At 37.4% G+C, this 144,179-nt stretch overlaps 1 protein-coding gene and 1 long non-coding RNA gene across 2 annotated transcripts; one reads left to right on the top strand and one right to left on the bottom strand.

The window, feature by feature from the left end:
• Positions 1 to 30,210: 30,210 nt before the first annotated feature.
• ZC3H15 (zinc finger CCCH-type containing 15) lies at positions 30,211 to 53,797 on the bottom strand. Its single transcript, XM_054477772.2, has 10 exons — positions 53,154 to 53,797; positions 44,290 to 44,391; positions 39,328 to 39,439; positions 38,182 to 38,334; positions 37,012 to 37,103; positions 35,396 to 35,578; positions 34,018 to 34,164; positions 33,774 to 33,875; positions 32,776 to 32,899; positions 30,211 to 31,026 (listed from the first exon to the last, which is right to left on the bottom strand). The coding sequence occupies exons 1-10, from the start codon at positions 53,226 to 53,228 to the stop codon at positions 30,836 to 30,838; spliced, it is 1,281 nt and encodes a 426-aa protein (XP_054333747.1). The 5' UTR covers positions 53,229 to 53,797; the 3' UTR covers positions 30,211 to 30,835.
• On the top strand, positions 52,996 to 113,278 carry LOC129031418 (uncharacterized). The gene is made up of 4 exons (XR_008501034.2): positions 52,996 to 53,126; positions 53,612 to 53,809; positions 78,372 to 78,508; positions 111,624 to 113,278. It is a non-coding gene; the product is annotated as an uncharacterized LOC129031418 (long non-coding RNA).
• Positions 113,279 to 144,179: the final 30,901 nt, after the last annotated feature.

Raw genomic sequence — 144,179 nt, 5'->3', positions numbered from 1 at the left:
GGCTGGTTCAACATTTGGAAATCAATTAATATAATCCATTACATCAACATACTAAGGAAGAAAAGTCACGTGATTATATCGGTAGATGCTGAAAAAGCATTTGACAAAATTCAACACTCACTCATAATAAAAACTTTTAAGGCTGGGCGTGGTGGCTCACTCCTGTAATCCCAGCACTTTGGGAGGCCGAGGTGGGTGGATCACGAGGTCAGGAGTTTGAGACCAACCTGACCAACATGGTGAAACTCTATCTCTACTAAACATACAAAAATTAGCCAGGCATGGTGGCACATGCCTGTAATCCCAGCTACTCAGGAGGCTGAGGCAAGATAATTGCTTGAACCCAGGAGACAGAGGTTGCAGTGAGCTGAGATCATGCCACTGCAATCCAGCCTGGGCGACAGAATGAGACTCCATCTCAAAACAAAACAAAACAAACAAACAAAAAAACTTTTAGCAAAAAGGCAACAGAGAGGAGCTTCCTCAAATTGATAAGAATATCTACAAAACACTTATAGTTAACATCATACTTAATAGTGAGAAACTAGAAGCTTTCCCACTAAGATCAGAAACGAGGTAAAGATGTCCTCTCTTACCATTCCTTTTCAGTACCATACTGGAAGGTTCTACCAAAACAATAAGACAGGAAGAGGAAACAAAAGGTATTATGATTAAAAGGAAGAAATAAAACTGTCTTTGTTTGCAGATGACATGAATGTCTAGGGAGAAAATCCAAAAGAATCAACAAACCTCCTCCCTACTCCTGGAACTAATAGGTAATTATAGCAATGTTGCAGGATACAAGGCTAATACATAAAAGTCAATTACTTTCCTACATAACAGTAATTAATAAGTGGAATTTGAAATGAAAAACACAATACCAGCTGGGCACAGTGGCTCATGCCTGTAATCCCAGCAGTTTGGGAGGCCAAGGTGGGTGGATTGCCTGAGGTCAGGAGTTCGAGACCAGCCTGGCCAACATGGTGAAAGCCTGTCTCTACTAAAATACAAAAATTAGCCAGGTGAGGTGGCAGGCACCTGTAAACCCAGCTACTAGGGAGGCTGAGTGCAGGAGAATTGTTTGAACACAGGAGGCAGAGGTGGCAGTAAGCTGAGATCACACCACTGCACTCCAGCCTGGGCAACAACAATAACAACAAAATAAAAATAAAAATAAAATAAATAAAATAAAAACACAATACCATTTACATTGGCAGCCCAAAAATGAAACACATAGGAATACATCTAACAAAATATGCACAAGATCTGTATGAGGGAAACTATAAAACTTTGATGAAATCAAAGAACTAAATAAATAGAGAGACATTCCATGTTCACAGACAGGAAGATTCAATATGTCAAGATGTCAATTCTTCTCAACTTAATCTATAAGTTAAATGCAATGCCAATCAAAATCCCAGCAGAAGATTTTCTGGATATTGATAAACTGACCCTAGAGTTACATGAAGAGGCAAAAGACCCAAAATGGCCAACACAATATTGAAGGAGAAGAACAAAGAGCACTGATTATAAATGACTTCAAGATTTACTACAAACCTAGAGTAATCTAGGCAGTGTGGTACTGGTGAAAGAATAGACAAATAGATCATTGAGACAGAAGAGAAAGTCCAGAAATAGACCCACATTCATATTTTTATATTGCCAACTAGTTTTTGACAAAGAAGCAAAGGCAGTACAATAGCGCAGAGATAGTCTTTTCAATAAATGGTGCAATAAATGGTTCAATAAATTTATTTAATAAATAAAATATCTGGAGAACCACATGCAAATATATACATGTATATGTGTATATATATATACACTCTGACCTTTAACCCTTCACAAAAGTTAGATCAAAGTAGATCATACACCAAACATAAAATGTGAAACTATGAAAGTCTTAGACGATAATGTAAGAGAAAACCTAGATTACCTTGGGTATAGTAATAACTTTTTAGATGCAACACTAAAGATACAATCCATGAAAAGAGAATGGTAAGCTGAACGGCACAAAAATCTTCTGCTTTATGAAATACACTGTCAAGAGAATGAGAAGACAAACCACAAGAATGTGGAGCAACAGGAACTCCCATTCGCTGCTGGTGAGAATGCAAAATGGTACATCCACTTTGAAGACAGCTTGGCAATTTCTTATAAAACTAAACATATCATATGATCCAGCAATTGTGTTCCTTTGTATTTACCCAGATGAGTTGAAAACTTATGCGGGAGGCTGAGGCAGGAGAATGGCATGAACCTGGGAGGCAGAGCTTGCAATGAGCCGAGATCTCGCCACTGCCTTCCAGCCTGAGCGACAGAGTGAGACTCCGTCTCAAAAAAAAAAAAAAAACAAAAAACCAGAAACTTACGTACACACAGAAACTTGCATATGGATGTTTATAGTAGCGTCATTCATAATTCCCAAAACTTGGAATTTTGACATTGGAACGACAATGTCCCTCAGTGGGTGAATGGATGAATAACCTGTGGTGCATCCAGACAATGGAATATTATTCAATGCCAAAAAGAAATGAGCTATCAAGTTATTAGATGACATGAAGGAAACTTAAATGTGTATTACTAAGTGAAAGAAGTCAATCTAAAAAGGTTACATACTTTATGATTCCAAGTATATGACATTCTGGGAAAGGCAAAACTATGAAAACAATAAAAGGATCATTGGTTGCCAGGAGTTAGGTGGGAAAGACGGATAAATAGGAGAAGCACAGAGGATTTTTAGGGAAGTAAAACTACTCTGTGTGATACTGTAATGATGGATACATGTCATTATACACTTGGCCGGGCACGGTAGCTCATGCCTGTACTTTGAGAGGTCAAGGTGGGAGGTTCCTTTGAGGCCAGGAGTTCAAGACCAGCTTCAACAACATAGTGACCCGACCCCATCTCTACAAAAAATGGAAAAATAAAATTTATCTGGGCATGGTGGCGTGTGCCTGTAGTCCCAGTTACTCAGGAGGCTGAGGTGGAAGGATCTCTTGAGCTCAAGAGTTCAAAGCGGCAGTGAGCCACGATTGCGCCACTGCACTGCAGGGTGAGTGAAAGAAAAATACCCTGTTTCAAAAACAGACAACCCCCTCAAAACCCCATATAATTATACATTTGTTCAAACCCATAGAATATACACCAAGTGTGGACCCTAATGTAACCTATGGACTTTGGGGTGATAAAGTGTAGATATAGGTTCATGGATTGTAACATATGTACCACTCTGGTGCAGGGTTTCGATAGTGGAGAAGGCTGCACATATGTGGGCTTAGCAGGGAGGTATAGGAGAAATCTCTGTATCTTCCACTTAATTTTGCTGTGAATCTAGAACTGATCTGAAAAATAAAGTCTGTTAAAGATAAAACCAGAAACAAACAAAACAAAACAAAGAGCCTTCCTGGACCTCACATCCCTTCCAGTCACCATCTCATTTTTCTGCTCCATCTTACAGAAAAATTCAAGAGTTGCCTCTGCTCACTAGTTGTCTTTATTTCCTCTCTTCCCATTCCCTCTTGAGTCTGTTCCCACCAGGCTTTTGCCCTCACTATTCCACTGAAATGTGGGCAATTCTCAGTCCTCATTTTACTTGAAATGTCAGTAGATTTGACACCATGATGCTTCATCTTTCCTGATCCACTTAACTTCACTTGATTCCTGGGACACTCATTTACCTCCTCCATTATGGGCCACTCTTTCTCAATTTCCTTTGTTGGTGTCCCCTGATGTCCCTAAATGTTAAGCATTAGAGTGCTTCTAGCTCAGTCCTTGGTCTTCTTTTCTCCATCTACACTTACTTTCTTGGTGATCTCATTCAGTCTCGTGGTTTTAAATCCTATTAAGAACTGAGGACACATCAATTCAAAATACCTCATTTACTGGGTTGTAGTGAAGATTAAATGAATTAATGTTGATTAGGCACTTAAAACTGCCTGGAACAGAGTAAGCACTTTATATAATCAGCTATAAACTTGTAAGCTGTCTAATAGGCACCACAAGTGTCACAAGTACAAAATCAAGCTTCCAATTTTCTCTCTTAAACTCCCCCTCCTGCAGACTTTTCTCACATACCTTACTATTGCTTCCTATCATATTCCGCATCTAGTCTATGAGAAAATCCTAGTGGTTCTACTTTCAAAATATACTCAGAATTCAAATTCTTCCCAATAACTTCATTACTACATCCTTATCCAAGGTATAACTATTTTCCACCTGTTTTATTGCAAACATACTAACAAGTCTCCCTGCTTTCTCTTGTTTTTCTGTGGTCCAGTTTAACATGGTACCCAGAGTAATTCTTATAAAATGTGAAATCATGTGACTCCTTTTCCAAAATCCTCCAATCTTACTCAGGGCTATAGCCAATATCCATGCAATGCCCTATAAGGCCCTATGTTAACTGGCCTTTTGATCTTTCTCTGATCTCATGTCCTGCCACTCTGTGTGATCACTCTGCTTCTGTCACACTAGCCTTCTTGCTAGTGTATTTGCCACTAGTGTGTTATATTAGGTTGATGCAAAAGTAATTGCTCTTCTTGCTATCACTTTTAATGGCAAAAATATTATATTAGTGTGTAATATATCAAGTATACTCCTTCCTCCATTACCTTTGCATTTGATTGTTCTTCCCACAAGATAATCTGTCCAAATATCTGCTCATCCTCTCTTGCTTTCTCCAGTGTCTCTCTCAAAGAATTTTCCTCTCTCTCCTGCATCATAAGGGCCATGAGGGGACAACCCAGCCTGTGCACTAAGCAAAAACTACAAAATCAGGTTATTGATGAGATCTTCTGAGCATAGATCAAGACTTGCCTATTAGATTCAGTTACAGGAGGCAATCATGCCCTTTAGAGTTTATTAGAATATTCAGCAAGTTCTTCAAACTTGGGAGGTGATATACATGAAAAATATCATTATTAGTAGTATATTTTAATCGTAATTTATTGTTATTTTAATGTGGTAGAATTGTATAATGATTCATATTAGAAAGAAACATGTAATTTGTGTAGAAGGTAGAGAAATTCATGGCTTAATCTTTTCTTCTGGAAACATGATTATATTGTACAACATCAAAAGAAGTGAAAGAAGAGAAGGGAAGGAGATAAAGAAAAGGGTGCAGAAAGTTATGAACAATCAGGCTTTGTGCTAAGTGCTTCAAATACATTTTCTTCTTCAAAACTCAGCATCCCCAGGGCGAGTCTTTTTCTCTTCATTTTACAGATGAGGATGGTCAGAAGGTTACGGTCATCCAGCCATTAAGGGGGAAGAGTCAGGATTTGTGACTAGGGTTGTGTTACTCCAAAACCCATCCTCTTGCCATTTTACCATGCTGGGTTTGGTCTTTAAATCTTTCTACAACAAATAAGTCTTGTTTATTGAGTCAGTGAGTGAAGCCAGAAACCAAGACGAAAAAAGAGTTCTTTTCAGTCTGCAAATGTCAAGGGTGATAATATGTAGCTGTGTTCTTACTATCCAGCTTAAAATCTTGCAACTTAGGCTTTCATAAAAATATGAGGAAGGGAAGAAATTTTTCATCAGCACTTCGAATGTTTTAAAGAACTATGAAATGTTACTGCACACAGTTACAATATCCCGCCTCTTTCCTGGAATCCATTCTATGATGGAGAAGTATATGAACCAACTATAAATAGAATGCACTAACTCATCTGTTCTTGCCAGAAGCTGTGAAATTTAGTATCTAGGGTAAGGGGAGGTTTAAGGGCCTCCCTGAACTTACTTTTCAGTGGGCAAAGAATTTGGAAATAGTGTAGGTCTAAGAAACTATGAGTATTCACTGTATTATGATACAGATTGTGGCTTAAACTGTATCATATTAGAAATATTTCAAGAAAAACAATGTGATATTGTCTCTGGAGAGATCAACCTTAGGCTACAGGAAAAAAAATCTAGTTAATTCATTCAAGTCAACATTGTTTACTAAGTGCCTATCTGTACTTTGAACTCAGCTGGATACTATGTACAAAGAGAGCATGGTGTACTCAAACTATTTCATAGCCCTAGAAATCCTTCAGGGACCCCTCTTCTTTTGTGAGCTCCCAGGCAATTCAAAAGCTACTTGGGATGAGTTATATCCTGGGCACAAAGAAGTAACTTAAGTTGGCCAGCTCCACTCCTTCACAGAGCAAATAGAATTGAAATAAGGGCAGGGTATTCTTTTTCAGTCTTTTGCCTAACCAACCTAAATATAATCCTTTAAATACCTTCTAAAATAGTTTGTCTTACACATTAATTATTTTTTGAATCTATATCAAAATATATATTTCCAGTACTTAGAGATACTTAGAAATGGATACAATAATTTCCCAATAATTCTTCTGGATACATGTATGTTTAAAAAGTCAACATTCTGTTTTTTTTATTGGGACAGCTGATCTGTAAGGTTTATTGTTGACATTCTAGTTACTTTAAGTTTGATAGCCATGTTTTCCTTTTAGATTCAATGTTTAAGTCATTTGTTGCTGAAACTGTCCTCACCTCCATTCAACTTTTGTGCTGTGTCAAGAACATGTTGTAATCTATACATATCTTTTGCTTTTTGTTTCTGCTCTCTCAAGGATTTGCAATAGTAGTCACTCTCCATTTGGGGCCACTAGTGTGTTACTGTGCTACCTTTTCATATAAAAAGGAAGTTGTTCATGGTGTTATATCACACAGTTAGGAGTTTCCAAGAAAAGGTTTATTCAATTCCAAATCAACCACACCTTTCAATACACACATAGAGCAGTGTCTGTACATAGATGGGAAAAACACTTGGAAAACAAGACTACAATACTCTTGCAGGAGAAGGAAGATGACACACTGGCTATGAATTTTTACTTCTAAGGCCAAAAGGGCCCTTCTGCCTGCACTTTTATACTCTCCAATCCACTTTGGGCTTTTGAGGGTCGAGGTTCAAGAAACCCTTATCAGTTCTGGCAGCCTTGCCTTGCTTGTATGGTTTCTGAAGTTTGGGTGGGGCATCTATGCTTGTTGTGAATGTGAAGCAATTTTCACGCACTCTAATAAGCAAGGAATTATGACTACTACATAATTTTATTCTTTAACAGTTATGGGACATACTACTTTTGTCAGTTTGTGGTCTGTGCATAAGTTGGGCAGCATCCATGGAAGAGTATAAAGAGTGAGAAAAAATGTTTCTCTCTGCTTACATACAATATGTTGAGATACATTTTCAAACATGTAACTCCAAAACATATTTATGGGAACATCTTCCACTTGAGTGGGAAATATTAAGCTCCAATATTATTTTGCTATTCTTCAGAAAGAAAAGCCTAAGGTAATGGTTGAAAGACCTAGACAGTTGATAGAAATTAATTTGGAATTGAGGTAAACACTGGAAATATGTTTTTTCATTTTCATGTTGAATATATGAAATAATTAAATAATAAATTTTCTAGGCCAGGTGTGGTGGCTCACACCTGTAATCCCAGCACTTTGGGAGGCCGAGGTGGTAAATCACTTGAACCCAGGAGTTCGAGACCAACCTGGACAACATGGTGAAATGCTGTTTCTACAAAAAAATACAAAAATTAGCCAGGTGTGGTGGTGCAAGCCTGTAAGTCCCAGCTACTTAGGAGGCTAAGGTGGGAGGATCACCTGAGCCCAGGCGGTTGAGGGTTGAGGCTGCAGTGAACTGTAATCATGCCACTCCAGCCTTGGTGACAGCAAGACAGCCTCTCTCTCTCTCTCTCTGTCTCTCTCTCACACACACACACACACACACACACACACACACACACACATACATACACACACACACAACATTTTCTATGTTAATACTGGACATGTATAGCTTACTCTGTTGTTTTAAAATTTTCATTTATCATGTAAATTAGACAGTATTGTTTAATTCTTTTCTCTGGGTTATCTAAGTCAATAAATATAAGATAATTTGGTCAATGTAGTTAAATCTAACTTTTGTTCTATGTTTGGCTAATGCCTATCAAATTATAAACATATTAGACCAAGACATTATTAATAACAATTATATTTGAAAGTTATTGATGAGTAATTCATTCAGATTCAGAGGAAGCTAGGGAAGGTGGGCTATATAAGCAAGGAGAACATCACTTTGGGGTTAAAAATCTGGGCCTTTTTGATGGCATAATAGTCAATAAAATTAACTCAGTTATTGCTTGGGTTTGATGAAATTGATTGCTAAAGATCACACCACTTCTGGCAACATTGAGGACTCAGTAATGGCAGGGGCTTCTTAGCCACTATCATATTTTAAGAAGCAGGAGCTGACTAGCTTTGTTCTGTGAGCTATTTCTCGAAATATCTCAGGAATGAGCTCTACTATAGCCTTCATTCCCCTGCACAATCCACCTCAGAACCTCTTATCTTACTCTCTAGCTTTATCTAAAGGAAAACTGTACGACATTTATTTATCATTAAAAACCCTAGCAGCATCTAATAATTTGATCATTTTGGAAGAATGCCAAGCCAGAAACATTCCTTTAATTTTAGCAATAATTATTTGACTGTGAAAGCTTGCTTTTGGAGTTTTGAAACTCTTAATTATTGTTTCCTTAGGTCTAGAATGTTTACAACTACTAAATCAGAAATCTCTTACCATTCCTCCTTAGCTTCATGTTCCAACTATACTGAACTAGTTTTAGGGCCTTTACATGAGCTGGGCTCACTCACACTCCTGTACCTCTGCTAATGCTGCTCAAACACCAACCTTCACTTACTCATTTGGGCAATTTTAACTTGATTTCAAGTTTTAGTTAAAGTGTTATTCCATCTTGCTCCTGCTTTGCTTAGATGCTCCTCTCACATGCTCTCATAGCACACATGCATATCTCTATCACATAGTATTAAAACCATTTAGTTTTCTGTCTTCCTCATTAGGCTAGGGCTTCCTGGAAACAGGATTTTTTCCCCCCGTTATCCCCAGTACCCAGCACAGTGCTTGGCATATAATAGCTGCACAAGAGTTTGTTGAATACATGAAAGAAATAAGTCGAGATCTTAACAAAGGAACAAAACTGTAGGGATTTGACTACTTTTTCCCTCCATGTTTGAAAAAAAAAAAAAAAACAACAAAAACAAACTAGAGTCATTGCTAAGTAGACACAGCACTCAAATGGCCAGTTTCTATACTGATCTCTGCTCCTAAAATTATTTCAAGTAAATTACTCTCTGTAGCAACAAGTTCTCCATGTGAAGCAAGCATGCTAGCTTCACACCATTAACATTATGTATAATGGCAGTACATTATGATGGGGCACTTTGATCCTTCTAATTAAAAAGTTCTAGATATAAGAACTGCTATAAGGATGTCACACTGAGAAAGAAGGAATGAGTACATATAGGAATGTAACGAATGGATTCATTTAATGGCTAAGCGGCCTGCTTTAGAAGTTCACTGGTGTCATTGCACAATCCTTTTTGTCACAGAGAGTTCGGTATTCATTTTGAATGGATCTGTTATGCCTTGGTCCAATTAATTCATCTTGCAGATCCATTACCCAAAAATGAGTTGCTGAATAGACTCAAATATTCTTCTAACTAAATCACAGTAATGTTGATTTTTATATTGGTAATTATACTAGCCTCACAGTATTCAAGCTTAGGTTAGGAATAAAGAGCTACTCATAAAATAATGCCCTTAGCAAAGCTCTTAAGACAAATCAGGATTTGAATTCTGCTTCTCATGCTTACTGGCTCTGCATCTTGGGTAATCTTCTTAACTTTTCTGGGCCTCATTTACCTTTTATGTAAAATGGGTATAACAGTACTTAGCTCATAGGGTTATTGTGAGGAATACATGAGATTATCACATAAAGAATTTAGCATGATGCCTGGGACACAGTAAGTGCTCAATAGACATAAATTGCTCTCCCCCTCTCCTCTTCCTCCTCCTCCACATCATCACTACTACTGCTCCTTATGTGACTGTTATTTCTCCTCAATTCCATTGGGTTTGAGCTCCAAGGAAAGGAAAATCAAATCTAAACTTAGTAATTAACAAAATCCAAATTTAAAAAAGCCTTCAAAGTACTTTAAATATCCAGTATTAATTATAATATCTCATTTGTGTAATTATATTTACAATAAAATGCAAATTTAAATATATATTTCTTATATTCATGCTATATAAATATTTTAGAAATTTAGGCATAGTCCCATGAATGTTTCTGCCATTCAACTTATTAAAATGATGTCAATACAGTTTTTAAGATAGGAAAGTAATGCTATAATGTAGAATAAAAAAATTCCCAATCACAATGGAGAAAAAATATTAACTGAGTGTTTATGAGTTGTGGGATTTGGTGACTTTTCTTTTTTATACCCTCTATATTTTTCAAATTTTATATAACAAAACATTTTATTTTAAGCTTTTAATACATTTTTAGGCAGTAAACATATTCATCTTTTCGCATAAACCAGTATAAACCAAATAGGCATGTGTAAAACAGAAAGTTAATTCAACATATGAAAATCAATCAATGTAATACACCACACGTTAACAGGATGAAGGATAAAAACCACATGATCATCTTGATTGATGCAGAAGCCTTAAAAATTTTTTTTTGAGATAGGGTATCACTTTGTCACTCAGGCTGGGGTGCAGTGACGCTGTCAGCTCACTGTAACCTCAAACTCCTGGGCTCAAGCAAAGAGAAAAATTTTGATCAAATTCAATACCCTTTAATGATAAAAATACTCAACAACCTAGGAATAGGTGAAACACAGTACTGAAAATTCTAGCCACAGCAGTTAGACAAGAAAAAGAAATAAAAGGCATCCATATTGGAAAGGAAGAAGTTAAATTATTTCTATTCATAGATGACATGCTCTTGTATTTAGAAAACCATAAAGATACCACCAAAAAGACCCGTTAATAATTTCAGCAAATTTTCAGAATATAAAATCAACATGTAAAAGCCAGCTACATTTCTTTCTCTTTTTTTTTGAGACGAAGTTTTGCTCTTGTTGCCCAGGCTGGAGTGCAATGGTGTGATCTTGGCTTACCGCAACCTCTGCCTCCCAGGTTCAAGCGATTCTCCTGCCTCAGCCTCCTGAGTAGCTGAGATTACAAGCATGCCCCACCACGCCCAGCTAATTTTGTGTTTTTAGTAGAGATGGGGTTTCTCCGTGTTGGTCAGGTTGGTCTCGAACTCCTGATCTCAGGTGATCTGCCCGCCTCGGCCTCCCAAAGTGCTGGGATTACAGGCATGAGCCACCATGCCCGGCCTGCCAGCTGCAATTCTATACTCTAATAATAACCAGTCCAAAGAGGAAATTTAAAAACAAATCCCATTTGCTATATCATGAAAATGTATAGAATACTTAGGAATAAACTTAACCAAGGAGGTGAAAGACTTGAACACTCAAAGTTATAAAATATAGCTAAAAGAAAGCAAAAAGATACAAATAAATGGAGAGACATCCATGCACATGGATTGAAAAACTCTGATTTTGTTAAAATGTCCATACTATCCAAAGCCATTTACAGATTCAATGCAGTATTTATCATAATCCCAGTGGCAAGTTGGGTGTTGTAGCATTTGCCTTAGTCCTAAATTCTTGGAAGGCTGAAGTGGGAGGATCACTGAAGCCCGAGTTCGAGGCCAGCCTGGGGAACAGAGTGAAATCCTGCCACTAAAAACCAAAAAAATCCCAAGGGAATATTTTTGCAGAAACAGAAAAAAAAATCTTAACATTCATATGGAATCTCAAGGGACCCCGAATAGCCAAAATAATCTTGAAAAAGAACAAATTTGGAGGATCCCACTTCCTGATTTTAAAACCTACTTCAAAGCAACAGCAATCAAGATGATGTGGCACTGGCATAAACAGATATATAGACCAATGGAACATAATAGCCCAGAAATAAACCCTTGTGTATATGGCCGAATGATTTTTGACAACGGTGCCAAGACTGCATAATGGGGAAAGGACAGTCTCTTCAACAAACGGTGTTGGGAGGACTGGATAACCATATGCAAAGAATGAAGTTGGACCCTTACCTTACACTATATGCAAAAATTAATTCAAAAGCGATTAAAGACCTACATAAGACCTAAAACTATACAACTCCTAGAAGAAAACATAGGTGAGAAGCTTCAGGACAGTGGATTTGGCAAAGATTTCTTGGATATGACATCCAAAGTATACATAACAAAACCAAAAACAGACAAATGTGACTATATCAAATGTAAAAAAATTGTGCATCAAAGGAAATAACTGAGAGCAAAAAGGCAAGCTATGGAATGGGAGAAAATATTGCAAATCATATATTGGATAATGGGCTGATATACAGAAAATAAAAGGAACGTTTACAACTCAACAGCAAAAACCAAATAACTCAATTAAAACATGGGCAAAAGACTTGAATAGGCAATTCTCTAAAGATATATAAATGACCAACAAGCATATGAAAATATGCTTGACATCACTAATTGAGAGAAATGCAAATCAAAACCACACTGAGATATAACCTCACACCCCTTAGGATGGTCACTATCAAAAGAACAGAAAATAACAAGTGTTGGGGAGGATGTGGAGAAATTGGAGCCCTTGTGCACTGTTGTAGGGAGTGTAAAGTGGTACAGCCATTATAAAAACAATAAAAAATTAAAAATAGAATGTGATCCAGCAAATCCACTTCTGGGTATATATCAAAAAGAATTCAAAGCAGGCTCTGGAAGAGAAATTTGCACACCCATGTTCACTGCAGCATTATTCACAATAGCCAAGAGGTGGAAGCAATCCAAATGTTGGAGAGATGACTGGATAGAGAAAACATGGTATATACAAGCAATGAAATAGTATGCAGCCTTAAAAAAGAAGGAAATACTGTCACATACAACAATGTGGATGAATCTCAAGGACACTATACTGGCAAAACAAGCCAGTCACAAAAGGACAAATACTGTATTACTCCACTTATGTGAAATATCTAATGTAGTCAAAATCATAGAAATGAAAAGTAGAAAGGTAGTTGCCAAGGGATTGCAGGGAGGAGAAAAATTAGGGTTTTATGAGTTTGGAGTTTCAATTTTGTAAGATGAAAAAGTTCTAGAGATCTGTTGCACAACAACATGAATATACTTAACACTACTGAACAGTACATTTAGAAATGGTTAAGGTGGTAAATTTGTTAGGTGTCTTTTACAATATAAAAACCCGAAAACAACAACAAAAACATGACAATCAAATTCTCTATAGTTACACCTCTTCCACCCTACAAACACCAAAGACGACTACTGTTAACAGGCCTATGAATTCTAGATCTTCAGAAAAAAAGAACATACCAGACACACATACACACTATACACTCACCTAGCTTGAGTGCAGTGGCACAATCTTGGCTCAGTGTAGCTTGGACCTCCCAGGTTCAAACGATCCTCCAACCTCAGCTTCCCGAGTAGCTGGGACCAAAATAAGCTGGCTTATTTTGTTTATTTTTTGTAGAGATGAGCTCTCACTATGTTGCCCAGGCAGGTCTTGACCTCCTGAGCTCTAGTGAACCTCCTGCTTCAGCCTCCAAAGTGCTGGAATATTACCCTGTTGCCAAGGCTGGAGTGCAGAGATGCAATCAACACACTGTAACCTTAAATTCCTGGACTCAAGTGACCCTCCTGCCTCAGCCTCCCAAGTAGCTGGGACCACAGGCATGAACCACCACGTCTGGCTAATTTTTTTTTTGTAGAGACAAGGTCTCACTACATTACCCAGGCTGGTCTCAAACTTCCAGCCTCAAGTGATCTTCTTGCCTTGGCCTCCCAAAGTGCTGGGATTACCGGTGTGAGCTACCACACACAGCCATACTTGTCTTTAAAAAAAAAAAAAAAGGACCGGGCACAGTGGCTCTCACCTGTAATCCTAGCACTTTGGGAGGCTGAGGAGGGCGGATTGCCTGAGTTCAGGAGTTTGAGAACAGCCTGGGCAACACGGTGAAACGCTGTCTCTACCAAAATACAAAAAAATTAGCCGGGCGTGGCGACATGCGCCTGTAGTCCCAGTTACTCAGGAGGCTGAGGCAGGACAATTGCTTGAACCTGGAGGCGGAGGTTGCAGTGAGCCGAAATCGTGCCACTGCACTCCACCCTGGGCGACAGAGTGAGACTTCATCTCCAAAAAAAAAAAAAAAAAAAAAAAAAAAAAAAAACGCTCAACAGTACATCATGGTCATCTTTCCATGTCAGTACATGGAAAAATCTTTTCTCATTCTTGTAAACAGCTGTGTAGTATTTTACTGCATGGATGTACTATATTTGGCAAAGGCCGTACCGTAAGTCTCAGTCTTAATATTTCCAAAGGAATGGTCCCTTTAATGAAAAAATTTTAACAAATATTAAAAATATTAATTAAAAAATTAAAAAAAGTTAACAAATATTCTTTGCCTAAATGTACAGCACTAAGGGAGAGGGCACCATCAAAGAATGACAGAATTCCTGCCCTTGAGGAAACAACATTCTTATTATAAGAGCCAAGATACACACATAAACAAGGTAGAAACAGATTCTTAATTGCCATGTGAATTTTGAATCCCCAGTTTCGGGGAATCAAAGTCTTCATGGGAATACATCTTCAAAACATTCAAGGATAGGAAGGATTTAGGAATGTGAACACTGTCAAAAGGGATGTGAGAGAGAATATTTCATGAAGTATGAACACATAGAAAAGGCATAGAAAACTACAGTGTATGGGCTTGGCGCGGTGGTTCATGCCTGTAATCTCAGCACTTTGGGAGGCCGAGGAGGATGGATGACTTGAGGCCAGGAGTTTGAGACCAGCCTGATCAACACAGCAAAAACCGTCTCTACTGAAAATACAAATATTAGCTGGGTGTGGTGGCAAGTGCCTGTAATCCCAGCTACTTGGGAGGCTGAGGCACAAGAATTGCTTGAATCTGGGAGTTGGGGGTTGCACTGAGCTGTGATTGTGCCACTGCACTCCAGCATGGGTGACGGAATGAGTCTGTCTCAGAAAACAAAACAAAGCAAAACAAACAAACAAACAACCCTACAGTGTGTAATAGCTACTAATACCTCAGTGCCTATGTACTAAGTACTTGCTGCTAAGTACTTATATACCAACCTACTTTCTTTACATATAATACCCCATTACAGCTTCAGAACTGAGGAAGAGACATTTTAGTCCCTACCTTACTAATGAGGTAACTCAGGATCAAAAAAGTTAAGCGTTACATTGTGAGTTACTTGATAAAGAAATAAGAAAGTAGGAGAGGGAAGCTGGGGCCACCAGAGGAGAGTCTGAAGATTAGTCTAAATATTTAGATTGTATTTGGTAGGCAATTTAGAGCCATTAAAGAATTATGAAGTGGGAGACCTCATGATTAAAACTATGCTTAAGAAGATAAATCCAGCAATGCTTTGGATGGATCAGTTACAGGAAGGAAAGGAAACAGGTTAAATTAATTACAAGTACAGTGACCGTATGCCCAAGTTTGCAAAGGACAGTTCCAATGTATACCAATTGTCTAATATAAGTACTAAGAGTTTTCTTCACTCTCCATAGTGTCCCTTCCACACTCACTCAAAAAATGTTTCAGTTTGGAAGATAAATTACATGTGACTAATTATGAAAGGAGATGAGAGCCTGAGTAATATAAGATAGTGGCCATGTGCATAGAAAAGAGGATGGATGTGGGAGAAATCTTGGTCTGGCAAAATAACCAATAGATATTTTTTAGTCCACTTGGCTGGATAATAAAATCTCAATAACAGGGAAAAAAGAGAAAGGGGAAAAAGGAGGAAAAGATTTAGGAAACAAAATAACAACTTTAGTTTGGAATCTGAAGAACTGGCAGGATATTCATGTTGAGCTGTGCAGTAAGTAGCTTACTGGACATGTGAGGCTGAAGATATAATTGTTCATATGGAAGCAATTATTTAAATCATGAAAGTGAATGAGATTGCCAAGGGATAGAGAATAATCAAAGATGGAAAAGGAACACTTCTTTAGAAAAACCCTCAAAGTGTAAATACCAAATGAGGTTAAGGACAGTTCTATAATTACTTAATCATCTTGAGCCCAGTGAAAATTACCAACAGCCCACATGGAATGCTGCGTTTGAAAGGAGCTGGCCAGGATACCAAAGGACAACTTCACAGTGTGCTTCCTGCTTATCATTTCATGACATTTTCATCACCATTTTTCTTGTGAATGTGAACTCCTGAGGGTCATGTTATAAATGTATTCTTAGTTCAAGACTAGATGGATTGATACAAGAAGGTAAATACAGCAGTAACTGATGTGGGCCACTCAAGTGTCTCCATTTTCTGTCACTTTCCCGTACATTAGCACATCTGTAATAATGTTATTGTTTCCCACATAACTTGCCTTAGACTGTCAAGCTGAGGGTTCTCCCTCATCAGTGATGACATGAAGACTGAAAAACAGAATTTATCTCAGTATTATCAATGTACTCACAACCACATGGTACACTGCCAAGTCACTTAGTGTTCACATGTGAAAGCCCATGACTTACTGTTTCATTTATATAGAGATGTAACTCTATATATAGAGTTATATAAATGTAACTCTATATAAATGTACTTTGAAAGGCAAAGTACACCTTAAAATTACTATATGGAATTGATCTATGTAAAAAAGTATTTTGAATTTAATGGCTGCTGTGAATGAGAAAAAAGTGCATTTAAAAAATTCAGGCCAGGCTCGGTGGCTCATGCCAGCACTTTGGGAAGCTGAGGAAGGCGGATCACTTGAGGCCAGGAGTTCGAGACTAGCCTGGCCAATGTGGCGAAACCCCATCTTTACTAAAAATACAAAAATTAGTCAGGCGCGGTGTCGTGTGCCTGTAGTCCCAGCTACTTGGAAGGCTGATGTACGAGAATCGCTTGAACCCAGGAGGCAGAGGTTGCAGTGAGCCGAGACTGTGCCACTGCACTCTAGCCTGGGTGACAGAGCAAGACTCCATCTAAAAAAAAATTAAAATTGTGTAAGGCAAATTCATATTCTTTTGCCCAGAAAACAAAGCCATATGGAAGCACATCCAAAACAAAACTTCACTTAACTGTCCGGGAAGTTGAAATTAAGCAGTAGGAGTACTGGCATGCTTACTGTGCTTGTCTCTGTTTTTAAAATAACTTTGATGCTTCAGTAAGTACCAGTAACATCCATAATTTACTACAGTCCAACAGAAAACACTGACTTTGCAATTATTTACCTATTTTTTTCCCCTCATTTAACAAAATTCTTTTTTCAGTGGAAAAACAGTTTTAAAGTAGACTACATATTTCCCCATGTATCTGAATACAAATGGTTCAGCCGACTAGGGTTACATTAATAAAGCAGGATAATGAATCTTTTCAAGCAACTCCAATACGTTCCAAACCTTAAAACTACTGTCAAAAAGACATAGTGCAGTAACTCAACTATAACTCTCTGAGAAGCAGACAATGTGTTTTTAATGCCTGCTTGGAAGAGAAATATGTATGTATACTACAGTTAAGAATTCAGAATCTTTTTTTTTTTTTTTTTTTAAATAGAGAAAGAAAAGTGGGCCCAGGGGACCGGTGCTCAGCATAGAGAGGACCTGCGCTGGCACCGGTCTCTTGAGTTCCCCCAGTATTTATTGATCATTATCTCTACCATCTCGGAGAGAGGGATGTGGCAGGACAATAGGGTAATAGTGGGGAGAAGGTCAGCAGGAAAACATGTGAACAAATGTGTCTGTGTCATAAACAAGGTTAAGAAAAAGGTGCTGTGCTTTGATGTGCACACACATAAACATCTCAGTGCATTAAAGAGCAGTATTGCTGCCAGCATGTCTCACCTCCAGCCCTAAGGTGGTTTTCTCCTATCTCAGTAGTTGGAATATACGATGGGTTTTTACACTGAGACATTCCATTGCCCAGGGGATGAGCAGGAGACAGATGCCTTCCTCTTTTACTAATCCTGCTCAGCACAGACCCTTTACGGGTGTCAGGCTGGGGGACGGTCAGGTCTTTTCCTTCCCATGAGGCCATATTTCAGACTACCACATGGGGAGAAACCTTGGACAATACCTGGCTTTCCTAGGCAGAGGTCCCTGCAGCCTTCCGCAGTGTTTTGTGTCCCTGGGTACTTGAGATTAGGGAGTGGTGATGACTTTTAATAAGCATGCTGCCTTCAAGCATTTGTTTAACAAAGCACATCCTGCATAGCCCTAAATCCATTAAACCTTGAGTCGACACAGCACATGTTTCTGCGAGCACAGGGTTGGGGGTAGGGTTACAGATTAACAGCATCTCAAAACAGAACTTTCCTTAGTACAGAACAAAATGGAGTCCCTTATGTCTACTTCTTTCTACATAGACACAGTAACAGTGTGATATCTCTTTCTTTTCCCTACATTTCCCCCTTTTCTTTTCGACAAAACCACCATTGTCATCATGGCTCGTTCTTGATGGTTGCTGTCTCTTTGGAGCTGCTGGGTACACCTGCAGACAACATTGATACAGTCATCAAAGCTACAAGCTGCATGTTCTCTGGAGTTTGTGTCACCTTTGTGTTCTCTAGGCTTTTTTTTTAGCTAACTGTGTCAGCTTCTTTAACTGTGCCCAAGTTGGAGGCTCCACCTTCTTGGTGGATGGCAACTTCATCTGTTCTTCTGACATCACTATTCTGTTCATCTAGTGAGTCGATGGTGCTCGATTGCAGTGTCAGTGTCTCCGTCACCGTGGAGGCGCTTTTCTTTGCATCTCTGATGGGTTCATTGTAGAACTTCAAATGTCGCAAGGCTGACTGTAGACGTACTCGGGAATCTCTTGTCGACTTGTCCTCAATGACCACGCTCGAGCGTACCTTCACCCTAGAGAAAAGCACCCACGTTGGGCACCAGATGAAGGGATGGCCTGCCCCTCCACACCTGTGGGTGTTTCTTGTCGCGTGGGATGAGAGACTGAGAAAAGAAAGACACAAAGTATAGAGAAAGAAAAGTGGGCCCAGGGGACCGGCGCTCAGCATACGGAGGACCTGTGCCGCCAATAATTCAGATTCTTTGCCAACATTGTGAAATGAATTCATGCAGTTGTGAGAATGTGCAAAATGCAGAATTTATTACTCATCAATGCAAGCAATTTTTTCCAGGTTGGCATTGGGCCTTTCAAATGTAAAACTGATAATTTTTAATATGGTCATGTGAAGCTTGTTATTTCAGTGATAAGCTGTGGAGAGCTGATAGTTGACTCTAGCTAAAATCTTGCCAGACACTATGTTGTTTGACATTAGCTAAATGATTATACCAATGATGTGTTCAGGGCTTGAGGCAAAACAAAATGTCATCTTATTATATTCCTTGAATTTCTAGAGCTTAGTTTTTAAAGTTTAGATTTTGAACAAGTTGTCATTTCAAAATGTTTTCCCTGTTTTTACAGTAGTCTTCAGTGTGTGGACAAGTAAATGAACCAAGGAAACAAAAGTGGTCAAACGTGTCTCAATATTTCTTGAGCTCTAATATCCAATTTAAAGCAATAATTTTAATCTGAACACATGAAAATAAAAATGAGACAATGATATATCTGTATCTTTTCTGAGAAGGTCATCCACTGACTATTTCAGCTCCTATAAAGTTCTATAGGGTTTTAAATGATTTGTTAGTAGTTACTGTGGTTTCAACATAAAAGCAATATATTTAGGGGAATCTTTTTTGTTTAATGGAATCACTTTAAACAGTGAAGTCAAAGGAAACATGTACTACAACAAAAACACTCTATGCAATTCAACAGACCTCTTAATTTCTCCTACAGTTCTTGACATTTATATTACATGTTATTTTAGTGAGATTTTAATATTTCATACTCCATTCATATATAAAGAATTTCTACTCAAATGCTTAAAGTATCATTCATGTTGGCCATTAAGAAAGAATGTTATTAGAAAAATCAGATTATTCTTTTCAGGTTGTCTTAAACCTTAACTTTCTCAATATTAGCAAAGCTATTTCTGTCAAAAGTAGAGTAGTGTTGATTAAAAACATAAGCTACCTGGGTAAACATGAGGATCTAGCTGTGAGGAATTAGCTGGGGGTTCTGTAGTACTCAATGCTTATTTTAGAAAAAGGATCAAATCAATAACCTCAACTGCTAGGTTAAGGAACAAAAGGCAAATTAAACCCCAAGTAAGCAGAAGAAAAGAAATAAAGATCAGAAGGGAAATCAGTGAAACAGCAAATTTATAGAGAAAAATCAGTGAAACCATCAGCTGGTTCTTTGGGTTGACCAAAAGTTGACAATTACTTTTGCACCAACCTATATAAATTTCAAGCTTTATCAGCAGAAGGGTCAATTTCTATGTTTAATCAAAAATAACAGTCTATGGGACTACTGAGCTGGTTTCAACAGCATTATCCTGATACAAAAACTACAGATTAATTCATCAATTATGAACATAGAAACAAGTATACTAAATTTTATCAAATCAAATCCAACAATATATAAAAAGAAAATGTATCAGGCTCAAATGGGGTTTATCCTAGGAATTCAGGCTGTTTTCACCATATTAATAAGTTTTTTTAAAAAGCCATTTGATCATCTCAATAGATTCAGAAAAAGATTTGAAAAAATCCAAAATCCATTCTTGATTAAAACAAAATACAAAGGAACTCCCCACTAAGTCTCAGTAAACTAGGAACAGAAAAAAAAAAAATTCCTCAGTGCATTTATGATATACAGCTAACGTCATTACTTAATCATGCAAGACCGAATGCTTTCCACTTAAGATCACAAACAAGGCAAGAATGTTTGCTCTCATCACCAGCACAGTAAGGCAGAATTTGACCAACTTTTTCTGTCAGTCTCTGTGGCAACTACTCAACTCTGCCATTGTAGCATGAAAGCAGGTATAGACAGTACATAAACAATAAAACTGTCTATAAGTTCGCTGACTCATGCAATAACATAAGAAAAAGAAATAACATGTATTCAGATTGGAAAGAAAGAAAATCATCTTCATTTACACAGGACATGATTGTCTATGTAGAAGACAATGTGAAATCAACAAAAAGGCTACTAGAATAAGTGAGTTTAGCAAGGTAGCATGATAAAATTAAAATGCAAAAGTCAACTGTATTTCTATATACTAACAACAATTGTGAACTGAAATTTAAAAAACCACTTATTGCTGAAGTGATTTTAAAAGACCTAAACACATGAATATATATATGGGTCAGAAGGCTCAATATTAACATTGAGACATTGTATTAGTCTGTTTTCATACTGCTATAAAGAACTGCCTCAGACTGGGTAATTTATAAAGGAGAAATTTAATTGACTCACAGTTCAGCACGGCTTGGGGGCCTTAGGAAACTTACAATTCTGGCAGACGGCAAAGGGGAAACCTTCTTCACAGGGCGGCGGGAAAGAGAAGTGCCCAGTGACGAGGGAAGGGCCCCTTATAAAACCACCAGAGCTCACGAGAACTCACTCACTATCACAAGAACAGCATGGAGGAAACTGCCCCATTATTCAATTACCTCCAACTGTTCTCTCCCTTGACACGTGGGGATTATGGAGATTACAATTTAAGATGAGATTTTGGGTGGCAACACAGCCAAACTATATCAGATGTCAACTCCATAAATCTGATCTACAGATTTAATGCAAATTCAACAAAAATTCCTGCAGTTTCTTTTGGTAGAAATCAATAGCCGATTCTAAAATGTACACTGAAATGCAAAGAATCTAGAATAGCCAGTCACTCTGAAAAAGATTAAGAAAGTTGAGGACTCATCCTATCAGATTTCAAGACTTAATTATTATAAAGTTGTAGTCATTAAGACAGTATGGTGTTAGTGTAAAGATGGACAAATAGAAAAATGAATCAAAACAGAATTAAAAAAACAAAGCACCATTGACTGATAATCAGTTGGTTTTTGACAAAGGTGCAAAGATAATGTAGGATAGTCCTTTCAACAAATGATTCTAGAACAATTGGATTGTTTACCACAAGGAAAAAAGTGAACTTTGATTCAAACTTTGATTAGATACAAAATTTAACCCCAATGGATTACAGATCTAAATTAAAACTGACCACATCAAGTGTTACTGAGGATGTGGAACAATTGGAACTTTTTTTGACACAGGGTCTCACTCTGTTGCTCAGGCTGGAGTGCAGTGGTGCAATCTTGTCTCACTACAATCTCCACCTCCTAATTCAATTGCCCTGCCTCAGCCCCACCCGGAGTAGCTGGGATTACAGGTGCACCACCACACTTGGCTAATTTTTTGTATTTTTGGTAGAGATGGGGTTTTGCCATGTTGGCCAGGTGGGTCTCGAACTCCTGGCCTCATGTGATCCACTCACCTCGGCCTCCCAAAGTGCTGAGATTATAGGCGTGAGCCACTGCACCCAGCCTGGAACTCTTACAAACTGCCATTGGGAATATAAAATAGCACAACCATTTTGTAGAACACTAGAAATTTCTTAAAAACTTAAAACATATGAATCAGACATTCCACTCCTATAATTTACCCAAAAGACATGAAACCATATGTTCATACAAAGATTTGTATGTGAATATTCATATTAACTTTATTTGTAGTAGCTCCAAATTGGAAACAACACAAGTCCATCAACAAGTGAATGGACAGTGTCAGATCCATACAAAATACTACTACTAAGCAATTTACAGGAATGTACTGATATCTGCAATAACATAGATACATCTCCAAATAATTATGCTGAGTAAAAGTAAAATGAAAAGTACATATTATATGATTCCATTTATATAAAATCATTAAAAATCTATAAATTAATCTATCGTGACCAGTGCTTGTCTGGAGTTGGTGGGTGGTTGGTGTTTGGGGAGGAAAGGATTACAAAGGAGCATAAGAAATCTTTTGGGAGGGATGAATATGTAGATTATATCTTGTTACGATTTCACAAATAAATGTATTTGTCAAACACCAAATTGTACACTTTGAATATGTATAGTTTATTGTGTCAAATATACCTTAAAGCTGTTTAAAAAGTTTAGTAAAGATCTATGAAAAGCTATTTTGTTTTACCAGAGGAATTAATCAAACATATCTCTCAATTTACCTCTTTGAAATTTGGTTTATTTTATACTTTTAGATGTTAATAAGTCACTATATAAGCTCCCATTTTGAAAAAGAAAAATATATTTCACTTAAAACTGTGGCCAAAATTTCCATGTAAAAACCATTGCAAAACCAATCCAAAATATTGTTCTGTTTCTCATAGAGGGCTCATTCTCATTTCTACAGTCAAGTATGTTGATTCTCATTTACTTATGCAATTAAGCCAGATATAAAAATGTAAGTGCAAGTATAAACCTGTTAGCAGCTCTTAAGTTTGTTATTGGCTCACTTTAATATTTTTCCTATGCTTTTACTGTTTGCCTCCGGACAAGTTCTGACAGTGAATTTTGTGTTTGGTCTTCTGATCTTCAACTATCAAAGGGAAGAGATGAAAAAGATGGACAATCTTTTCAAAACTGTTAGCAGTAGGCAATTCTGTTTAAGAATGAGCAGTAATATATTATATTACACATTTAAGAATCATAAGAATCTTATTGAAACCTTAAAAAATTATATTTTTATTTGACTTCCAATAAACTAGTAGCATTCTAGGCAGCATACAAAGTTTCTGTTAAATTTTAGTGGGTGTTATTTCTAATAAAAACTATGTAAATATAGATAAAATAGAGACAAGCTTAAGATGACTGACCACAAAATACTATTTTTAAATGCTAACAGGTTAAATCCATTCAGGAAAACTTAAATTCTACTTTTGCGGTTTCCTACTCCCTGAATGGCACTTTTTTTGCTGGGGGCAGGGAGTAGTAGTAGATAGTTACCATTGTCTCTATCTCCTCATACTAATTATTTTTAATTAAAATGTCCAGTAATGCTCTGAAAATCATTTTTGGAACATTTAAGTATTCAGTAAAAAGATTAAAAATGACTTAGTAAGTATAATATGCTTTTCTAAACACAATAAAAATTATATTCTATACTGCACTTTCACAGCACTTCTAGTTTAACATAAAAAATTTCAGGGTGCTTGTTGAAATGACAAAGCGCTTTGATATGGCTATCTTATGCTAAAATTCTTTCCTTTGAAAATTCAAACTCAGTATTTCTAAAAAATCTGCAAAAGAAGTGTACTGTCTGGTATTCTCTCTTCAGCAGAAGTTCACCTTATTTAATCTTGTATTTCTTCGTAGAATTGTACAGATTACATAATCAAACTGGGGGAGGGGGGATGACATCTGAGCAAGGAATAGTTGGCTCTTAATTTTGAGGATTTTATTGTAGTTTATCCCTTATTAGCAATAGTTGATTGAAATTAATTGCCAAATGCCTCTCTGGTGAGTCATATTCCACAATTTTGAAATAGGGAGGTCAGCTAACTTGTGGAAGGGAACTGTGCTACCTTTTAAAAGTGTTATATTTTACATTAACGCATTCAGAGAGATTTAAAAGGCATTCAACATGATTATTCAATATCAAGAATATTGTCATCTCTAGCTATAGAAGTCTTTGAGATTCTCCCTTTCTTTTACATGCACATGATACTCACATGTAAAAAGTGAAAAGTACATTTATGTACTTGCCCATAAGAAACCTTCGATTTTGTGCAAATGGATTATCAAGAGAACTGATTCTTTAAATTGATATTCACTTATTCCTTGCATTCCTGTATTTTTAGATAGTCTTATTTTTGTACAGTAGCATGCGGTATATGAACACAGAGGTATATAATCATTAGCATGCTATAGAACTATGTTCCTGTGAATCCCCCCGCAGCCTTTTAAACATTATGAGGTGGTAGCTCACTTTTTCTCATCTTCTTATAGACAACTCATCTGTGTTAATACTTCTGTCTCTTCTAATATTGATTCTGCTTTCTTTTTTTAATAAAGGGTAAACCTTCACCCTTTATACAAATTTTTTTTTCTTGAGATGGAGTCTCACACTGTTACCCAGGCTGGAGTGCAGTGATGCAATCATGGCTCACTGCAACCTTGAATTCTTGGGCTCAAGCAATCCCAAAGTGCTGGGATTGCAGGCATGTGAGACTGCACTGGCTTCACCTATCATACCATTTGGACTGTTATACATGTCATCAATCAATAACTACCTAATAAACCTGCCAATTAAATAATTTTCTTAGTTGTTATCCCTAATGTGAATTAAATATATAAAAATATTTAATTATAATAATTAAAGAGAATTATTTGCTGCCAAAAACCTTCTTTGAAGAGAGAACAGGGGTGGGAGTGGTGTGGGTGTCAAGGCATAGACGGAATCTCCCGTACATAAAGCATTTCATACACCTAAGAGTCCTTAAAAGCTGCATTTTAGATAGTTGAGGCTTTGCCCTTCCATTTAGAAGGTTGCTCTGGGAAAAAGTATTAAAAAAGACCAAGTAACTTAAAAATGGCCATGATTAGCTTGAACTTGATTATATACTTCTTCTTAGTCCTAGTTTTTCTTAAAACTAGACTGAAGATATCAGTGGTATCTGACAGGCTGAAAATATCAGTGATTAAGTTTCTTTCCTACAGGGGTAGAAATAGGTCTGGAGTGTAAAATAATAATTAACCACAAATATACACAATTATCTATTCAATCAAAAAACATTTTTAAAAGTAAATTAAAATTTTTCTTTTCCTTCTAAGGTGAGTCATTAGTGCAATAAGTGTAGGAATAGATAATAATTCCAAACATATCTGAAGAAAATGGTCCATGGAGTGAATCACCAATGTAGTTAATTAGTCTGTATACAACTGACAATGTATCTCCACAAATTATCTAGTTTTTCAATGAAATATTCTCATAATCAATTTATCAAAGAAGATGTAATCATCCCCTTCCCTGCTTTTTTTAAAGAGACAAGGTCTCAACTATGTGCCCAGGATGGAGTGCAGTGGCTGGTCACAGATCACAGTGCACTGCAGGCTCGAACTCCTGGGACCAAGTGATCCTCCCGCCTTTGAATCCAGAATACCTGGAACTACAGGCACATGATATTGCACCTGGCAGATTTAGTTACTAAAATTTTTACTTTCAGTACCTATTCAGCACCGTGTAAAAATTCACGGATGAAGATTCCTAACACATTGGATTCTACTTCTCATGCATTAAATTTCTTTTATGTGAAATATGTCCAATATATAATACACAATCATGAAGTGATCCATATAATTACTATATTATATACTATACTTCTAACTTGAGAGGTTTTAAATACTTTTAATTATACATTCTTTGATATATTTCCATACATGCTGTAAAAACAAGGTAATTCAAAATACATAATCATCAATTAAATATGGCAACATAAAAAAATTCTTAAGTCATATTGATGATCTTTGTCACTGAAATATACAGTTTCCTAAGACTTAGATAAAAATATAGTTTAAAGGAGTCACACAGGTGAAATGAAACACATTTGGAATGAAGCTGATATATGGTCCTTTGAAAACACCCTAGAGATTAATTGGCAAAAAAAAGTAGTTAGTATTTCATTGTCTTTTGGTTTATAATATAAGGCTAACCTCATAGGAATCAGGAAACTAAGTCCTGATGCTTAAGTCCCGTAAGGACTAGTTCATTTTACATGTATCTGTTTGAAAACCAGATCAGCTGTAACAGAAATGTATGCCTCTGGGGACTGAGTACAAAATAACCACCTTTGTCTGAAAAATGTCCATCATATTATCTTCACAAAGAAAATCTTTATTAAAAAAAAAAACTCAATGAAACTGAATGTAAAATATTGCAAAGTCTAATTGAAAAGGCATCTTTGTTAATGGTCAGGAACTTACTAGTTCTGCCTTATATAGTGATTTTCTCATTCTAACATGTATACTCAAATCAGGCTGAGACCATGTCTTAAACTGTCATATAGTTCACGCTATCTATAGTGCCCAATACAAGCACTGTACGTGTGGCAAAGCACACAATATTAATGAAACTAATGAAAACTAATCTCCTTTTCGCTTCTTTCGACATTAACAAAGAGTAACAATTAAAAAATACAACATTAAAAGGAGAAAATGTGAAAATACATTTTGCACTATTATTTCATTTGGGTTTGTTTCTAAAGATATTATAAAATTTTGCAGATGTCAGATTCTAGTTAGAGTTCAGCTTCTAGTAATTTCTACTAATTGAAAAGTAAAGTGTTATCTTTATTCTCAGAGAACACCTATCATCAGTAAGATATATGCTTAAAAAAAGAGACAAAAACCCAAAACACAAGATTTTGGGAGTTTATCCTCTCATCTGGTATTCCTTGAAACGAATTTATTACAACATATATCTGAGTTCATATGATATGAATGGTGTGCTAAGTACCTAGAAGCATTAACATAATAGTGTATGTGGATATATATATGTATCAGCATCACAGTTATATACTTAACATAGGTAGAAATCTCGTCTGTGATTCTGAAAGTTCTTTATACAAAGTTAAGTACCCAGAACAAGAAGAGAACTCATATAATAATTCTACTAATTATCTGTATGAACGTCTGCCATAAGTTCCCTTTGTCCACTTCATGTGTTAAAACCTGATAGATGCAATGCTTTCTTAATGATCTGATCCTGTAATCTCACTGCTATCACATTCTGAATCACTTAACGGTCAACGCTGAATAATACACATTAAAAATATATTGTACAATTATACAATTTATATCAGTCCATGTATGATGGGCTTACAGCATCTGATAAACCATCTGTGCAAAAATAAGGTAAAGTAACTTCAGTCATGCACCACTTAACTAAGGCATATGTTCTGAGAAACACATTGTTAGGTGATTTCAGTTGTGTAAACATCATAGTTATACAAACCTAGATGGTAAAGCCTACCATCTACCACTATATGAAATATATGAAATAACCTATTTTCCTAGGCTGCAAACCTGTACAGCATGTTACTGTACTGAATACTGCAGGCAATTATGACACAATGGTATTTGTGTATCTAAACATAGAAAAGGTAAGGTAAAAATACAGGTACTATAATCTTATGGGACCCCTTTGTATATGTAGTTCAGAGGCAACTGAAACTTTGTTATGTGACACATGACTCTATTTTGAATTTAGAAAGATTCCGGCAAACATGGGATCACTATAGGCTGTAAGGGTTATTTATATATAAATGGGTTTGGAAAAGTAGAGCCAATTTCAGATTAACTGTACCAATATTGAGTAACTATACTGAGAATACAAAAATTATTTCTATAAACCTCTGAAATGTACTATAATTTTAGAAGCAGATTTAATTTTGCACTTTGATTCTCTCAGATTAAAATACTTTTGCATTCTCTGTGCATGTATTGTCTTAATAATGGAAGAAATTTCAGGGCAAGGTAGAGGAAGGCCACTCAGTAATTAAAGACTTGCAGGTATAAAAAATTACCTCCACATTGAACCATTTTGCTTTATATCGATACACTTACTAAAAAACAACTTGACTTTTGAGATCACATTATTTGCTGTAAGATAGTAATGTTTTAAACACACCTAAAATCTTGCAGCATCCTTTTGTTTATATGGCCCTACTTTATATACAGGATTAAAAAAAAAGCCCCCAAACTTAAGGTCGAAAGCAAGGGTGTCCAATCTTTTGACTTTCCTAGGCCACACTGGAAGAATTGTCTTGGGCCACACATAAAATATACTAACACTAGCGATAGCTGAGATTAAAAAAAAAATTGCCAAAAAAAAAATCTCATGTTTTAATTAAGTTTACAAATTTGTGTTGGGCCACATTCAAAGCCATTCTGGGCGGTATGTGGCACACGGGCCTCAGGTTGGAAAAGCTTGGTCTAAAGTAAACGGATTCTAACTTTTATACATAAGATAAATTCTTAGAAAATGTTTTAGATGACTTCAAAATAGAAAAAAGGTTTAAGCTCTTTAGACTATTCTGAAAATGTTTCATTATTAAATAATGCAGTAAGTACCATTTAAACTTTCACAAAAAAATGGAACAAATCTTTCATGAACATAAACTTTAAAACTCAAGCTTTTTTTTAAATATATAAAGTATATATATGAAGTATTTAAGTACACTTTCATTGTAGCTGGAAATAAACTTGGCTCCTGATGTTCCATATTTAAAAACTGTCAGTTATATAGTACTAGTACTAAACAACTAGGAAGTCAATTTCTCTATCAACTTTGATGTTATCATTTGACAAGATTTGCAATCATGAATTTCTTAGGCTTTACAACTTAGAAGTACGTTAGTGATCATTCAGTCTTTTTTTTTTTTTTTTGAGATAGAGTCTTGCTCTGTCGCCCAGGCTGGAGTGCAGTGGCATGATCTTGGCTCACTGCAACCTCTGCCTCCTGGGTTCAGGCGATTCCCTTGCCTCAGCCTCTTGAGTAGCTGGGATTACAGGCATGCACCACCATGCCCGGATAATTTTTGTATTTTTAGTAGAGATGGGGTTTCGCCATGTTGGCCAGGCTGGTCTTGAACTCCTGACCTCAAGTGATCCGCCTGCCTTGGCCTCCCAAAGTGCTGGGATTACAGGTGTGAGCCACCATGCCCGGCCAGATGATTGAATCTTAACCTTAATATGCAAATAAAGAAACTAAGATTCAGAGATTTAAAAATCATATAATTTATCTGAGGCAGAAATGAGATTAGGGTCCAGCTCACCTGACATTTTAGTGCTGTTATCTTAGTTGCCTTAAAATCCATTTATATTTGCAAATAACAAAAGCAGCATATTATTTGAAAATACACAACGTAACAATAAAAAAGGTGTAGCTAGTACTAAATATGTCATTAGCAAATTGTGTCCATTTTAAAGGTATTATCATCCTAATTTTTCAGGGGCTCTTAGTGCCAAAGACCCTTAGCCCAAAGTTTTCTGGTGAATTTGTTTATACTTACATTAGTATGTACTATTTTAACACCATGGATCTCAACAACAATTCTTAAGCATTACTTGATTCAACTGCAGGTGATATTTAATTTGGTTGATGTTGTATCAATTCAGAAGTTACTCTTTTATATAACATCTCCTATAGTCTCTTTTTGGAAGCTTAGTATTTGTGTTATTAAACTCATTGTAGTACTGTCAAGTACTCTAGATGCTTCTGTAGTAAATATTAAGAAAACATGCCTTATGTGATACTATAACAGGTATTTAAAATCCTCAAGCTAGAAATGTTAAATTTTTCATAGAAAAACTTAAAAAAAAGGCCCATATTTGGATTTTAATGTACGATGGTCTTTATTTACAACTTTATTGGCAAAAAAGGGAAAACTTTTAAACAATTTAACACAGGGCATTGCAGCTGATCCTGTCAGATAAGAGAAGTTCCATTTTAAATGTCCATCTAATTGTCCAAAGATATACAATACTGAATCTGCACACGCAGTTTCCTTTATGAAGTACAGTGCTCATGTTTTAGGCAGTCTTCTAAACATACAAATACAAAGGAAATTAAATCACTCATTAAAAACTGTGTCAAATGAAGGGTACTTTAAATGTAAGTTTGTTGTTTCTGGTAATAGCACATGCCCAAATGAAAACCAAAAGATGGAAAGGCAGATACACTTCTTACTTGGGTGGACAGTTACAACAATCAATCATTTTCTGCAATGACCATTATATTTTCAATTTATCATTAACTACTCTGAACTTACTATGAGATGTAGCCAAAGTCAGAAGAGAAGACGAAGGGACAATATTCCTTTTTTGCAGGAGGTTAACTCCTCCAGAATCAGCATAGGAAATAAACATCCTGTTGATTCTAGGTGGAAAGAAATTAATGTAGTCAATTTCAACTCAGGCTGAGCTGACTTAACTTTTTCAGCGACGTGTTTGGTGTCATTCTTCTAAATCAAGTGTATTTAATTCTTCTTCTAGTTCATCCAAATCCTCTCCAGTGAAAAGATTTTCATCAACAGGAACAGCATCAATGGCTCCATTTTCCGGTCCCTCCCTCTCGTTGTCCTCTTCCAAGTCACTTCTTTCACCATTTTCAGCCCTACCTCCAGAAGCTTCATTTAATTTGTTTTCTAAAAATAAAAACTGGAATCAGTAAGGCGTAGAAGCAGAAAACACCATTCTGCATTAGCAACAGACAACATAGACTGATACCACACTACCTCTTTTCCTTTTCTCCATGAAAGCCATTTCCCTAGAATTACTCCAGCAAGAACTGATCATTCTTTTCTGAGCTTATTTGTGCCAATTATCTACACCTACTATAAAATACTGTTTTTCACTGTAGACATTTGACTGCTTAATGGTTTATACATTTGAAGGCAGGATCAATCTTCTACACCTCTGTGTTCCCTACATGACCTAGCAATTAGATTTTAAATAGTCAATTTCCATATAATATTTTATTTGAATAAATGGTTATGGAAACCAAAAAAATGTTTGTAATATAAGCAGCTACTTGGCTTTTGGTTTTGCAAATAGTATTTAAATCATGCTGTTGTAATGCTGTGATTGTGACAGCAGAAAATCTTCTTCATGTATTCAAATTGTTAAAAAAACATAGTGCTATACAGCTACTTTTCCTTATAGGTTATAAATGAGAGAAAAAAAATGCTGCCTTTTCTTGTTCAATGCCATTGACATTTACACAGACATTTTTTAACAGCCTAATTTAGATTTTAGTTATTTCAAACATCTCTGATGACAAAGTCTTGGGAATTTTATAATCTCTGAATTATTTGCAGTTGTGCCTATTGTCACCAAAGCCCCTACTTCTACAAAGAGCAAGTCAATCTGAATACTGGCAAGATAGTGGTTTGCTAACACTCTCAGATCTTGGGAGGGCAAGCTGGTTTTCAAGTTACAGCTTGCGTGCTTTTATTGTAAAAATAATGTTCAGCCTTTTCTGTCTCAGCTTTTGCCTTAATGGGCATTTCTTGTGCCGTTTTCTCCCAGAGCAAGCATGCCAAACTTTTACCCCTTTCTTCAAGTACCTAACTCAAGGCACAATTAGACATAAATTATACCAACAATCCTAGACAGCCTTCCCTCCATTCTCATACCTAACTCATGATTTATATATTTTCATGTCTTGCTTCTATAACTAATCTTTTTTTATATTTTTATATATTTTCATGTCTTGCTTCTACAACTAATCTTTTATCATCAATTTTTCCTCCTTACCAGATCCTCTTCCTCTGAGCTACAGATACATTTAGGTTTTCCATATCCTAAAAAGCCCTTCCCATGACCATGTCTTCCCTCTAAACATTAAGAGAGAGAGGACTGTATTCATTTTTCTTCTCACTGTTATCATTGCAGTCTCAATGAAACTGGCACCCTATTCGTATAACCAATTACAACTAGTAACTTATTTATATTCTTTTTCATCCTACTTGCTTCTTTGGAAACTTGTTTCTTAATTTTTCTCTGACCTTCTCAATGTCTTTCCTAAGCATTTCTTCTTTTACCTACCCCAAAACACTGATGTTTTGCAGCGTGTTCATGTCTACACAATATCCTAGACAGTGCACTTTTGATAATCAAAAAATCTCAAACTCGTGAGGTCCCAAAGTGAACTCATTGACTTTAACTCCAAGCTCATTTTTGTCTCCTTCTAGTTTCCATTAATGATTTTAATATACACCCAGCTGCTCATGTCTACAGCCTTTCACTATTTATTACTGCTTTTATTTATGGTCAAACCACACATTTATGTTACCAATCTGGTACCTGCACACATCTAAGTTTGCCAAGCCTGGTATAACCCCCCTTAGATAACTTCCTACTTCTTAAAATTAGGCAAAAGTTAGCATACTTACCATCTTTATCTGAAGTATATGTGCTGAATCTTTCAAGACTGGCTACAGTAATACCTGTTTCATCTACATCTCTTGGGATGTACAGGCTTAAATCTATGTCATTTACACTCACTGAATCATCAACCTTTAACAACATATAGAAAAGAAAGTTGTTACAAATAAGAACAGTTTTCTTTTACTTCTGACATTTACCTTAATGAGCCAAAATTATCACTGATCCAAGTGAAAACAAAAGACCAATTACTGGCCAGGTGTGGAGGCTCACACCTGTAATCCCAACACTTTGGGAGGTCGAGGTGGAGGATCACCTGGGCTTAGGAGTTTGAGACCAGCCTGAGCAACAAAGCCAGACCTTGTCTCTATAAAAAACAAAAACAAAAGATCTATCGTCAAAATTATTTTTTCTAAACTTCTTTTAAAAAGAATAGCAAGGAGTTATATGAAACTTCTTCCTCTGCCATCACATTTTTATATATAGAGTATGATTTTTTTCTTTCAACCCAGAGGCCAGAATTTTGTAAGTACACAAAAAATGAACAGTAAGTTATCTGTTATTACGAAATCTGTCAACAACCAAATGACTGTGCTATTGTCTCATGCTCCCCACATTGCAGTTTTAAATTAGTGCACTTGTCCCATAACTTTAAGCATAAAATATTAAACAAAAAATAACTCTTTCTTTTAGAGGGAGGACAAAACATACTTTTTACAGGTAATACATATAGCACTCAACCACATACTAGGCACTGTCCTAAGCTGTATAAAGAACTACTAATTCATGAACTCATTTAATTCTCACATACTCTCTATGATGTAGAGATAATCATTATGTCCATATTAGATGAGGGTGGAGGCCTAGATTAATTTCCCATGGTTGGAGTAAGGATTTGAACCCAGGCACTGTGGCTCTGATGTTGGTGGCTCTTAACCATGTTGCAGTATTTTCTATTGTTTCTTCCAATTAACATAAGGAGATAAGGCACAAAGCTTCCTCTTACCTCATCACCACCTGTTCCCTGGGTGTAGCGGGTATCATCTGCTTCCTCATCATCATCATTGACCAGTTCAGGACGAAATTCAAACACTTCACGACCACTGATCTATTCAGACACACAAATATATCAACTCAGGACAAAAATCTAAACATTCCTTGTCACTGATGAAATAGGGACAAAATCTTGCATGACACAGAAGTTGAAAATGGAAGAATAAAGAATCAGTTTGGGTGAGTCTGAGACATACCACTAGTGCTTTCCCTGCTTTGAAGTCAGCTTTCCTTCTTTCCATATCTTGTTCAAGTTTATCAATCTTTTCTTGTCTTTTCCTTTTCTTCCAGGCAAGAAAAGATTCTAGAGTGATTTTGGTAACATTTGGACCTAGGGCAGAACGCTGCAATGATAAAGAGTTAATTTTTTTTCCACAGAAGTCACCTCAAATAGTGCTTAGTAGCAGTTTTCTCTTAATGTGATTAATTCCTTGCCCATGACTATCCTGAAGATATTACATTTGAATAAGCTAATATATGTATTTTTTTACTTTACATGGCAATGAGCAAAATGAGTATCCAGAGATACAAACACTAAAAATATATTATTCTGAGCTAGATTTCTTTTCAACATTGAAGATGAGTAACTTGTCATAAGAAATTGTTTTAACATGAATCAATTGCTGAAAATAATAAATATATTATAAAAAGCACCATAACAATATCCAAGTTTCATTTGTGTTCCTGAGGAGATGAGAAATAAAACTAAACAAACAAACAAACACCTGCTCTTCAGGGCCAATAATCAAATAATAAATATATAGAACAAAAAATTTGCTGAACACTTGCCAGGTATTAAATGCTTTACACACACTAATGCACTGATCCCCAAAAATAAGTGAACAAAGGGTAACGAAGAATTTACCAAAGATGAATAGCTAACAAGTGTCAGAACCAGTATACAAACCATCTCAAATATACCTGACTCTGAAGTCTACATTTTCTATTATAGTATGTTATATCCTGAGTGAGACACTAAATAATAAGGCAAAATGGATATAGTTTTTAATACGCAACCCTAAATCTAATGTTTCTAATAATCTCAAAATTTTCATAGAATAAAACTGTGTTTTGTACGGAGCCAAAGACAAGTGGCTGAATATTCTCTTCAGACTCATTCCCTTCTATAAGCAGAGGGAGTGTTTTGAGTCCAGAGCTGATAAAACATATAATTTAAAAACTAGAGTGTTGTCTTCCTCCATACGTATGCTAATAACTAATATACTAGTGAAAAAAGATATCAGGGCGAAAAATCTAAAACTACAAAAATTCAATCAATCTGAGAACTAAGCATTTTTAGTAACTCAATCTTACAGAAACAATTTGATAAGCCAGTAGCTAGTACTTAAAAGACTGTTTCACAATCCTAAAATTAATGTCATGATTGGCTAATGTTTATGGCTAGGTTAACATTTTACACATACAAGAATAATTAAAGTAGGGCAACTTTGGGAATAGATCACAATATATTTTTTTTTCCTTTCATAAAAGGCTATTGCCCCCAAGTGGTAAGTATTAGAATTTCACAATAAATACTGCTTTCAGTTTTTATGGTAGGAAAAGGATACCAGTTACCTCTCTCTCAATTAGATCTTCTAATGAAATTTCATCTTCTTTCTCTTCCTTCTTTTTATCTTTTTTCAACACAAATCCAGGAGGAAGTGCATGACGATACATGCAAATATCACCCCCTCCAGGGCATACCCAAAACCAGCCATACTTGTTGTTTTCAATAGCTTCAAGGAAATGCTTGCACACCTATAGAGACAATATTATTCACAAGCGGTGGCTCAGTGTAGGCCATTTCCAAGGTAAATGCCTAAGTATACGGAACAAGTATACACACAAGTACGTTCTATTACACAAGTACATTCTATTCATTTCTGCACATAAGGGTGCTCTGTCTAGCCTCTATTCTGTGCAGAAATGCAACAGAAGTTTATCTTAAAATATTTACAACAATGGCAAATTCCCTTAAAGGCGAATCTATACAAAGTTTTCATTTGTTCTAAATTCTAAATCATACAAAAATGACTTACTTGTTTCAGTTACCCTTTGTAAATATACGCCCCCAAATCAGAATATACAGTTAGCTATAAAAAATAAAATCAGGCCAGGCGTTGAGGCTTACACCTATAATCCCAGCGCTTTGGGAGGCCGAGGCGGGCGGATCACCTGCTGAGGTCAGGAATTCAAAACCAGCCTGGCTAACATGGTGAAACTCCACTTCTACTAAAAATACAAAACATTAGCTGGCCGTGGTGGCACATGCCTGTAATCCCAGCTACTTGGGAGGCTGACGCAGGAGAATCTCTTGAACCTGGGAAGCAGAGGTTGCAGTGAGCTAAGATTGCGCCATTGCACTCCAGCTTGGGCAACAAGAGCAAAACTCCGTCTCAAAAATAAATATAATAAATGATTTTCTTTGGTTTGATCTTTCCTAAATAAAAACGAATCACAAGCAGTATACAGGAGCAAGGTACAAAAGGAATACAAAAGAGAGTGACCCTTCACAACTTGGATAGAAGATACAATCGTATTTAAGCCTCAAGTATTAAGCTTTGCAAGTAAGAGAAAACAAACAGTATCCGCCCCCAAAAACAAACATAGCAGATGTGTATGAATGTAGTATTTAGAATTATTCTAGCACAGCAAGACTTTTCACTGTAACTGCACTATAAATATAGACATAAATGCAAAGTTTGAGACGTCAAGAACCAATTTTTAAAGGTACATTTCCTGGAATTAGAGCCACTACCTAACCAAAAATTCATTTTGGAATTCATATGTAGAAATATTTTAAACCTTAAAATTTAAAAATCTATCCCTATTAAAACTAAATACATTATTATTAGTTTAACAGGCCTCCTTCCACTCTATGCAAAAAAATAGGGATTTTTATCTGGATATATAATTTTGTTTATCCATATTTGAGAAAGTTCACCTCAGAAAATGGCATTTAAAGGACTTCAGTAACATAGTTTTATTCTTGTTCAGCTATTTCTGAACAAGAATCTATAAAATCTAACTTGTAAATTCCAAAAATAAAGCTTCATGTACCTTATCTTGATGAAATCAAATTTTCCAGTAACTTACAGAATAATCTAATAGAAAATAGCAGCAAATACCTTGCCACATAATTCTCCCTAATGATAAATATCACAGCAACTCAATTCAAGAAAAGGACATACTATTTGAGTTTTTGGTTTTTTCTTTTCCGCCTCACCGTGCTTCTTGTTCACTACTTCTTCCAGCTTTTTCTCATCCCAATTATCCATAGTATCTAAATAAAGAAATGAAGATTAAATACTGTAATTTTATCTACTATTCCCACAACACATATCTCCTTAGACACTAATGCTGTGTTATAAGACTCATGGCTTAACACATTTTTCTTTTTCTTTTTGTTAAGACAGGGTCTCACTGTTGCTCAGGATGGAGTGTGATGGCATGATCACGGTCTACTGAAGCCTTAACCTCCCTCAATCAGCCTTGATTGACTGAGCTCGATCAATTCCTCCTGCCTCAGCCTCCCAAGTAGCTGGGTCTACGGGTATGCAACACAATGCCTGGCTAATTTTTCTGTTTTTTTTGTAGAGATGGGGGTCTCATTATGTTGCCTATGCCAGTCTTGAACTCTTGGGCTCAAGTGATTCTTCCTGCCTTGGCTTCCCAAAGTGCTGGGATTATAGGCATGAGCCATTGCTCCTGGCCTCACAGTTTTCTTAAAACATTAAAGGCAGAAATAAATAGTTTTAAGATTATTCACCAAGGCCGGAGCAGTGGCTCACGCCTGTAATCCCAGCACTTTGAGAGGCCAGGGTGGGCAGATCACGAAGTCAGGAGATCAAGACCATCCTGGCCAACATGGTGAAACCCCATCTCTACTAAAAATACAAAAATGAGCTGGGCGTGGCAGCGCGGCCCTGTAGACCCAGCTACTCGGGAGGCTGAGGCAGGAGAATTGCTTGAACCTGGGAGATGGAGGCTACAGTGAGCTGAGATGGTGAGATGGTGCCACTGCACTCCAGTCTGGGCGACAGAGCCAAGACTCCGTCTCAAAAAAAAAAGAAAATTATTCACCAAAGCTTCCTAAGTACTTTGGACAAATGAGCAGGTAGTACTGAAGGAAAGGGTGACAGACAAATCCAAAATAAATCACTGTTTTTTAAAGTATCTTCATTTACTTAAAGGGCATATTATGGTAATTTTCAGATTTTATAAAAAATAATAAACCCAATTAATTATTCTTTATAAACAGTCTATTAAGATTGAAATGTTCTTCAATTTAATAAATATCTTAGTAGCAAACCGAAAGTATTAAACATTTATTTTTAAGAGAATGTTTTTAAAAAAATTACCTTTTTCAAGTTCTTCATCTCTTGCATCAATGTAAACACTTCGCTTTTCACATTTTCTCTCCAGAGTCAAGTCATGGGAGAACTTACACTTATCGCCTTTAGTACACTGTCCTTGCTTGAAGAATGCACATACCACAGACTTGGGATCTGCACCTATGTCAAATGGCATATGGTATTTGTATTATAATCTGCCAGGCTGTAAAGTATAGATTCTACCTGAAATATGATTAATTTTGGTTAACTTATTTTCCATTCACTGATGTGAGAGGAAAACGGCACTTATGGGTGATTAGCAAGACATTTCTTTAAAGTTCTTTTTGTAGCATTTTGTGTCTACTTTTGTTTCTTTTATTCTGACTATGAAAGGTGGCAGAGAGTGTGAAACCAAACAAGAACATAGGCTATTTCACAGGCTTTGTCTAGGTCATGTCAACAGGGCAAGAGGCAAAAAGGAGGCCAGGCATGGTGGCTCACGCCTGTAATTCCAGCAGTCTGGGAGGCCGAGGCAGACAGATAACGAGGTCAAGAGATCGAGACCATCCTGGCCAACAGGATGAAACCCCGTCTCCACTAAAATACAAAAACTAGCTGGGCGTGGTAGTGCATGCCTGTAATCCCAGTGACTCGGGAGGCTGAGGCAGGACAATGGCTTGAACCAGACAGTCGGAGGTTGCAGTAAGCTGAGATGGTGCCACGGCACTCCAGCCTGGTGACAGAGCAACACTCCATCTCAAAAAAAAAAAAAAAAAAAAAAAAAAGAGGCAAAAAAGAAATGAACATACATGACAGAACAGTGCCAAAAACTTGGGACGTACAGTTTATTCAACTATGGTTTTGCTTACCTACTACCAAAGACTGAATGTTATAAATCAATTAGCAGTCTGTTAAATTACTAATTTTGCCTTAAGTGTGGGGTGCATGGCTGCAGTTTAGCTGTATTAGCTGTACAATGACACAGATGTGAACATATACAGAGGAACCATAAGCAACCCACTGACATAGGTAATTTTGATGAAGGGAGTAACATAACATTTTCATTGCAGATACAACTGTCTTATTATCTAAAGAAAATAAACATCAAAATAAATAGTTTTTAGCATAAACTACATTTGATAAAAAATCACACTTCTGAAATTTTAAGTTTACCTTTACTTATTTTTTGAGCAGCAACTACAGGTTTGAACAGCTCATTTAGCTCCTGCAATTCTTTTTTCTTGTCATCCTTCTTCAATTTCTTTTCAGCTTCACTCTGTGCTACCTATAATATTCCCAGGTTTAAAATGTAAATTTGATTGTTTACAAAATTGTTTTTACTACAAAGTTAGCATCACCATAACAAGACACTTGCATATTTATAGTCCTTACCTTTTAACATCAGTGTTACAATGGCCCTACAGAGTCTATTCAAATGTTGTGGTTAAACTATTAAACAAAATTGTAATGATGGTACCATGCCTAGTTAAAAGCAAAAGCTTATAGCAAGAAGCATTTTATTAAGCATTTACTACATGCCCAGCATTTTTAGCAAATAGTTTTCACCTGCAATATTCTTCTGTGAAAACAACCCACTCCCCAGAAATGTACAGGTTCATTTTGAAGATGAGAGAAGCAAACATCCTGAAATGTACAGTCCCACATGATAATGAATTATACCACCCCAAAAACCTATATAGTGCCCTCATGGAAAAACACTGGGTTAGGTCAATGTAGGATATTAAACAAAACAATTCAAAACAAAACATGACATATAACATAGTTCCAGGCACACGATTTACATACCTAATATGATTAGAGGATTCATCCAAACATTTATATGTCAGGTCCTATGTTAGATGACAGAGAATACAATGAAAAGACAAAGATGCTTATTTAAAGAAGCTCAGAATCTAGCAGGATGACAGACATGTCAACAACTGTAACATAGTATATAGTGCTCTGGGAACAAAGAATGCCCATATACCTGATAAAATTAAATTGAGCCAATAACCTTATGGATGAGTTTTTCTTGATGGGCAAGAAAAGAAATACAGAAAGAGCCAGCCAAAGCAAAGTTACAGGCACTAGAGGAACAAAGTATGAGAAACATCACTAAGATGCTTAGATTGTATCAGTAGATTGAACAGAGTTCAACTCAACTGTTTAAAGTAACCCAATAACAAGATCAGGTCACATTTTATAAAATATCAAGAGGGCAAGTTTTGTGGAGGATGGATTGGGAATCCAAGAATAAAGGCAAGAGGCTGTTGCAACTGCTGTACACAATAAAATACAAAAGCTTAAAATGAGCATTACTGGTGAGGATGGCGAAAAGGAGACAAGAGCTGATAAGACTGACTGAACATGAAGTATAAAGGGGGAGGAATCTAGGATTATCATGTATATGGTTAGTGCTGTTAAACAAGACAAGGAATACAGGAGGAACAGGTTTCAGGGTAAGAGGTGAAGATGAGCTTAGTTTTAGACATACAGAGTGCAAGATGCTTACAGAGCATCTGGGTGGAGCTCTTTTGAAGGCAGATGGACATGCATATTGATTCCACTGAAATCAGAGAGGGTCTGCTTTGAGATAAAGACTTTAGAAATAGCAGCTTACAGATAACAATTAAAACTTTGGGTATATGTTACTTAAGGAGAGCATAAAAAAGTGGCAAGAGTAAAGGACACTTCCTTGAAGAAAATCAATATAAAATGGGACAAAAGAACCTAAAAAGCCCAATAAAAAGACCTAGAAACATCAAAGAAGCAGGCAGAAAACCAGGACAAAATGTGCTCAAGAAAGAGGAAATTTTAGGAAAGGAATGGCCAAATGCTATAATTAGGTCAAAGACATCCCAAATCCTGAATGTGACTCTATATGGTGGATGTGTTTAAACAGAAAAAATGTTTCAAAAGAAAAAATTTAAGTCACTTAATTTTTAATAGAAGTATCCTTTGCTCATCAGGCCCATCTCAAACATTTGTGGGGCAATGTTTGAGCAAGAATACAATGGAGGTCTACAAGCCATTTATCTAAATATTTAAAATTAGAAATCAAGTTCATGATGAATAAAATATGGTCTATAACCCTACTTGACAAATATACTTTATGACCTGGAAGGACAGGTTCAAATTTAAAATGCTCAGACTCCATGGAGTTCCACACTGAAGCATGGCAGTAACAAAAGAGTTAGCCCCGGGCTCTTTTTTCTCCTCTTCCCACCCCGTTTCATTCCACTTTGGGTGTAGGGGGAGGTAAAGGTGCAGGAAGGAAGGAAAGGGTATGGATGCAGGCTCTGTTCAAACGCTTAGTGTACACTGTTCTCTTGGCTACCTCAGACATATTAGTAGCACAATGGACAGAGATGGGCATGGTGGAGAGGCCTTTGTAGGCAGATAAACCAGGGTCAGACTGTTGTAGGAAGAGATGTTGCAAAATCTGGGTAGGTACATCTCCTTGGCTTCAGTGACTCCTCACCTGAGGGGAGACAGCAGTTTGGAGAAGACACATGTATCACAGGGCCTAGACCAGGATACCTCCTGTCCAGCTCTAAGAGCAGCACTACTGCTCATTTCCGATGTTATATATGATGGGTAGGTACCCCATGCTCACAGATAAAAGTCCAGTTATCCACGCAAGTATCAAAAATATAATGTTAAATATACTATCAAAGCTAACTACCAGCACACACATTTCATAACTTTCCCAGGTTTATGAATTCTGATATTACCACTCAAAACACTTCCCACTAGAAGAAAAAGTTGGGGAAGAGGAAACAGGATTGAAAAACGGGCTAAGTGAAGAAAGTGAGTTCTTCTTACATATTGATATCTATATTCACCAGAAAATTTACATTATTTTCTTATTTAACCACCAGAAGAATCCAACAAAGAATAACTGCACTTCCACAATACAGATAAAGACCAGGGTTGCTATTTAAGGATCATGTAACAAAAAAGATAGGAAGATTCACACCCAAGTCTATCTCACTGCAAGGTCTCAGCTGATCTGCCCGCCTCGGCCTCCCAAAGTGCTGGGATTACAGGTGTGAGCTCTAAACATTAATTTTTATTAAACCAGGCTATTAAGTTAGCAGTTTGGAAGAGCAATAGTTTTAGATTCTAGAATCAAGCTGGGAAAATGGATGTGAAAGGAAAGTGTTGGGTCACTGACGAGCAGACAGCATGAGCAAGAGAAATTTACTTATCTCACAAATACGTATTAGCAGATTTTTAAAAAATCTGTAAACACATGAGAAATTCTCTCCTACATTACAAAAATGTGTTTCCAGAAGTTAATGAAAAGGAGATAGAAATAGTGGAAAAGATGTACTTTAAAAATAAAGATCCATGTCTATGAAATCTTTAGAAGTGAGAGGTCTAAAGAACCTGAAAAAAAAAGGGGCTACATTTTTTCAAATGAGTTGCCAATGGATAAACTCATTTTAAACTTCGTATGAGAGAATAAATGCCTAAGAACAACCGGGTAAATAGAAAATGTATACCATTTTGGGGAAAAGACTTGCCTTCAGACTTTAATGTACAGTCAAGCACAGAATTAATGACATTTAGGTCAATGATGGACCACATATGACAGTAATCCTGTAAGGTTATAATACCATATTTTTACTCTATCTTTTCTATGTTCAGATACACAAATCATTACTAATGTGTTATAACTGCCTACAGTATTCAGTACAGTAACATGTTGTATAAATTAGAAGCCTTGGAGCAACAGGCTATACCATATAGCCTAGGTGTGTAGTAGGCTGTAATATCTAGGTTTGTGTAAGTACACTCTATGATATTCGCACAAGGACTAAATCGCCTAACGACACATTTCTCAGATTGTATCCACATCACTAAACAATGTATGACTATGACTGTAGGTCAATAGTGGTATTTCAGTGGGATAAATGATGCTGGTATGAGCAGCTATTCATTTAAAAGAAAACAAACTTAGTCCGGGCATGGTGGCTCACGTCTGTAATCCCAGCACTTTGGGAGGCCAAGGCAGGCGGAGTGTGAGGCCAGCCTGGGTGACACGGCCAAATCCTGTCTCTACAAAAAATACAAAAATTAGCTAGGTATGGTGTCATGCGCCTGTAGTCCCAGCTACTTAGGAGGATGAGGCGGGTGGATGGCTTGAACCCAGGAGGCAGAGGCCGCAGTGAGCCAAGATCACACCATTGTATTCCTGCCTGGGCAACAGAGTGAGAACTTTAAGATATATAAAATAAATTCATATGACATAGACTATAAAAATAAAATAATTAGAAATGATCTAGGAAAAATATGCAGAATCCAGTGGCAGGGGAGACCTTTTAACCATATTTTTAAAAAGCTAGCAATGTATCTAGCAATATTAAACTCTATATATACATATAAGTTAAAAATTGGTGCATGGCAAAACATAACTGAAATATCACCAATTATCTACAATGCAGACAAAAGGTATCTCATAAATTGACAAGAAAAAGACAACCAATAAAGCAAATAATTTCAATAGGGAAGTCACAGAAGTGCAAACCCAAACAGCTAACAAGTATACAAAAGATACTCTCTAGTAGCAAGGGAAACAATGTAACAATAAGATATCACTTTATACTTATCAGATTGGAACACATTAAAAAGAACCTTAGTATCTATTGCTCATGTACTACAAATGAAAATGTGAAGTACTACAGCCTCTACGGAAAGTGATCTGGCAAATTTATAATGTTAAAAGTAGAAATCCATTTCCCTTGATCTGGAGTCTGTTACCTGCTAATTTATGCCACAGAAATAAAAGCACAAACACATGTAAGAACTCCTGTATTTCTTCTAGAGGTGGTCTTAGTGTCAGAAAGCTGGAAACAAAAGTGATCACTTATGAACAGTGAAATGGATGAATATAACACACCTGTACTGTAGAACAGCATGCAATCATTATTAGAATAAATGAGAGCTATATCAAAATGGCTTGGACAATATCCAAGAGATACTGCTGGTAAGGAAGGCCAAGGTGCAAAAACATTTCAAGTAGGATTCTGTTTTGAAATACAATTATATAATAATACCAGACATTTTATCTGAAACAGAGGCTATATTAATATTACATTTATAAAAGATATGGAAATTTAAATTACTTACCTGACGTGGATTTTGTTGACCAAATTTAACTTGATGTGTGACAGCCTTGATAAACTTCTGTTGCTTTGCTCCTTTCTTATTCTTCAAACCAAAAGTTTTGTCCTACATGAGAAAGAGCACAGAAATATCTTAGCAATTTATGTTACCATATATATCCTCCAATGATATCTAAAAATCATTCTTTTATTTATTGATAATTATTCTTTACTAATATAAAAACATGCAAAACACTAAACATCAAGTCAAGGCAATATATGACCTTAAATCATCACCCAGATTCTTTACAATTCAATACGTACTCACCATTATCATCATTAAACCTGTTATTCCATGAAGCTTTTTAAAATTTTATTTTTTTATATATATTTTTTATTATACTTTAAGTTCTAGGGTACATGTGCACAACGTGCAGGTTTGTTACATATGTATACATGTGCCATGTTGGTGTGCTGCACCTATTAACTTGTCATTTACATTAGGTATATCTCCTAATGCTATCCCTGCCCCTCCGCCCCCGCCCCCCCCCAACAGGCCCCGGTGTGTGATGTTCCCCTTCCTGTGTCCAAGTGTTCTCATTGTTCGATTCCCATCTATGAATGAGAACATGCGGTGTTTGGTTTTTTGTCCTTGTGATAGTTTGCTGAGAATGATGGTTTTCAGCTTCTATGAAGCTTTTTCTAAAGCATGTTTTGGATATCAGTTCTATGGGATGTGCAAAGTTCTTATACTGGGATAAGAAGTCATATAGTTAAATACATTTAGGAAAATGCTTGATTAAAAGGATTCTTAATTCTTAAGCACAAGGTATCTTACAGCCCTTATCAGAGGGAATATAATATGCAGCACCTCCAAATCTTCCTTTGTAGCAGAATCCATTTTTACTCAGAGTATCTAGAGAGGTTACACAATACTGAACACATTTTTGGGACTACTACATAAGAAGAGGAAGATACATTCAGTTCTGGACTGGTTTTTTAGTTAATAAATGTTATCCTCTCAAAAACAATTAAATTTAATAAATCAAACTACTGCAATGTATACATTCCTAGTTATTGCTAAGATAGAAATACTAAAAGTATGTAAACTAAAAGCAACATTTTCTTTAAATCTGGACTATTAATACAGTAACTTGGTAATATTCAATATAACAGCAGCTATCACTTATGGTATGCTCATCATGTGCTAAGCACTAAAGGTGATCCTTGGCTATCTACTCATATTTAGTAAGTATGCAGTATGCGGCAGGGGGGAGAAAAACATTAAAAAAAATAAGTATGCAGTACAAAAACATAGAAGCCATTGCACAAGTATGAGCAAGTGTGTGTGTGGAGGGGAGCAGTGGTCTGTAGTGGACTGAATTTTGGAATGCCCCCAAAATTCAAGTCCACCTGACCTTAAATTTGACTTTATTTGGACATAGGTCTTCACAGATGTAATGAGTTAAGATGACATCATACTAGATTAAGGTAGGCCCTAGATCCAATAACTGGTGCCTTAATAAGGACCACACAGACACAAAGTGAAGGAAATGTGAAGACAGAGGCAGAGAGACTGGAGTAACACTGTTATATAAGCCAAAGAATGCCAAAGATTGACAGATGCCACCAGAAACCAGGAAAAGGCAAGGAAGAATTCTTCCTTACAGTCTTCAGAGGGAGGGAGCATGGCCCTGCTGACACTAATTTCAGACTTTTAGCCTCCAGATCTCTGAGAGAATAAATTTCTGTTGTTTTAAGTGACCCAGTTTGTAGTCATGTTACAGCAGCCCTAAGAAACTCATATAGCAGGCTTGACTAGTGAGCTTCTCTCTAAGGTGAATGTGTGACAAGCCTGACAAGAAATAACCAAATGCTAATATCTGAAATATTTTTTCTGGGTCTTTTCTGGTTCTCTGGAGAAAGATCCTCTAGCTGGGAGGGCAGGAAGTCTAACTGTAAACAGAAGAAAAGAGCAGGTAGAAGGGGTCTCAGTTTACTGTACAGACTTACTAGCCTCCATTTTCAGGCTCACATCCCACCTCCTCTGTGCTTAGTGTTCCAGAAGCAGAGAGGCCTGTTCCCCGCCACCTCCCACCTCCAAGAAGACCCTTCCTGTTTCTTGCAGAGGCAGTCACCTGGCTGAGTTGTAGTAGGTAAGAATTATTAATTACTCCTAACACTTTTAACTTCTAGTTTTCAGCCTCTTGCCTTCTGTATTACCTAGTGCTTCCCATTGTTGAGTTTTTTTTCCCCATAATTTTGCAGAGGAAATGCACTTGCTTCTTACAGGCACACTCCTAGACAGGCACTCAGACATAACCGCTCTGCTCTAAGTCAGTTACCAACTCATCCATCCACTACCAATCTTCATATGTTGAAGTTCAAGATTACAGATGTCTTCTAATTTCAAAATAGAATTTGTATTTCTTTCTCATTCTCTTGTTTATGGGTGGTTTTAGAGAGGAAGAAGAGGCAAAAAGGTCTTCTCAAAGTAATCTGAGACCCTCTGAGTGGCATTTAGTATGAAACAAGTGGTCATTTTATAGTCTTTATTTTGCTATTATTTCTAAGGGAAAGGAAAAGTAATAATGAGTAGAAAGAATAATAGATACAAAATACCACCATGTGGACAAGCTAGAAAAAGAAAACAATAGTACTGAAACAATTAGTATTTAAAAACATCCAACATGACATAATGTTTACAGCAACCTCAAAATCAGTAAAAGATCTTTCAATAGTCTTAAGACAAAAAAGTACAGAGGGTTTTGCTTCTAAATGGTTGTCTCTCATTGGGAAATATCTCTTTATACATGACATCTATATCCATATACCAAAACTTTGCTTTCCTCTACTTAAATGCTTGTTTCATGATTTAACATCCCAACATGGTATTATACAAAATTCTACGTGAATTTTCTACAGCCTATGTGTATGAAAAAAGGTAGGAAGCACAAACAAGCTGGATGTTTCTGCACTGAGCCTTTTATGGATGGCTTCCCTTGTTTCTATAAAGAAAGTTTAACACTCAATTCAATTTGAAGAAAGATGGTCAACATAATGTGATATATACAGATGAACACAGTGCAGCAACTAAGTATAAAACGCTATACTTTTCCTTTACAAAAAGTGAGCTCTCACGGGAGGGAGAGGAGGCTCTAGAAAAAAATGTGATCAGGATTAAACAGCATCTACAGGTGCTCTGCCAGAGAAAATAAACTGCGGTTCAACCCATGCTCCATCTGTAACTATATAGAAGAAACAACGAATAAATAAGGCCAAATAGCGAAGTAGATACTGCCAGATAGACTTAGGAAAGAAAAATGTCCCCTAAGGGGACCTGGCCAGTAAGAAAAGAAAGCACTCACAATGGCAGTTTCTGGTAAAGCTGTATAAACTCCCGATCCCAGAAGAAAAAAAAAATCAGGTTTCATTACACTGCTCTGGCACATAAATAACCAGTTTAAAGAGATAATAAGTGAGTTGTGTTCACCTCTAAGTTAGAGCTCAGAAATTAACATTTTTCCACAGAGAAAGGGGACACTTATTTATCTAGCATTCACTAAACATAAACATAACCTCTGAATATATACTTTATTGAATCTTCTCAACAATTCTATGATACACAGAAACTCAGAAATGATAAATTCATTTGAAGTTAAGTCATTAATAAGGGGCTGGCTGTATAGTGCAAAGATTTAGAAGCATAAACTCTGGAGCCAAACTGCCCAAATTTTAATCCCAAACAGAGCTGTGGAAATTACCCTCTTTGCCACAGTTTCTTATTTGTAAAGTGAGTCTCACTTAGGGTTGTTGTGAAAGTTAAAAGATTTACCTCAGAGAGACAGTGGTGGACAGCAAGGACTCTAGAGGCAGACTTCCTGTGTCAGAATCCCTGGCACAGTTACTTGCCAGGTTAGTAAACTTGGGCAAGTTATTTAATATCTATGCCTGATTTCAAAACCGTAAAAAGGGTAATAATACATATCCCACTGAGAGAATCAAAGGAGCTAGTATATTTATCACTTGTAGTTGGCTTGTCTGTCTTCTCTCCTTCTCCCCAAAACACTGAGAACCCTGTCTGGGCCAGTAAATGTTAACTATTAAGTGACAGATGATATTTGAACCTAGGTATATTTGACTCCAAGCAAATTCCTTGTTCTTTCTACAGTTTTTAATAAACTACTTCTCAGAGAAACCTCATTAAGTTATTGGGCTGGTTGGTGCGCAATAAGCTTTCTAAATATCACACTGCAGATCTGAGATACCAATAGCACCTCTTGAAAATAGAATGATTTGCAATTTGGAGAAGTTCAAAAAGGCTTCTTCCTGAGTTTAGGACACAGCCCTATCTAAAGATTAACCTGAATTACAAGGTAGAAAAAAAGGAGGTTACAGTCAACCCCAAACCACAGTTAAAATAAAACTAGGAGAATAATGGTCCTCATTGTATTAATAAGGTCCCAAAAGTTAACATGATAGTAAAGGAACTGCGTGTTTACGTGTGTTTCAGAAGACAACTTGGGACATGAATAGAGAGGAGTCTAGAAAGAAAAGGATGACTTCCTGAGGCTCCAAGAGCCTTAACACTCAGTAAATTCCAGGCTTCACTTAAAACTCCCCTCCCAACCGTAAGTAATCCCATTTCTTTTACAGGCCAGCCTCCACTCCTTAAATAAGATGTTTGGAAAAAGGGAAGCAGCGGAAGGGCAGGTCAACACTGAATAGTGCTCCAAGATAATGGAGTCTACCTCTTGGGACATTCGGGTAGGCAGAGGCTGTCACGGTTTTACCTCATTAGTTTTCTCCCAAATGCATTAATGTAGTTTTGTTGTCCATCCATGCAATATATATTATGCAACTGGTTAATCCAGCTTCAAGTATTCAACATTTGATTTTGGCTACTGGTAGCTGTTCTACACTGGCAACCAATTTCTCTTGCTCCATCCTTCACAACACTTGGATCCTGTCTCTATAGGTCCCTATTACTATTTCCTTGCTGATACAAGTTCTTAGCTGGTTATCTTTTATTTGCTTGCCCTAAGCCCAAGATTATTTCCCTCTTTCCATATTCAAACTTTCTATTGCTCAATACTGACTCCATTTGTCACTAAATTTTAGTTGTAAGAAAGCAAATGGTATATGCCATTTCGGACTAATGTGCTAATTTCTAACAGAACCATAATCCTGTTTGACATATTCATTTTGGAAAGTATTAATACAAATGAATTCATAAAGTTTTGGGGCATGTGAAGAGGCAAATAAAAAAATGGAGGCAATATTAAAAAATGGGCAGGAACTAAGCACTGTATAGACTGTACAGATCAGTCTGATGTCCTCTAGTTTTTATTTATAATACACTATCAAAACAGGCAATAACAATAGCTGCCATTTAATGAATATATACACCATATGGCAGGCACTTTACATGTATTATCTCATTTAACTCACGGGAACTAGCTGCATTTTGCAGATGAGAATTGCGTTCCAGCTAGATTTTGTAACTTGTCTAAAACTAGAGCTAGTAATTTGAAACATGGGACTCAAACCCAGGTCTCTGACTCCAAAGCTACTGCTCCTTTCATTAAATTGTGCTATCTGATGTCTCTTTTACTTCCTTAGAGTTCCCAAAACCTGCATGTTGATTTTTGCACAGTGAGGGTCCATAGAGGTGGCAGCAGAACAGGTACAGAAGAGGAAAGAGGTGGGTAGGGCTACCATTATTTTCAAGTCTATTGAAAAGTGCTGCTTAAAAATACATGTTTTAGTTAACTATTAATTTTAAGCAATTTAGAATTTCAGGTCATACAGCTATAAAACCTCCCAAAGTTAACCAGATTCTGAAATAAGTATCAGTCTTTATATGTCAAAATAGACTATAAAAAAGTAGTATTTCCCCCTCCAAAATTATAACAGTCACAGAGATCAATTATCTTCTCGGAATAGTCACTAAGACGTGCTAGGCTTTTAGGGAACTTTAAAAAAAAAGTTGCCTATATAATGAAGCAGACTATATCATTTCCTAACCAGGCCGAATAACAGAATAGTCTCATAAATCTAATTTCACAAATGCTGTAACTTAACACTACAATTCAAAATATTGTTGTGCCTCTCCAGTAGTAGCAAATATCAATGTTGCACCTGAGTCTGACAAACTTTATTGCAGTATTTTTTGAAAAAGCTCATCAGGTCGGTGGAGTGGAACATAAAAGAACATCTAGATTACAAGACGTCAGGCTAGGAGGACCTTCTTAAAGGCAAGCGGACACATTTCAAAGGAAACAAACTATGATCACTGAGAAACAAATGGAAGATCTGAACATCTTGTTCACTAAGAACCCATACCCAAACCTCAGTCTTCAGAAAGAAATGGCCTCAAAGACATACATCCAACGGTACTGCAGGTTAGGTTAAAGAATGATAGCACAAAACACAAGAAAGCAAAATGCAAGCATATTCAGCAAAAGCAAGAAGCTCAACAACTGCAATTACCTGAGGGTGTAGTCAAGACCAGTCTTTCCCAGAGAAATATAGACACACCACCCAGATCCCCTAATGATGCCTATCCTGTAGCTCTAATGTATACAAATGATTGGACACTCTCATGCCAACTCAGCGTATGCCCCAAGGTTACGGTCCCTACAGATGACTCCATTAGCCACAAAATAATCCATTCTGGCTGCCGAGATTTTAACAAACACTGCCTCTAACTCAATTTGGAATCCTAAGTTTGTTTTTCAAGCGTCAATTATAATGTCTTTTGGCTCCTCCAAGTAGAGAGAGGCACTAAACACAAAAGGTGACATATTGTAATGGTTCCCATACAAGAGAATACTTTTCAGCAATAAGGAACATACTAGAAATATACACAACACGGGTGGATCTCAAAAACACTGCGTGGTGTGAAAGCAAAAAGAAGGACACAAAGGCTACCTACTGTATAATTTATATGAATTCCTGGAGTGGTAAAAACTAATCTATCCTGTCAAAAAAATTAGTGGTTGCACGTGTGGAAAGAATAGAAAGAGGCACAAAACAAATTTAGTGGGGTGATAGAAATGTTTCAAGTCTTAATTAGGGTGGCAGCTACCTGGGTGAATACATTCCTCAAAACACATAGAACTATACATCTAGAACCTGTACATTTTATTTTACATAAGTTATACCTCAACAAAAAATAAATTAAAAAACATATATATTAAATGTGGAAAACACAGAATCAGGCTTAATTTCACCACTTTGTTGTTGTTAATATTTTTAGTTAAAAAGTGCAGTTGTCTTATTTTGCATTTTTCTTTGGAGATACCTTCATTATTGAAACTAAAATTGCTTTCTCTTTACCTAAAAAATAATTTTGTCACAAGATGACTAGAATCATAACATATGCATCATTTTAAAAGTTGATGGATACTATAAACAACTTTCACACATAATTCCTTAAAATAAGAATACTAGTCCTACTCATTAAAAATAAAACAATTAGATATAGAGAAAGCTCTACAATGCATGAAGTATAATTTAAATTGCCTAAATTATTACATAACATTTAATTTCAATGGGAGTTTTACTTCGTACCACGGTCCAATCTCAAGGAAAACGACATCCCTAAAATGTCCTTGGTTTTCATAAAAGTGAATGCCATCAGATCAACAACCCCTGAAATTTACCTAAGTGCCACGAATCCAGATTGCTCAAATAAGGTAATAGAAAACACAGATGTGAAGGTAATATTTCGTTTTTAAGTGTCTGGCTATAGTACTTCATGACAGTTTTAAACTGTACAAATTAGCAATAAGAATACCAGTTCCGCTTCAAAGTTGGAACCTGGCCAAAGATACCAAAATTCTTAAGCATTTTCTTAAATCCAATGAGCAGACTTTACACCTTATGCGGTAAAATGGTCATGGCTTTTTCTAATTATATCCATAGTACAAGAGGTCCTATTTAATTAGGAGGGTTAATAGCAGAAATCGAGGGAAGAAATACCTCGTTGGGGTCTGTATGGTATGTTTATGTAATGTCAAATATGGTTCATCTTTTAAGGAAACTCAATTCAGTTGTTGGAAAACAAGTGCACAACATGTAAGAACGTCAACAGCGTTCCGTGGCCATTAAAGGGCTACAGGCTCAATGTGTTAAACGAATATATATACACACACATATATACATACATAGATGTATACAGATATACGTATACAGACACACACACACACACATATATATCTCAAACTGGGTTACGGGACTTCACACAATTAGTGACACTGAAACCTAATCTCTTTTAAGGCGTTATTCTATTTAATCCACTTCAGAATGTAAGTATCAAGCTCTGCGTTCAAGACCCTGGGTTGTGATGGAAAGTCCTTCCATTCTTTATGGGACTTTAAACAGTTCAGAGGTGGATCGAAAAAGCCACCAGGTCGTAATTTGTTGGTTCGAAAGAACTAACAGTACCACCCCTGGGTGACGGGTAAAGAAATAAGGAACACAAAGACTCGTCATGAGTCGGTCTTCCAGAAAGACGCTGGCCCGAGACCTTTCAGCGTATTTCTTCACACATAACCCTGGAAAATCTCCTCAATTCTGAGAGGACTAGCAAAGGATAAACCCTGTGCCAGTCCCGAGGGGTCATTTCGCACCCGGGTGCATGGGTGGGTGAACACGGGCGTGTGGGCGGAGAGCAAAGCCCAGGTGCGGGGGCGCCAGCAGCGTCACTATAGTAATGAGAGACAGCTAGCGTCATCAGGGGCTGGAGAAGGGGCAGTGGGCCACAGAGGCCTAAGGGAGGAACACGTGGCCAGAGGAAGGGAGCCGGCTCCCAGGGAAGCCCGGAGCCGGGAAGTGGCTTTCCGGAGGGCTCGCGGCGTGAGTGGGGGAGGGGTGGGTACTCACTTCGATAATCTTCTCCTTCTTTTTTTGCTCCGCCTTTTTGCTGCCCCCGGCCTGAGCCTGTTTCTTGGGGGGCATTGCGGAGACAGATGACACCGGCCAGACTTAAGCGCCGCTGAATACCGTCAGGGGTTCTGGCCCTGCGGCAAGACGAGGAGGAGGACGGGGCCTCACTCGCCGCACCGCACGGAAAGCGAGTCGCTCATTCGCCCCGCAAACGCGGCCTTTGCGACAGGTCGATGTCGCAGAGCATAGTGGGTAGCGAGGAGCGGCTCCCGGAAGCGGAGCTGCGCGTGCGCGCCCACTGCGTCCGACTAGGAGGGGGCAGGGACGGGACGTGGGAAAATGACTACGCGTCACCCGTGATGTCGCGCATCCGATAGGCCCTTTCCAGATGGCAAAAGGCCTGAGGATGAATCTGGGCGAGCTGGTTGAGTCCATGCGTTTGTGCTTCCTCTCAGTCCACTTTCGCTTACGATGGGGCGACTCTTGTCCATCGTCGCCTCACCTGGAAACTTTTCCTGCCGGCCCAGTTAATGGTCTCCTGTACCATCCCCATCCTGAGTGACTACTAAGCAGCCGCAGCGACTCGGGGTTGCTCCGTGACCACGTTACTCAGTTACCTTCTTGTTCCCTGGAGAGGCGGAGCTGAATGGCCCGTGAGTGCAGCGTCCTTCAGATTCCTGCCAAGGATTATTAAAAAAATGGAAAAAGTTAACTCTGATTTGAAGGGTCCCTTTCATTTGAAGAGCATCTGAGATGGCGTCGCAGATAAGGAGGCACTTGAACTCCTTAGAAGTACTGTATTAAGTTATTTTGAGACTTTAGGAGAGTGCCTAGGTGACTCCTAAAAATTCCTTTATAACGTGAAAGTAACCAAACTTAGTTTGAACTTAGTTTAAGTGCTTGGTAGCTCCAGAAATTCCTTGGCACATTACACACACTATTTCACTTAGTTATCACAACGACACTTAGGTGGGAATTCTTACTGTTTTCGTTTTATAGAGGAAGTAGAGAAAGGAAGAAAGATGCCCAAAGTTATATTAAGGACAGAGCCAGAAATTGTAATCTTGGCAGTCCGGCTTCAGCCTATATGCCTATTACCTAACATTACAAAGTTAGATCCTGTTTGAAAAGGTACCTGAATGATGAATGGGACCCGCTGATATTTGTACAAACGAAAATACTATTTTTTAAAAATGTACAATGCTTAGCTGTTATTTTTTAAAATGATTATTGTTTAAGCTATTTCTGTTAAGAAGCATTGTGGAACCAAGAATCATCTTTATAGATAAAAGTTTTTTATCTTTTTCATTAATTGAATAGGGAGAAAATGATAAGCCCCCCTACTTAGTCAAATTGATTATTTGCTTAGTAATTTTCTACGTAAGATAATGTCAAGGAACCCCAAGTATGTTTTGTGTATGTGTGTGTGTAGAAGAAATGTGATAGCTACTAAAAAGAATTGTGTCGAGAATGGTAGGTGTGTGTGTGTTGACACACTTTTTTTCATTTGGGCTCCTATTGCAGAGTAATGGGCTCCCCCCCTTTTACATATTTTCATCTTTATTTTTTGTAATTGTCATAGTTCTTGTCAGAGGATGGAGGGATGCAGCCAGCTCCCTATTTACTCAGTATTATTATCCATTTGATTATTTGGGGATCGTCTCCTTTGAGACTTTGCATATGGAATGTAGTTGTCTTAACTTCCTACTTTTAGTGCCCCAAAGATACCCTTTGGGCCTTTGATTTTGAGTAATTTTACTGTTTATTATTATGAGGCAAATGAATTATAAGTAACAAATATGGGGAAGTTACAAAGAATCTAGAATCTCATAATGTTATGATAATGGCTCCAGTTTCATGGTTCATAACTTCCTCTGCCTCCTTCTGACCTTTGCTTTCGGTTTTTCCTCTGAAGTGTAGCCCAGGTAGAGAACAAAGATCCTTTCTTGCCTCAAGTGGAAAATACATATTTCTGAATATAGTACATGCTCTCATAGCACTCTCCCTCATACATTATTTCTTCATACATTTTAGAAATAATGAAGTCCAACTCATTGAATTCACTACTTTTTGAAATAAGGTAAATGGTTTTTCCTGGTCTCAAATAGCAAATGGTAGCAGGGCTGGGAATTTTATGTCTTCTACTGCTATTTTTACTGACCTTACAATTCAAACGAAACTTTCACAAAACAATGCTTAGAAGGCATAGTCCAAGGGTTACAATTCAAATACCCAAGAAAGCAGGGCTATAAACTTGAGCGTCAGGATGAGTGAAATACATTAGGAAGTTGTGGGAACAGTGTTAAACCTGAGGTAAATGCCCACCATAAAAGAACTAAAAGAAAAACTGCCAAACCTGACTGCTTCGATTTGGTAGACAGGCTGTGAATTCACTGCCTTGGATATAGCCATTTGGATAACTTTACATTTATTGGAATGTATCAGATGTAATAGATTAAGGCAGTAGATTTTGTACTGAATAGAAATTATTTGCTATCCAGCATTTTAATGTCCTTCTGTATAGGAAGGAAGCCCTTCTTACAGAAGGAAGCCCTATGCCTCAGGCTTTTAATCTCAAGAAAACGAGACAAAGACTCAAAGTGTAGGAATTTTTCAGGGCATTAGAATGCATGTATGGTATTACCAGTCCAGTGGTGGTGGCAAGCCAGTGTGGCAAGATCCATACAAGTCCTTACTTCATTCTTTGCTTTTATTTCTTGCTTCTTTTATTTTCCAAGCCTGATTTTCCAGGCTTCCTATAGATTCTGTGAGCAATATTTCCATAAACACATTTGAAGACATAGCTAGAAGGTGGCCATCTGCAAGCGAAGAGAGACGCCTCAGAAGAAACCAAACATGCTGACACCTTGATCTTGGACTACTAGCCCCCAAAACTATGAGAAAATAAATTTCTGTTTTTTAAGCCACCCAGTCTGTGGTAGTTTGTTATTGCAGCCCTAGTAAACTAAGACAGACTTTGATTGATAACAGACCAAACTGTGCTATGGGGTGGTGGGCAGAGACAAGACTACTAGTTTATCTAAGTAAATTTTTGTCATAAAGACGGGACTCGTTTGGCCATATAAATTGCTGATCTGTTTTATGGGTTGAGACAGTACATATTAGGAAGTATTTTGATTTAAATAGTGAATGCTTCAAAATTCTGACATGTAGTCAGTCTCCTTTAAGACTTTTTTCCCTCTGAATTAAGATATTACAAAAGATTTGCCAGTGTTTCAGTAAAGCATATAAAATGTCTTTTACCTTGTCAGTTTGAATTTCAATACTGTAAACTTTCACTCCAGCCTACACTGATGCAAAATTTTCTTAAGTAGGTGACTTAAGTGGGTGAATTCTCTGTTTCTATTTGAAATATTTCTTGGTACCATTATGATAATAGTTGTTATGGCATTTGTCAAGAAACCAAGATGTACGATTTCCAAATATTTTTTGCGTCGTTGACACTAAAATCATTTCCAATGATTTAAATCAACCATGTCATTTCCCTAGTAATAGTTTTCTAATGGGTGTCTTTCTAAAGGCAGTATGAGGGATTCCACATCTTCCTCAGCCTATAATATCTGCTTTTTATCTTCTGTTATTTCAGTTCTTACTCCTCATTTTAGGCCAGCTTTTCCTATTCCCCACCTTCATATTCCCTCACTACTCTTATGTGCCTTAGAACTTTTCATAGTCTTATGTGTATACCTCCCCCACCCTCCCCGCCCAAAAAAAAACCTATCTACCTTCCATCTAGGTATCATAACTAGAAACTTTGGTGAGTCATCTTTGATTCTTTTTTCAACCTCCAAATCCAGTCAAGTCAATTCATAGTGATTCTATATTTTAAGGATCCTCTTTCAAATTATTTCCTTCCTACTTTACTATCCTATTTCAGGGCCACATTTTTACTTGGACTATTGCAAGTGCCTCTTGTTTCTCTTGATCTAATTTTTCACAATGCATTACTCCAAAAGTAAATTTTCTAATGTATGAATTTGATAGTGTCACCCTATTTCATAACTTCTTTGAAGACCTCCCATATACATATATACAGGTTTTAATTTGCATTGATGATTATTCCATAGCTGCAATCGTTAATTTTCCTATAGTAAGCGTAAACATTTTTCATACATTTATATAGTCTTAGAAGACAAAATCAAAACCCTGTAAGGAATTTTTTTTTCTTCTTGGTAAGTTTGTAAACTGAGACATGATATTTTATTCTGTTTTCCCATAACACATTGCATATTTTCTTAAATATAGGTGCTTAATAAATGTATATTTCAGTGGTTCTCAAATGATGCTCATATGAAAGAGTTCAGTAGGTTGGACTAAGATGATCTACTAAATTGAATGATGATGTATTTCTAATTAACAGAAAAATTTTTTTTTTCAATTTTAAGCTTTTTTCCCTCATAGTCATTCTTAAAAAATTAGTAGATTGCTAGCATTTTTCAGCTAGCAGATTAAAGAAAAAGAAACAGTAATGGATCAAATATTTCATGTGACTGAAAAACCTATATATTCAAAATAATGTGGGGACATTTATGTAAAATATGGTCTTATGTTACAGTCTTTTTGATGAAATTAAATTTATTAATATATTTAAAATTTTTCCATATAACACCATAAGTTCCAGGTATTTGCTACCTGAAAACATTTCAGAACCACTGTTTTAATGGATTGTATACCATCTCACCTTATAGCTGGATTTAGTGTCATTTATCCTTGAATCCTAAAACCTTTGAAGTGGGAAAGTTGTTCCTAAAAGAACTATCAAATTAGATTCTTCTTATGAAAGCTAATTTTCCATTTCTTTTTTATGAGACACTGTATAAAAGGTCATGTTTTAGAGTCAAAATATGTGGGTTAAATTTTTCCCTTCCACTTATATAGGTGACTTTAGGCAAATTGTTGTACATTGGTAAGCTTTACTCTTCTTATGTATAAAAGAGGAATAATACTGTTCCTAGCTCATAGGGCTATTGGAAGGATGAAATGACATAATGCATGTGAGTCACTTATTAGAGTACTTGGCACATGTAAACACATAATTAGTGGATACTACTATATAATTCAGGTCATAGTGTAGATAAGTAAATAATTCAGCATTGATACATTAATTTCTAAATGAGCTTACTCCAGTAAATATGGAGAATATAAAATCAGGAGATTGGGTGACTGAATGTGGGAGCTGAGGGGAAGAAGTCAGAAAGTAGAAGAGGATCCAGGTGGCAAGCATGGGCAAGTGATCAATGTGGGTGCCAGGGAGGTTACATAGGCAATGATTGGAATGTGTGGCCAGGACAAGAAACAACATATCCAGTTTTGGCTCTGCTGAATTTATGGTCCTAGTGCATCATTTATGTGGCAAAATCCAATGGTATATATTTGACTTGTAAACTCAGAAGAGAGTTTAGTACATGGGGGCCAATGGGAATGGATTACTTTGAGAAAGATTGTAGAGAGCCAAAAAAGAATAAAAATGTGAGGAACAATGTTTAAAAGGTAAATACAGAAGAAGTAGTTTAGGGAGGAAAGTGAAAAGAGGCAACTGTGGCAGGGACCCTAGGGAGAAGAACTTTTCGGGTAGTAGAGTATCAACAGGGCCTGGTAATTTTGCCTTGAGTTGGCTTAAATACGGCTACTTACTCATTCCAAATTAGGATGAATCATACTGGACATCCAATTTAAGACATGGCTATCTGAAACAAGTGTATATTTCAAACTCTATTGACCTATATTTCTTTTCTTACATATATGGATACTGCCATCTGCTGATAACTGGCATTTTTGAGGGGTCTTTTTTGTAATTTTGACATTGTATTTAAGGTATCATTTCCCTTGTTCCCTTTTTGGATATATTCTTCCCACAGGTCTCCACATGGCTGGCTCATTTTCATCCTACAGATAGCAGCTCAAGTGGCAATTCTTCTAAACAGTTATCCCTGACCACTACATCTAAACAACTCCTACCCTCTGCCCCTAGTTAATATCTATGTCATCACGTGTTTCACTCCTTTAATTTTAGATTTATCTTAATTTGTAATTACTTTGTGTTTTTATGTCTTCATTTCTTACTTGGGTGTCTCTTGTCCCAGAATATAAGCTTCATGGTAGCAGGAACCTTGGCTCTCATCAGGTGCCTAATGCAACCTGTCTCTTAGAAAGAGCTCAATAAATGTGCTTTTAAAAATGAGTGATGGCGGCCGGGTGCAGTGGCTCATGCCTATAATCTCAGCACTTTGGGAGGCTGAATGTGAATCACTTGAGCCCAGGAGTTCGAGACTAGTTTGGCAACATGGTGATACCCCGTCTCTACTAAAAACACAAAAATTAGCTGGTCGTGGTGGCACATGCCTGTAATCCCAGTTACTTGGAAGGCTGAGGCACGAGAATAGCTTGAACCTAGGAGGGGGAGGTTGCAGTGAGCGGAGATTGTGCCACTGCACTCCAGCCTGCGCAAGGAGCGAGACTCGGTCTTGGAAAAAAAAAAGAAGATGGGTGAGAACTAGAGCTGACTGAGAGTTCTTGCCCCATTTGTGCTATAAGAGTATATTTAGTTTTGGTATTTATCTTATCTTTTGAATATAAATTTAACAAAAGCTTCTGTGCCAAGATGTTATGATCACCCTGATACATCTGGGGATTTTTCCAATAATAATGGTGATGTGCTATTTGTCCCTAAGTCCAAGATTACACAATAAAGGAACAAAATTAATAGATGGCACTTACAAGGATAAATGTCTTTAACTACGTGTATGCATACATTTGTAGGTGCCTTTTCTTTTGAGTTCTCCTGATGATACCTCAGCTGCTTATCATGGAATGTGGGTTTGTAATAGTGGGGAATGGGAAATGGGCAACGTGGAAAGGAAAACGTTGCTAATATATTTACTTATGCTGTGGACGCGAAATAGCACTTTGTCTTCTTCAATGATGCAGATTAACAACACAAAATGAGAAAAGATTTCAAAAATTCTGTGAGACAGGTCTTTTCCAGCAACAGATTATTCTGGAAGTCCTGGAGGGGGCCAGCAATTGTCACTAGCAATTATATTTTCTGAATTAAATAATGGAAAACAGTCTGAAACATTTATTCATGTTCATACAAAGACAAAAGGACAAAACGTTTGAAACTGAATCAGTCCTAAAGTCATTCACAAAGTATAGGTTAACAAAGATATGCCATCAGTATATGCAAGATAATGTGAAACCATAGTAGATGAAATGACTTCCCACCTAGGGAAGTCAGAGAGAGCTTCGTGAAAGAGGTGGTATTTGAACTCTGGAAACAGGAGTTTCCCTAGCAGAGCAGAGAGTAGTGGGTATTGCAGGCAGAGGAAATAGCATATGCAAATATGTGAATGTGTGCAACTACATGGCATTTTCAGGGAATGACAATTATTTGGTGAAGGTTTGTTGAAACAGTGACGAGATGAAGCTAAAACATATTAGGATCAGATTTTAAAGGGCCTTATATATCATTTTAAAGAGCTTGAGCTCTTTAAACTGGTTATTGGTGAGCCATTCAAGGCTTTTATAGAGATATATGATCTCACATCTATATTTTAGCCAAGATAAATCTGACAAAAAGTAAATTAGAATGGGGAGAGACTAGACATAGGGAAATCAATTATTAGGCTACTGCAGTAGACTTGGAGAGGAATGATGACAGCCTGTACAAAGATGGTAATGATGATGAGAAGAAAATATATTGAGAGTTATTTAGAAGGCATAAACAGTAGGGATAAATCCATATCAAAGGTTATGAGAGGTAAGAAGAAGAAGTAGGAATTGAGAATGATTCATGTTTTCTAACGTGGGTAATTAATTGAGTTGAAGATATAAAGAGCCAAATTGGAGCAAGGGGGAAGAAAAACAGAAGTTTAGTTTTGGACAGATTGTATTGGCTTTCTAGGTGGAGACGTAGGATAATCGGCAGTTGAAAATACAAATATGGGTTTGGGAAAGGGATCGAGGCTAGAAACTGATTTTAGATTCATCTATAATATAGATGACAATTGAAACAATGGGAATAGTTGAGATCACCCAGGGAGGGTGAATACGATGATAAGAGGGCAGAGGTAAGACCCTTAAGTAACAGCAACATTCAGGAAATAAAATGTAGAAGTCTGTGGTAGTATAAAATACGTTCATAAATTAATTGATACTCTTAAGAGGTGGAGCTTAATTTCCCTTTTTTTTAGTGTTGGGCTGGATTTAATGGCTTACTGCCAATAAATAAAATTAAAGCAGAAGTAACAGTGTATAATTTCTATGGCATAAAAAGTATTGTAGCTTTCTCTGTCTCTCTCTGGCTCGCTCGCTCTCTCTCTCACTCTCTCTGTCTCCCTCTCTCTCTCCCTCATTGTTTGATCTGGTGAAATCTATTTGTCATGTGAAAACACTCAAGCAGCCTGTGAAGAGATCCATGTGGTGAGGAACCAAGGCTTCTTGCTAATAGCCAGTGAGGAACTGAGACATCTGTAAAAAGCTAGCGACAGACTAAGACCTTTACCAACAGCCACATGGGTGAACCATTGTGGAAATGAATTCTCTAGTCCCACTCAAGCCTTTAGATCACTGTAGCCCCAGCCAATATCTTGACTGTAACCTCGTGAGAGACTCTAAGCCAGAAGGGTGTTTTCCCTTTTCCCCAAGACGTTTCTAAATTCCTGAGCAACAGAAACTTTGAGGTAATTAATGTTTGCTGTTTCAAGCCAGTAAGTTATTGTCTATTTAATTGTTATTATTATTTTTTGAGATGGAGTTTTGTGCTTGTTGCCCGGGCTGGAGTGCAGTGGTGCAATCTCCGTTCACTGCAATCTCCACCTCCTGGGTTCAAGCAATTCTCCTGCCTCAGCCTCCTGAGTAGCTGGGATTAAAGGCTTGAGCCACCAAGCCCAGCTCATTTTTATATTTTTAGTAGAGACGGGGTTTTGCCATGTTGGCCACGCTGGTCTTGAACTTTTGACCTCAGGTAATCCACCCACCTCGGCTTTCCAAAGTGCTGAGATTACAGGCATGAGCCATAGCACCTGGCCCTATTAAATTATTTTAACTTTTACTTAGGTTCAGGGGTACATGGGCAGGTTTGTTATACAGGTAAACTCGTGTCATGAGGGTTTGATGTATAGATTTTTTGTCATCCAGGTACTAAGCATAGTGTCTGATAGTCACTTTTCCGGATCCTCTCCCTCCTCCCACCCTCTACCCTCAAGTAGGCCCAGAGTCTGTTGTTCCCCTCTATTTCTATTGGTTCTCATTATTTAGCTCCCACTTACAAGTGAAAACATGCAGTATCTGATTTACTGTTCCTGCATTAGTTTGCTAAACATAATGGCCTCCAGCTCCATCCATGTTCCTGTAAAGGACATGATCTTGTTCTTTTTTATGGCTGCATAGTATTCTATGGTGTATATGTACCACATGTTCTTTATACCATCTGCTGTTGATGGGCTTTTAGGTTGATTCCACATCTTTGCTATTGTGAACAATGCTTCAGTGAACATTCACGAGCATGTGTCTTTGTGGTAGAACAATTTATATTCCTTTGGGTGTATACCCAGTAATGGGATTGCTGGGTTGAATGATAGTTCTGCTTATAGCTCTTTGAGGAATCATCACACTGCTTTCTACAATGGAACTAATTTACACTCCCACCAACAGTGTATAAGCATTTCCTTTTCTCTGTAACCTCAACAGCATTTTTTTTGACTTTTTAATGAAAGCCCTTCTGACTGGTGTGAGATGATACCTCATTGTGGTTTTGATTTGCGTTTCTCTAATGATCAGTGATGTTGAGCTTTTGTTCATATGCTTGTTTGCCACATGTATGTCTTCTTTTGAAAAGTGTCTGCTCATGTCCTTTGTCCACTTTTTAATGTGGTTGTTTTTTGCTTGTAAATTTGTTTAAGTTCCTTATAGATGCTGAATATTAAACTTATGTCAAATGCATAGTTTGTAAATATTTTCACCCATTCTGTAGGTTGTCTGTTTACTGTTTATAGTTTATTTTGCTGTGAAGAAGCTCTTAAGTTTAATTAGATCCCATTTGTCAATTTTTGCTTTTGTTGCAATTGCTTTTGATGTCTTTGTCATGAAATCTTTGCAGGTCCTATGTCCAGAGCAGCATTGCATAGGTTGTTCATATGGTTCGGCTGTGTCCCCACCCAAATCTCACCTTGAATTATAATAATAGCCAAGTGTCAAGGGCAGGGCCAAGTGGAGATAAGTGAATCATGGGGATGGTTTACCCCATACTGTTCTCATGGTAGTGAATAAGTCTCACACGATGGTTTTATAAGGTGGATTTCCCCTGCACAAGCTGTCTTGCCTGCTGCCATGTAAAATGTGACTTTGCTCCCCATTCACCTTCTACAATGATTGTGAGGCCTCCCCAGCCATGTGCAACTGTGAGTCAATTAAACCTCTTTCCCTTATAAACTACCTTTATAAACTGTCTTTATTAGCAGCATGAGAAAAGACTAATACTGTTGTCTTTTAGGGTTTTTATAGTTTTGGGTTTTACATTTAAGTCTTTAATCCATTGTGAGTTAATTTTTGTATATGGTTTAAGGAGGGGGTCCAGTTTTAATCTTCTGCATATAGCTAGCCAGCTATCCCAGCACCATTTATTGAATAGGAAATCCTTTCCCCATTGCTTGTTTTTGTCAGCTTTGTTGAAGATCAGATGGTTGTAGGCATGCATCTTCATTTCTGGGCTCTCCATTCTATTCCATTGGTCTGTGTGTCTGTTTTTGTACCAGTACCATGCTGTTTTGGTTACTGTAGCCTTGTAGTATAGTCTGAAGTTGGGTAACATGATTCCTCCAGCTTTGTTCTTTTTGCTTAGGATCACCTTGGCTATTTTGTCCCTTTTTTGATTCCATATGAATTTTAAAATAGTTTTTTTCTAGTTCCATGAAGAATGTCATTGGTAGTTTAATAGGAATAGCATTGAATCTATATATTGGCTGTGCAGTATGGCCATTTTGATGATATTGATTCTTCCTATCCATGAGCATGGAATGTTTTCCCATATATTTGTATCACATCTGATTTCTTTGAGCAGTGTTCTATAATTTTTATTGTACAGACCTTTTACCTCTCTGGTTAGCTGTATTCCTAGGTATTTGATTCTTTTTGTGTCAAGCCACTAAGTCTTAGGATAATTTGTTACACAGTAATAGATAATTAACACAAAGACATTGAAGAAGACATTGAAGAAGAAAAGACAAGGAGTTAACAAAGAAGTAGAAGGGAGATAAGGAAAGAGTTGTGTTGAGAAAACCAAGAAGGAAGAGTTTTCAGAAGAGAAATGGTGTCAAATGCTATAGGAAAATGATCATGATACAATTGAAGAAGCCCTTTGGGTGTGGTTGGAAGGACACTGGGTGGCTTAAATGAGATCAACTTGATTGGAGTTGATGGTGATGGAAGCCGTATTATAATGGGTAGAACAATCAAATAGAATGTGGGAACGGTAAATATAAATGACTTAAGGATATTGGCTGTTAAAGTAGATTGTGGGAATGACAAAAAGTAAGAAAAGATATATTTAAGATTGTGGGGAGCTTGAATGTGTTTATAGACTGAGAGGTTGAAGGTAGCCTACATGCAGAAATTATAACTGAATTATTGACAAAGCACAATCAGGGAGGCAGAAGAAAAGATAGACAACATAGAGAGAGGTGTTCTCGTTAGGAAAGTGAAGAAAGTACCAGTCTCTGTGAGATAAGAGGAACTGGAGTATGAATGGACAAAAATATAGGTATTTGTAGGTAGATGTAAGCAGAGGTGAGTTTCTTTCAATAGTTGACTGTTTTTTTTGAAGTGGTCATTGGCTAAAAGTAAGGGGGCAGGGATTGTAGTAACTTATGAACTTACTGGGATGCATGCTGAGCCCATGTAAAGTCATCTTTCCCTCCTTTTGATCTATCTTTCCACAGTCTACCTTTTCTCTCCTTTCCTTTCATCTCCTACTGAGTACTGCTAGAGAAAATCATCCTAATTGGTGTTTTTAATGTATTTAAATATATCCTTTTCGATGTGTTCTTGTGAGGAAAGGACTTTTTAAAAAAGGAATATACTACTAACTTTTATTAGAGGAAAAACATTTTTGTTACTTCATTGAGGCCTACAGAATAGGGTGGAGGAAGTAACACGTTGATTCATTACTGAATGCCTTATTGAATGCTATAGCCCAATTTTCTGTGCGACTTTCTGACTCCTATTTATTACAGAAGATAAATGGCCTACTAACTCACAGTTTATTACCTGACTTACCTGCAGTTTTTTTTCTTTTAACCAACTACAATAAATGTACAAGTAAATTGGAGGGAGAATTGGGATATATTAATTCAAATGTCAAGTGCAAACAAGACCCAAAAATCTACACAGCAAATGGTATCCTGCAGTTAATGGTCTCCTTTTCACATTGTCGGGCAAAAGTAGCACACACAGATTTGGAAAAGCCATTGTGTAAAAGGAGACTAAATAAATGCAACAAACCTTATTTCATGGCTTTGATCAAGTTATTAATTTCCTATGGAAATGCACCAGACCCTCCAAATAAAATACATTTCAGATGAAAAATCAGGGAAGTTTTTCTGACATTTATTTGCAAATCCAATTTGTAATTCGTGTTTTACTGCCATATGTCGAGGCTAAAAATCAAGATACCCTTTTTGTCGGTTAAATAGAAAGTAAGTTTTTAAATTGCTGTAATACGAAAAATAGTTTTAATGGCTATTTGTGATATCTTTTCCTGGATAACTACAAGAATCATATAATGAGTTAAATGTTTCAACGTGTATTCACACATCTTACCTAATATGAGTTCTGAAAACCTGGTTTTGAAGGTATAGTTATGATAATCTCTGTTTTTGTTAGAAAACTGAGGCTTACATTAATTGTCTAGTCATTTTTTAAGTAGAAGAGCCAGGACCCTCTTCCTACTTCAAAGTCCAGGTTTTTAATTCATTAGGTAGCACAGACTCTACTAGTGTTTGGTTTTCAGTTTGACCAGTATTTATCAACTTTCTTCTTGATACTCTGCTTGATATACCTTAGTGAAATTGTTTTCTTAAAAAGTGATTAACTTATAACTGCAAAAATTTTTGTTTTGTAGTTTTAAATTAACTTAGAAAATTATATGTTTTTCTGTCCATAAAGTTTATTTAAAAAAACAACTCCAGTTTTTGCATGTGATATTAACTTGACATATTAATAAGATGTAACAGTCAATTTTGCTGATTTCAGATGTTAAATTTCTTAATATTAAAAACATCATTTTTACTATGTAAAAACTGTGATTCACCATTTTTACCAAAGGGGATGGGGAGTAATTTTCCTTCTTATTTGTATGGGCAAACATTTTCTATACATAATTTAAACAATTCTTAAAATCTCCTTCAGCAAGCTTTTTCAATTGCCTTTTTTTTTCTTCCCTCAAAGTCGTCTCTGGCAAACACTGCATGACATCATATTTATTATCAAATCAATCAAGTATTGTCTTCTCATATTTCACCTGCATGAGTCTTAAGTTTTGGGTTTTCTCCATATGCTTTTTTTCTGAAGAAATCTTATTTCCTCTCATGGCTTTATCTAATAACTGCATGTAGGTGGTTCAGAAATGATTACATGTAGACTCCTTGATTTGATTCCTGAAGTAGCAGCTCCTATTGAATCAGTGCCACTTGCCAGAGTCTTAAAAGTGCTCAACCTTTATGAACTATTCAAAATGGTAGTTAGTGAAGCCTTCTCAAATAGAGTTAGTTATTTTCCTTTTTATGGTCTCACATAATTTGTTCCTATGTTTGCATTATAGATATTGTATGCCATCTATTTTCCTATTTATCTCCCTCATCAGACTGGTACCTTAAGGATAGAGGGCCCATGTCAGAATCACATCTGCTTCTCCTCTCCTCTTACAGTAACTGGTACACACACATTCAACGTATATATTCATTGAATAAATAAATGAATGTTGAGCAACTATTCCATTTGTATTAGTTCTCAATGGCAATGTAATGAATTCCCCAAAACTCATTGGTTTAAAACAACAAACATCTACCATCTCATACTTTTTGTCTGTCAGAAATCTGGTCTTTGGCCGGGGGTGGTGGCTCATGCCTGTAATCCCAGCACTTTGGAGGCCGAGGTGGGCGGATCATGAGATCAGGAGATGGAGACCATCCTGGCTAACATGGTGAAACTCTGTCTCTACTAAAAATACACACAAAAAAGTAGCCAGGCGTGGTGGCGGGTGCCTGTAGTCCCAGCTACTTGGGAGGCTGAGGCAGAAGAATGGTGTGAATCTAGGAGGCGGAGCTTGCAGTAAACCCAGATTGCACCACTGCACTCCAGCCTGGGTGACACAGAAAGACTCTGTCTCAAAAAAAAAAGAAATCTGCTCTTGGCTTACTGTGACTTCTGGCTTTCTGGCTGCAATCAAGGGGTTGCCAGGGCTGTGATCTTATCTGAAGACTTGAATAGGAGAAGATCCACTTCTAAGTTCACTTAAGTGGTTGTTGACAATATTCAGATCCTCATGGACTATAAGACTATGTTAATCCATTTTCCAACTGTTTTCTATTAAGAGAGACATTAAAGAGATTTGAAAAATTGTGAAACAATGCTACCTTTCTTATTACTTTATTTTTCTGGAAAATATAGTTATTTTTCATAAAATATGCTCTTATGTAAATTCCAATGTACTAAACATGTCAACCTATTTGTTTACTATTGTTATTTAAAAATGAATAAATATTAATGAAACATTTCAGAATTAATTTCTAATATGGCAGGTATTGAGAGATTAACTCTCATAAACAGAAGCTCTTTGGTTTCCCAATGTTTTTAAGAGTTCAAAATGGTCATGAGAACAAGAAGTTTGAGTGCAGCTGTTATAAATGGTAAGCAACAAGTTGATCTCATGGCCTGGGGGGCTGTTCTCATTTGAGCAGGCCAGATTTGTCTGTCTGTCCTGAAGAAGTGAAAAAAAAAACTTTAGGTCTACTTACCTTGTTTACAGAGGCTGAGCCAATTTTCATTACACGGGTAGTCTTAGTCTATTCCTGCTACTATAACAAAACACCACAGACAGGTAATTTATAAATAATAGACTATAACAGAAATTTATTTCTCACAGTTCTGGAGGCTGGGAAGTCCAAGGTCAAGGCACCAGCCTCTGGTAAGAATTTGCTCTTTGCTTCCAAGGTGGTGCCTTGTTGTTGTGTCCTCACGTGGCAGAAGAGACAATGCTATGTCCTTACATTGCAAAAGAGATGGAAGGGCCAGGCAACTCTGTGAAGTCTCTTTTAAAAGGGAGTTAATCCCACTCATGATGACAGAGACCTCATGACTTAATCACTGCCCAAAAGGCCCAACCTGTAAATACCATCAACTTGGGGTTTAAGTTTCAATGTGAATTTTGGAGGAATACAGACATTCACAGCATAGCAACAGTGTTCTTATCAAAGTCATGCTTGTGGTCTTTCATTGTGTAGTTAAGATCAATGTTGTACTGCAGCTTGCCATTTGACTTTTGACATTTTTTGTAGCTAGTATTGGTTCATAAAAGTGGATTGATAAATTTTCAGAAATTGTGTGCCCCAGCCATGAAAAAGCCATTATTAAAAAACTAAATAATTCAAATGTACAAGAAAATAATTTGTATTGTTAACAAAGGTAATACATATCAGCATTATCCATGCTCTTGAGGTTATGTCTATTGTATCTATGTAGTAGGCATATTACATAATTATGTGCTACTGAACATCTCTTTCCAACTCTGTGTTCAGTTCACATGGTTAGCTTGAAATCATCTGCAATGGGAACATTTACAACACGGAAGCAGGCAAATCCTACAAATTAGAGTTCTTTTTCCCTCTTTCCCACAGAGCTTGTTGGTTAACATATCACTGAATATGATCATTTTTTGATACATTGAATTTTGTTCCTCTGATGTTTATACTCCATTACTGGTAGAAAATTTTGTCTTTGTTCTTTCTCAAGACGAATTTTTATAACTTGATAGGAGATGTTGCTTGTCAATAACTTGCCTTCTTAGATTTTGTTTGATGGAGAGAGCTTCTGAAAAATATTCAGGATAGAGGAGAAAGCTGAATTCCTTTGATGGAAATGAGTGAGGGAAGATTAATTCTCCAAAACTGAGACTAGAGGTTTATGACTCCCAAGAATAGTGGTGATCTACACTATATTCCCTGACAGTAACCGCAGGAACTGGCAAGACATTTGAGTGGTTTTACTTTGTGTTTCTCCTGGGCCCAGGGCAATGGGACTGTCTGCTTTGACAAATATTCCTGCACCGAGGTTTGACATAGGATGAGCAGAGCTGTCTTCCTTTAGGGACGGATTGTATTAGTCTGTTTTATGTTGCTTATAACAGAATACTTGAAACTGGATAATTTGTAAAGAAAAGGAATTTATTTCTTATGGTTGTGGAGGCTGAGAAGTCCAAGGTTGAGGGGCTGCATCTGGTGAGGATTTTCTTACTGGTGGGGGCTCTCTGCAGAGTCTCAAAGTGGCACAGGGTGAGGGGGCTGAATGTGCTAACATGGTAGCTCAGGTCTTTTTTGCTTTTCTTATAAGGCCACAAATTCCAATCCCATGATAACCTAGTAATCCATTTACCTTTTAACCCATTGATTCATGAATATGTTAATGTATTTATGAAGGCAGAGCCCTCATGACCCATTCACCTCTTAAAGGACCCACCTCTCAACACTGCCACATTGTGGATTAAATTTCAACATGAATTTTGGAGGGTACAACTATTGAAATTATAGCAGCGACTAAGTGACCTTGGAAAATGAGATATCAAAGGAGAACATGATATTGAAAGATGAAAGGGTGCTTGTGACCTCTTAGGACCTAGGTTGAATTTCCTGCTGGCCTATGTGATGGACACTTGGAGTTTGAATTAATTTGATTTAAATAAAATAAATTTGATATTTCTTGCATACCTGTTTGTAGGTGAAAATACCATTCATACCTATTTTATCCGTGAGGGTTCTCCAGGGATATAAAATTAATTAATTAGTTTCTTTATTTTTGAATTGGTTCATGTGTTTTTGGGGGCTGATGAGTCTGAAAATTTGTAGGGCAGGGCAGAAGGATGGAAATTCAGGCAAGAATTGATACTGCAGTCTTGAGGCAGAATTTCTTCTCTGAAAAACTTTAGTTTTGCTCTATAAATCTTTTATTATTATGGTTACCTGTATATTTGCTTTTGTCATCATAGACAAAATAAAAAGGATATCAAAATGTCTACAAGGAAAAGATAGGGAGAATAAAAACATCAAGCATTTGCTAGTGCCAAGTTTTGTAAACTAAAATTCTTTTAAAAACAGATTTTTTAAAAAACAAAATTGTATTTACTTAAGGTATACAGCATTTTTTTTTATTTCAATAGCTTTTGGGGTACAAGTGGCTTTTTGTTACATGGATGAACCATATGGTGGTGAATTCTGAGATTTTAGTGTAGCCATCACCAGAGTAGTACACATTATACCTAACGTGTGGCTTTTTATCCCTAGCCCCCTTCCCACCCTCCTACTTCTGAGTCTCTAAAGTCCATTATATCACTCTGTATGCCTTTATTTAATCATAGCTTAGATCCCACTTATAAGTGAGGGCATATGGTTTTTGATTTTCCACTCCTGTGTTACTTCACTTAGAATAATGGCCTACAGCTCCATCCAAGTTGTTGCAAAAAGACATTATTTCATTCCTTTTAATGGCTGAGTGGTATTCCATCATGCATATATACCACATTTTCTTTATCCACTCATTAGTGGATGGGCATTTAGGTTGGTTCCACATCTTTGCAATTGTGAATTGTGCTGCTATAAACATATGTGTGCAGTGTGTTTTTCATATAATGACTTTTCCTTTGGGTAGATACCCAATAGGGGGATCACCAGATTGAATGATTGATCTACTTTTAGCTATTTAAGGACTCTCCATACAGAAAAACAGATTATTTCTTTAAACATTCAAAAACTTTTTTTTCTCTAATTTTATAGAAATCTGCTGTGACTGTTTCATGTGCTACATGTCTGTTTTATTCTCATTCCTCTTATTCCCCCAGCATTTTTTTAAAAACACTGATAATAGTTGGTATTTGAAAAACTCCATCAATCAGGAAAAAATAATTCTTATAGACAAGGAGACATACTGTTATATTTGGAATAAAATTGAAAGCAAAAATTATATGAATTAATTGATTCATAGGGACATAAATGGATTGATTCAAAGGGACATAAATGGATTGTTTATTGCACCCTTCTTTCTGCAGCCACTTCCAAGGTCCTTCTCTTCTTCATAATAAGACAAAAATAAAAGTTTAATCAATAGGAATGAGCTTGGTTCTGAGATAAGGGTTAACCTTGGATTTGAATGATTCTATTGATTTGGCGTTATGAACCTGAGGCAGGATTTCATCTAAGGATTGGGGTGTACTTTAGTTTAAAATAAGTGCTTAAGTTGTTGGCAAATAGACTGGAATTGCCAATAAACTTGGCTGAGATGGGCTTAAACAATAGCTAATCTCATAGAAAGATAATAACTCAGATAAATATAGGAGTCAGAAAATGTTCCCTTTAAAAAAACCTTTCTACACTGTAATTATGAAAATAAATATCACCAGTTATGAGAAGTGAAGCTAACCAAAATACCTCAGGGACACTTACGACCTTCACTGTGGAAAATAGGAGCATAGTTTTAATCTTTTCTTTCCCTTAAGAACTATATTCTTCTTTTTACCTACTCTCACTTTCAATTTCTGTAATCTAAAACATCAAATTCACCTGCAGGAAAGTCATGTTTTTGACAACTTCTTAACTTCTTAAATAACTTGTTTAAGAGGTTCTGGCCCTGAAACCTTAGACAATGACAGTGGTTAGTTGATTAGGCATAGGGGTGTGGAGGGCAGGGGGAAGAAGACACAAAACAATTGTAACCCACGCCCACTCCTCCCTCCCCTTCCCCAATTTCCCATTTGTCACACCACCCCATTGTAGATCTAGTTCAACCAATGAAATAATCAGCTTATTGCAGAGGGAAGGAAGTTTACTACTGGAAATAATGCAGGTTTGTTTTAAATGTTTTGATGAAGTTCACTGAGGTTTTAATTCAAATTGATAGTATATTCTATTTTGTTTTATTTTATTGCCTGCCACATGTTAGGGATGCAATGTTGAATAAGGTGTGGCCCCTATTCTTAATTTAATGGTAGATCTAGACATGAAGTAGTTACTATACAACATGGTAAATTCTGTGACAGAACTCTGCAAAGTGTTCTGAAACTATAGTGCCAAGAACAACTAACTCTGCCTTAGGGTAACAAGAAATTAATTTAATATAAAAGTAGGTCTTATAGTATTTTGGAAATGTGTTGACATAGTAAAAACTAATTTAAGGGAAAAAAGGCCTCTTCCAAAAATAAGAAGCCAAAATGCAAGGATATGAGAAAACAGATCAATTGACCTAATATCAGCAGACACAGGCAGGTATAACAAAAATGAGATGTGTAACACCCTATAATTACAACATGCAATTGAGGGAAGCCTAGGTGTGCATCTTTGCAATCCCTGGTCAAGAGAAGAAACACAGCTGGGTGAGATGGCTCATGCCTGTAATACCGCTAGCATTTTGGGAGGCCGTGGCTTTCCCTACAACATGGCAGTTTGCTTCTTATAGGCCGGTAGGTGAGTGTCTGCTGCTGCTTTGAGTGTCTTTTAAGAAATCATCTGATTAGGCCAGGCCCCATCCAGCATAATCTCCCTTTTGATTAACTCAAAGTCAACTAATTAGAAACCTTAATTACATCTGCAAAAATCCCTTTACTGTTGCCATACAATATACCCTCATTGAAGGGAATGAAATCCCATTCTATTTACAGAAACTGCCTACCCCAGTGGGGAGGTATAAAAGGATGTGGACCAGTGGAAGCCATGTTAAAATTTTGTCTACCATGTGTTAATCATACATTACATACATTTTTTCCTATTCTCAAAAAGACACTGAGAAATTTTATACCTTAATAGTATTTAAGCCTTAGATTTTATCACAGCACTATCCAATAGAAATATAAACCACAAATGTGAACCACATATATAACTTTAAAATTTTTAGTAGCCAAATAGGAAAAATTAAGAGACCAACAGGTGAAATCAATTTTAATATATTTTATTTAATAAATATAGCCAGAATATTATCATCTCAACATGTAACCAATATAAAATATTATTAGATATTATGTATTTTTTTAAATACAAGGTCTTTGAATACTACATCTCCATTTTGGCTGGCTGCACCTCAAGTGCTCAATGGCCACAAGGGGCTCTTGGCTGCTGAATTTAACTGCACATGGCTATCACATGCCTTTTCTCTTTTTTTTTAACTTTTATTTTAGGTTTTGGGGTACAAGTGAAGGTTTGTTACATAGGTAAACATGTGTCACAGGGGTTTGTTGTGCATATTACTTCATCACTGAGGTATTAAGCCAGTACCCATTAGTTATCTTTTCTGCTCCTCCCCCTTCTCCCACCCTCTCCTGTCAAGTAGATCCCAGTGTCTGTTGTTTCTTTCTTTGTGTTCATAAGTCCTTATCATCTAACTCCCACTTATAAGTGAGAACATGCAGTATTTGGTTTTCTGTTTCTGCATTAGTTTGCTAAGGATAATAGCCTCCAGCTCCATCTATTTTCCCACAAAAGACATTATCGCATTCTTTTTTATGGCTGCATAGTATTCCAAGGTATGTACCATATTTTCTTTATCCAATCTGTCATTGATGGGCATTTAGGTTGATTGCATGTCTTTGCTATTGTGAATAGTGCTGCAGTGAACATTAATGAGCATGTGTCTTTGTGATAGAATGATTTATATTCCTCTGGTATATACGCAGTAATGGGATTGCTGGGTGGAATGGTAGTTCTCCTTTTAGCTCTTAAGGAATTGCCATACTGTTTTCCACAATGGTTGAATTAATTTACACTCCCACCGACAGTGTATAAAGGTTCCCTTTTCTCCACAACCTTGCCAGCATCTGTTATTTTTTGACTTTTTAATAATAGCCATCTGACCGGTGTGAGATGGTATCTCATTGTGGTTTTGATTTGTATTTCTCTAATGACCAGTGATGTTGAGCTTTTCTTCATATGCTCATTGGCTGCATGTATGTCTTCTTTTGAGAAGTGTCTGTTCATGTCCTTTGCCCACTATTTAAGGGGTTATTTTTCTCTTCTAAATTTGTTTGAAGTTACTTATAGATTTGTCAGATGCATAGTTTGCAAATATTTTCTTCCATTCTGTAGGTTGTCTGTTTACTCTGTCAGTAGTTTCTTTTGCTGTATCACGTGCCTTTTCAACAATATCCACCAGGTGTCACAACTTTACAGCTCTAAACCAGCAACATCAACCCTGTTCTTCTCTTGGTGAGAAGAGTCAGGATTCTCTTTGTATTCATATATTTTCTTCTTTCCACATATTTGGTATTTCAATTGAAGTTTTTGCCTAGGTAATTAAGAAATTAAGCCATGTGAGTTTTACTACTTAAATAATCAAATTTGAATTCAAAACTGCTTGTATATCTGATACACCATTCCTTAATTTTTCTGTAATTTCATCCTAGATGATCTGCCTGGTGAGAAGGCAAATAATTATGAATTACATGAACACTCAATTCTTAACAACATAATAATAATTATTTTAAAGTTAGATCATTTCAAATACCCAAGGAGTTTTCACAACCTCAGAAGCAATTAAATGGTTTTCTTTTTACTATCTCAAATTGTTTAATAGAACATTTAATAATAGAAACCCAAAGTTTTAAAAAGTAACAAAATGTTCTATTACAAAACTACACACTATTACTACACAATAATTGCCAAGGGAGGTTTCTACTTCTCACATACATAGTGAGCTCCGATGGGAGTATGATGTTTGCATTTATTCACAGTTATTACTATAAAAACAGACTCATTTAATTTACATTTGGTTATTTGTAGGTTGTGATACAATTTCCTTTTATATGACAGAAAAACTGCCTTTGTTTTTAATATTTTTTGGTTTTTACTTTTATAGTCTTTCACGTTAGGTATCTTATAGGTAAAATTAAATATATATTTAGAGACTGAGTCTTCTCAAATACTTTCTTCTTTTAGAAAATCATTAATTTATAAAATTTAAAAAAGTATGTACAGATGCCATACAGAATCAATCATGAATGGAGAGAAGATTGAAATGTGAGTTTTTATCACTAACTTCCATAAAATGAGTGTAGTTTAGTTTTATATCAATAATTATGCGTTCTCTTTGTCCTATTAGTTTCAACCACATGATATCTGTAAGATGAAAATAAACTTGATCCTAGTGAGAAACCATAATTATTTATCTCTGAAGGATTTGTACTGTCAATTAGGTTCAGAAGAAAGGAATCAGACTTGGCATCTTAACTCATATATTAAAGAGAGAAGTGACTAGTGTTGTAGCCATAACTATAGAATAAGATGGAAAAATCATTAAGTGAAAGTGTGCAAATAATATTTTAAATAAAAACATAAAATCTAAAATTAGGATAATGTATACATTTATTTGCCTCCTGTTTGGAACCTTTTAAAAACACATCCAAGAAAAATTAACCACATACGTAAGTCATATTTCTAAGTGAAATAATCAAATACATGCAATTAATATTTGTTTGCTGCTCAACTATTTACCCTTTTTTTTTAATTTCTTTTGTGAAGAAATTTTTGCAAAGGCTGAGGGTTTAATTTGTTTATTCTTTTTGAAGCACAATGCTCACACAGTCCAAGAGATGGCAGCCAATACCTCTTGTAAAACAAATGACTTGTGTTGATACTTCATCACGGCAAATGCAGGTACTTTATTTTAATAACATCAACACTGAAGCAATTATTAAAAGAATGTAAATTGCTGAAATTCTAAATGAAAATCGCTGAAATTCTGAATTGTTAAATTCTAAATTCTTATTTTTGTATGTGTGCTTTAAAGAGATTGCTCAGAGTATTTTACAAGGTAAACTGAATAGATTTCTCTCTCTCCTTTTTTTCCACTGAGTTCAGAGCAGTGGTTTCTGCCAGATTAACCTAGATTTACTTATAGAATAGTAGACTTAAATAATAAATTATAATATCAATAATTATTTCAGAAGCATTAAAATTAAATACATAAAGTACTAGTAACATCATTTATTAATAGAATGTTTGCCAGAACTGATGGCTGAGCTTTTTTTGGAATATCGTAGTTACTTTTTTTGTTAGACTCCTAATTAAAATCAAGTCATTTTTATGACAGATAGGAGGGTTTCTTCACAATGTAAGAAAAGAAAAACAAAGTGAATATTTTATTTCTTCATTTGTTTTAAGGAGGTATTTAAATTCTGAATATATTACTTTGTGTAATATTAAGCTGCTTTGTTATGGGATTCTACAGGCTAAGGGAAGGCATTAAGGAAAGCCATTGCCTTGTTTTAGGCTATCTAATCAATTACAGAAATGGACCCAGGAACTCAGCTTTCCTAAATTCCAAAATTCAAATACAGAACCCTTTATATTAGTGTGTTAGGTTTGTAATGTTGTACAACAAATTTCCACAAACTTTACTGCTTGAAGAAATAGCCATTTATTATCCCACACTGCTATAGGTCAGAAGTCTGACCATGGCTTAGCTGAAGGTCCCAGAAAGCTAAAATCAAGATGTTGTTTTAGCTGTCTTCTTGTCTGGAGCTCATGTGGTTGTGGCAAGATTTAATTTCTTGTGGTTGTAGTACTGAGGTCCCCATTTCCTTGCTGACAGTCATCTAGGGGCTGCTCTCCACTCCTAGAGGCCACCTGCATTCTTTGCTCTGTGGCCCTCTCTATATTCAAAGCCAGCATTAGATAATCTCCCTGACATGGAGTCCTCTGATGCTTTGAATCTTTTCTATCAGGAAGAACCTGTATCCTTTTTAGGGCTCATGTGATCAGGCCAGACTCTCTGCGATTGTAGTCTTTCTACTTTAAGGTCAACTGATTTGGGAGCTTAATTACATCTATAAAATGCTTTCACACTAGCACCTAGATTAGTGTTTGTTTGAATGAGAGAAGGTGTTTGTATACACCAGGGACCAGAAATCTTAGAATTCTGCCTATCACAACCAGACTGTAGATTGTAAACACCATTTTACTTAGAAAATACGTAGACCTTTTCACATTGGAGTGGTTAATTCATCATTAGAGAGGGGCTGTATTCATTTTTTGGTGTTAATGCACCACTTATTTTCTAAGTAATATTATTCATACCAATAGCTCACCAAAGAAAAGAATGATAAAAAATAATCTGGAATGACCCATAAAAATAACTTGCAAATACAAATGAGGATTTGAGACCCCTAATCTTGGAGAAAACCAACTTTTAAAAGCTTTTTTATAGTACCACCTCTGAACTACTGGGAATTTACGTCAAAAACAATGTCACTGGAAAATTTCTCCAGTACTTTTATAGTCAGATTTGGGAACAACTGTAATCTTAATATTATCTTATTTTAACTTGTCTGAGGCCCCTATTACCTAGTAGTACAGCCACAGCTAAAACTTTGCTTTCCAGACATTCAGGTCTAATTCTTTTTATATTGCCTACTGTGCCTGGTCTCCCATCAGTGGGAGAAGAGAAGGCAAATCTACATCTCTCCAAAGATTGCTATAAATGGATACTAAAGGGCTGGCAAACTCTCACAAATACCTGTTACTGATAGACTTTAAATGGAGACTTTCTGAACTAGGATTCTGTTTCAGCTATCCATTGCCACAATAATGCTATGAGATAAGCAACCACAAAATAGCAGTGACATAAAACATGCACTGATTTTTTGCTTGTGAATGTATGGGTAGGCTGGTTGGGTCTACTTAATGTTAGCTGGGCTCACTCATGGGTTTGTGGTCCAATCCGATTTGATTAGCAACTTAAAAAAAATTTAGTTTATTTATTTATTTAGTGATAGGGTCTTACTCCATCACCCAGGCTGGAGGTACAGTGGTGCAATCACGATTCACTGCAGCCTCGACTTCCCAGGCTCAGGTGTTTCTTCCACATCAGGCTCCTGAGTAGCTGGGATCACAGATGCATGCCACCAGGCTGACTAACTTTTGTTTTGTTTTGTTTTGTTTTGTTTTGTAGAGACGGGGTTTCTCCATGTTTCCCAGGCTGGTCTCAAACTCCTGGGCTCAAGCAGTCTGCCCACCATGCCTCCCAAAATGCTCCTCCAAAAAAGGAGTGTGCCACCACACCCAGCCTGAGCAACTTTTGTTTTTAAGGTAAGCACCTAAAGATAAACAGTTTGGATTTTCATGAAGGAAGAAAGTGAATACTAGAAATTACAGTCTGATAAATGGATCATGAGCAAAATGTCGAGGGTCCTGTTAACCAAGCCATGGAGAGAGGCATAATTGTCCCAAGATCCATTCATACCCAGTTAGCCTTTCTTATGTCCACCTCCTTACCCCTTGCTGTTAGGGGTTGAAAAAGAATATTCCATGCTGCAAAGTACATGATGTGGTGTACAAAAAAATCCTGACAAAGTTGAAATTTGTCTCTCTGATATGGAAAAGACAAAAGCAACCTAATAACCATAATATTTTGATTGCATATAAACATATGACAACAATGATCATCTCCAAGATTAATTTGGATGTAGCCTAATGATCACACACCCTAATCATAATGTCTTTTCAGAGGAGAACATTTAAAGTAACAACCAATCACTTAATTATATTATTTTTGTCTCATGTTGATATGTTTATTCAACAGACCTTTATTAAGTTCACTTCCTGGGAGCCAGACTGTGATGGATGCTGGAGATATAAAAATGAATAGAATCCTGAACTTTGAAGGTTCAATATCTAGGAGTGGTGTTAAAAACCTGAGCAGTTACAGCAATATTATAAGTGTTAAAATAATCAAATCAATTATGTTGATAAAATACTAATAATAAATATAATAATAATAAATCTACAAAGGGCAACAGTAATAGAGAAGAGGCAATAGTTAATTTTGTCTTGAAAAGTTGGAAATTTTGGAAAAAAATCCAAAAAAATTAGGAAAAAAGGCATGAAACCATATAGGAACATTTTACTGAGTCTTGGAGCATGAATTGTAAAAAGAAACCTGTAACAGCAGGTAAAGGACCAGCCTGTGAAAAGTCACAGCTTGAGATAGATTTATGTCCTGTGGCACTGGCGGATGATTTAGTCCTTCTAGAAAAATGATGTGCATCATGTGAGGCAGAAAGGGTGATGGGAGTTGTGGCTAGAAAGCAGGTACCAACAGTAAGCTTGTTAAAGAGTTGGGCTGCAGATATAATGATGTTAAGATAGAATTACTGTTTTTGAGACAAGGCAGTAGGTAGTAGAAGGACCTTATATACTAAGGATCTTATTTTATCAGAAATAAGGAGCCATTACAGAATTTTAAGTAGAGGAATGACGTAGTTTAATTTCTGTTACAGAAATGTTACTCTGACAGCAGAGAGGAAGTTGAGTTAGAGAAGAAGATGGGAGGTAGGGAGGATACTAAATTTGTGTAAGTGAGGAGTTGAACTAAAGCAGTGGAAGGTGAATAAAGAAGAGGGAGGGAGGGAGGGGTAAATTGAGTTTGGAAAATCCTCTAGTCTTATTAACTAATTGAAAATGGTAATATAATGGAGAGGAGAGAATCTCAGATAACTACTAGTTTTCTTGCTCAAGTGACTAGTTAGATGATGGTGCTACTAACCACATAGCTGGTTATGTACTCTACTGTACATAGGGAATCTTATTTTTGGTATAAAATAATAAATTTATTTAGAAGATGGCTGATTTTGAGGTATTTGTGGAATATACAAAAGGAGCTGTTCAATACTGGAAAATACAGACCTGGAACTGAATATAGACTTGAGTATCATCACCATGTAACTGGTTATTGAAACCTGTAGCATTCTATTACTTAGAGGCCTTGCAGAATTGTAAAAAAAATCAAAGATAGAATCAAGGTGAGTGTGTCCATTGAACATAGAATATGTCCATTGTTCCATAGAACATTGGTGAAAATGTTCTGAAACCTAATGTAAATGTTTCAAATTTGTATGCTGCATTCAGTATTTATGCTTCCTCTTCTTAATATGGAGCTACCGACTTTAAATAGTAAAAAAGTTAATTTGAAAAAAATCCAAATAGGAGTAACATTATTTCTTTCAAGACATATTTTTAACTATAAATTGAAAAGTATACTCTAGGCCGGGTGTAGTGGCTCATGCCTGTAATCCCAACACTTTGGGAGGCTGAGATGGGCGATCACCCGAGGTCAGGAGTTTTGAGACCAGCCTGGCCAACAGGGTGAAACTCCATCTCTACTAAAAATACAAAAATTAGCCAGATGCAATCCCAGCTACTTAGGAGGCTGAGGCAGAAGAATCTCTTGACCCTGGGAGGTCGAGGTTGTATTGAGCTGAGATCGTGCCACTGTACTCCAGCCTGGGCGACATAGACTCCATCTCAAAAAAAGAAAAAAAAGAAAAAAAAAAAAGAAAAGTGAACTGTAAAACGAAAATTGTGGAAAAAATTATTATATTAGTATTTTGTTTAATTTTTTTTTTTCTTTTAGAGACAAAGTCTTGGTCTGTCATCTGGGCTGTGATCATAGCTCGCTGCAGCCTTGAACTCCGGGACTCAACAATCCTCTGCCGTAGCCTCTTGAGTAGTAAAGACTACAGGCTTGAACCACCATGCCTGGCTAATTTTATTTTATTTTTGATTAGATAGGATGTCACTATGTTGCCCAGGGTGGTCTTGAACTCCTGGTCTGAAGCCATCCTCCCACCTCAGCCTCCCAAATCGTTAAGATTTATAGGCACAGGCTGCCATAACTGGCTATAACTATTTTTCAGTGGGGTTAATGGTCACGTCATTGTAGCTTAATATCTAAGCAGTATTTTACAGAATTTTATAAGGCATAAAAATATTTCCAATAGCACCACTTCAAATTGTTCTTCTACAATACATTTAGGATTTTATTTAATGAATAACCTGATGTTGATTAGTATAACTGGTAAATACTGCATTTATTTCCTTCTTAAAGATTCCTGTGTCTCTGCAGGCTGGGTTAAATCCCTTTTCTCTAGCTTATATATGACTGGAATATCTTTTCATCATAGCACTTATATTATTATTTTGAAATGCTCTATTTGCATGTCTATCACCAAACACATCCTTATATGAGTAATGTATAAAACTGAAATTCAATTTCATGAAATAATATTTATATTTGTAATAGGTAATGTATGCAAATATTTTCCATCCCATTCCATTGTCATTCCTTCCTTTCCATCCCATTAGAAACATCAGTGCAACCTAAGATACTGATTTAACAAATCTCTAATTGGTGTCAAGCTGTGGTTTGAAAAAAAAGTCCTAAGGCATATCTCTCTGATCCTTGTATCTCCGGTGTTTAGCATATAATCTAGTACTGTTTATTGATGACAGACCCGTGGAATTTTTTGAGTACTGCAGATGTAAATTCTAAAACAGGAAAAAAAATGCTGCTTCCACTGTGCTTAGCATAGGATTTTCTAAATTCACATTTTAAGTAGTATTGTGTGCCACAAGCCATAAATTGTGTTAAAAATAAAGAGCTATAAAGCCTTATTGCATTGCATTATTGTAATCCTACTAATACCAGTATGATTTATCCACGTGCATCCAGGAGTAACATACTGACAGATTCTCAATTAACACAAGCATTTCTGAGCTTCTAGTAGGCAGCTCTCGTGTATTAAAAGCTTTATCACTTTCAACATGGAAGTAGCGTAGAAGCTAAATAATTAGAGTATGTAAGAAAGAACAAACTTTTATTTAATATTACTTAAACATAAGGAAAACTTGTACTTTAAAATGACCACCCAGATATAAATCAAGACAAAATGATTCTTTTGTAAAAGAAATAACAAAGTCTTCAAAAAAACCTGAAACAATATTGAATAAATATTTAAAAAGTTAATAAGTATTTGTATTTATAGTGTTTTTGTGAAGTTGAATATACAGATAGGTAAATGAATACCACAAAAATTGGTTATGGAACTCATAATACATATATTTACACATATATGTATTTTTTCTAGTAACCTCCCTTGTTCTCTTGCTGTTACAGCTAAATTTAAAAATTTCAACCTATTTCTGTCAAATGTTGTTCCAATTATACGACTGGGAATGCTTTTGCTTCAATTACCAATGATCTAATTGTTGTCCATTTCAAAGGATACTTTAGAATCTCTCTCTCTGGTTTTCTTTTTTCGCTCCAGATCTGTTCTATTTGATACTGTGGTCAGTCTTGAAATTTTCTTCTTCCTTGCCTTCTTTTCTATTTTTTTTTTTTTTTACATTTTACTGATAGTTCCTCAAATTTCTCCCCAGGTACTCCCTCACTTGCACCTTCAATTTTTGTATCTATTCTTATTTTAAATAGTCTTCATAGGAAATCTTACCTAGTATCAAATATTGTTGGAACTCAGATTTCTAAATCTATGACACCAACCCAACATCTCTTTTGAAATGCAGATTCATGCATCTATCAAACTGCCTCCTAAATATAATTCCCATTAAGTGTATTGAAGTTTCATCAAACTCTACATATCTGAAAAATAGTTATTTCCCTCACCTTGCCCCTCAGTCTAATATGAACAAATGTATTTCTTCTATTCTACTTTAATCATTACAGATTTTTCCTCTTTCACCTTTCTGTCATGTAATTATTGACTGAGGTGATTTTTTTTTAGATATTAAATATTTCTTGAATATCTCCACATCTTTATTCCTATCCTGCCCATATCAGCTAGTATGGTCAGGAAAACAGAAACCACTTTAGGTAGAAGGTATTTAATACAGGAAATTAGACACAACATGGTTGGAAATCAGAGGCAGGAAACATCAGAAGAAAGTGCTCTGGTATTTAGAGAACCCAGAAATGCAGGAATCATAAAGTTGATGCCAATAATCTCAACCTCCTGCAGGGCTGAAGTGAGTTCTAAGAGCTCTGTACTCATTATAGATCTTGGTCCCTCTAAAATACCCCTTGAAGCTTTGTGGGATCAGTTCCTATACATTCAGAAGCTATGTCTCTCTGTCTGAGGGCTTTATCTGGCTGTACAGACATGCTGCATGTGGGGCAGGACATGAGTGTCAGAAAATGAATGCTCCAGGAGCAACCTTCAACCACTGAGGATCAGAAGTTGGTGAATGAACATGGCAGCTCCTTACTCAAAGTGGAACAATTCTGAAGTCTATTCTATATAATCCCTCCAAGGGTTTCCAGCAGGATTGAGCCTCAGTTGACTACAGCTGTAACCCATATGTCGATGTCCCTTTATTGGCTTTCTTCCCTTCCTTGTGTCACTTTTCCACCTCTTCTGCTTCTGGATGAACTCCAAAATAAGCTATCTGCTTCTGGATGAACTCCAAAATAAGCTACCTGCTCTCAAGTCTTGTTCATAGTTAAGACATGATTTATGCATTGCTTTTGGAGGAGGACAATGCTTCTCTTTCTTTTCAAACTTCCACATTTTATGAGAGTGCATCTTCTTGGCAGAATTTAAGCCAGAAAATTTCTTGTAAGAGTGTCTGGCAAATACAGTTTTTAGGCTCTTAATTCTTGTGATAGAGGGAAGTATTTACTTAGATAGGCAAGGATGACTTTGAATATCTTTGATGACATATTCATGACACCATCAATGTATATTTTAAAACATGCAATATGTATTATATTTATATGGCCCTTGGGATTACATATTATCCCATTGAGTATCAACACACATTATCTAGCAGAGTCCACATCATCCAAATTTGAACTATACACATTTAGGCAATAATAACTATGTCATGCAGCATAATGCAACTATATCTTAAACGTAAAAATATACTCACCATCTCCCGAAAAGGGAGACACAAAGCATTTCTTGTAGGTGCTAATTTCTCTTCTAGCTTACTCACAATGTCACCAGGATATTCTGTAAACTAAATGCTAAATTGAAACAATTCATTTTGTTAGATGTTAATCCTTAAAAAAGCCTACAAACCTTGCATATTGTCTTTCTAACCCAGTTTTCCATTCTCATTCCACACTGTGCTTTGCCTCTCACTGCCTCCTGCAGCCATGCAGGCTTTCCTTGACTTTACTGTGTTCCCCAAGCTGGCTCTACCCCAGACATTGCACATGCTCTTTCTGATGTTCTAAGTGAATGTAACCTTTTTTTTTTTTTTTTTTTTTTTTTGAGACAGTCTCGCTTTGTCACCCTGGCTGGAGTGCAGTAGTGCAATCTTGGCTCACTGCAATCTGTGCCTCCTGGGTTCAAGGAATTCCCGTGCTTCAGCCTCCCAAGTAGCTGGGACTACAGGCGTGTGCCACCATGCCAACCTAATTTTTGTACTTTTAGTAGAGACAGGATTTCGCCATGTTGGTCAGGCTGGTCTTAGACTCCTGGCCTCAAGTGATTTGCCTGCCTCAGCCTCTCAAAGTGCTGGGATTACAGGATTGAGACACTGTGCCTGGCCCAATCTTCTTCAATTAACTTTTACATCTTATCACAAGGACCATTTCCTCAGGAGGCTTCATCTGACCCTGTGATTAAGCCAAAGTCCCTTAGTGTGTGTGTTTATATACATATATATGTATGCATACATATACATAAAGCCTCTCTCTCTCTACATAGACATATAATTTCATAATGTTTCATTTTGTACGTCTTCATGATTGGTTGGTTGATTATTTTTCCTCTTATAATATGTACCTTGATAGCATGATCATTTATATTTGTTCTATTTTTGCTGTTATACCCCCAGCACCGAGTATAGTGTATAGTGTCTAGTACATGTAAGAATCTCAATAAATTTGTTAAATGGATAAACGCAAAGGATATTTTATGAAAAGAATTATAAGGATTACTGACATTTGCATCATAAACTGTATGTTAGTATTACATATTACATTATCTTAGAATTATATTTTTCCCAAGACATGCTTGTTAGTTGTGATTCTCAGTAATTCCAGAAATGATACTTTTACCATTTTATCATCACTTAGTTGTAGTTTTTAAATTAATACTATTTTTGGGTTTAAATTATAAATCATTGATATTTTAATGTCATTTTATCAATGACTTACCAATTTTCAGTGGTTTACCTAATCCAATAGAATGCAGCAATGCATAGGAGCATTAGCAAGAATTTTGATCCATAATATTGCAATAGTTAGACTTAAAAGCACAAATCGATTCTTGTGTAAAATGAATTATTTATAGCTCTCTTGCTGAAGAATGTTAGTACATAATGCTCCCAAAATTTGTTTGTAAATCAAATTTCAGATAAATTAGCTGTGGGTCTTTGTCCCAGTTTAATTGGTTTCGGTCAGAATATTTGAGAGTCATTTCATTTAGAGGGTTTAAGTTGTGTCTTATTTATCTTTGTGTTCCCCAGATCTAATAGAAATCTGGGTGCTTACTAGCTGGATCATATTTCAAAGGCCAGTCCAAGTTTATGGATTGGTGCATGTGGTGACTCTAATTTGGCTTAAGTAACACTCTAATTTTCTGCTGAGTCAGCAATCAAGAATACAAAGGTTATATACCACCAGATGGATATACATGAATGAATAAGCTCCTCCATATTTCCATAGTTTCTCATTGAGATGTGCCCTTAGTCTATCACTATTAGGTTAATCAGGCTATAACACATCATAACTTGAAAGAGACACACAGTATATGTTCAGTGAATTCAAACTCTTTTTATTCCTTATTCTATAACCAGAATGAATTTTCCATACATTTACTAGTAAACATATGTTATACTATACATATAATGAGTACATGTAATAGTGTGCATGTATACATTAATAGTATATGTAACAGTTTAGTGTTTATGATTTTAAAGAAGGCATTTCTTATGGATACTAGTCATTAATAAACACTCTTCATTGGGGAAATAAAATGCATACTTTACTGTCTGTGTGTGTGTGTGTGTGTTTTTGCAACAGCATCTTGCTCTGTTGCCAAGGCTCAAGTGCAGTGGCACAACCCTGGCTCACTGCAACCTCCACCTCCTGGGTTCAAGCGATTCTCCTGCCTCAGCTTCCTGAGTAGCTGGGACTACAGGCTTACGCCACTGTGCCTGGCTAACTTTTATATTTTTAGTAGAGATGGTGTTTTGCCATGTCGGCCAGGCTGGTCTCGAACTCCTGATCTCAAGTGATCCACCTGTCTTGGCCTCCCAAAGTGCTGGGATTACAGGCTTGAGCCACCATGCCTGGCTTTTTTGGTTTTAAGTACGTCATTTTGATTAACTGAAATTATACTTTTGATTACATCTTAGTTGATTGAAATTTGATGTGATTCTAAAGTTGTAAATGTTTATACTTTCCTTAAAACTCATGGAAGATATAGTTTGTATGACTGAATAGATTTGGGCATTTTTAATGTAATTTAAATAATTAGATAAAGGGTACATCAGGAACATAAAGATCTACCGTAACTTGAGGATGGTACTGGATTGAAAATACAATATTGGTGGGAATATTTGATAAACCTTAACACAATTTTCTTTGCCAGCAGAATGCCATGTGAGTCAAATAAATTTTTTTGTTTTTGATTGTTTTTACTTTTATTTTGAATATTCTATATTGCTTATTTCATGGTATATAAAGAAATTGAGCAAGATATTACAAGGTTTATTTTCCCCTTTGGATTAAACTTTAAAGCGTAATACTTAAAGTAATAGAAAACTGACATTTGTAGCTGTCTTTTGTGCCCCTGTGTATGTGGTCTGGTCTAGACATGGAGGTCAATATTCTCAGCAACCTTTGATAAACTCTTCATTTTCAAAAATACCCTCTGAAGAAGATACCAGAGTAGTCATTAAACATAGCCATCTGTTCTGAACCTCTATAATGTAATGAAAATATAGGAAAATATTTTTGCAATTTTGGGGTCAAATATTTCTTACACAAGGCACAGAAAGCACAAACCATAAAAGGATAAGATGATAAGTTAGCCTTCATAAAAGTTGAAAACTTATGCTCATTAAAGAAGCACCATTAAGAAAATAAGTAGGCATTTATATTCTTGAGAAAATATATACCATACATAGATTTAAAAAGGATTTTATCAGAATATTTAAATAATTTCTAAAACTCAATAATAGCTTTTGTGTTTAAACCTATGGTCTTTTTCAAATTATGTTTGAGTATTGTGAGAGACATATTTGAAGTTGTTTTTTTCCCTCATATGGATATCCAGTTGTTTCAATACCTTTTGTTGAAATGACTTTCCTTTTGGTGTCTTTGTAAAAAGTGACTATATAATTGTGTGTCTATTTCTGGACTCTTAATTCTATTCCATTGACCTATCTGTCTGTCCTTATGCAGCATTACTGTGTCTTGGATACTATAACTTTTAGAATAAGTTTTGAAATCAGGTAATGTGAATACTCCAATTTTGTTCTTATTTTTCAAGATAATTTTGGCTATTTTGAGTTCTTTGTATTTTCATATAGATTTTACAAAGTGTTTTGTCAGTTTGCACAAAAAGGAAACTGCTGTGCTCTGCTGGGGCACCACATCTTTGTGCAATGATTTGGAAGGTGCCTCCAGACTAAACCACAGGTGATTGTGGGACTCACCTCATAGCTTACCCTTATGTCACAGGTTACAGTTCTCTGCTACCTGTTGTCAAACATCTCACTTTGATGCTTCATATATTTTGTAAAGTTTTATAGTTGTTTCAAGCTGGATAGTTAATCCAGTGCCAGTTATTCAGTCCTAGTTGGAAACAGAAATTATACATAGAATTTTACACCTAGAATTCTGTACAAAATGTAGGAAATATTATATAGGAAATATGACTGTTCTTATATTTTTCTTCAACAGTTCAGAAATGTAGATTGGAACTATGATAATATAATACTATGTAAACAGAAAGTGCTATTTAACACAGAAGTTTAAAAACATCAAGTGAATTTTTGGTTTAATAAATGGATATTGTTTTGCATTATCAGAATTTTATTTTTTGTTTATTGACCACTTAGGTTGTCATTCAAACAATTTCTCTTTAATTTTCTTAATTAATTAATTAAAGGTAGACAACTCTTTTGGGAAACTTTAGAAATGAGTGTGGCATTTTGGTGAAAAGTCTGTTTTAAATCTGCTTTACATAAATGCTCTTTTTTTGTGTTTGTGTGTCTTTAGTACCAATTGCAACAGGCTGTTATTCAATGGGTCCAACAGTTTGAGGATGTAGTGGATGGGCCAGCTGGATTTCAATGTGTACTCTACCTGTGTAATTATGGGGAAAATATCTCTCACTTGAGACAGAAATTTAATTCCATTATTTGAAGCCATGAGATTAGATATTTCCTGAGCATCATTTAAAATCTTCTAATTTCTAAAAAAAAGTATGTAGAGTATGCAAGGATTTGCCTTTACTTAAGTATTTATGACTTTATTTTCTTTGTTTTTATAGAGACAGGGTCTTGCTCTGTTGCTCAGGCTGGAGTGGAGTGGCGTGATCATAGCTGCAACTCCTTGGTATGAGGGATCCTCCCAGCCTCCAAAGTAGCTAGAACTACAAGTGTGTGCCACCATGCCCAGCTAATTTAAAAATATTTTTATAGAGATGAGGTCTTGCTATGTTGCCCAGGCAGGTTTGGAACTCCTGGCATCAAGCAATCCTCCCACCTCAGCCTCCTAAAGTGCTGGGATTATACCTATGAGCCATCATGCCCAGCCTATGACCTTATTTTTATCAATACACAATGTATTTAAAGGTCTTGGACACACACACAAATTCACAAAAACACACAAAGAATTATGAAGAACTGTCAAATGTTAAGTTTATTAAAGTGTGGCAAGTCAGTTGATTTGGCTTGAAGTATGATCAAAAAGGTGTTTTTTTGATAGTTTCTAAAGAAATCATAATATCGTCAACTTAGATAGGGAAATAAAGAAACTTAAATATATTAGAATAACTAAACATAAACTACAATTGTTTATTGAGTTAGTAAATAATCCAGAACTTCTATGGGCCACAAAAATATTATTCTGACATTCTAATGGTTATTTTATTATTCGTTTAGTTTTGGCAGCTAACTATGGACCCACCTACGTGTCAGTGTTAAGGCATTGACTCTTTCCCTCCCTGACCTAACTCCCATACAGAGTTAAACAATATTGAAAATCTTTTTTTCATTGCGATCATATACAATTGTGTGCTCCTTTACAGCCAATGGTTTCACAAAGGGAATGGGAAATATGAGAGCACGAAGATAATGGGTTTAGGAGACAATTTAAAAGTAAAATAAATAGGTCCTTGTGGCCAAATTAAATAGGACCTCATGAATTTTAAATTCTCTCAATTTAATGTTGAGGAAATGAATAAAAAAAGAAGAGAAGAGGTAGTATATTCTAACTTTCACCTATTTGTTTATTCATTTACTTAACAAACATTGATTGAGTTTCTACTATGTCTCATTTAGCATGTCAAAGCTCTGGGAATAAAAGATGACTAAAACAGAATTCTTTTCCCTAGGAAGGTCACAGTCTGATAGAGGAGGTAAAAACACATCCAATCAACTATAACACAATGTAATACATTAAGCTTTTACTCTAACACCATTATATTTAATGTACTGAGGGAAGACAAATGAGTGAACAACTAATTATATTGGGGAAAGCATCTGGGAAGACTCTAGAGAAGATGTAACAATTGTCCTTAATATTAAAAAATGATCTTTCTAAGGAGAGATATGTGGCAAAGATGGTTCAGGTGAAGAATGGAGAGAGCAATGTAAAAGGCATGAAGTGCAAGTCATGGTTGGAAAAAGGGAAGTCATTTGGTATAAACAAATTTAAAGAATATGTTGAAGGAGTCATGGAGGATGAAACTGAAAAGCTAAATTGTGACCAGGTTGCAATAATGTAAAAATGTTTGAATTTTACCTTGTAAGTTACTGACAATCATGAGAGATTTTTAAAAGGGGAATAACAGGAACAGAGTTATACTTTCAATAATAACTTTAGGGGTAGGATAGGTTAGGGATGATTAATAGTATAGGCAAGATAGTGGAGCAAGAAATGATGGGAAAATGGGTAAGGCATAGGATAGATTTAAAATACAATTTGAAAGTAGTTACCTATTGCTGCAAAAATAATGACCTCTAAATTTAGTGGTTTAAAATGACAAGAAATCTTTATGTTCTCACACCCTTCCTATGAGGCAGGAATTCAGGAGCAGCTTAGCTGGTTGGTCCTGGCTTCAGTTTCTTCATGTGGTTGCTGTTACATGTCAGCCAAGCTGCAGTCATTTAACAGCTTGACTAGGGCTAGAGGATTCTCTTTTAAGATGGCTCAATCAGTGGCTCCAGTGGCGCAATCGGTTAGCGCGCGGTACTTATAAGATGGCTCAATCATATAGCAGAAAAGTTGGTGCTGGAAATTGGCAAGAGGCTTAGATTCTTTGCTCCAAGGACCTCTCCATAGGGCTATTGGAGTTTCCCCCAAATGCATGATGAGCAGCTTCTCTCAAAGTGAATAATGCAGGAGAAACAAGGCTTTCGTGACTTGGCCTCAGACGTCGCACTCTGTGATTTCTGCAATATTCTATTGGTATCACAATTCAGTTCTACCCAGTGTTGTAGGGAAAAACACAGGGGTGTGAATTCCAGTGCTGAGGTTCATTGGGAGCAGTCGTGGGGCTTGGCTCCCACAACTTTATCCTGAACATGCCAATCTGTCTCTTTGTGTGAGTCAGTTCTATAGTTCTTTCATAAAGGCAGGAATTACTACTCACAATAGCAACTACTCTTATTGCACTGGTCTATTCATGAATGCGTAATAAATGCCTCTGTAACTTCTAGCAAGTGAGAAAGGTGCGGTGAATTTAGCTATTGTCTGGACTTCGGGCAGCAGGGAGAACGGGGTTGGCTGCTGTCATTGTCACAAAGCTTGTTAGCCCTAGAGAACAGAGTAAGTGGGAGAGATTCATTTTAAGCAACATCCAAGTAACGAGAGTATCTATAGGGGAAAATACATGCTACTTTGATCTTTTGCTGAGATATCTTTCCCTTCTATCTCTGGGCTAGGAACCTAGATTGGTGCAAAGGTCAGTTTCTTATGGCAAAGGACAGGATGAAGGTGTCATTCTAGGCTTTTAGAATGTATATGTGTTTATGCATGTGCTTGAAGTATTTTAAACACTCTTCTTATGTGTTTTAAGTATTTAAAATCCAGGAAACAAGTGATATAGTGCTCACTCTTTACTCTTGCTCTCCTAACATGCATATTTTATCTATTTAAAGCTATTTGGAGATCACTTTCCACTCCTGCATTTAAGAGTTGTATGTATATATATCTACTTTCCCTTTCCATGCCCTTAAATTCTCATTTAGGAATACCTCTTGGACACTCAGTCATTCTTACAGAGAAAATAGTGAGACAGATTTTTAAAAATATTTATTTTCAAGTGTGAAATAGAACCTGTTATATGAGTCCATTTTCACACTGTTATGAAGAAATACCTGAGACTGGGTAATTTATAAAGAAAAGAGTTTTAATTGACTCACAGTTCTGCATGGCTGGAGAGGCCTCAGGAAACTTAGAATCATGGTGGAAGGCACCTCTTCACAGGGTAGCAGGAGAGAAAATGAGTGCCTACTGAAGGGTAGAGCCCTTTATAAAACCTTCAGATCTCGTGAGAACTCACTCACTATCACGAGAACAGCACTGGGGGAAATCTGCCCCCGTTAATCAATTACGTCCCACCAGGTCCCTCCCACAACACATAGGGATTATGGGATTGCAATTCAAGAGAAGATTTGGATGGGGACACAAAGCCAAACCATGTCACATGTTCTAGAGACATCTCTTAATGGTTACTCAAAAACCTAACTGAATGATTGAGGTCATGCCATCCTGCAATAAAAATGTTAATAGGCTTTTAAACACACTGAAATGTGCATTGTCCAGATGCTTTCAGGCATAATTGCAATGACATTGGGGTCTTATTCTGAGTTGGCAATGTGCTGCAATTATTTTTTTAAGTCAGCAGCATTTAATTGATTTGAGGATTATTCCTGTGTTTGATATTTGGTTGAGATTGACAAATACCCATTTTTCTAGAATAACGTTTTAATGCAAATTTTTTATGACAGAGTGTCTGTGATGCCAAATGTTGCTCTTAGTTATTTTCCACAAGAGAGCATAATTATGATTTTCCATCACTAAAATTATTTCATATTTTTGATTAAAGTTGGCTTGCTTTCTGTCAGTGCAGTTGAAAAATGAAGTTTATTGATATATTGTAAAAGTATTTCACTGGTTAGTGTTTCTACACAGAAATTATCAAATAAAACAATGCCAGTGAAGACTATTTTGGGCAATAAAGTTTAGAATATATGTATGTACCTTTTTCAAACAACATGAATGTCATCATGAAAATCACAACAATTTATTAAGGTTAGCTTTTTAAAATGATGTTGTAGAAAGAGACTGGATAAGACACAAAAACGATAAGAAAAACACTTTCAGTCCTAAATTCATTATTTCTTAGTTGGTTTTTAAGTAAGTCATTTTATATCTTTACTTTCAGTTCTATCCTGTGTGTCTTGAGATTAATAAATGTGCTTTATAATCTTATCATGAGGATTAAATGAGCTAATATATGAAATAATTTTAGTATACAGCCTAGAAATATTAGCAAGTGATTAAATATTTACTTCTGTTTCTAAATTTTCTTTATTCTTGCCTTCTAGTTGAAAAGTATATTAGATAATGGGTAAATCTAAGAAAACATGTTGCAACAAGAAAAAAACTTTGTGTAATTGTGTGCTCAGTTATTTCAGCTTGAGGAACTAATTTTGCCAGTAGATGTAATTTGCTTAGGACTAAACAAAAGTTTATCCTGTGAGCTATTTTGAACAATTTTATTATAAGAATTATTTATTTTATGGAAGAATCATATACAAAATATTTAAAGTAGGATCCACATGGTGGCCAACAAGATTATGATGATAATATTAATAATAAATCTGAATTCCTTTATATGAGACAAGAGATTGGCAATTGTCTTCAGCTCCCAACATTTCCTATTGTCTTAGTGGCCAGCTTTTCTCCTTTGTATTACCTTAATGGTTCCTGTAAATATTTGTTGTCTGTGATTTCAAGCATCAGAATAAGCTTCCATCCTATGGATTTATCTTTGGCAAGATAATTTCCTTTTCCTAAGTGGAAATTGCCTGCTAGAGAGTCATCAATAGTAACACAAATTCGTATACCTGTCTTCATCTACTATTTTCAAAAGCCCAAAGAAACAGCAACAACAACAAAAACAACACCTGATTATACCAAAACAGAAAAGAGCAAAACAAATAAACTTTGACCTAAATAGAGAAAAATAATCCTCCCTCTTTTTTAGCTTCAGAATGATAGCATGCTTCCTAAAGCCCTACCATAAATTGCATTATTTTCAACATGGCCAATTTTCTAATATACCTATACTCATATAAAACAGGGATCTTGGAAATCAGCAGTTTCAGTTCCAGGTCTTCCGAAAGCTCATAGAACTCTTCTGAATTTTTATTGACAGCTTTGGGGATCGTACCTTTGATGGTAGGGCCAGCTTTTCTTACAAATTTTTCCTTTCCTTCAATTTGAAAATAATATTTACTACAAATGCTTTGGTTTCTTATTATAATTGCCATCATACAGTTAATGAAAACTAAATTTTATTATTATAACACCTAACTATGAACCTAAAATTCATATTGTCTTGGTTTGTTTTTGCAAAAGTGGCATAAGTTTCCTAACAATCTGATCATTGAATTTATACTTACTCTTTACCCAAGGTTAAACATATCTTAATTGGACAGTGTCCTAATGAAATAATGTTAGGTATTATATCCAGTCTCTCAATGCTCATCAGGATTTATTCTCATGCTTATTTTAGTATACTTGCTTTTTAATTTTTTTTGCCTTTTTAATCTTCTCATGTTTGCCTTCAAATGAGTAAGAAGATGGAGTGTGGATGAGAAAATGAGAGGAGTCCAGGTGTTTCATTAATATGAAGGACATTCCACTACTTAAAAAAAAAAAAAGTTTGTGATTTGAGATCAAATGGGGAAGATAAAGTTGAAAAGTGCTGACATGTTATCAAATCATCAGCATTATGAAACAGCAGGTACCAGAGCCATTCTAGCTATTCATTTATGTTGACACTTTTAGGACACGAGGGAGAAAGTGTGACTGTCAGTTATCTCATTTTGTTACTTTTGTAAAAGATCTGCTGATTCTTTGTGTATAGCTCTGGTATCATTTCAAGTTTTTCTAGGCTCTAAGCATCACGTCATTGCCCTGGCATCCTATGCCTATCTCTAACTGTACTATTTCCTTTCTTCTCAATTTATGTGACTTTTTTCAAGATACTTCAGTATTTTATTTCATTAAGCAGCAACAACATTCATGTATAAACAGGAAATAATTTTGTTCCTTCATTTCATCAAAAGCCATGTGTTGAAGATTCCTTTATTTTCTTTTTTTTTTTTTTAATAGTACTCCATTATGTGTATATACCATATTTTGTTTACCCATTCATCTATAACTGAACACTTGGGTTTACTTGGGTTTCTTTTTTTTTCTTTTTTTTTAATTATACTTTAAGTTTTAAGGTACATGTGCACAACGTGCAGTTTTGTTACATATGTATACATATGCCATGTTGGTGTGCTGCACCCATTAACTCATCATTTAACATTAGGTATATCTCCTAATGCTATCCCTCCCCCCTTCCCCCGCCCCAGATTCCTTTATTTTCTAATGCAGGCACTGGGGTATAAAACCTAATAAAATATAGTACATAGACTGAGGAGAGTGGCCATTTCTCCTGCTGTCCTCTGTCTCCAAAGAAACGGAGGAAGTAAAAACTGAAAAATAACAGACTGATCAGCACCACTGGCCAGGTCTGTAGGTTAAAGATTAACACCCACCCTAACCACTTGTGCTATCTATAGATCACAGACAATGATATGGAGAAATACTTGCCTTGCTCACCACCCCCACCTAGTCATGTACCCCATGCTTGCTCAATCTATCACGACCCTGTCATGTGGACCCCTCAGAGCTGTAAGCCCTTAAAAGGGCCAGGAGCTCTTTCTTCGGGGAGCTTGGTTCTTGAGACGCAAGTCTGCTCATGCTCCTGTCTGAATAAAGCCTGTTCCTTCTTTAACCCATTGTCTGAGGGGTTTTGTCTGCAGCTTGTCCTGCTACAAGACAATTCAATGTGCAAGGTAAAAAGTGCTCATAATGATGAGTAAAGTGATACAGGTTACAGAAGATGGGCATTCATATTACTTAGGGCAGTGGTGGTTCTCAATCTTGGTCGCACATTATAATCACCTGGGGAGGTGCTAAAATCTCTATCTCCAGGCGCCACCTAACACCAGTTAAATCTGAATCTCAGAGGGTGGGGCTCAGGACCCAATATTATTTTTAAAGCTTTCTAAGTGATTCCAATGTGAGACCAAGTTTGAGAACCACCAGTCTGGATATTGAAATATGAATTCCCAGGAGAGTTGAGACTTGAGGTTTTCTTTTTAGAAGTATGAAGAAGCAGAGAATGTCATAATAGGAAGAAAGGGTATCTTTTTAAAGAGTCAAAAGACTAGAAAACAACATGACAAATTTAGGCAACTCACAAGTTATTCAGTATGGCAAAAGGAAAGATAGTGAATAGAATGTTATAAGGTTTGAGGGAAGGGTAGGCAAAAAACTAATCCTCAAGGACCTTGACCTATTTATTTCCAATATAAATGATTGTCATAGCAACAAGGTGGGCACAGGAAAAAGGAAGTGAGTTTAGTGTAGTGAGAAAGGAATAGATAAATAGAGATGGAACAGTAGAAGTGGCTGGCTGTGAGGAAGAAATGTAGAACCAGAGTGGATAGGCTAGCACCCCATGGAAGGAGCCAGAAGCTGAAATGATCAAAGGCAGAGGGATGGGTCGGGGAATGGGGTAAGACAATTTTTGATTGAGGTAGGTCAGGTTTGATATTCAGTATTGACACTAGACTTAGAATGAGTGTTTCATTTTGTGAATCTCATGGTGTGGATTGGGGAGCTGGAAAAGAGGGTAGAAGGAACTAGATAAGAAGGTGCATATCCTCTGTTACCTGGCTGGAGGGATCTGGGCTCAGTTTTCAGGCATGGAGAATCACCTGGGCTGAGGAGTAGATAGTGAGGTTGCTACTTACTGCTTACTTTAATACTCAGGGATTGAAATCCATGTTTCCATATCTCTTCATGCTCTCTACTCTGCATTTCCCCCACATCTGCTGTACATCAGTCTGAGTATGGAGAGGAACCATACAACTATTTCTAAATCCAATTTGCTATTGGAGAAGAAACTCCTACACATGATTGATTAAACAAGACTTTCTGTGATTCATGGCATGGACACAGCTGAGCATATAGAGAATAGGCTATCATTATTCAAACATGGAGGCATATGGAGATTGATAGTGGTAGATTCTCACTGACCCATTGACTTCTTTTATAGGATTACATAACGAGAACTATGGTTTGCATTTGGAAAGGGTGTCTCTCTTACATGGGATATAGTTTGTAGCCATGTAAAAGAGACTATCAATTATTCATAGAAGGTTGTTGATCACACCCTCAGGCTGATTTGCATGAATGAATGGGCTGATTTAACTGATTAACCATAGACAAGTACTGGTAAATACACCAGTAGTCTGTCACCCAGGCTGGAGTACAGTGACATGATCTTGGCTCACTGCAATCTCTGTGTCAGATTCTAAATGATGTCTGAGGGGAGTCAGCAGGGCGAATGGCAGGTAGCTGGAAAACCACTTGAGGAATAGTAGACAGTTTTGACATGGCTTTACTCTTTCTCTGGTCATGAGCAAGCTCTATGTACAGCATCAGCAGCGCAGTTATACCTTTTAGAGACAATAGTGGTTCCGAGCCAAGCATAAGCTCATGTGGGTGATCACCTAATGCACCTCATGTGGCATGGTTAATGTGTGGGGTTGTGCACCTGTACTCCAAACCTGCTGAGTCATGCTGTGCCAGAAGGCCGCCTCAGTCTACTCCTGACTAAAGCGTAGCCATTTCCCTTACACTCCACCCCCTAGGCTGAGGGCATCCTCTGGGCAGGGACACGTGCCCATAGGGTAGAGCCCTGAATCCATAACCCACAACAACAATACGGAGAGCAACAGCTCACTACTAGGACACCAGATATGCTACTTATGACTATTAGGGCCCATCATTGGCCAGAGCCTAAGGATGCCCACCATCTCTGCAGGGGGGCATCAGTAAGGCTCTCGACTCCATTAATCTCTTGTGAGAACTGTTGCAGGGCTGCTGTCATGTTCTGCTGATTGTCAGCAATAAAGGTACAACATTATATTCCTAAAAGAGAACAGGTGCCTCCTTGGGCAGTAGTTATTATGTCTAAGGCCATTTGGTTTTGCAGCGCCACCTTACTGATCTTATCAGTAAGGTGTTAACAGGAGGAGGGCCACTCGGGTGTAATTCAGAGCCTGAGTGGTGTGCTCTGCAAGAGCAGTAACTTGTGCTTGACACCCACTCCAGAGATAGTCATTGCCAAGAAGTAGAACCACCAGGGGGCTCGTCGAACCTGCAAAAACTGAGAGTGTAGAGCTTCCTGGTTATGTGGGTGTCTGGGCAATGTGGGAACAATGGCAGGTACATAAGGCCACCCCCAGGTACAACGTCTAGTTCAGTCTGCTGATAGGTAAGGCCACCTTGTGTCTCTACAGACCCATAAACCCCCAGGGGGCACAAAGTCCATTGGAGCTGACCTTACTGGGGCTGCTTGTTCTACCACACCTTTGGTGTGGTGATACCTGTTATTTTTTCACAGGCTGTGATGGGTACCCATCCCACATTGGTATTACCCCAGTGTTGCTCTATGCACCATGGTGCCTAGGCCAGGGGTACTACATGTTCCCCCACTAGCCAGCCTCACCCATCATAAACACTATGGGCCAGCAAGGGGGGGCAGGTGCACCATGGGTTTTGCAGCATCCTTTGTCCAAAGCTTGCTGCGTTGTATTCCAGGTGTCGGCCATCAGACCCCAAGTCTCCAGCCGTGTTGAGTTATCTGCAGGCCCTGATTTTATGTGCCAAGGTAAGCCATCCACAGCAGCTGCTTCTGGAAGGGCAGTGCAGATCCATCTGTTGGAAACATTGGTCACCTCAGCATAGGTGTGGACCCAGTCCATAATGCAGTTGGAGCATGTTAACTTATGGTCAAGATGACACAGCAGGCACAGATACTAACAGAGGTAAATCACGTCTCTCAGGCAAAATACAGGCTGACCTTTCATCCCTGAATGACAATGCAACCACCCAGGGCTTTTGCCCTGGGCGATGGTACCACACCTTCTCAGCTCGCCATGGTTCCTTTGAGTCCTGTATCTGCACCGGAGTCACAGGGGGAGCTCATAATAGGCCATACAGACAGTACATATATCCCCTGGAGGAGGGTTCCTTCCCTGGCTGTTCCCCTATGAACAGTCAACTGTGGGGCCCTTGTTTTAAACACCCAAGGAATGACATGCAAGTCATACTGTAAGCCCTCCTCCAGGGAGCTACAATGGCCAACCACTGGCATTGGCGGAGGCGGGGGTGGTGGTTGGAGGGTCCATGGCCACAGCCAGGTTTTCTGTTCTCCTACCTTCAGGGACATTGGGATAGGCAACAACAGGTTACCATTTGTCCCCCTACCTGGTCGGAGGAGGTCATCATTGGTACTTACCTGCAACTGAATGGGGGCAGGGCCAGGCTGCCTTTCCATGCCCGTTCATTCAAGGTTTGGAGCACCAGGTCCAGTCTGGAACTCCAGCTCCACAAAGATAGGGTTGTGACATGCAAGCATAACCCATTCTTCAAGAGCTCATTATATCACTCAATCATACCCACAGCTTGCAGGTTGTATGGCACACGGAATCCCCACTTTATGTCCGTTTGTTGTGCTCATTGTTGTGCTGTTGTCCAGTGAAATGTGTTCCCCTATCACTCTCAACAGCCAGGAGGCGAACATACATAGCACATAAATGTTGCAGGGCCTGGATGGTGCTCTGCTGGTTGGCCGCCCTACAAGGATAGGTGAACAATAGGCCTGTGGCTGTGTCCACAGCTGTTAGTGCATGCGTATACCCTTGTGACTTCGGCAGTGGCCCTATGTAGTATATTTGCCATCTAGTCAAGGGCACTTGCCCTATCATCACTTGTTGTGTAACACTGAGCATCTGCCTCCATTTAGGGTATGCCTGAGCTGGGCATTTCTGACAAGCCTCCCAAATATCTTGTGTGGGCAGGGACAGACCCCAACATTTACTGACCTGTTGCATCAGTTTACCCCTGGCATGTCCAAGTTTCCGGTGTAGTCACAAGGCCACATCTCATGTAGGTACTGACTCTAACCATTGGACCTTGACTGAGGCATCTGCCTCATCATTGCCGGGGGTGGCCAAAGGCATATGGCCTGACACATGATAAATAGTTATCTTTCTGATGACCCATTTCACAGAGGTCTTGCCACATGGCTTGGCCCTAAATGGGTTGGTGGCTGACTAGCCACTTCTGTATTTTCCAGGTAATTAACAACAAGGTTAAGCCTTGATAGACCACCTAGCTATCGGTACAGATACCATAGGTGTCACCTCCTTGGTGATCACCATCCATACTGGGCCATTCTGGGCCTCCTGGGATACTGATGGACATTTGTGCCCTATTTAGCTCAAAGGATAATAACCATTGCATCTGTTGCTCTAAGTTCAACCCATTGGCTACTTTGTCCTTACCTGGTTTCAAACCATATGATGTCAGCACTTGGTTGGACTGCACCTTCAAGCTGTAGTAGCACCTCGGCTAGACCCATCTGTGTACCATGCCCTATCAGGAAGGGGGGATGCCCTTCCTTAAATGGTGAAAGTTCAGAGTCTAGATGTGGCTCAGGCCCCGTGGTCTTGTCTTGCATTAGGACTACAGGTCACAAGATCTCTTGCAACTCTGCTGCTAAGGGACTTGTACTCCACTGATCCAAGTAGGTGCCCACTTCACCAAAGTGGATGTCTGTGCCATCCCAGTCCAGGAGGTCATTGCCCATGAACACACCCATCCCGCTATCAAGTAAGTCATCTGCATGACAACTGCAGCCCATCCTGTCACACTCTCACAAGCCTGAAGAGAGGCATATACAGCTGCTAGCTGTTTCTCTGTCAAGGAAAACTAGAGCTCAGCTTCCTTCCATAGTTGGGACCAAAAGCCTACTTGCATTCTCAGCCACTCTGTGCGCTGCCATAGGCCCCAACCAAAACCATCTGTGGTCACATGCACATCCAGCTCAAACGGGCACCCCTGGTCAACTACCCATAGGATTTGTGCCTGCTGAATAGCCCACTTGGCTGCCAGGAAGGTGGTCTCAGCCGCATCATCTGAATCCCAGGTAGAGCCCTTCTTTGTTAACAGATGCAATGGTTTTTATCATTTGAGCTAAATGGGGCACAAATGTCCATCAGTATCCCAGGAGGCCCAGAAAAGTTTGCAGCTGCTTCACCATAGAGGGCTGGAGGTATGTCTGAACCTTATAAATGATAGCCTCTCGGATGGCCTTTGTCTTACCCAACCAGATAACTTCCAAAAATTTGGCAGATAATCCAATCCAGGTCCTTGGACCTTGGATTTATTGACAGTCCAACCACATGCTGCCAAATGTTGCTGCAAGAGGGGCGCTCTTCCTTCTAAATCTGCAAGAGAATCAGAGGTTAACATAATATCATCAATATATTGGAATAGGCAGGCCCCTTCTGGACATTGCCAGGTGGCTAAATCCGTGGTAACAAGACCATGACATGTGGTGGGGCCAAGCACAGAGTGCTGTGGCAACATTGTAAAAGTCCATTGTCACCTGTCCCATGTGAAGGTGAACTGTTCCTGGCTCTCCGAAGCAATATCAATGGAGAAAAATGCATTGGCCAAGTCCACTACATAGTGGTAAGGTCCCAGTTCCATTGTCATACGGTTCATCAAATCCATGACTGATGGTACAGTTGGATGCAAAGGTGGTGTTACTTTATTCAGTTCCTGACAGTCTGCCATCATCCTCCAAGTTCCATCAGGCTTTCTAGCTGGCAACACTGGAGAATCATATAGGCTGTGGGTTCCTTGCACTATCTGCACTCCAGCTTTTTAATTATCTCAGTTATCTCTGTATGCCCATCTGGCAAATGATACTGTTCGGTGGACGTAACTCGTTGGGGTTGTGGCAAGACCTGAAGCTGGTGATGTGTATGTCCACACAGCACCAACTTCATCACATGCACTCAGAGTCTGAATTCAGCAGCCATGGTTTGTAACACCAGGCCATGTAAATGGTCCACCCCCAGAATGTATTCTGGTATGAGATAGACATACAGAGTATTTAAATGGGGAGCCAAATGGCAGATACTAAGGTGCAGAGATACAGGTTTCACTGTTACTAACCAGCTTCCATAACCGTCAATGTAAGCAGGTTTGTCCAGAAACTTATCTGGTTCCCCATAAACAAGGCTGTGATCTGCGCCAGTATCCACCAGCAGCAACACCCACTGTACATTGGTGGGGAACCAGTCGATTGCTAATTCCACATGTGGCCTCTAGTCATCCAGTGTCCTCCCAAGCTGGGCACCTTGGCCAGCTCCATAATCAAACAGGAAAGGCCCCATGGGATGGGGGGCCCCACAAGCAGAACATTTTCCCCTTCTTTACTGCACAGACCCCTCGGTCCCACTGATGGCCTTCTACTTCCCCGAGAGCTGCCATAGCAGTGGTCACTTCATGTATGCAGCACCCTATGTATGGGGTGAGGACAGCAGCTAGGGATCCAAAGGCACTCGGGGGAATGGAACCCAACACGAGATCCCTCATGTGGGAGGCGAAATGTTCATCATCTGGCCCCTGGGTATTCAGGTCAAACATAGCCTGCCACTTACCCATCTCCCCAATGACTTGCACCAAATTGGCATATGACTGCCATTTAGTCACGGTTTTGGGTATTTCACCAGTGTCATTCCACAGTTTGTATGGCTTCCCATAGCCACTCAATCAGGGTGTGGTCACCTTGCCCTTGTGCCAACCTCCTGCTCACCTGCAACTGCTGATGGAGGGAGGGGTGAGTCGTGATCGAGGCTAGCTTTTCCATCTCAGAGGTGGAACAGAAAATACTATCTGCTCCCTTTTCCCATAAATGAAACATCCATGCAGGCAGAGGTTGCCCTAGACCCTGGAGGCACTGCTTTCCTAATTCCCACAACTCAGTTGGGGTAAAGGCAGTATATGAAGTATGTTGCATTACAGTGTCAGGTCCTTGAGCCTGCCCTTGGGGCCTCAATGGCTGTTCATGATCTACCTTCTGACAGACCACTGGGTGAGATCACAGTGGGGGTTGTTCCTCCTCTGTATCAGAGTGGGAATCTCTGGCTGAGACCAGGGACCCAGGCCTGCATTCACAGCAGCCTCTAATTCCTTGTCAAAGCTCTGTAGCCAGGTCTCCAGGTGCCCTGCCTGCATCTGGAAGTCCCCATTCATGGCAGCTTTTAACTCTTTTTCTGAGCTGTGTAGCCAGGCCTCCAGGCTCTGTGCCTGCACCTGGAGGGCCCTTACCTGTGCTGCATCCCTCAGGGACTTGGTATGTACTTCTTGTAGTGCAGTCAAAAATGCCCATCCAACTCTGCCGGCAAAAGCTCGCTCCTTGGTGCTCTGCACTTCCAGCTGCTTCAGTGCCTTCTCCATGCTCATGAGGGACCCAGCTACCAATGCCCAGGTTTCTACCAGAGCCCATCTGAGAAGCACAGCTGCCACTGGGTACCACAGCCCATGTTGTGGCCACATGAGCCACCCAGAGGCAGCAGGGACTGAAGGCTCACTCACCTCAGGATCCTGTTTGTGATGCCAATTGTCAGGTTCTAACTGAGGTCTGAGTGAAGTTGGTGGGCAAGTGGTGGGTAGCTGGAAAAACACTTGAGGAATTGTAGATAATTTCAACATGGCTTTACTCTTTCTTTGGGTGTGAGCAAGGTGTATGTACAGCATCAGCAGGGTAGTTATATCTTTTACAGACAATAGTGGCTCTGAGCCAAGCACGAGCTCACATGGGTGATTGCCTAATGTGCCTCACGCAGTGTGGTTACATAATGTGCAGGGTTGTGCGCCTGTGCTCCAAACCCGCTGAGTCATGCTGCACCAGAAGGCTGCCTCAGCCTACTCCTGACTAAAGCACAGCCACTTCCCTTACACTCTGCCTCCCAGGTTCAAATGATTCTTACACCTCAGCCTCCTGAGTAGCTGGGATTACAGGCATGTGATATCACACTCAGTTAATTTTAGTATTTTTAGTAGAGATGGAGTTTCGCCATGTTGACCAGGCTGGTCCTGAACTCCTGGCCTCAAGTGATCTGCATGCTTTGGCCTCCCGAAGTGTTGGGATTACAGGCATGAGCCACCGCACCTGGCTATTGCCCCTCATTCTTTCTCTAGTTACTTATTCACCAGGTCGTTTTATCCAGTCTTAGGACATTGATCAGGTTTGGCTGTGTCCGCACCCAAATCTCATCTTGAATTGGTAGTTCCTATAATCCCCATATGTCATAGGAGGGACCTGGTGGGAGGTAAGTTAATCATGGGGGTAGTTACCCTCATGCTTTTCTTGTGATAGTGAGTGAGTTCTCAATAAATCTGATAGCTTTATAAGGGGCTTTTCCCACTTTTGCTCAGCACTTCTCCTTCCTGCCACCATTTGAAGAAGGGTATGTTTGCTTCCCTTTCTGCCATGATTTGTAAGTTTCCTGAGGTGTCCCCAGCCATGCTGAACTGTGAGTCAATCAAACCTCTTCCCTTTCTAAATTACCTAGTCTTGGGTATGTCTTTATTAGCAGTATGAAAATGAACTAATATACTGACTGAGCAAATAAATTGTTTATGACGTTATACTCTCCTGAGATAAGAATGAATCATTTTATGTCATAATAATATGATATATTCTCTGGATTATTATAAAAGCTTTAAGGTATAATATGAGAAAGTCATTTTTAGGCTTACATCTGGAGTTATATTTGATTTGCCCTCTTAGATAAACTTCTAAGCAATATGTCAAATTGTTCTTTATCTTATTCTAATAATCTAGTATTTGAAATCAAATAGGAAACATTATTTTCTCTTTGTTTTCTGAGTTTGAATTTGTAATATACCCAACAGTTCTTCTCCTCCTTCTTTTTTCTACCACCCCTTTATCATAATAATGATACATAAAATACAAAATAGGGAGTGGGAACAATTAGACACTTTTGACACATTCCGTGTTCTACATCAATAAATAGGTTTTAAATGGAACACAAGATGATCTATATTTCTCTAAAACTGACTAATACATTGAGCTTATCTAAGAAAAATGATGTGTTATACAACTGTAAAAGTTAGCTGACAAAACAAATAGTTGAAATAGTTTTTTTTTATTTTTCACATTAAGATGTCACATTTCAAACTAATGCTACACATAATAAATTTCCGAGTTAGCAGGCTTATCTTTTTCATGAAAATCTGAAATGCAAGCCATTTATTTCTACAACAGTAAATGTAAATTGCTAGGACATATAATATGTTAGTGATCAGAAATCACCAACATATTTTTCTTTGAGTAAGGGCTCTTGCATCAGTAGCCTTTGAAAAATGTATCAATTCCTTGTTTTCCCTGATAAGGAGGAAAGGTGACAAAGAGAACTAGAAGCACATGGCCATTTGGACAAATAAACACATTTAATAAAATGTCTTAGAATTGTACATAAAAACAAAAAAAAAAATGAGTGCATGCAAAAACCAGTGATACTTGAGTAAGATCTGTAGTCTAGTTCACTGTATTGGGCCATCAATTTCCTGGTTCTGAAAATGCACTGGGGTAATGTAAGATGTTACCATCAGAGAAATCTGGATGATAGGTACAAGAGACCTCTCTGTACTCAACTTTTTGTGATTCTATAATTATTTCAAGTTGAAAAATTTGAAATACACAAATAAAAACAATACAAAATTTAGCAAAGCTTAGAATATGGTAAAAATATTTACAACAGAAAACCAATCACTTGGTATGTTGTCTTTGCATTTCCATAGTTTGTATTTTCAGGTTTATAAGGGCACAATTTAATTTCCAAAATAAGCAGCAAAGCAGCAGATACTGAATAATGTAATATAAAATTGATTTCATTTATCAGTGTAACTGGGAAGTATTAGAGGTGCCAGATTGATATATAACATCTAATCAAAGGAAAAGCACCAATTGCTAATTTCAATGGCTCATATGATAATAAATTCTCCATCTATGCCAGATTTTTTAATGTTCCTAAGCAACAGTAGTCCTCCAGTGACTTCATTTTGATCATGTTAATGTGTGTTTTTACTCAAGGGTAGTTTGAGAAGCAAATTTTAACTACTATGAATGCTGGAATTACAAGGGGAAATCCCAAATGTCATATTATTTTGATATTATAAATAGTTCTATGCATAATATCAAAATAGATGAGGTTTACAATAATATCTAGGGCTTGAGGGTTCTTTGGTGTAGTAATTCATGAGTTTTCTAACCTTAGACTGGGGACATATTTGTAATTTACTTCATTTCTTGTAATTCATCTCAAGCTGGAAAGACTCTCAGGTTACACTTTCAGGGTTTCCCCGGTGTAACAGCTTATGATGTATTTGTGATTCTGGTGATAACTCTAAATATTAAAACTTCAAGACTCATGATATTTATACTGGATCTGGCACTGTTACCTAAAATAGAGAGTGGTTGTCTGCTTACAACAACACTTCCTACGATTTAGTAGTTGATATCCATTTTAAAAATCCAATCTTAAAACTTTTTAAAGTCCGTGTAAAGCTCCTTAGTTTCTAGTGATAAAACCTACAAATAGTAAAGTACAACTTAAATACCAACAAAGTACAGTCATGCGCCACATAATAACATGCTGTATAGGCTTGTAGCCTGGGAGCAATTGTGTATACCATATAGCCTAGGTGTGTAGTAGGCTATACCATCTATGTTTGTGTAAGTACACTCTACAATGTTCACACAAAGATGAAATCATTTAATGATTCATTTCTCAGAACATATCCCTATCATTTAACGATGCATGACTGTAATAGGATAATCTAGAAACATTGGAACTTCTATATTTAAGTAACGGTTGTCTTTTAAAAGGGTGTTATTTTAGGAGTTTTTATGCTTATTTCAGTGACTCTGCCATTGTTCAAATATGTTGGCCTCGTCTATGGGCTTTGCCTATGGGTAAAGACCCCTATTTTTAATTATTGTGTTGAAAATCACAAAGCACGAGACCTATTCCCCTAATACATTTTAAGGGTACTGTACGGTGTTGTTAACCATAAGCACAATATTGTACAGCAGATCTCTAGAACTGTTTCATCTTGCATAACTGAAACTTTATACCCATTGAGCAACATATTAGGGTTCTCCCAGAGAAACAGAACCAATAGTACACACGTATACACACACACATTGACTTTGTAATATATCCAACAGTTCTTCTCCTCCCCCTTCTTTTTTCTACTACCCCTTCTTCATAATAATGATACATAAAATACAAAGGAGGCAGTGGGAGCTATTAAACACTTTTGACACGTTCCATGTTCTACATCAATAAGTAGGTTTTAAATGGAACACAACATGATCTATATTTCTCCAAAACTGACTAATACATTGAGCTCTGTGTGTGTGTGTGTATGTACTGTTGGTTCTGTTTCTCTGGAGACCCCTAATATGTCGCTCAATGGGTATAAAGTTTCAGTCATGCAAGTAAGTATATATATAAATATCACAAAACAGGAGACTTATCCCCCTAATACATTTTAAGGGTACTGTACAGTATTGTTAACATAGTCTATGTTAAACATAGTCTATATGTTTAAAATAAGTACACAATACTGGTAATGTATTATTAGATAGCATGGCTAATTTCTAGACTATTATGAGAAATTCTTTTAAAAATTTAAATTATAGATGGCTTAGAAGATTATAGAATTCAGATTAAGTCAACTAGAATGTGTTTTTCTAATCTTGCAATTCTATTTCTGTAATAACACCTTTTTTTTCTCATACTCACCATAAATTATAGTTTTAAATAAATATTTTACTGGTATTTGTCAACCCTTGGCATATATTTAGTTTATATGACTCTCTCTCTCTCTATATATATATTTATTATACTTTAAGTTCTAGGGTACATGCACACAACATGCAGGTTTGTTACATATGTATGCATGTGCCATGTTGGTGTGCTGCACCCATTAACTCGTCATTTACATTAGGTATATCTCCTAATGCTATCCCTCCCCCCTCCCCCCACCCCACAACAGTCCCCGGTGTGTGATGTTCCCCTTCCTGTGTCCAAGTGTTCTCATTACTAGGGTTCAAAATACTAAATCTTACTGTGTCTGTCCACAGGGGAACAGATTTCTTTACTATACACCTAACTTGTCCTATGAGCTGTCAAAGGGATTAAAGCCTTCAAGGATGTTATGTCTTTACTTAAACATATTAACTAACATGGATATTCACTAAAAAGCAAGAGAAAAATTATACTTTTTAAATGTAAAATGCCAAGTGAAATAAAAAAAAAAAGAAAAAAAAGCTGAAAAAGTATCTAGAATTAGGAAGTGGTACCAGTAGTTTTCCTTATGACTGGAAAACATAAATCAGTGTGGTTTGTGGTTTTTGGCTCGGCAGCATAAACATCGCCTGGGAACTTGAAAGAAATGTAGAATCTCAACCTCCACTCAAGATCAATTTAATTAGCACCTTCATCTTAAAATCTTAACAAGACCCTCAGTAAGCATGTTAAGTTTGATAAGTGCATTTTAAGGGTACTTTTAATCTGGCAATGGTGAAGTAGGATGGTGAGAAGACTTGTTAGGTGGCTCTTGCAAGAGTCCAGGTATGTGATACGGAAGGCCTGAATGGTATAGCGGCAGTGTGAATAGGGATTGATGCAAGCTGCACATTTCTCTACAATCTCTGGAGATTTTAAAAGTAATTCTTGTGCTTAGGTTCTGCTCTCAATTTTTTTTTTTAATTTTTACAATGGATCTGAGGTGAAACTTAGGTAATGAGTATTTTTAAAAAGGTCCCCTAATGATCCCAAAGGTGCAACCAAGGTTGAGAACCAGGGCTCCACTGCTCCAGGGATTGGAGGCTTTTAAAGAAACTATATTATCTAATATTTGGTAAGCAGAGTAAAAGTAAGTAAGGATGTGGCATAATAGTAACACAAAAGTAATTTATACAAAAAAGATGCTATTCATTTTAAATGTTTGAGTTAGCTTTTCTTTTCTTTCTTTTTTTTTTCTTTTTTTAACAAATAGCCTTTATTCATTTGGGTCATGAATTATCAAATAAAGTTTATCTTCTCCTACAGATTTTCACTGTATGGAATTTTGTTCATGCCTTAAATACATTTAAAAAAATATATTTAGAAACTAAACACACAGAATACATTGGTTTCTATAAATTGTAATTAATAAATTGAAAATTCTCTGTGGGAAATCACAAGGCATGAATATTATATATCTAATTATGAAATGCAAACTTATTAAGAGACAAACATTTCATTAAAAAGTGAATAGAACATAAGAAATATATTTAGGCAGCTGGTTAATGTAGAGTTAAATAATTTCAATGTGACAGTATTTCCTTGCTATGTTTTACTTTGACTATTATGAATTGTCAGTGTTTCTCAATACTAATGTTAGGGCTCAGTATTATTACCCTTCTTTAGATAGTCTGTTGCACATTTCTGACACCTACCTGGTATATACCAGTAAGCACTTGGGCTGGGATTACTGAGTCTGCATATCTTGTCTACACATTCAAAATTTTTTGGTTATTCCTTTTACAGGGCATAATTATTCACAAACAGTATTAGCAATATCAAGCAGTGTCCAAAAGTCAGAGTTTCTACTAATTCAATTTTTTTTCTCCAGTTCTCAGATAAACTCATGCTATTTATTTTGTTGCTCAGAGAAGAAAGGAACTAATTTTTTTTCTTTGAGCACATGCTGTTTGTCATACATTGTGCTAAAAGCTTTACATGCAAACCCTTTGATTCTCATGGCAAACTTGCCAGGTACCATTAAACTCAAGCCTGCCTGACTTCAAGCTCATGCACTTTTGACTGAATGCATCATCTTTCCTTTGTTAAATGTCCTGGAGCTCAATACAGGTGATATTTAACAACATTTAGCAGAAAATGCTTTTGCTTGCTCTTATACAGCATCTTTCTTGAGGTTACTAAAGTAGTATCATAAAACGCTTTATACTTTTGTTTTAAATTCTCTAGCCTTTCATTTCCTTCACAGTGTAAAATCAGGAGTCTTATTGTCAGGGTCCTGCCCACATTTCCAGATTCTTCTTCCATATAACCACACCTGCTATGGGTCCTGTCAAAACAAATCTACTTCAGTTCTCTGAACTTGCCTGTGTTCTTCTAAGCTGTTCTTCTGTCCATATTGTTTTTTTGCTCTGCCTGAAATGCTTTTATTCCTTGTTAATTCTATGACACATTTCTAACCTTCTATATTAATCTGGGTTCTCCAGAGAAATAAAATCAGTAGGATTTATGTATATTGATAGATATAGATATATAGATTTACTGTAAGGAATTGGCTCACATGGTTTTGGAGGCTGAGAAGTTCTAGGATCTGCAGTCAACAAGTTGCAGATGATAGATATAGTCTGAGTCTGAAGGCTTGAGACCCAGGAGGGCTGATGGAGTGTAAGTTTCTAAGTCAAGTGTCAAGGGAGAAGACTGATATCCCAACTCAAAGATAGTTGGTTAAAGAGTAAATTCTTTCTTACTCTGCCTCTTTGTTGTACTCAGGCCTTCAGTGGGCTGGATAAGGCCCTCCCACATTGGGAAGGGCCATCTGCTTTATTCAGTTTACTGATTCAAACGTTAATCTCATTCAGAATCACTCTCACAGACATACCCAGAATAATGTTTAACCAAATATATGGATACCCCATGACCCAGCCAAGTTGATACATAAAATTAATCACCACATCTTTCTTCAAGATTTAACCTAAAGGTCACTTATGCTTTACAGTCTTTCCTGAGCATTCCAGGCTAACTTAATTGCCTCCTACACCCTGTTGAACAGGGTAGCAAATGCTACCCTGTTCAACTGATCTATTTCTTTTTCGAAAGGGCATACAACTAGACTACGTTACCCAAGCTCACTTGTGCTTTAGTGAAGCCATGCCATCTCACACTTTTCTTCCACACAATCTACTTCTCTCTCTTCTCCTGTCTGTTAGTTGTTTGCTTATACAGACAAGGAATCTTTAGGGGGCCATGTATTGAAGATGCAGGTAGCAGTGTTCCTGAACGTTTGCAAGGAACACATCAGTCACTCTTTCACCCTGCCAAAGCTTCACTGTCCTACTGATTGAACTGTATGTGAGAAATAAAATGTCATCATATTAAGCAACTGAGATTTGTATGTTTATCTGTTATAGCAGCAAGTCTTAATTTACCTAATCCACACATTGTGACAGATGTTCTTAATGTCCCACCCCATATTGTTACATGTCCAGCTTTGAGATCCCTGCATGTGGGGTAGAGTTTCTGGCACGCTGACCAATTCCCACTTTAAGCATCTGTGCCTCTGTGCCTCACTGTATGAAGGATTTATCTGGCACCATAGAAACTTACCATGCACAGTGACAACCTGGAAGAGTGAGAGAGAGCCTCAGCCAACAGGGGACCAGAGTCAGTGGATAAGATGCTTGAGGCTTTCCATCTACCAGTGAGATAAATATGAAGCACGTTTCATATGGTTCTCACAGGGTTCACAGTGGGATTTAGCCCCGGTGCCCACAGTACCCTGCTCGTTAACGTACTGTTTATATTGGCCTTTCTCCATTCCCTGTCTCACATATACTTCCTGGAATCATGTCAAATAAACTGCACCTAAGGTCTTCTATCTAGGTCAGCTTTTGGGGGACCCAAAAGAAGACAATATCTAATATAGCTTATCTCACATTGCTTTAAACCTTTGTCCTTATATCTATGTCTTTCACTAGATTATGAGACTCTTAAGGGACTATAGTAGGTAGAATTTTAGATGGCTCCCAAGATTCCTGCTTCCTGGTATACATGCTCTGAATAATCTCCCCTTGAGTGTGAGAAGGACTTTTGAATATGATATAGTCACTTTTTTGATTAGGCTACAATATATGGCAAAGATAATGATTATGTTACTTTATACACAATTTAGCTGACTAAAGTCAGAGATTCCCCTGCTGACCTTGAAAAAGCAAGTCACCATGAATTCAACAGGTGCAAAGAAATGAATTCTGTCAACAATCAAGTGACTTTGGAAGAGGTTCCTGAGCCTCAGATGAGACCCCAGCCTGGCCAACACTTTGAAGCCTCATGAGAATGACCATCCAACTAAGCCTTGCCCTGACCCCTGAACCCATGGAAACTGTGAGATAATAAATGTATGTTGTTTTAAGCTATTACGTTTGGGATAATTTCTTACATCATAGGCAACTATTGCAGCCATGTAGTTATTCTTTTAAAAATTAATATGAACTATTTCAAATATATAGAAAGTAGTAAAGAATAGTATAAATAGTATCATGTATCCAATATGAAGAAATAGAGTATTATAAGTAATGTTGAAATTTGTTGTATAGCCTTTTCTAATTCTGCTTTCCTTAATTCTTCCCGAGATGCAACCCACTGTAATGAAGGTGTTGATTAGCGTTTATGCGCATTTTTTAGAACAGCATTTCACTATATGTATGTATGTCTAAAAGCAACATATAATATCATTTATTTCTGTTTGATTTCTCCTCTATTAGAAATAGATAAAATGCTTTCATTATAATTGTTTCCTGTTAATTTTTTTTGTATCATCGTCCAGTTTTACATTATGAATTTTAACAACATTTTGTTAGTTGCTGTGACAGAGACATTTAATATTACTGAATAAACATGTGCTTCATCACATCTGCCAGCTCCCTAACAGTTGGGTCATGCCATGTGACAAGTTCTGGCCAACTGCTTGGCAGTTGGCAACCAAGGAACTGTATGTTAAGATGATTGGGCCTGCCAGGTTTGAAACTGCCAGGACTTCTGAGTCACCACATGGAAAACTGCTGGTCTGCAGAGTTATAAAATTTGGCTAGGACTTCGTGTTGAGTGAGAAATAAACCTTTTGTTTGTGAAGCCAGTATAAGTTATTATTGTAGCATAGCCTACATTATTCTGTCTGATGTAGAAAAATACAAGTTCATGTTATTTTATACTGATGTTATTATGTTCCTTTAATAATTTATCCTTATTAAACCCTTTGCCTCATATTTTACTTGATAATTTTTGATCATCCCATTATTTTCAACCCTTTGTTTTATTTAAGACTTGTAACTAGGCTATAGCTGGGTGTATCTTAAAAATCAAATCTAATAGTTTTTTCTCTTCTTTTAGGTATTTTAATCCACTTACATTTTTGGAATTACTAATAGATTTACTTAGACTTATTTCTATGGTTTTATTATTATCAAGATTTTAGTTCCAACTTTTAAAAAATAACCATCATTAGCTGTCATTTGATATTATAGTCAGTAGTTGGTACAATTTGTTAGCTTATTGTTAAAAAATTGTTTTCTGTATTTAGTGTTGTTTTATTCCAGCCCCTTATTTAAAAGGCTTTTCCCTCTGAACTCATCATTGATCTGGATGAGGTGCATACTCTTTTAACAGTGTTTATTATGTGTGTATGAAAAGGTCTGTAGATAATAAGCTCCATTAAACTCTTTCGCATATGAAAATGTCTTTATTTCACCTTTACCTTTGAATGATATGTATAGCGTTCAGTTATTTTTCAAAAATGTTTTGCTGATATTACTTTACAAACTTCTGGTAGCTATAATTGCTGTGGATAAGTCAGCTCTTAGCTGAACTGTCATTCCTTTGCAGATAGTCTTTGACTTATTCTGAGGTTTTTTTTAATCAGGAAGTTCTGAAATTTCACTATAATACATCTGTTTTTTAACATCATATTTGAATTTAATTTTTGATCTGGGAGTTTCAGTTTTTAATTCTTGAATATTCTTAATCATTGTCTCATCACCATTCCTTCTGTCTTTTTTTTTTTTTCTGAACCTCTCACTAAACACAACTGAGATCACTCAATCTATTTTTCTTGTTCCTTATTTGCTCTTTATTTTCATTATCTTTCCAAGTTCTGGGTGATTTCCCCACTACTAATTGTCTCTTTGTCTGAGTCTATTTTTAAGTTTGATTGCATTTTTTATTTCAATGACTATATTTCAACTTTGAAGGCATTTAATTAATTCTTTTTCATATCTATTTGGTTGTTTCAGATATATCTTATTTTGTTTTATAATTTGTTATTTTTGTATGAGATTATTTCTGTGTTAATCTCTGTGAATGTATTATTTCACAGATAAAGGTTCTAAGAATTTGTTTTCCTTGCAGTAATTTATTTTGCAATTGTGGATTTTGTTTTCTATTTTCCTTAAATATTTCTTCATATGTTTTAGAATATTTTGAGGATTTTTTTTGGGATAGAAAATATTTGTTCCCGTTTCTTTTTTTAAAATTCAATGAAGTGAAGTTCACCTAACAAAATCAACCATTTTTTTTACAACATTTTTTTATTTTATTTTATTTTATTTTATTTTATTTTATTTATTATTATTATTATTATACTTTAGGCTCTATGGTACATGTGTGCAACGTGCAGGTAAGTTACATATGTATACATGTGCCATGCTGGTGCGCTGCACCCACCAACTCGTCATCTAGCATTAGGTATATCTCCCAGTGCTATCCCTCCCCCCTCCCCCCACCCCACAACAGTCCCCGAAGTGTGATGTTCCCCTTCCTGTGTCCATGTGTTCTCATTGTTCAATTCCCACCTATGAGTGAGAATATGCGGTGTTTGGTTTTTTGTTCTTGCGATAGTTTACTGAGAACGATGATTTCCAATTTCATCCATGTCCCTACAAAGGACATGAACTCATCATTTTTTATGGCTGCATAGTATTCCATGGTGTATATGTGCCACATTTTCTTAATCCAGTCTATCATTGTTGGACATTTGGGTTGGTTCCAAGTCTTTGCTATTGTGAATAATGCCGCAATAAACATACGTGTGCATGTGTCTTTATAGCAGCATGATTTATAGTCCTTTTGGTATATACCCAGTAATGGGATGGCTGGGTCAAATGGAATTTCTAGTTCTAGATCCCTGAGGAATCGCCACACTGACTTCCACAAGGGTTGAACTAGTTTACAGTCCCACCAACAGTGTAAAAGTGTTCCTATTTCTCCACATCCTCTCCAGCACCTGTTGTTTCCTGACTTTTTAATGATTGCCATTCTAACTGGTGTGAGATGGTATCTCATTGTGGTTTTGATTTGCATTTCTCTGATGGCCAGTGATGGTGAGCATTTTTTCATGTGATTTTTGGCTGCATAAATATCTTCTTTTGAGAAGGGTCTGTTCATGTCCTTCACCCACTTTTTGATGGGGTTGTTTGTTTTTTTCTTGTAAATTTGTTGGAGTTCATTGTAGATTCTGGATATTAGCCCTTTGTCAGATGAGTAGGTTGCGAAAATTTTCTCCCATTTTGTAGGTTGCCTGTTCACTCTGATGGTAGTTTCCTTTGCTGTGCAGAAGCTCTTTAGTTTAATTAGATCCCATTTGTCAATTTTGGCTTTTGTTGCCATTGCTTTTGGTGTTTTAGACATGAAGTCCTTGCCCATGCCTATGTCCTGAATGGTATTGCCTAGGTTTTCTTCTAGGGTTTTTATGGTTTTAGGTCTAACATTTAAGTCTTTAATCCATCTTGAATTGATTTTTGTATAAGGTGTAAGGAAGGGATCCAGTTTCAGCTTTGTATATATGGCTAGCCAGTTTTCCCAGCACCATTTATTAAATAGGGAATCCTTTCCCCATTTCTTGTTTTTCTCAGGTTTGTCAAAGATCAGATAGTTGTAGATATGTGGCATTATTTCTGACGGCTCTGTTCTGTTCCATTGATCTATATCTCTGTTTTGGTACCACTACCATGCTGTTTTGATTACTATAGCCTTGTAGTATAGTTTGAAGTCAGGTAGCGTGATGCCTCTAGCTTTGTTCTTTTGGCTTAGGATTGACTTGGCGATGCGGGCTCTTTTTTGGTTCCATATGAACTTTAAAGTAGTTTTTTCCAATTCTGTGAAGAAAGTCATTGGTAACTTGATGGGGATGGCATTGAATCTGTAAATTACCTTGGGAAGGATGGCCATTTTCATGATATTGATTCTTCCTACCCATGAGCATGGAATGTTCTTCCATTTGTTTGTATCCTCTTTTATTTCCTGGAGCAGTGGTTTGTAGTTCTCCTTGAAGAGGTCCTTCACATCCCTTGTAAGTTGGATTCCTAGGTATTTTATTCTCTTTGGAGCAATTGTGAATGGGAGTTCACTCATGATTTGGCTCTCCGTTTGTCTGTTATTGATGTATAAGAATGCTTGTGATTTTTGTACATTGATTTTGTATCCTGAGACTTTGCTGAAGTTGCTTATCAGCTTAAGGAGATTTTGGGCTGAGACAATGGGGTTTTCTAGATATACTATCATGTCATCTGCAAACAGGGACAATTTGACTTCCTCTTTTCCTAATTGAATACCCTTGATTTCCTTCTCTTGCCTAATTGCCCTGGCCAGAACTTCCAACACTATGTTGAATAGAAGTGGTGAGAGAGGGCATCCCTGTCTTGTGCCAGTTTTCAAAGGGAATGCTTCCAGTTTTTGCCCATTCAGTATGATATTGGCTGTGGGTTTGTCATAAATAGCTCTTATTATTTTGAGATATGACCCATCAATACCTAATTTATTGAGAGTTTTTAGCATGAAGGGTTGTTGAATTTTGTCAAAGGCCTTTTCTGCATCTATTGAGATAATCATGTGGTTTTTGACTTTGGTTCTGTTTATACGCTGGATTACATTTATTGATTTGCGTATATTGAACCAGCCTTGCATCCCAAGGATGAAGCCCACTTGATCATGGTGGATAAGCTTTTTGATGTGCTGCTGGATTCTGTTTGCCAGTATTTTATTGAGGATTTTTGCATCAATGTTCATCAAGGATATTGGTCTAAAATTCCCTTTTTTTGTTGTGTCTCTGCCAGGATTTGGTATCAGGATGATGCTGGCCTCATAAAATGAGTTAGGGAGGATTCCCTCTTTTTCTATTGATTGGAATAGTTTCAGAAGGAATGGTACCAGCTCCTCCTTGTGCCTCTGGTAGAATTCGGCTGTGAACCCATCTGGTCCTGGACTTTTTTTGGTTGGTAAGCTATTGATTATTGTCACAATTTCAGCTCCTGTTATTGGTCTATTCAGAGATTCAACTTCTTCCTGGTTTAGTCTTGGGAGGGTGTATGTGTTGAGGAATTTATCCATTTCTTCTAGATTTTCTAGTTTATTTGCATAGAGGTGTTTGTAATATTCTCTGATGGTAGTTTGTATTTCTGTGGGATCGGTGGTGATATCCCCTTTATCATTTTTTATTGCATCTATTTGAGTCTTCTCTCTTTTTTTCTTTATTAATCTTGCTAGCGGTCTATCAATTTTGTTGATCCTTTCAAAAAACCAGCTCCTGGATTCATTGATTTTTTGAAGGGTTTTTTGTGTCTCTATTTCCTTCAGTTCTGCTCTGATTTTAGTTATTTCTTGCCTTCTGCTAGCTTTTGAATGTTTTTGCTCTTGCTTTTCTAGTTCTTTTAATTGTGATGTTAGGGTGTCAATTTTGGATCTTTCCTGCTTTCTCTTGTGGGCATTTAGTGCTATAAATTTCCCTCTACACACTGCTTTGAATGCATCCCAGAGATTCTGGTATGTTGTGTCTTGGTTCTCGTTGGTTTCAAAGAACATTTTTATTTCTGCCTTCATTTTGTTATGTACCCAGTAGTCATTCAGGAGCAGGTTGTTCAGTTTCCACGTAGTTGAGCGGTTTTGAGTGAGATTCTTAATCCTGAGTTCTAGCTTGATTGCACTGTGATCTGAGAGACTGTTTGTTATAATTTCTGTTCTTTTACATTTATTGAGGAGAGCTTTACTTCCAAGTATGTGGTCAATTTTGGAATAGGTGTGGTGTGGTGCTGAAAAAAATGTATATTCTGTTGATTTGGGCTGGAGAGTTCTGTAGATGTCTATTAGGTCTGCTTGGTGCAGAGCTGAGTTCAATTCCTGGGTATCGTTGTTGATTTTCTGTTTCGTTGATCTGTCTAATGTTGACAGTGGGGTGTTAAAGTCTCCCATTATTAATGTGTGGGAGTCTAAGTCTCTTTGTAGGTCACTCAGGACTTGCTTTATGAATCTGGGTGCTCCTGTATTGGGTGCATATATATTTAGGATAGTTAGCTCTTCTTGTTGAATTGATCCCTTTACCATTATGTAATGGCCTTCTTTGTCTCTTTTGATCTTTGTTGGTTTAAAGTCTGTTTTATCAGAGACTAGGATTGCAACCCCTGCCTTTTTTTGCTTTCCATTTGCTTGGTAGATCTTCCTCCATCCTTTTATTTTGAGCCTATGTGTGTCTCTGCACGTGAGATGGGTTTCCTGAATACAGCACACTGATGGGTCTTGAGTCTTTATCCAATTTGCCAGTCTGTGTCTTTTAATTGGAGCATTTAGTCCATTTACACTTAAAGTTAATATTGTTATGTGTGAATCTGATCCTGTCATTATGATGTTAGCTGGTTATTTTGCTCGTTAGTTGATGCAGTCTCTTCCTAGTCTCGATGGTCTTTACATTTTGGTATGATTTTGCAGTGGCTGGTACCGGTTGTGCCTTTCCATGTTTAGCGCTTCCTTCAGGAGCTCTTTTAGGGCAGGCCTGGTGGTGACAAAATCTCTCTGCATTTGCTTGTCTGTAAAGTATTTTATTTCTCCTTCACTTATGAAGCTTAGTTTGGCAGGATATGAAATTCTGGGTTGAAAATTCTTTTCTTTAAGAGTGTTGAATATTGGCCCCCACTCTCTTCTGGCTTGTAGGGTTTCTGCCGAGAGATCCGCTGTTAGTCTGATGGGCTTCCCTTTGATGGTAACCCGACCTTTCTCTCTGGCTGCCCTTAACATTTTTTCCTTCATTTCAACTTTGGTGAATCTGACAATTATGTGTCTTGGAGTTGCTCTTCTCGAGGAGTATCTTTGTGGCGTTCTCTGTATTTCCTCAATCTGAATGTTGGCCTGCCTTGCTAGATTGGGGAAGTTCTCTTGGATAATATCCTGGAGAGTGTTTTCCAACTTGTTTCCATTCTCCCCGTCACTTTCAGGTACACCAATCAGACGTAGATTTGGTCTTTTCACATAGTCCCACATTTCTTGGAGGCTTTGCTCGTTTCTTTTTATTCTTTTTTCTCTAAACTTCCCTTCTTGCTTCATTTCATTCATTTCATCTTCCAGGGCTGATACCCTTTCTTCCATTTGATCACATCAGCTCCTGAGGCTTCTGCATTCTTCACGTAGTTCTCGAGCCTTGGTTTTCAGCTCCATCAGCTCCTTTAAGCACTTCTCTGTATTGGTTATTCTAGTTATACATTCTTCTAAATTTTTTTCAAAGTTTTCAACTTCTTTGCCTTTGGTTTGAATATCCTCCCGTAGCTCGGAGTAATTTGATTGTCTGAAGCCGCCTTCTCTCAGCTCGTCAAAGTCATTCTCCGTCCAGCTTTGTTCCGTTGCTGGTGAGGAACTGCATTCCTTTGGAGGAGGAGAGGTACTCTGCTTTTTAGAGTTTCCAGTTTTTCTGCTCTGTTTTTTCCCCATCTTTGTGATTTTATCTACTTTTGGTCTTTGATGATGGTGATGTACAGATGGGTTTTTGGTGTGGATGTCCTTTCTGTTAGTTTTCCTTCTAACAGACAGGACCCTCAGCTGCAGGTCTGTTGGAGTACCTGGCCGGCCGTGTGAAGTGTCAGTCTGCCCCTGCTGGGGGGTGCCTCCCAGTTAGGCTGCTCGGGGGTCAGGGGTCAGGGACCCACTTGAGGAGGCAGTCAGCCCGTTCTCAGATCTCCAGTTGCTTGCTGGGAGAACCACTGCTCTCCTCAAAGCTGTCAGACAGGGATGTTTAAGTCTGCAGAGGTTACTGCTGTCTTTTTGTTTGTCTGTGCCCTGCCCCCAGAGGTGGAGCCTACAGAGGCAGGCAGGCCTCCTTGAGCTGTGGTGGGCTCCACCCAGTTCAAGCTTCCAGGCTGCTTTGTTTACCTAAGCGAGCCTGGGCAATGGCGGGCGCCCCTCCCCCAGCCTCGCTGCCGACTTGCTGTTTGATCTCAGACTGCTGTGCTAGCAATCAGCGAGACTCCGTGGGCGTAGGACCCTCTGAGCCAGGTGCGGGCTATACTCTCCTGAGGCACCGTTTGCTAAGCCCGTCGGAAAAGCACAGTATTCGGGTGGGAGTGGCCCGATTTTCCAGGTGCCGTCTGTCACCCCTGGAAAGGGAACTCCCTGACCCCTTGTGCTTCCCGAGTGAGGCAATGCCTCACCCCTGCTTCAGCTGGCGCACGGTGCGCTCACCCACTGACCTGCGCCCACTGTCTGGCACTCCCTAGTGAGATGAACATGGTACCTCAGATGGAAATGCAGAAATCACCCGTCATCTGCATCGCTCGCGCTGGGAGCTGTAGACCGGAGCTGTTCCTATTCGGCCATCTTGGCTCCTCCCCGCCCAAAATCAACCATTTTAACGTGAGCAATCCAATGGTATTTAGTACATTCACCATGTTGTATAATCACCACCTCCATCTAGTTATATAACATTTCCACCTCTCCAAAAGATAACCTCATATCCATTAAGCATTTTATCCCCATTTCCTCTCCTCTGAGTCCCTGACAATCATCAATTTGCATTCTGTCTCTATACATATAGCTATTCTGAATATTTCATGTAAACAAAGGCATTACAAAATGTGACCTTTTGTGTCTGGCTTCTTTTACTTAGCATTATGTTTTTGAGGTTCATCAACGTTGTAGTATGTATCAGTACTTCATTTCTTTTTATGTATGGGTAGTATTCCATTGTATGTACAGACCACAGTTTGTTTATCCATTCATCTGATGATGGACATCTGAGCTGTTTCCACCTTTTGCCTACTGCAAATAGTGCTTCTGTGAATACACATGTGCATGCACTTGGGTACCTATTTTCAATTCTCTTGGGTAAATACCTAGTTTACACCTGGAAGTGGAATTGTGGGGTATAATAGGGTTTTTCCCTGCAATAAACTGTTATTTAAGAGCAGTTCTAGATTTACATAAAATATATGAAGATTGATACAGAATCCCATATATGCCATATCCAGTTTCCAGGGTTACTAGCATCTTACATTAGTGTGGTACATTTGTTACAATTAATGACACAACATTGATATATACATATAAACTGAAGTCCATACTTTATTCAAATGTCCTAATTAGCTTTTTACCTAATGCCTTTACTTTGCTCCAGAATCCCGTGCAGTATATACCACATTATAGTTTGTCATCCTGTCCTTTGGGTTCCTCTTGGCTGTGACAGTTTTTTTTAAAGATTAATTGATTTCCTCATTTTAATTTTATTTTTAATTGACAATAATTACATATATTTATTGAGTACAGTACAATGTTTTAATATATGTTTACAATGTGAAATAATTAAATCAGGCTAATTTACAAATCACCTCATATACTTATGTTTTGTGGTGAAAACATTTAAAATCTACTCTTTCAACAATTTTGAAATATACATCATTATTTATTATAGTCACCGTTCTATGCAGCAGATCACTAAAGCTTTTTCCTCCTGTCTGACTGAAACTTTTTACCCTCCAATCAACATCTTTCCTTTCCCCATTCACCTCTTCCCCCAGCCTCTCATAGCCACCATTCTACTTTCTACCCCTGTGAGTTTAACTTTTTTAGATTTCACATATAAGGGAGATCATGTGGTATTTGTCTTTCTGTGCCTGGTGTATTTTACTTAGCATAATGTCCCTCAGGTTCATCCACATTGTTGCAAATAATAAGATTTCCCCCCCTCTTTTAAGGTTGAATAGTATTCCATTGTGTATATACACCACATTTTAAAAATCAATTTATCTGATGATTGACACCTAGTTGGTTCTATATCTTAGCTATTTTGAATAATGTTGCAGTGAACATGGAAGTGGAAATGTCTCCTCAGCATACCAATTTCAATTCCTTTGGATATATACCCAGAAATGGGATTACGGATCACATGATCATTCTATTTTTAGTTTTCTGAGAAACCTCCAAACTGTTTTCCATAATGGTTGTATTTTACATTTCAACCAACAGTGCCCAAGGTTCCCTTTTCTCCACGCCCTTGAAAACACTTGTTAACTTTTGAAGTATGACAGTTGTTCAAACTCTTTTTTGATGTCTATTGCAGTTTTGAGGAGTACTGTTTAGCTATTTTGTAGAATGCCTCTCAATTAGAATTTTTGTTTTGTTTTGTTTTGAGACAGGGTTTACCTCTGTTGCCTAGGCTGGAATACAGTGGTGTGGTCATAGCTCACTGCAGCCTTGAACTACTGAGCTCAAGCAGTTCTCCACCTCAGCCTCCCAAGTAGCTGGAACTACAAGAGCATGCCACTGTGCCCAGGTAATTTTTTTTACTGTTTTGTAGAGACAGGGTCTTGCTATGTTGTCCAGGCTGGTCTTGAACTCCTGGGCTCACATGATCCTCCTGACTCAGCCTCCCAAAGTGTTGGGATAACAGGTGTGAGCCACCTTATCTGGCTTAATTGGAAGTTGTTTGATTTTTGTTCATAATTACACTGGGGTTGTTTTGGGAGGAAGATCACAGAGGTAAAGCGCCATTTTAATCACTTCATGTCAAGGGTACATATTATCAACATAATTATTACCATTGATGTTGACCTTTATCTCCTGGCTGTGGTGGTTTTTGCCAAGTTTCTAAAATTGTTTTTTAACTTGAAAGGAAGTAACTATTTGCATTCCACACAGTGAAAAGTTGTGCTCCATCTCCTGGATTGTGGAGTATCTATGTAAATAATTTGGAGCTTTTCTCTATGAGAGATTTGTCTCTTCTTACTTATTTATTTATTTATTCAAGCATTTCTATTTATATCAGCACTTATGTCAGTATGATATTTATTTTAGAGTTTGGGTTATAATCCAATATTACTTAATTTTGTTGCTCAAATTATTCACATGCACTGCACCTGTTTTTATCTGAGAAATGATGAATTGAGGCATGAATCAGATTTTCTTCTTTGCCTTGTTCCAGAAAGCTTAGAGCCACATCTGTGGCCTTGCAAAAATTGCCTAGAAATTGATGCATTTTTACATTATTCTGATGTCTGACTCTGGTCTGTTGGTAGCGTTGTTCTTTTCTCTTTTCACTTTCTTCTGTTTCATATTATCTTGCTGCGTTTTATAAATTTAAGCCACTTTAAATTCTTTTGGAAAGAAGGCCAGAAGAAGCTATCTGTCTTTATTTATCTTCCTTTTATTCCAACAATCATCCATGTCTCTTCTGTCTCTCACTACATATGAACTGACTACTGCTAATGCTCCATCTGGGATCCCGATGCCAGGGCCCTGCTTTGGGGGACTGCTGGGCATTGCCTTGCCATGAACTGCTGTACAGAGCTGTGCCAGGTGTTGGACAGCTGCCTGGCCAGGCTTCACATCAAACTGGTTTCTCACTGGCAGAGCCAGAGTAGCTAGAGTGAGATTTCACCTTCAATGGACTCCTTCGGGCTCATTGTTTTTCTTTGCTCTTTTAACAGATTGTGTAACTAACTGCACTGGCAGAAAAGGTGGCCATTGTGAAGTATGTAACAATTGTTAATGCCATGAAGAAGAATTTTGTAGAACACGGTGATCTTGGATTACCTGCTTGCTTTGGTGCTGTTTCAAGCTTTAGCTCTAATTCAGCAGAAACCTGTGTTCCTAGTTCATTTCAAAGAGTCTAAGTTTCTTTTTACTGTGAAGAGTCTAGTGGTACCTTCCTCCACAGGTTATGGCTGGGATGGAATAAGATAAAGTTAGCAAAGTTTTCAACATAGGGCCAGAACATGGCTCTAAAAATGGTAGCTGTTATGGTCATCAGAGTGAACCAATTTACATCATTATCCAAAGTTTAACTTTGTTATTTCTGCTCTATGCTTTGTTTTGTAACTGGAAGTGCAGTGGAGAGCAAGTGGGCTGAAGTCATGGCTGGAATGATCTTGGCCACTAAGCTTGTAGAAAAGAGCCTCAGCTTAGAAGCTTGGGGTTAGAGAGTCGTGGATTCAAATACCACCTCTATCAGTTAGTAGCTGTATTATTTGGGGCTAAGTACTTAACCTCTCTTAGGCTCAGTTACTCCATCCTTAAAATGGTGATAATGAAGCTACCTCAGAGAGATGTCATGAGGTGAAAGGAGAGTGCTATGTGGCACACTGCTATCAATAAATTAGCTTGCAAAGACAGTTGCATTTAAATGTTAGTGACTATCAAGCAGATAGAAGAGAGAAAAAGAATATTTCGCTATTTAAAATAAGTTCTCGTTTTGCAGATGAAACTTTGCAACGCAGAGAGACAGAGTAACTTGCTCAGGTTTTTTTTTGTTTTGTTTTGTTTTGTGTGTGTGTGTGTGTGTGTTTGTGTTTATCACAGAGCTTGCAACTGAGACATGGATATGAAGAGTAGTTGAAATATGTATGTTTTTCTGAAGTGGAAGCCCCTGTGGAAGGCAGACAAGGAGGAAAAACTCACAGTTAATGAAAAGAAATGTCTGATGTGCATGGCCATTCTTCTAAAGGTGGCTCCATAAACATTTGTGTTTGAGGTGACTATGGTTCTTGACCTTGTTTTGGGCCCAGAGTCCTTTGGGCTAGATTTATAAATATTTAGAGTAAGCATGAGGGCAAGAGTATGACCTGAGGTGAGGCTCAAAGAGGGCCCTGAGGTGGGTCACCCAGAATACTGAAGGTCAAGCTCATTTATCTGGGCCAATGAAGGCTTTTAAGTATGGGTGGGTGTTTATAATTTAGCCATTACTCTGTGCCTGGGAGAATGATCTGACTCTGGAACTGGGGAGATTCTGGTAGCATCTTCTGTCCCAGAGTTCACACCCATCTCTCTCAGGACCTCACTTTCCCGCCTGTTTCCTGGCAGTTCCTCCTCTGGTCCTTTCACTAAGTGACAAACATATTTCACTTGTGAGTGTTTACAACCCTGAGGAAATATTTTTACCAGAAGAAGATGTCCTGCCACAGCTGGAAAGACTGTTAGAATTTTGTTCACAGTTTCTGAGGGTCAGGAATCTGGAGGCAGGGCTGCAGTCTTTAAAGCTTTGCTGAAGTTGGCCTGTGTGCTTCTAAAAAGGCTCCCTCACATTCCTGTTGTCAGGAGGTCTTAGCTCCTCAGCATGCCAGCCTCTGCACATGGCTTCTCACAATGTGGCAGCAGGCTTCCCACAACCTGCCTTTGCTGCTCTAGCACAAGCAACTGAGAAAGATGTGATGGGAGATTTTTATAGATATTTTCTCTGTTTTTTTTTTTTGATGGAGTCTCGCTCTGTCGCTCAGGCTGGAGTGCAGTGGCATGATCTGGGCTTACTGCAGCCTCTGCCTCCCGGGTTCAAGCCATTCTCCTGCCTCTGCCTCCCAAGTAGCTGGGACTACAGGCATGTGCTGCCATGCCCAGCTAATTTTTGTATTTTTAGTAGAGACGGGGTTTCACCATATTGGCCAGGATGGTCTTGATCTCCTGGATCTCGTGATCCACCCCCCTTGGCCTCCCAAAGTGCTGAGATTATAGGTGTGAGCCACCGTGCCCGGACTTTGTTTTTTCCTATGTGTTCACCAGCTTTTTGCAGAGAGATTTGCAAATGCTTCTCCCTGCATCCTTAAGCCCAAAAGAAGGAGATTGATATTAGCAGGCTAGAGCTACTTTTCTATTATAACATTGGGGATATTGCAAATCAGTCACACAACCAGTGAGTGACTTGACTTACCAGTAGTCACTAGGCAATCCTCATCCTAAGCCAACAGTGTCTTGTAAGGCATAGGTTCAGCCAGTAATTTAAAGCAACTTTTTGAAGACTTATTTTATGAATAAGGAATTCTCATCTAAGTCTCTGTCTTCCACTGGGGATTTTGGCTATACTACCTATGATGGTTAATACTGAGTGTCAACTTGATTGGATTGAAGGATGCAAAGTATTGATCCTGGGTGTGTCTGTGAGGGTGTTGCCAAAGGAGATTAACATTTGAGTCAGTGAGCTGGGAAAGGCAGACCCACCCTTAATTTGGGTGGGCACCATTTAATCAACTGCCAACATGTCTAGAATATAAAGCAGGCAGAAAAACGTGAAAACGCTAGACTGGCTTAGCCTCCGAGCCTACATCTTTCTCCCTTGCTGGATGCTTCCTGCCCTTGATCATCAGACTCCAAGTTTTTCAGCTTTGGGACTTTGGCTGGCTTCCTTGTCCTCAGCTTGCAGATGGCCTATTGTAAGACCTTGTGATTGTGTGAGTTAATACTACTTAATAAACTCCCATATATATATATATGTATATCCCATATATAAACTCGTATATATATATATCCCATATATAAACTCATATATATATATTCTATTAGTTGTGTCCCTCTAGAGAACCCTGACTAATACATATTTTGGTACCAGGAGTGGTTCCAGAGGAACAGAATATTAAGGATGGAGTTCTTTCATTGGTTTTGGGGTTTCTGGAGTTGGCTGCTTAATATGACTAGACCCCAAAATCTTAAGGATTCTACTTCTAATAGTATGGAGGCACTGATAGTCCTTGACATGAACTGTTGAGAAGAGTTATGCAAAATAAATGCATTTGACACTCCTGATTCACCGCTTATGAGAGGCAAAGAGTTTAGTGACTCCATACATAATACCTTTGGCCAAGTTGGAGAACCCAGAAACATAATGAAGTTGGTTGGTTGCTCCTAAGTTCACTGGACAAAGTGATAAAAGAAAATGATGAACTCAGAGATTGTAACTCCTGGCTTCAGAAGCAGATCCTGAGCCTCAAATCTGCTAAGATTTCCCTGAGTGAGAGTCTTATCTCCTGTAGAGAAAGAGCTGAAATTGTGGAAAAACAGACACAAGCTCTCATCATGTGAGTGGTTGACCTGCAATGAAAGAAGCATGCACAGCCTTGCCAGGTGTCTACTGTTAAAGTGATGGTATTGATTGGAAAAGAATGGGACCCTGCAACTTGGAATGGGGACGTGTGGGAGGACGCTGATGAAGCTGGGACACAAAGTTTGTAAATTCTGATGAACCTTTTTTTGCCAGAAGAAACAGCTTCTGCATCCCCAGTAGTGGTAATATCCCCTCCCTGACCCACGCTGCCATCAGCCTTTCCACCTTTGTCTGAGGAGATAAACCCTGCACTGCCTGAGGCAACAGTGATGGCCTCCCCTGAGGCAGTTACCAGGCAAGTTAATGTTGATTCTCCTCAGGAGACACCACCAGTACCCCTGTTTGCTTCTAGACCTATGACTAGACTAAAGTCCTGGCAGACCCTTAGAGGTGAGGTTCACAGTGTGACCCATGAGGAGGTGTGCTACACTTGAAAAGAACTGCTTGAGTTTTCTAATTCATATAAGCAGAAATCTGGAGAACAGGCATAGGAATGGATATTAAGGGTGTGGGATAATGGTGGAAGGAACATAAAGTTGAATCAGGCTGAATTTATTGATTTGGGCCCACTAAGTAGGGGCTCTGCATTTAATGTCACAGCTTGAGGAGTTAAAAAAAGATTCTAATTTGCTTGCTTAGCTGAAATACGGATTAAAAGATAGCCCACTGTGAGCAAGCTGGAAATACCTGATCTCCCTTTGTTTAATTTAGACAAAGGAATCCAAAGGCTCAGGGAGATTGGGATGGTGGTGTGGCTTAGTCACTTTAGACCTACTTATCCCAGCTGGGAGGGTCCAGAAGATATACTCTGACCAGTGTTTTGTGAAATAGATTTGTAAGGGCAGCACCTGCATTTTTGAAGCACTCTGTAATTGCTCTTCACTGTATGTCAGATCTAACAGTGGGAACCATAGTCATTCAACTGTAAAATTTAAATACAATGGGAATAATTGGATCCCAAGGTGGCAGCTGTCAAGTGGCGGCACTCAACTGTCAAAGGCAAGGTGGGCATAGCTACTGTAATGGACACCAGAGGCAAAGCAGCAATCAAAATAGTCTGACTTATGTAGAGCTCCGGCATTGGCTAATTAATGACAGTGTTCCTAGAAGTGAAATTGATAGGAAGTCTATTGCATTCCTGCTTAACTTATATTCAGAAAACTTCCAGGTCACATAGACAAAAGACTAATTTGAGTTATAAAAACAGAAAATCATGGTCCCTCAATCAATTTCCAGACTTGAGACAGTTTGTAGACTCAGAACCCCTTGAATGAAAGGGAGGCCAGGTCCTCTTGAGGAAGGATCACACTCTACTACCAACAATTTATGCTGTTAATCTTTCTTCCAACCTTTCCCAAGGAGACCTCTGGCCTTTTACCAGGGTGACTGTGCAATGGGGAAAGGGAAATGATCAGACATTTGGGGGACTACTGGACATTGTCTCTGAGCTGACGTTGATTCCAGAGGACCCAAAACATCATTGTGGTCCTCCAGTTAAAGTCGGGGCTTATGGAGGTCAGGTAATTAATGGAGTTTTAGCTCAGGTCCGACCTACAGTGGATCCCCAGACTCATCCTCTGGTCATTTCTCCAGTGCCAGAATGTATAGTTGGCATAGACATACTTAGCAGCTGGCAGAACCCCCACATTGGCTCCCTGACTGGTAGGGTGAGGGCTGCTGTGGTGGGAAAGGCCAAATGGAAGCCATTAGAGATGCTTCTACCTAGAAAAATTGTAAATCAAAATCAATATCGCATCCCTGGAGGGATTGTGGAGATAAGTGCCACCATCAAGGACTTGAAAGACGCAGGGGTGGTGATTCCCACCACATCCCCATTCAATTCTCCTATTTAGCCTGTGCAGAAGACAGATGGATCTTGGAGAATGACAGTGGATTATTGTAAGCTTAACCAAGTGGTGACTACAATTGTAGCTGCTGTACCAGATGTGGTTTCATTGCTTAAGCAAATTAACACATCTCCTGGTACCTGGTATGCAGCCATTGACTTGGCCAATGCCTTTTTCTCCATTCCTGTCCATGAGGCCCAGCAGAAGCAATTTCTCTTCAGCTGGTAAGGCCAGCAATATATCTTTACTGTCCTACCTCAGAGGTTTGAGAGACAGCTCTTGGTCTGTTACTGGGCTTTGGTGGAAACTGAACGTTTGACTATGGTTCATCAAGTCACCATGCGACCTGAATTGCCTATCAGGAACTGGGTGCTTTCTGACCCATCTAGCCATAAAATAGTCATGCATAGCAGCATTCCATCATCAACTACAAGTGGTATATAAGTGATTGGGCTTGAGCAGGTCCCAAAGGCACAAGTGAGTTACATGAGGAAGTGGCTCAAATGCCCATTGTCTCCACGCCTGCCACCCTGCTTTCTCTTCCTGAGCCTGCACCGATGGCCTCACGGGGAGTTCCCTATGATCAGTTGACAGAGGAAGAGAGACTAGGGCCTGGTTCACAGATGGTTCTGCACAATATGCAGGCACCACCCTAAATTGGATAGCTGCAGTACTATAGTCTCTTTCTAGGACATCCCTGAAGAACAGTGGTGAAGGGAAATCTTCCCAGTGGGCAGAACTTTGAGCAGTGCACCTGGTTGTGCACTTTGCATGTAAGGAGAAATGGCCCGATATGTGATTATATACTGATTCATGGGCTGTAGCCAATGGTTTGGCTGGATGATCAGGGACTTGGAAGAAGCATGATTGGAAAATTGGTGACTAAGAAATTTGGGGAAGAGGTATGTGGGTGGACCTCTCTGACCAAAAACTGTGAAGATATTTGTATCCCATGTGAGTGCTCACCAATGACTGACCTCAGCAGAGGAAGATTTTAATAATCAAGTGGATAGGATGACCCATTCTGTGGATACCACTTAGCCTCTTTCCCCAGCTACCCCTATCATCGCCCAATGGGCCCATGAACAAATTGGCCATGGTGGCAGGGATGGAGGTTATGCATGGGCTCAGCAATATGGACTTCCACTCACCAAGGCTGACCTGGCTACAGCCACTGCTGAGTACCCAATTTGTCAACAGCAAAGATCAACAATGAGCCCTTGATATGGCACCATTCCTTGGGGTGATCAGCAAGCTACCTTGTGGCAGGTTGATTATATTGGTCTTCTATCATGGAAAGTGCAGAGGTTTGTCCTCACTGAAATAGACACTTACTCCAGATATCAGTTTGCTTATCCTGCATGCAGTGCTTCTGCCAAGACTACTGTTTGTGGACTCATGGAATGCCTTATCTACCATCATACTATTCCACACAGCGTTGCCTCTGACCAAGGCACTCACTTTATTGCTAAACAAGGGCAGCAGTGGACTCATGCTCATGGAATTCACTGGTCTTACCATGTTCCCCATCATCCGGAAGCAGCTGGATTGATAGAACGGTAGAATGGCCTTTTGAAGTCATGATTACAATGCCAACTAGGCAATAGTTTGCAGGGCTGGGGCAAAGTTCTCCAGAAGGCCATGTATGCTCTTAATCAGCATCCAATATGTGGTACTGTTTCTCCCATAGCCAGGATTCACAGGTCCAGGAATCAAAACACATGGAAGTGGAAGTGGAAGTGGCACCACTCGCCATTGCCCCTAATGACCCACCCACAAAATGTTTGCGTACTGTTCCCTTGACATTATATTCTGCTGGCCTAGAGGTCTTAGTTTCAGAGGGAGGAACACTGCCACCAGGAGACACAACAACGATTCCATTAAACTGGAAGTTAAGATTGCCACCTGGACACTGGACTTCTCCTACCTTTAAGTCAACAGGCTAAGAAGAGACTAACAATGTTGGCTGGGGAGATTGACCCAGACTATCAAGATGAAATCAGTCTACTATGCCACAGTGGAGGTAAGGAAGAATATGTGTGGAATACAGGATATCCATTAGGGCATCTCTTAGTATTACCATGCCCTGTGATTAAGGTCAGTGGGAAAGTACAACAGCCCAATCCAGGCAGGATGACAAATGGCCCAGACCCTTCAGGAATGAAGGTTTGGGTCACTCCACCAGGAAAAAAACCACAAGGCAAAGGGAGTACAGAATTGGTAGTAGAAGGAGGTAGTCATCAATACCAGCTACAACCATGTTGCCAGTTGCAGAAATGAGGACTGTCATTGTCATGAGTATTTCCCCTTTCTTTTGTTAAAAACATGTTTGTGCATGTATACACTTGTACTAAGAAAATATCTTCATTTTATTTCCTTTTTCCTTTATCATGTGACATAAGATTTATTGACTTCACATCAACATTTAAGTATTGTTAACTTTATGTAATTGCATTTGGGTTGGGGATTGGTGCATTTCTAGTTGTATAAAGGATAGTTGTATTATGTTAGGTGTAATTATGACCTTATTACTGTCTTTATTTGAAGATCATGTATGATCTCAGGAGATGTGTATGGGTTCAAGTTGACAAGGGGTGGACTTGATCCAACTTGGACAAGTTGGACAAGGCCAAGATCAAAGTCATACTGCTAATTAATGACAAAGATAGATTTCAAGGTCTGACTATACTGAATTTATATATCAAATAATTTTAAGTACAGAACGATCACTGACTATTTAAAGGAAGAAGGCAAATTCTATTGTATTGTAAGTAAATACCCATTATATATCTGTGTTTTTGTTAATATTTGGTGGTCTATAATAGTTAACTATAGACATAATATTTTTTTAGTTTTTGACATTTAACTATCAACAAATAGAATCCTGAAAACGTAGTTGGTGTGTGGCGTCCATGCTGGGACAACTCTTTGCCCTCAGACTCTTTTTGTTTTTTTAGGACCGATTATGGGAACCACAGGCAGCCCATTGGGGCTGGAAACGTCTTTTGATCAAGTGAATTACTTCTGCCTTGAATTTGCTTTCTTTGTAATAAATGAGGGAATGGATTAGGTATCCCATCTTCTAAATAGTCATCAAAAATCCTGGTAGGATTCTCATTTTTCTCTGAGCATTAAGACTTTAGAAGTGCAAATGCTTAAATGTTTGGAGTCTTTGGTAATATACTTTCTTTGAAAAGATAGCAAAATGGAGTTGTCAGAGGGCTCTACAAATCACTGGTGAACAAATACTCCTCTAAGGCTGTCAAGGCCTAAGGGGACTTTTATTCAGCCTAGGGAGTTATCTCATTGACAAGGGGCTTACTAAATGCTGAATAGAAGAAAACTCATTTACAAGAAATGGGCCAGTTGGTGCATCAAATCAGTGGTTAATCTAAACCTGGCAAAGAAACACAGGAACTGTTAGCTTATGAGAATGCACATGGGTCATACATTTTCTTTCTCATTTCTTCCAATCACAAACCAATTCTGCTTTCTGGGTGGTGTACTGAAGAGTCTGTCCGTGGAAGCATGAAGAGAAATTGAGAAATAGTGTGTAGAAGATTTAGATTATATAATCTATTTAGGGAACTACTTAAATATAGCACATTGTAATCAAGCCTTCTGTAGTGCTCTAGTCATGTGAATATAGATTAGTTTTCTTCATGCAAAATTATGCAAACTTTGACTCTATGTGTATTATTTTCAGCAATTTGACAGAATACTATTGAATGTAAAATTGAAAACATTTTATAAAAAATGAGAATATGATAGTTATTCCATCAGAAATATAATTGAATCTTTGGAAAGGACAACACAAATCTTAAAGCATTATGCCATTAACAGACAGCTTTCTAGGGAGAAACCTTGGCCTGGAGTGGAGAGAACATGCATAGGAAAGAGGAATCATGAGTTCCAGCCCTGGTTTTCTCATCTTCTGGTGGTTTGCCCTGGGTTAGCTTACTTTATTTTCCAGGACTTAATCTCCTCATCTGTGAATGAAGATTTACATCAGTTCCATAGTTTTTAGGTTTTGGAACTTTCTTAAAAATATTTATGAAAACACTACATCTAAGACTAAAATATAAAGCAAATAAAATTAGGGCTGCTTTGGATGGGAGTTGGACAGGATGGTAATGGGCAGTTACATTTCCCTAGTTCTTACTCAAGCTCCCAAGGCCCATAAGGGGTTACCACAAAACACGATAAAAATATTTCATTTTTGTTAGATAGTCTCTAAGGTTCTGTCCAGATCTGATGCTTTGAGATTCTGTGCTTTTAAATAATAACAAGCTTTCTTTGGATGAGATTTCCTTTTTGAATTACATAAAATTATTCATTTACTCAACTGATATTCATTGAGCTACTACTATGTACAAGGCATTGTTTAGGTGTTAGAGATAGAGAATTGAACAAACAAATATTCTTCCAATCATGGAACTTACATTTAAAAATGACAAATAGAAAAATAAATAAATGTGTCATTTACAAAAGTGATAATAAAAGTACTACAAAGATGATAAAAGTACTACAAAGAAAAATAAACATGGTTAGGGGGATGGGGCTTCTGGAGAATATATTGTTATTTTATATAAGGTAGCTAGGAAAGTAGTCACTTAAGAGGAAACAGGGAATATAGAGACCCTGTGGTAGAAGCCTGCTTGGCATGTCCATAACCAGCAGAGAAACCAATGTGACTCAGATAGACTGGGCAAAGAGGAGTGGTAGCAGAAAATACCACAGAGATCTCTAACAATGGGAGAATAAAGAGAGGATACGACTCATGCAGAACTTGTAGGCCATTGTAAATGTTTTAGATTTTACTCCAAATGAGGTGGGAAATCATGTTATAATGTAATATATTATAAAATGGATTTTCCTGTCTATTGTGTTGAGGATAGCTTTCAAGAAGGCAAGTATGGGAAAAGGGAGATCAACTTGAAGGTTAATGAGACAACCTGGGTAAGATGTGTGATAGCTTGAACTAAGGTAATGTTAGGTGTAATGTTGACAAGTTGTTAGTTTCTAGATTTATTTTGAAGACAGAGCCAACAGGATTTATTGATGAATTAGATATGTAGTGTGTGAGAAAGAGAGGAATCAAGAATGAGTTCAAGTCTTTCAGATGGGCAATTGGAATGATGGCGTTGCCATTTGGTGTGTTGGAAAATACTCCCACAGGAGAAAATTTTAAAGTTAGATAATTCAGAGCTATGCTTTGAACATATGCTTATTAAATATCCAAGTGAATATTGAGTAGGTAGTTGAATATATGGATCTTGAGTTCAGGTGAGAACTCTAGGTTGATTATTAATTTGGAATGAATCAGCATATAGATTGTATTTAAAGCTAACACCCAGGGTGAGTGTAGCTTATAAAAATATTAATAAGAGGCAAAATGCTGAGCATTCCAATATTAAGAAAAAGGGGTTGTAGAAAGAAACCAATGAAGGAGACTAGAAGTTATGGTTTGTGATATAGAAGTAGAATCAACAGAAAGAGCATGGAAGCTAACTGAAGAAAAGATTTTGATGAGGAGTAAGTGATGAACTGGGTCATATACTATGGACATGTTAAGAAAGAGGAGATCTGAGAAGGAGGACCTTGACAAGGTTGTTTAAGTGAAGTAATTGTGACTAAAGTCCAACTGGATTGCATTCAACAGAAAAAAAAAAGAATCAAAGAGCACAATAAACTTTTTGATGAGTTTAACCATAAAGATGAACAGAGTGAAAGTGATGAATAGTAACATGAAGTTATTTATAAGAGGAATTATGTTACTACACATTTGTGTGCTAATGGGGGATGGCCCAGGAGAGATGGGGAAATCTGACAATGCCTTAAAGAGAAGAGGATTCCTGGAACGATGCTCTTGAGAAGGTAGACGATTAAGGGATCTAGGGTATGAGTGGAGGTCATTTAAAGATACATAGAGAGAAAGAGGACCATTTTGGTACAGATGCATGTTGCTGTGTAGGCATGGCGAAGGAAGCTTGTGACAGTTGTTTTCTAATTGCTTCAGCTATTTCAGTGAAATGAAAGCCAGATCATTGTCTGGAGGTGGAGGTGTTAAAGATTGAGGAAAGTGGAGAAGCTATGAAATACTTACAAGGAAAGCCAAAGAATAATCTAGAAAAATATACTATCATTTCTTGGCAGCATGAAGAACCTTCTTGAGGTTAATCATTTTGAATTTAATGTAAGACTAGCCAGCATGATTGTGTGTTTCTTCCCAGCCACTTGTACCTGCATGAATTGAGCTGCAGAGGAAGTATGGGACTGGGTTTAATCGGGATGGGCAAGATAATTGAGAATGTGATTACAAAGATGGAGCATAGAATCTAAGCTGCATGAAGGAGGTTAGAACATAATGGGAATAGTAAACTATGAAAAAAACAAAAGTCAGTAAGTCCTAGTGGGTAAAAGAAATACTAAAAATTTTATACTAGATGGAATGAAGAAACACTTGCAGGAGATGGGTGATAGTTAAGAGAGTAATGTTTAAAATTAAGATTGTGAAGGGGTACAGTTTAGAGCAGCTCTGTATAAATATGTGGCTTAAGTGGGGTGAAAGCAACGTTATTGAAAGCATAGAGGTCAGGGAACTTGGATAGTGAAATCACCAAGAATATGAAAACAATAGTGTTAGAGAAAATGATAGTGACTATATCTTAATTACAGTAAGATCATATTGTGTTTTAATTGAACATTCAAAGTACATAGAAATTAGAAGAACCAGTGTCTTTATTTTATAGGATAGTTTTCACTGGAAAAATAAACTTAAAATGGCTGCTCATAAGCTACATTTTGCTGAAGAATGACAGAGATCTTCTAATTGCTCAAGTGTAGATATTAGAAATGTTTGGCAGGCACATCCCCTCGTGGTTCCCCCATCTTTATGATCAATCATCACCTTTTAAATCCCAAAACATTTCAGAATTCTCTCGTAAAAAAAGTAGAAAAGGCCTAATACTTATTTGAGAGGAAGTTCTGCTAACAATTTTTTTTTGCCATTCTAAATGGATGTATTTCAAATTTACCTGATTTTTCTTATAAACTAAGTGAATCATACACATGAAAATATAAACATTTATTTTTAGAATTAGACATTATAATCTGAACAGTAATGTATGTTTGTCTTTATGCCAGTATTGTACTGTTTTCATTATTGTTGTTTTGTAATATGTTTTTAAATAAGAAAATATTATGATGCCTATACCTTTATCCTTTCCCAAGATTATTTTGGCTATTTGAAGTTTTCTTGTGTGTTTCCATATGATTTTTAAAATTGTTTTTTCTATTTCTGTAAAAGTCAAATATCTCAAAAGATATTAGTATCCCAGCATTTATTGCAGTACTATTCACAATCATCAAATTGTGGAAAGAACCTAAATGTTCATCATAGATGAACAAATAAAGAGAATGTGGTATGTAAATACAATTCAATGCTATTCAATTAACCTTAAAAATTAATGAAATTCTACCATATGCAAGAACATGAATGAACATGAGTAAAGACATTATGCTAAGCAAAATATGCCAGTCACAGAAGGCAAATACTGTATGATTCCACTTATATGAGGTTTCTGAAGTCATCAAACTCGTAGAATCAAGACTAGAATGGTGGTTATCAGGGGCCGGAGAGGAAGCAAAACAGGAAATTGCTAATCGACAGGCACAAAGATTCAAAGATTCTTCCTTGTGAAAGACCAATAAGTTCTAGAGATCTGTGTTTATGGTTAACATGTGTCTACAGTTAACAAAACTTTATTATACACATAAAAATGTAGTGAGTAGATCTCATGTTAAGTGTTTTTACCACAATAATATTTTAAAACAGACAATAGTGAAGTACAAATACAAATAGTAACTATGAAGCATTAAAGCTATCTCTATCATCTCTACATTTTGAAATAAATTATTTGAAAACTGCAAAAAATAATATGCTAAATTGACCCCAGATAAAAGCAATAAACACATCACATCTTGTAGTCCTATCTCTTCTGCAATTAGTGTCTCTGTCTCACATTTACGTTGTCTCAATTAGTGTCTTATCTTTAATTTGGAGAATGTTCTAGGTTATAGCTTTATGATTTCAAAGCATTTTCTACCTGGAAGTGATCCTAGAATTCAACTCAAATCACCTCATCTATCAGTAAGAAAACTAAAGACCGTGGATGGAATATAATTTATTCAAGGTCATATTACTAATGGAAGTTTGCAACTAGAAACTAAAACTCTCATGCATATCTACTGTATATCACCACCATTCAAATATTAATTGTAAATAAAATTTGGCAAGTTAACAACTTGACACTGGAAATGTTAATGATTCTTTACCTTTAAAGTGCTTATTCAATTGAGACAGCTATTCTGCTGAGTTACCACAGCACTGAAGAAGCATAGTTGGAGTCTGGGGGAATCTAAGCATTGACATCTATAACAGTGGCATTTCTAAATAAAGTCTGATCACAAGCTTCTAAGTGTGCTGATACTTACTACATAGCATTACTACTAGAAACATATAAGTAAGATTCTTTTTCCAAAATGTTTAAGTTTCTGTTCTGGATTATAAAAGCATAAGTTGCATTATTGCTTCTAAAATTCATATTTAAGGCTCTTAGTAATAGTGATACTATATTCAGAGATGAAGAAGTATAATATTTCCTTCTAATAAAATAGAAAGCTCTACTATAAATTTTCTTGATTAACTTTTATCCTATTTTCTACATCATAACTGATATTAGAACTTCCTTATTTCAAAGGAATATTTCTTATTCCTTCTTATTCCTTAGGAATATAACTGATTTTTGTTGCTTTTGATAAGTAAGTAAATGAACAAACAGATGGAACTATAAAAAATTATTTACAGGACTGATAAATATGCTTGCATTTGTTATATTTTAGAGCTATGTCTATGAATAGTAACTACTAATCTTTTCTTCAGTTTTCTTCAGGACTGAATTTGTAAGAAAGGTTTTTGTATTCTCCTAAATTGTTACATCATAGAGACTATATTTCACTTATCAAAAAGCTTCCTGTGAGACCATTTCTCCATTGGTAAGCCTTCAAACCAGTAGGCTATATTTGCTGCAGTTAATCATATAATACCATCTGCCAGCATTATGAGAAAATCTTGTCCCATTCAAATTCTTGAAGACATATTCTGATTACAAAATGTTTCATAGCTATTGAAGCTTAGGAAAACTAAAATTAAGGTTAGACTATTCTTATGAACAACTGCATGTTGATTATTTTTGTTAATGAAGGATAAAAAATGATCACTATTTACATTCTTATAGTTATTAACATTCAATTATCAGAAATAAAATATTGTACACAGGAATACAAGTACCTCTGGAAAGTTTACTTTCCAAGTAGGATTGTTTCAGAGTTTAAATTTGTACTAGCTTAGGACTTTATAAGTCAATTGTTATTGATGGTGGGATGGGGCTGAGTGGTAGCCAGAAATGGAAGTGTGTTTTATATTCATTTGCAGTCAGCAGAAAAATCCAAAATAATAGTGGCTTAAACAAGATATTATGTATTTCTGTCTCATACAAATGTCTGGAAGTAGATGATACAGGACTGGTGCAGTCCTCTCATAATGTTGGAGCTGATATTGTGTTTTTTCTATATTTCCCTTCAATATTGTGTCCTTTCTGCATTTCCAGTATCCCCCCATGATTGAAAAATATTACCCCAGCTCCAGATATCTCATCTGCATTCTAGACAACAGGAAGGGGTAAAGTGAGAAAGAAGGGGTAAAGAACATGTGTAGCTTTCTACTGAGAATGATTCTTGATTTCTATTAAGAATGATTTGCTAAGAACACTTTATATTATTTGGCCACTTCTTATTCACACAGCTACCTTTAACTGCAACGGAGTTTGTGAAAATCTTCTTTCTTCTGAGTGTTTGTGGGTCTAGCTAAAATTCAGATTTTATGATGAGGTAGTGAGGAACAACTACTCACTGGCATAGCTAGTCTTTAATATAAAATAATAGCTTTGTAATGCATTTTTGAAAAAAAAATTGTTAATGGGGTTCAGAGAGAAATCTTGTCTTAAACCTAAGCATTTAGCTTAAAAAATAAGCTTATTGGGTGTTTATAGAAAAAATATTATTTTTAATGATATGGAAACTTCTCATATAATAGAAATGTCTCCATTATGTAAATTATTATTAATCCAAATAATTAATTTAAAACATGATAGCAGCCAAATGTCAAGTTTAAATTAGCCAGCATTGAAAGAAGATTTGATATAAATAAACATGCTCAGACGTAACTCATATGGGAACTTTTCAGTAGTATGCATTGCTATGGATAATTTCATTTTTTTGATCAGTTAAATATCTTTGTTTATATTCTGTTGGACAAAATTATTATTATTTTATTTAGCAAATGTAATATTTCAAAACAGTGAAATTGAACTTTACCAAAATTATTATTTTTTCTTTCAACAAAGGACATTATCAAGAAAGTTTAAAAAAATACCTCACAGAATGAGAGAAATATTTGCAAAGCATATGTCTGATAAGAGTCCAGTATCCAGAATATATAAAGAATTCTTCCCACTCAACAATAACAAAATAAATGACCCAAATGAAAAATGGGCCAAGGATCAGAGCTGACATTTCTCCAGAGAAGATATACATATGGCTAATAAGCATGTGAAAACATGCTCAACATCATTAATCATTAAATAAATGCAAACCAAATCTCAATAAGATACCACTTCCCACCTTTAGGACGACTATAACCAAAAAAAAAAAAAAAAAAAGAAAAAGAAAAAAGAAAAAAAATGTTGGAAAGGATGTGAAAAAATCAAAGCTCTTGTACATTGCTGATGAGAATGGAAAGTGGGGAAGCCATCATGGAGAACGGTTTGGTGGGTGCTCAAAAGTTATACATAGAATTATGGTGTGATCTGGCAAGTTTTCTCCTAGATATATACCCAAAGAATTAAAAACAGGTGTTCAAACAAAAACGTGTACACTACTGTTCATAACAACATCATTTGTCACAACCAATAGGGGGAAAGAACCAAAATGCCCATCAACAAATGAATGGATAACTGAAATATGGTATATCCATACAATGGAATACTGTTTAGTCATAAAATGTAATAAGTACTAATTTATGCTACAACATGGATAAAACTTAGAAACATTATGTTGTGAACATACCAGAATCTCTGGGACACATTTAAAGCAGTGTGTAGAGGAAATTTATAGCACTAAATGCCCACAAGAGAAAGCAGGAAAGATCTAAAATTGACACCCTAACATCACAATTAAAAGAACTAGAGAAGCAAGAGCAAACACATTGAAAATCTAGCAGAAGGCAAGAAATAACTAAGATCAGAGCAGAACTGAAGGAGATAGAGACACAGAAAACCCTTCAAAAAAATCAATGATCCAGGAGCTGGTTTTTTGAAAAGATCAACAAAATTGATAGACCGCTAGCAACACTAATAAAGAAGAAAAGAGGGAAGAATCAAATAGACACAATAAAAAATGATAAAGGCGATATCACCACAGATCCCACAGAGATACAAACTACCATCAAAGAATACTATAAACACCTCTATGCAAATAAACTAGATAATGTAGAAGAAATGGATAAATGCCTTGACACATACACCCTCCCAAGACTAAACCAGGAAGAAGTTGAATCCCTGAATAGACCAATAACAGGCTCTGAAATTGAGGCAATAATTAATAGCCTACCAACCAAAAAAAGTCCAGGACCAGACAGATTCACAGCCGAATTCTACCAGAGGTACAAGGAGGAGCTGGTACCATTCCTTCTGAACCTATTCCAATCAATAGAAAAAGAGGGAATCCTCCCTAACTCATTTTATGAGGCCAGCATCATCCTGATACCAAAGCCTGACAGAGACACAACAAAAAAAGAGAATTTTAGACCAATATCCCTGATGAACATCGATGCAAAAATCCTCAATAAAATACTGGCAAACCGAATCCAGCAGCACATCCAAAAGCTTATCCACCATGATCAAATGGGCTTCATCCCTGTGATGCAAGGCTGGCTCAACATATGCAAATCAATAAACATAATCCAGCATATAAACAGAACCAAAGACAAAAACCACATGATTATCTCAATGGATGCAGAAAAGGCCTTTGACAAAATTCAACAACTCTTCATGCTAAAAACTCTCAATAAATTAGGTATTGATGGGACGTATCTCAAAATAATAAGAACTATCTATGACAAACCTACAGCCAATATCATACTGAATGGGCAAAAACTGGAAGCATTCTCTTTGAAAACTGGCACAAGACAGGGATGCCCTCTCTCACCACTCCTATTCAACATAGTGTTGGAAGTTCTGGCCAGGGAAATTAGGCAGGAGAAGGAAATAAAGGGTATTCAATTAGGAAAAGAGGAAGTCAAATTGTCCCTGTTTGCAGATGACATGATAGTATATCTAGAAAACCCCATTGTCTCAGTCCCAAATCTCCTTAAGCTGATAGGCAACTTCAGCAAAGTCTCAGGATACAAAATCGATGTGCAAAAATCACAAGCATTCTTATACACCAATAACATACAAACAGAGAGCCAAATCATGAGTGAACTCCCATTCACAATTGCTTCAAAGAGAATAAAATACCTAGGAATCCAACTTACAAGGGATGTGAAGGAACTCTTCAAGGAGAACTACAAACCACTGCTCAGCGAAATAAAAGAGGAAACAAACAAATGGAAGAACATTCCATTTTCATGGGTAGGAAGAATCAATATCATGAAAATGGCCATACTTCCCAAGGTAATTTATAGATTCAATGCCATCCCCATCAAGCTACCAATGACTTTCTTCACAGAATTGGAAAAAACTACTTTAAAGTTCATATGGAACCAAAAAAGGGCCTACATTGCCAAGACAATCCTAAGCCAAAAGAACAAAGCTAGAAGCATCATGCTACCTGACTTCAAACTATATTACAAGGCTACAGTAACCAAAACAGCATGGTACTGGTACCAAAACAGAGATACAGACCAATGGAACAGAACAGAGCCCTCAGAAATAATACCACACATCTACAACCATCTGATCTTTGACAAACCTAACAAAAGCAATGGGGAAAGGATTCCCTATTTAATAAATGGTGCTGGGAAAACTGGCTAGCCTTATGTAGAAAGCTGAAACTGAATCCCTTCCTTACACCTTATTCAAAAATTAATTCAAGATGGATTAAAGACTTAAATGTTAGACCTAAAACCATAAAAACCCTAAAAGAAAACCTAGGCAATACCATTCAGGATATAGGCATGGGCAAGGACTTCATGTCTAAAACACCAAAAGCAATGGCAACAAAAGCCAAAATTGACAAATGGATCTAATTAAACTAAAGAGCTTCTGCACAGCAAAAGAAACTACCATCAGAATGAATAGGCAACCTACAGAATGGGAGAAAATTTTTGCAATCTACCCATCTGACAAAGGGCTAATATCCAGAATCTACAAAGAACACAAACAAATTTATAAGAAAAAGTCAAACAACCCCATCAACAAGTGGGCGAAGGATATGAACAGACCCTTCTCAAAAGAAGACATTTATGCAGCCAAAAGACACATGAAAAAATGCTCATCATCACTGGCCATCAGAGAAATGCAAATCAAAACCACAATGAGATACCATCTCACACCAGTTAGAATGGCAATCATTAAAAAGTCAGGAAACAACAGGTGCTGGAGAGGATGTGGAGAAATAGGAACACTTTTACACTATTGGTGGGACTGTAAACTAGTTCAACCATTGTGGAAGACAGTGTGGTGATTCCTCAGGGATCTAGAACTAGAAATTCCATTTGACCCAGCCATCCCATTACTGGGTATATACCCATCAGATTATAAATCATGCTGCTATAAAGACACATGCACACGTATGTTTATTGCAGCACTATTCACAATAGCAAAGACTTGGAACCAACCCAAATGTCCATCAATGATAGACTGGATTAAGAAAATGTGGCACATATACACCGTGGAATACTATGCAGCCATGAAAAAGGATGAGTTCATGTCCTTTGTAGGGACATGGATGAAACTGGAAACCATCATTCTCAGCAAACTATCGCAAGGACAAAAACCAAACACCACATGTTCTCACTCATGGGTGGGAATTGAGCAATGAGAACACTTGGACACAGGAAAGGGAACATCACACACCGGGGCTTGTCATGGGGTCGGGGGAGGGGGAAGGGATAGCATTAGGAGATATACCTAATGTAAATGATGAGTTAATGAGTGCAGCACACCAACATGGCACATGTATACATATGTAACAAACCTGCACATTGTGCACATGTACCCTAGAACTTAAAGTATTATTTAAAAAAATAGATCCAGAATAGGCAAATCCACAGAAGCATATTCATGGTTGCAAGGGGCTGTGGGGAGGAGGAATAGGGAGTGACTGGGTAATGAGTATGGGGTTTCTTTTTGGAATGACAAAAATGTGATAGAATTAGATACAGTGATAGTTGTGAAACATTGTCAATGTACTAAAAGTCACTGAATTGTACTCATTTAAAATGGTTAAATTGGTAAATTTTCTATTACAAGAATTTTGCCTCAGTAACAAAAGTTACTTCAGTAGAACTTGTCCCAAAGTGGTCCTCATAGGCAAATAAATCTATTTAAGCATATAAATCTAAGACCTTTGTCTTGAAGTGGCTTTGAAAGAAAATACCAGCTGGGCACAGTGGCTTACGCCTATAATCCCAGAACTTTGGGAGGCCAAAGCAGGTGGATCATCTGAAGTCAGCAGTTTGAAACCAGCCTGGCCAACATGGTGAAACCCTATCTCTACTAAGAAAAAAAAAAAGAAAAATTAGCTGGGTGCGGTGGTGGGTGCTTGTAACTGGGAGACTGAGGCAGGAGAATCGCTTGAACCCGGGAGGGAGAGGTTGCAGTGAGCTGAGATTGCGCCATTGCACTCCAGCTTGGGTGACAGAAAAATACTGGTTATATTTTATCCTCTCTAGAAGCATGAAATAAAGAAAAAATTTAGACTGCCATTCTCCAAGCATGATTATGGACCCCTGAGTACTCTTGAGATCCTTTCATGGAGTCCAAGAGGTCAAAATTATTTCTCTAATAATACTCATATGTTCTTCGCCTATTTCCTAGTGTTGACAAAGCTGTGCTGTACGAAATCACTGGCACCTCATCACAAATCAAGGCAGTGGTACCAAAGTGTACTAATAGTCATTGTATTATTCACTGCCATGCACTACCATTCAAAAAACTGCCAGCTTTCCTTAAAAATGTTCTTAAGAAAGCTGCAAAATTATTAGAACCTGACACATGAGTACACTTCATTTATTCTGTATGAGGAATCGGGAAGTACCCATAAAGCTTTTCTGCCACTTACTAAACTATGATGGTTGTCTCAAGTAAAAGCACATCTGTGATTTACCTGGAACACCAGTTTTCTTCATAGAATGACTGGCAGACAAACTGATTATTCAGATTTAGGATTTTGGAGGTATTTTCTCAAAAATTAATAAAGTGAGCCTGTCATTTCACAGCCAATAGTATTTATTGTCAATGATAAAATTTGAACTTTCAAGTGAAAGTTGTAATTAGAAATTTGGAAAATTTGTATCTACCATTGTGAACTTAACAGCTTCTCAATAATTAAAGGCTTTATTGACGTGATGGGTGGTGACATTGAAAAATGTGATTTTTCGACATTATATAGTGAAATATGTCAGCTTTTGGAACATCTCTATAATACA

Source organism: Pongo pygmaeus, chromosome 11 (assembly GCF_028885625.2).
Source record: "Pongo pygmaeus isolate AG05252 chromosome 11, NHGRI_mPonPyg2-v2.0_pri, whole genome shotgun sequence".
Lineage (NCBI taxonomy): Eukaryota > Metazoa > Chordata > Mammalia > Primates > Hominidae > Pongo > Pongo pygmaeus.
This window is presented reverse-complemented; position numbering and strand designations above follow the sequence as displayed.

Bases quoted from the DNA above. Each gene is read 5' to 3' on its own strand.
- ZC3H15 (XM_054477772.2), bottom strand. From the start codon at position 53,228: ATGCCCCCCAAGAAACAGGCTCAGGCCGGGGGCAGCAAAAAGGCGGAG. The intron at 44,392-53,153 runs GTGAGTACCCAC...TTTCTCATGTAG, and splicing joins AGAAGGAGAAGATTATCGAA to GACAAAACTTTTGGTTTGAA. The intron at 33,876-34,017 runs GTATGTCTCAGA...GTGTCTGAATAG, and splicing joins AAGCAGGGAAAGCACTAGTG to ATCAGTGGTCGTGAAGTGTT.